Source organism: Myxocyprinus asiaticus, chromosome 28 (assembly GCF_019703515.2).
Source record: "Myxocyprinus asiaticus isolate MX2 ecotype Aquarium Trade chromosome 28, UBuf_Myxa_2, whole genome shotgun sequence".
NCBI classification, from domain to species: domain Eukaryota; kingdom Metazoa; phylum Chordata; class Actinopteri; order Cypriniformes; family Catostomidae; genus Myxocyprinus; species Myxocyprinus asiaticus.
The window spans coordinates 14,555,781-14,699,959 of record NC_059371.1 but is presented as its reverse complement, the minus strand read 5'-3'; the positions used below and the strand labels follow the sequence as shown (position 1 = coordinate 14,699,959).

The window sequence follows — 144,179 nt, the reverse complement described above, 5'->3', positions numbered from 1 at the left end:
AATATTCTGTATTAACAGTTATTCATGCACACATGGCAAAACATGCACTTGAAAAGAGAAGAGAAAGAATGAGTAGAGGCTTTACAAAGAAAAGACACATAGAATATGCTCCCACAACAGCAGAATATGGTTGTCAGTACTATATTTGAGTGCTTAATATGGTTGTTCACACACAGTTTGATTATTTATTAGAGTGACAATTGCATTCTATAACTGAACTGACACTCGTTGTCTATCACATTATATAGATCGTGAAATAGTCATGCTGCACTGTACACGCGCATGTCTCTTGTGTTTCATGTGGGGTTTTGTTAACTCACGGAGACAGAGATATGAGCTGTGTGTCATCTGAAGATCCAGCCACCGTCTTCCACCAAAGATGCTCACATCAACTGCTGCTCAAATCAGCTAGTGCGATACTAATTAAAGAACACAACACAGCTGCACACAAACCAGTGAAACAAACTTACAAAACATGTCTGAAGAGTCGAAAGAATTTATGCATTTCTATGCTCATCCTTTTTACTTTTTTTTTTTTACCGGAGTACAGGAGGCAGGAATGTATGTCACCTCTTCTCCATCCTGAACCAGTGTGTATTTGTGACAGACCTCTGCCTGAAGAGAGAGAGAGACCTCAGTGAAAACTTTTGGTAGGTGTAACATTCTCTGCCATATTTAAGTAGTTTTTAACCGGCTCATGAGATGCTGGCTTTAATATATTGTTATTAGAATGTTTTGGACCAATGCCAGCAGTAGTGGTTTTGACCACTATGCAATTGCATGGGGCCCAGGACATCGGGGGGCCCCCTGCCCCAGTAAGAAAGCTCAGCAAAAAATGCTTGAGGAGTGACATGTTGTTCTGGGTACATGTGCGGCATGAATACGCTGTTGTCAGCGCTCTCAGAGCTGTTCATGTTAGAGGTCCGCCGGGTTCAGGTCAGTTTTTCCAAGTGGGACTTTGAGTTTGGGTTTGTAATTTATGAAAAAAATATACAGTCCTTCCAAACTTGTTTTGCCCATGCACTCTCACTCCTAAATGTGCAAACGGATAAGTTAGGGGCCATTCACACAGAACATGTTTTTGTGTGCATCTGCTCTGTTTTTCCATTGGTTTTCCTTTGTAAACATGCTGGACGAACGTCCATACCTGCTGCACCGCGTCTCGTTATTTCTTCAGTGTCTTATGCAGGACTGGCACATTTTTAGACACTGTGTCAAGTTAAAAAGAACGTCAGGTCTTATAAACGCATTTCGAGACACCTGTGTTTTGTTTCATTTGTTACGCTTCATCTTGATTGTTTTTAGCATAGGTGTCACAAAGATTTAAAGTTTTGACAAGTTCAGGTTGCAAAGAGGTGACATTATTCCAGATTGTTCTGCACCAAGCAAAATTTCAGCGCTTGATAAACAATAATGTTTTTGTTTTTTTCTTCTGCCAGTTCACAGCCGACGGGGTTACCTGGCGCAATGCCAAAAATAGAAAACAAGCGATTGACAGAATGTATCATCTCTCGTCATGGCTGGTTAGGACAAAAACGTTTTCTAACATAGAAGAGATACGTTTTATCGCATGCCGTTTGCCATCAGGTTAGAACACGGTGTGACAGTGGCTGTCTTCAGCCTCCACTATGTTTCTGTTTGATTTCTGAGTACTCTATTTCAAACAAATAAAGCTGGGCATAGAAATGCATCTACTCTTCGACTACAAATTTTTTAGACATGTTTAGTAAGTACAGTTCTCTGGTCTGTCTGGTTTAAGTGACACAATTGTTTGTGTCAGATGTTTGTAGTAATTCTAAGTTTTGGGTGAACTATTCTGTGGCAGCGGGGGCATGTTCAAGCGTCCGTCTGTAAGACAAAAGGGAGAGAGAAATCAGGTGAGCGTAAAAGCGGCCCCCCGCAAAGTGCGGCTTTAACTTGCATGAATGCCTGCTGACACTGCTCCGTCCACTGGACTGGGTCTGGAGCTCCCTTTTTAGTGAGATCAGTCAGTGGGCTGGTGACGTCTGAATAGTTAGGTACGAATCCTCTATAATAGCCAGCCAGCCCCAGGAAATGTCTCACCCCCTTTTTTGGTCTTGGGCCTCAGGCAGATCGCAATCGCCGCTGTCTTATCAATTTGGGGACGCACCTGCCCGTGGCCCAAGTGAAACCCCAGATACCGTACCTCCATCTGCCCAATCGCGCACTTCTTTGGGTTTGCTGTGAGTCCCGCTCGGCGCAGCGATCTCAGAACCGCCCTCAGATGTTGCATGTGCCGCTGCCAATCATTGCTATAAATGATGATGTCATCTAAATAGGTAGCGGCGTAAGCCGAATGCGGTCTGAGGATTCGGTCCATGAGACGCTGAAACGTAGCCGGGGCCCCAAACAAACCGGACAGATGTGTCACAAACTGGTGTAATCCAAACAGTGTGGAGAAGGCGGTTTTTTCACGGGAAATTGGTGTCAAGGGGATCTGCCAATAACCCTTCGTCAAATCCAATGTCGAATAAAATCGAGCAGTGCCCAACCAATCGAGCAACTCATCAACATGAGGCACTGGATATGTGTCAAATTTAGACACCGCGTTGACTTTTCTATAATCCACACAGAATCATTCAGACCCATCGCTCTTAGGCACTAGAACAACTGGGCTGGACCAATCGCTGTGGGATTCCTCTATTACCCCCATATCAAGCATTACATCCAATTCTTCCCGAATTATTTTCTTTTTGTGTTCAGGTAATCGGTAGGGGCGGCTACGTACCACGACCCCCGGCTTGGTTTCGATGTGGTGCTGAATGAGGTTCGTATGACCTGGTAGAAGGGAGAACACATCCGCAAACTCCTGTTGCAACCTGGCAACCTCGGCGAGTTGACTCGGTGAGAGGTGGTCTCCGCAAGTGACCGGGGTGAACTGTTTATGTTTTGGATTCACCTCGGGTCCAAGCTCCGCCCTCTCCGGAACTAGCGTAGCCAACGTCACAGGGACCACCTCCCTCCACAATTTCAGGAGGTTGAGGTGGTATATTTGACGTGTGCCCCCTCTATCGGTTCGTTGAACCTCATAATCGAGATCCCCCACTCGTCGTGTGACCTCAAAGGGCCCTTGCCACTTGGCGAGTAATTTAGAGCGCGATGTGGGAAGTAATACATGGACTTTATCTCCCAGTGCAAATTCTCTTAGCTGAGTTCCCCTGTCATATAGTCGGCGCTGTTGTTCTTGAGCTTGGAGCAAATTCTCCTGTGTTAGTTGTCCCAAAGTGTGGAGTTTGGCTCTAAGATCAAGAACGTACTGAATTTCATTCTTACTGTTTGAAGGTCCCTCCTCCCAGGCTTCTCGCAATACATCAAGCACACCACGTGGGCATCGCCCATACAGCAGCTCAAATGGAGAGAAGCCAGTGGAGGCTTGTGGGACCTCTCGTACTGCGAATAACAGGGGGTTGAGCCATTTATCCCAATTTTTAGCATCGTCGTGCACAAACTTACGAATCATGTTTTTAAGGGTTTTATTAAATCGCTCCACCAGGCCATCTGTTTGTGGATGGTACACGCTGGTGCGAATCAATTTAATGCTCAATAATTCGTACAGCTCGTGTAGTGTCCGTGACATAAACGTTGTGCCTTGATCGGTGAGGATTTCTTTCAGAATCCCCACCCGGGAGATTATTTTGAAGAGTGCCTCCGCAACACTGCATGCTGAGATGTTGCGAAGAGGCACTGCTTCCGGATATCACGTTGCATATTCCACTAGGACCAATACAAAGCGATGTCCGTGTGCTGACCATTCTAATGGCCCGACGAGGTCCATTCCAATTCTTTCAAAGGGGACCTCTATCAACGGAAGAGGGCGCAATGGCACTTTTGGGGTGGCCGGTGGGTTAACCAGCTGACATTCGCGGCATGCCGCACACCACCTGCGGACATCACCGCCAATGCCCGGCCAATAGAAGCGGGCTATTAGACAGTTCAGTGTTTTCCTTTCTCCTAAGTGACCCGCCATGGGATTATAATGAGCCGCCTGGAATACCATTTCTTTCCTTGGTATCAAAAGCTGGGTTGTATCTTCTTTTGTCTGAGCGTCCTGCGTCACTCTATACAACCGCTCATTTATAATTGCAAAATAGGGGTATGAAATGCGATGTCCGGCTGGAGTCGTTGACCATCGATGACTCTCACTTGGTCGAAGGCGTGTTTGAGGGTTTCGTCTCGCGACTGCTCCAAAGGGAAATCTCCCTCAGGGAATTCCCTGAGAAGGGGAGGGGCCCCGGCTTCACCTCCCCTGCCAGAGCATCGCACATTTCACATCTCCCTAATTTAGTACAGGACCCATCCGCACAAATTCCCTTCAATAAATTCCTAAAATCAGGCCAATCCGTCCCCAATGTCTGCGGATGGGTGAGGCGGGAACTAACCGCGGCCTCCGCGACATCGTAAGGGTCACCAAAGGATACTTGTGTTTTAACTGTGCCCAAAGCCTTGCGTTGAACCAAGCGATGGTGGACAGTGGTTTGATTACAACCCATGTCCACCAATGCTTGATGAGTACCCCCCTTAGTATTTACCAGTATCTGGTATGCTCCAGCCCTATCGGGGGCAGTCTGTGGAGTGTCGGGGATCCGGACCACCGTTCCCAGCTCCATGACAGGGCACTGATCCCGGAAGTGTCCTGGGTCCCCGCAACTCCAGCAGGCCGGCCCAGGCGCCACGCCTACACCTGCATCGGCAGGCACTTCCACCTGAGGGGGAGAGCGGCGGGGTACTGTTGCTGCCGTGGACGACGGGAAACCCTGCGCGCGAGGAACAGGCTTCTGTGGCACCAAATGGTCCTCCGCCAGGCAAACGGCTACCTCCAGCGACGCTGGGCAGTGGCACTGGACCCACTCCGCCATTCCTCTTGGCAGTCAATGGATCAGCTGCTCCAGTACCACCGGGTTGATAATTCCTGCGACGTCACGATTCCCCGCCAGCAACCATTTCCGGCACACATCTCGGAGCCGTTGGGAAAAAGCAAACGGGTGGTCGGTCTTCTCCAGCTTTGAGGTCCGGAACAGCTGGTAATGCTCTTCCAGGCTATGACCCACCCGCTGCAGGATGGACTTTTTCAGGTCGTCATAGGCCAGGAGATTAGTCTCCGGCAGCTGTTGGGCGGCAAGCTGAGCTTCCCCGGACAGCAAGGGGAGGAGTCTGGCCACCCACTGATCACACGGCCAGCCCCAGATTTCCACGGTTCTCTCGAACAAATCGAGGAAAGCCTCGGCATCATCGTCTGCTCCCATCTTCAGGAGTGTGGGGGGAGGCAGTTGGCTGCGGTGGTCTGGGGTTACGGCTCACTCTTTCTCCTGGCCAAGGAGGCTCCAGATCGCGAGCCGGTCCTCTGTTTGAGCCCGTAGGATCTCAAAGAAGCGCCGTTCCTGGTCTTGACGTAGCTCAAGCATTGATTGCTGTTGGGATTGTTGCATACTGGTGAGGGACTTGAGGATCTCGGCCACCTGGGAGGACTCCATGGGGCGTATTTCAGTTTTAATTCCCGGGTTTCGGCACCAGTGTAACACTGTTCAGTGGAAAGGAGAACAGGGAAGCGAGGTTTCCAGGTTCAGGTAAGTGTTTAATTTGGCCACCTTGATGTATACAACTTCACAAACTCATTAGCTTCTGTAGGGCTTTACTGGTTGTTTAGATCAGTGTTACTATCAGAAATAATTAATAATTATTTCTGTAGTTATTAATCAATATTTAAATTAATTAATTGTATCTAACTCATTAAAACCTCATATGGGACTCCAGTAAATGTAGTGTGCTACGTTTAGGAGCAAGTTTGGTTATTAGCAATAATTAATAATTATCAAAGAAAATTATTAATTATTAAAATCAATAGAACATTGATGAGAATCAATGTTAGCTTTTTTTAATCCTTTAAAATCAACACTTATCAAAGATAATCGTTAATTGTTAACATCGATGAAACATTAATTACAATTAACACTAGCTTATTGATCATTCAAATTCAATCAAAGATAATTATCAATTATCAAAAATCAATAGAATATTAATAAGGATTAACATTGACGGGGCACCACCCTGAAATCAGGGACTAATAACCGAATATTAAAACAGTCTCAATATTAGATTGTTTTCTTAGGAAAATCGACATCTGAAGAATATCGATTTTCGGGAAAAAAAACAATGAATGAAGGTTTGAATCCGAGCACTGACATCCCGTCAGCATGACACAGGCGTATGCAAAACAAACCAAAACACTTCTCTTTGTAATATAAACAAAGTTTATTTATGCAGTAATATCAATTAATAATTAATACAATGCAGTCAATAAACTTCTGACTTACAACTACAAACTAAACAGTGATATGATTAGATATGGAAATAAAAATAATTCTATAACACATAAGGTGTGTGTGTGACAGTGTGTGTGTGTGTGTCAGTGTGGTTAGTGAGAGAGAGAGAGAGAGATGATTAAGTGACAGCCCGAAAGCTGATTTCGCGATAGCTGGAGATAAAGCAGCCGTGTTCATCACTCAGAGATGCGGTTTTACGAGCGGGGCTCGTAAAAGTTCCCTGTTATTTGACTCTTTAATGGATGAACTCAGTTGCTGTCTCACCCGCGATGGCGAAAATGCACAACAGTCCAATTTGGTTGGACCACAATACAGCAAAACAAATTTGTGATAATTAATACCCTGAGTATTAATAATTAGCGGACATGGCGGTCCATAAACTGTACAAGCAAAAACCTTGAAACACAAGAATAACACACTATAATATTCTATCTCTGCCCAGACGTAAACCTCTTACTTGAATCGCATGAGGACACAGGTAGAATGTGTTTTCCTCCGTCCTTTAACTCTGACCCGGTTTCTTGAGGCTCGTGTGATGACGAGAGGTCGTTTCCTCGCGCTGTCGGCGGGCGGTACGGCTGTTGATTGTCGGCGGCCGGTACGGCTGTTGATTCTCAGAGGGCGGTACGGCTTGTTCTCGGCGGGCTGGCGGAGAACTCAGAAATGTCGACTTGATTGAAGATGGAAGAGAAATCTTTAATCTCTTCACTTCTGTAGGCCAACGGATGAAGATGCGAATTGCTCGGCGGTCTCCTTCGGATCCGTTAGAGTGTTCGGTTGAACACAGAGTAATCTCAACTCGTCCAGCGAGATGGAGATTGTATGGCTACAGTTTCAAGTCGGACATTACTTCCTTATGCCACGAGGCTGCACCGGAGAGCAGCAAAAAGCTACGTCCGTATTCGGTGAACTAAGTCGCTGGAAGCCACTTTGGAAGCATTTCAGAATTATTTGAAGTCCTGATGATGTCATGTTTGAGGGACGTTCTGTTGTGTGCCTCATCCAATAGGAGTTGAGTGCTCGATCCTTTAGTGAGCAAGGCTTCATGGATTTGTAGTCTGTTTTGGACTCCCTTTGTTTGATTTTGGCGCGATTTTTATCAGTAAGATTTACGACTTGGAAGGAGGGGGCTTGAGGAATGTTTTTGACTGTTAGGCCTGCCTTTGTCTTCTATCTGAATACATGAGGCCCAACACTTCACATGCACATAGTAACTTAAACACTTTAACTTCACAAAACACAACAGCTTCTGTAGCAGCGTGGCCTTCCTTGTGCCAGTCTCTCTCCCGGTTGCTGGTGGCATGGCTGTTATATATGCCGCTCTCCCCCTGCTCACTGGAATTAGAGACAGGTGTTAAACATAATCTAGCTCAGGCGCAAGCGCACTTACCGCTTTCTCTCTCTCCGGACGGACTCTTGAACATGCCCCCGCTGCCACATATTCATTTAAGTATTTTTAAAGAATTTAAGAATACTTAATATCTTTAAATAGAATGAATTTAAAGAATCAAAATTATCCCAGACACAACACAATAAAATATTTGTCAATACCTGCTTTAGAAAAACCCTAAGATGGTTTGCTGGTCTTAGCTGGTCTGTTGGCTGGTTTTAGAGGGGTGCCCAAACACTTTTTAGCTGGTCAAGCTAGAATACCAGCTGGCTGACTGGCTAAACCACCTGAAAACCAGCTAGGATGATTTTAGACCAGCTTAGATCGTTTTTCTTTTTCTTTTTTTTTTTTTTTCAGTAGGGATATGAAAGCATTTCAGCTTTCAAAAGCAAAACAATCCAGTTCAGCAAAGCAGTCAAAACAATGTTGTCATGGAAAGATAGAAAAGATGATGGTCAGTCTGATGAGTCAACGCTAACATCCACACAAGTTTCACTGGGAGGAGCCGAGCGTTAACTTGACTTTAAATATATCTGATATTTTTCACACACAGCTCTGAGACTTTAAAACTGCCTGACATTTACTTTCTGTATTTTTCAGTAAGCCATATATAACTCTCAGTATGACACCTGCTAGCTACTGTAGCAAAACCCCTGCTAGGCTTGTGTTTCTCATATGATGTGATGCTTGTTTCTTTTTTGTTCAGTTTCATGTTATGTCTGAGATGTAATTTTCAGAGACTCACCACTGAACAAGCCAGACACCAAACTAAATAAAACCTCCTTAGAGGAAAATTTTTATAGCACCTCCTGCATGTGTGTCGATCTTCAGTTCTAGCAAAAGAGACTTTCATGACAGCACTAGATCCTCATGGCTATTTAATTGCAGCCCCATTTTGGTTGTCACATTATTCCAAATTTGGGGGGTTCTCTGATTCCAGGGCTCATGGGAAGCCTACATGTATCACTCCACAAGCAGCCCCAGTGTGGTTAGGGAGTCCATTCTTGGATGCCCTGGCTGGTCACAGGCTTAATAGAGTGATCAGTTCAACACACTGTCATAATGATACACCCCCATAGCTTTGGTTGGTTGCCTACATCACCAAAACGTTGCTATTTGTCCGTATTTTAAATGTCACTCTGATGTCCTATTCAGTTCATTTAGGAAGATTTCAATACTTCACCCAAGGCTACATTTGAAAAATTGTGTCATCATTTACTAATTTCTTTATTTCTTTATTTATTGCTAATTTGCTCATTGTTTTGTTGTCCGTGAGACACAAAGGGAGTTTTCGGAATGTCTGAGTTGTAGTTTAAAGAATAAGAAAGGCACCATAAAAATTATCATAAAAATAATCCTTGCTATTTGTGTGCTGTACTCCAGATCTTCTGAGGTCATTTAATCACTTTGTGTGAGGTACAGATGTAAGTCTTCTTGCAGCGATCAGCATCTCCATTCACCATTACAGTCAGCTCCTGACCCAAACTCATTTGAACATTCAAAATTGCCGCCTGAAAAATCCATACGAAATGTCAGTGATGTCATATGCCATTGCCACTTTGCTTGTCTTGTGAACGATTGTGACATGCAAATGTTTGGATGCATATTTTAAATGAGATGCGATTGCCTTTATGGTGAGAGGAAGATTTTCAGCAATTAAAACCTTTAGTTATGTTTAGGTGTAGGGTGTTATAAAATAAAAGCTATATTTTAATGTAATGTAATTAAAATGATTGTGACTATATTTACCTGCCTGTTATATGTTAATATTGTTCATCAGTAAGACTGGGAATTGCCACAGACCTCCCAATTCTATATTATTATGATATTTAGATGCCAATTCAATATGTATTGTGATTTTTTTATTATTATTAATGTGATTTGATATATTTAGCCGTTATTTTTTTTTTTTTTTTATAAGAAAGAAATGTTTATTGAAGAACAGCTGTGTCTGACATGGCATTTGTTTCTATCTCTAATACAGAATTTGCAGGTAAAAAGTAGGGATGTGGAAAACCCCCCAATTTAATTGACTAGTCATTACATTATCTGAGCTATTAATCGATTAATCAGTGCATTGTCTTAGCTATTAGTCAACTAGTTGGTGTTCATGACTCCCTATATAATTAGGCTGCATTATGTCCACTTGACCCCTATCAAAAGCATTTCATAGTGTTAATTCGGTGCTAAGCTCAGCCTTTTGACAGGACATGGATATTCAACTAATAAATAGGCTAAATAACTAACATCTACTGTAACTGCATAAAAAAAAAAAAAAATTTTAAAAAGCATGACTCCAATACAGAGCGGCACAAAACTGCTTATGCGCATCACAGATGCAGAATGATGTGCTTCAATGTAGCAGGAGCACTTGGAGTCAGAAGGCAATCCCCGCTCCGCATTTAAAAGTGCATAACTGTTAGACTATAAATATCGTGGGGGTGCAACAAGTAGTTTAAGGAATCCAACAGTTTAATTAGCCTTATTGAACTAACTAACAAGGCTGTGTTGACAGAATCTGCAGAATGACTCCTCAAAAATATTCTCCACAACACCTCACAAATAAATCTGTGGATTATGCATGTGATAGTATATAAAATATCAATATGACAGTAAAATGTAACTAAAATATAAGTATAATGAAAGATTTTGCAGTTAAACATGCCAAAAATCTGAACATTGTCGAGACTGTGCTGGAATCCTCCAAACTGAGGTGAGAACGGCATTCTGACATTTTCATAATGCAGACAAAAATCTATGGGAATATCTTGAGACTGCCCTGCTCAGTTAGGTTTCATTTAAAGGGATAGTTCACCCCAAAATGAAAATTCTCTTATTATTTACTCACCATCATGCCATCCCAGATGTATTTTACTTTCATTCTTCAGCAGAACATAAATTATGATTTTTAGAAGAATATCTGTATGTCCATACAATGCAAGTGAATGGTGATCAGACCTTTTGTAGCTCAAAAAATCACATAATCGAGACATAAAGGTATTCCATATGACTCCAGTGTTTAAATCCATGGGCCCTTTTTTTAAGAGGGCTAGCGTTAAGCACAGCACTATGCCATAAGTCATAAGTGCAAAGTCAGTGGGCATAGCCATGAAGTTTAGGTATTTTAGTACAAGCATGCGCTAAGTCCAGGCACGAGTAGGTTTGGCGAAATCGCACGCAGAATGCGCAAAGGGCTGTATTAAGTGCAATTTAAAGATAGCACATTCATAAGAAGTTTGTAGTGTGAATGGATTGTATGCAATGAATTAGAAGAATAATTTACATTCTTTTGTGCATTAACTGCACCCTTGATGATTGTCCTTACTACAGAATTACATTAATTTGCAAACTACTTAATAATGTGGCCGATTCTAGAGTACTGGAACTCTCGGAAACAACATGCAGACATCCCGTGTGATCATGATGTAATTTCAGAAAGAGAACATGAGAGCATACGTTGGGCAAGAGAGCTCCCGGTTTTGTTCACCGGTTGATAATTATTTGGGTAAATATCCTATTTTACACAAAATGCTAATAAATTGCATTGACTGTGCTTAGAAGAGTCATATGTTAAAATTAAGTGTTTGTTATGGACAGGGTTGGGAGGGTTACTTTTGAAATGTATTCCACTACAGATTAAAGAATACATGCTATAAAATGTAATTTGTAATGTATTCTGTTAGATTACTCAAGGTCAGTAACGTATTCTAGATACTTTGGATTACTTCTTCAGCACTGGTAGATTTTTTCACTTGTTTTGACTATAAAAACTCTGCCAGTACAGTAAGACAAAATACACGTTAAAAATACATTCTCTGAAAAACCTATCTTATGCAGTGTTGTTTCTAAAACAAGATAAATCAAATTGATCTTGTTTTAAGGATTTTTAAGATATTTTTACAGGAAAACAATACAAAAATTGTTATCAAGAATAAGATTTTTGCCCTAAAATCAAAAGTCTTACTAGAAAAAACGTCATGGTTACTTGTGTAACCTCCGTTCCCTGATGGAGGGAACGAGACGTTGTGTCGATGTAGTGACACTAGGGGTCACTCTTGGGAGCCCGAGACACCTCTGGTCTTTGATAAAAGGCCAATGAAAATTGGCGAGTGGTATTTGCATGCCACTCCCCTTGACATACGGGTATAAAAGGAGCTGGTATGCAACCACTCATTCAGATTTTATGCTGAGGAGCTGATATAAGGTCCGGCCATTTCAGCGGGTAGTTCAGCGTTGTGGCAGGAGGGACACAACGTCTCGTTCCCTCCATCAGGGAATGGAGGTTACACAAGTAACCACGATGTTCCCTATCTGTCACTCACTCAGCGTTGTGTCGATGTAGTGACACTAGGGGTCCCTATATGAAACGCCACAATTGGCTGAACTGTGTTACGTGAACTGGCGGTGTGTGGTGGGCAGACTACTGTGTGCCTCATAGCCAGCACACCAGGTCGACTGGGGCAGGGAATGAACAGGGAAACGAACTAGCGGAAGATATATATCGTTTGGGGTTAGCCTTACAGGGAACCGCCACATGCGGAGCACCTACCCCAGGACAAGACTCTTAGTTAGCACGTGTACTGGGCCAGCAGCGAGTCTCTCCGAAAACTCGACTGCCACAGGGCTCGGAGGAAGTCAACCAGGGAACAAAGTTTGTGAACACTACTGGGAATTAATGGTGCACGTCTTCAGCTCCAAGGGAGGTGGAAGGCGCTATGTGCAAGTGATACACTCGGCCAGCTATCCCGAGCTTATCCGCTTGTGTTGCGTGCCACTACCTGGGACAAAACCGGTTCCACTCGGAGGTTGTAGAACCTTGCAAAGGTGTTGGGTGTTGCCCAGCCCGCTGCTCTGCAAATGTCTGTTAGAGAGGCACCTCAGGCCAGGACCCAGGAAGCCGCTACACTTCTGGTAGAATGGGCTTGTAGCCCTACCGGGGGTGGCATGTCCTGGGCGAGATATGCCATAGTTTTGGCGTCAGTGAGCCAGTGGGCGATCCTCTGCTTGGAGACAGCGCTTCCTTTCCGCTGTGCACCAAAGCAGACAAAGAGCTGCTCAGAGATTCTAAAGCTCTGCATGCAATCCAAATAGATGTGTAAAGCACGCACCGGACACAGCAACGACAGGGCTGGGTCTGCCTCCTCCTGGGGCAGCGCTTGCAGGTTCAACACCTGGTCCCTAAAAGGGGTGGTGGGAACCTTGGGACCATAGCCTGGTCGGGGTCTCAGGATCACGTGAAAGCAACCTGGACCAAACTCCAGGCATGTTTCGCTGACAGAGAACACTTGCAGGTCACCTTCCGTCTTGATGGAAGTGAGCGCAAACTGACTGCAAAGGCTCAAAGGGGGCTTTCTGTAGACCCTAAAGAACTACAGAGAGGTCCCATGAGGGAACGAGGCATGGTCTGGAGGGATTCATCCTCCTGGCGCCTCTTAGGAACCTGATGATCAGGTCGTGCTTCCCTAAGAACTTACCATTGACTGCGTCGTGGTGTGCTGCTATGGCGGCAATGTACACCTTCGAGGTGGAAGGGGACAGCCTCCCTTCCAACCTCTCTTGCAGGAAGGAAAGCACTGATCCGACTGCGCATCTCTGGGGGTCTTCGCGTCGGGAAGAACACCACTTAGCGAACAGACACCACTTAAAGGCATAATGGCGCCTCGTAGAGGGGGCCCTAGCCCGAGTGATCGTGTCTACCACCGCGGGTGGTAGACCGCTTAGGTCTTCCACGTCCCGTCCAGAGGCCAGACATGGAGATTCCAGAGGTCTTGGCGCAGGTGCCAGAGGGTGCCCCGTCCCTGAATGAGAAGGTCCTTCCTCAGGGGAATTCGCCATGGGAGCGCTTGCGAGGAGCGTGAGGTCCGAGAACCACATCTCGGTGGGCCAGTAGGGTGCTACCAGGACGACCTGCTCCTCGTCCTCCCTGACCTTGCACAGGGTCTGTGCAAGCAGACTCACTGGGGGAAACGCATACTTGCATAGACCAGGGGGCCAGCTGTGTGCCAGTGCGTCTATGCTGAGGGGAGCCTCAGTGAGGGCATACCAGAGCAGGCAGTGGGAGGATCCTTGGGAGGCGAACAGGTCCACCTGTGCCCGTCCGAATCGACTACAAATCAGATGGACCACCTGAGGGTGGAGTCTCCACTCTCCCCTGAACCACTTAACCTGCCGTGACAGCGCGTCCGCTGTAGTGTTGAGGTTGCCCGGGATGTGAGTGGCTCGCAGCAACTTGAAATGCTGCTGACTCCAGAGGAGGAGACGGCGGGCGAGTTGTGACATACAACGAGAGCGCAGACCACCTTGGCGGTTGACATATGCTACCATTGCCGTGCTGTCTGTCCGAACTAACACGTCCTTGCCCTGGATCAACGCCCGGAACCTCCGCAGGGTGAGCAGAATTGTCAACAACTCGAGGCAGTTGATGTGCCAATGCAGTCGCGGGCCCGTCCAGAGGCCGGCGGCTGCATGCCCATTGCAAACAGGACCACTAGTGTGGCCATCGTCCACCTGAGAGTCCGCGCCATGACCTTCGTCGCTCAGAAAGCGAGGTCGGTCGCCGAGCGCAGTTCCTGCATCAAATCTGGGGCGAAACTACCCTCGTGCAGTTCTTTCAGTGTCTTGGCTTGGTGGACCTGCAGGAGAGCCATGGCGTGTCCAGCAGTGCTGTAGTCTTTAGCCCTTAGGGACGACATGAGCCTACAGGGCTTGGACGGGAGCTTAGGGCATCCGCGCCAGGTGGCGGCACTCTGCGGGTATAGGTGCACCGCGAGTGCCTTATCCACCGGGGGAATCGCCGTATAGCCCCTGGCCACCCCTCCATCGAGGGTAGTGAGAGCGGGGGAACTGCGGAATCAGGGCCGGGCAGTAAAAGGTGCCTCCCACGACTTCGTCAGCTCCTCGTGCACTTCCGGGCAGGGCGTGGCTGCTTCAAGCCACGAGAGTTCAGGGGAGAGCAGAGGGTTCCACTCTAACCTGACGCTCGCGGCCACCCGGGAAACATGTCCATCATTTCGGCATCGGCCTGTGACTGGGCAATCGTCCCCGAAGGGGGAAGCCCAGCTGAGGCTTCTGCGTCCAACTGGACAAGCCCGCTCTCCGATGCTGCGCTCGAGAGCTCATCATCTTCGTGGGCTCCGAACAAGAAGCCAGACTTGCCATGAGACGAGCCGGCGAACTCATCCGGAAGCCTGATTGGGGCAGACGAGCGTGCTGGGGAATGGGAGGTCCGTGCGGGTATACCCAGCAGAGACGATCCCATTGGGGTCCCCAAATCACCCCCAGTGCTAGCCACGCTGGCCTCATACCCATAGGTAGAAGGACCAAGGCGGGGAAAGCAAGCCGCGACCGCAACGTTGCCATGGTCATGTTCTCGCAGTGAGAACATGAACCATCCACGAACGCTGCCTCCATGTGGGTCACGCCCAGACACGAAAGACAGCGATCATGACCATCCAAAGTTGAGAGATAACGACCGCAACCAGGAATAACACACAATCAGAAAGGCATCTTTAAAAAGACGCATCTTTAAAAAGACGTTCCGTGTGTCCCACTCTTTTAGAGAAATATATACTCTTTCAGAGTGGAAAAGCTCTTTCAGAAAATATACTCTCTAGTTTTTCTGCCGAAGCGCCCAGGGGTGTTCTCTGCAGTGCACCAGTGCAGAGGAGGGAGAAGCCGCTGAAAAGCGCCGTCAGATCCAGCAGAGGTGAATGAACAGTAGTATTCATCTCAATGAGCATGACCGTTCGGCTCCGAAGAGAAAATCTGAATGAGTGGTTGCATACCAGCTCCTTTTATACCCCGTATGCCCGGGGGAGTGGCATGCAAATACCACTCACCAATTTTCATTGGCCTTTTATCAAAGACCAGAGGTGTCTCGGGCTCCCAAGAGTGACCCCTAGTGTCACTACATCGACACAACGTCGAGTGAGTGATAGATAGGGAACTAAATTACGATCCAACGTGAATTTTCTTGATAAAAAATATGATTGTGCCTGGTAACGTGCATGTAAAATGGCTAGAAATAGTATTTTAACTTATCATAAAGCTGACAATTTACACAAGGTTTATTTCTATTTCTTCTGCTCCAACTTTCTTCAAACTTACTACTCTGTCTGCTCGTATGAATGTAACACATCATAAGAAAGTGTTTCACTACTGTTCAAATGCACTTTGGATCACATCATTTATATGTATAAATGTTTTCCATCTGAAAGGACTAAATATTAAATAAAACAAATGACAATAAAATGCAAAGTAATCTCATCAGTATTCAAAATACTTTTTGAATGTAACTGTATTCGAATTACCAATTATTTAAATTGTAACTGTAGTGGAATACAATTACTTATATTTTGTATTTTAAATACATAATCCCTTTATATGTATTCCGTTACTCCCCAACCCTGGTTATGGATCGTTTTTGTGGGATGCATATGGATTGCATGTGTGGAGTTTGACCATGTTTGAGTATGTATATTTAATATTAATCATATCCTATTTAATGATTTATAGCCCAGAGTGTTTTCCAAATAAGTATAATATATGTTATATGTGAAAATATGAGAATTCTATTGTTTTAAATGGCTGTACATATCCTTAAAGCCTCGTTAGAAATGCATAAAATGCTTTGAGTGATGTAAGCATGTGTTAAATGCATAAAATGGTGTGAATTATATAAGAATGTATTAAGGTGATATATGCTGAAGCTTATGGGTAGGCTAATGCCCTGTTTGTATTTTCTTTTGACAATAGCCTCTACCATATTTCGTTGTACCTTCTTTCATTTTTGTATTTCAGTTCCCCTTTTCATTTGACTATTTTAAATATACAGTATATCTAACCCATCTACTTTTTTTCAACAGCCATCAAAATAAAACCCCAAAAAGACATATTTGTATCCTGTATTGTTTCTTTACAACCACCAGCTACATCTAATTAGTACTCTTTCATTTATGAGGTATCCAGATGAGCAAAGTTGCAGATTATGAACCCAAAGCAGCTAGGTTCAAGGCTTAGAAATGAAGTTTATTTGGCGTACATTTTATTTAAAAAAAAAAAAATTCTATATTCAGAAAGATATACTTTTTGATTAATGCACTATGGGAGGCAAAGAAAGAAGTCCAATTCAATGGACTGCAGTATGCTTTATACAGTACATGCTGCTTTTGGTATAGAAGCACGCTCCAATTGACACCCCCACAAAAAAAGCTAACTTTTTACATACATTATCAGATAAAATACTTACTAAGCCTTTTAAAGGGAATAAACCAAGCCTTTTAAAATGTAAATGAGTAAAACCTTCAGTTTACTTTTGAAAAATTAGATGTGTGAAGCAACATTAAAGGAGGAATTAATGCAGGTGGCTCTGTATTCCCATTCCTGACAGAAATTTAAGACAATAAACAAGTATGATGTGAAAGCAATCCACCATAATTTTGCGCCTCCCTCCAACCCACATACAGTACATACACCAACACTATCAGTGAGTGTGGCTGCAGACACACTTGTTCCAAACTGACTCTGCAGGCACGCAGCGTCACAAATCACCTCCCCATATTTCCCGGAGGGACAGCAACATTATTAACATGCATTAATGAACAGCTCCAATCCATCCATCCATCCCTCCTTTCTTTTCTCCTCTCTCTCATTTGCTCTTCATTCCTGTAACTCCTCTCTTTTCTTCTCTCTCTCTGATTTTCCCCTCTGAGCCAAAACATATTACATCTCTTAACAGCTCTCGCTCTATGCCTTGTGTCAGGCATCTGCAAACAAGTACCATCCTGTCGTATCCTCACCGTCCTTCGTGTCTGAACTATTATTGCTTTTTCAGACAGCACACAGGGAGTCCATACTGTTCTCATTTCCTGGATATGTCACACATAGAGAGGAGAAGTGCAGCCACATGTCTTCTTGTATTTTGGGCTGTTGCATTCTGTTACTGGAGATTTGAAGAGCTCTGGATTCTGGGATGTCGAGGTAAATCATGACATTTAGATGCTTAGAGGGAAATTGTAGTAACAGTTCAAACTGTATTATACACTATATGCAGGGCTGCAGTTAGAAATTCTTGGGCCCGGTACAAAACATATTCAGCAGGCCCCCCTCCACTCAGTTGTCTGACGGGTGGGGGGGGGTTGGCTGACAGTGACAATGTGCGCTACCCCGGCGTCTTTCACTTTCACTGTTGCGCACTCTCTCCATGTTTATATCCAAAAGTATGGACACCTGAACACCACACCCAAAGGTTCTTGCAATTCCATTGGTGGTGCTTAGTGGTGGAGATTTTTAATCATTCCAGTGACTCGAGTCTTTTGAATTTTTTCACCAAAAAGATTAATTCAAATTTGTGCATTGATTCGTTCATTGGCCATTCCTGCAAATTACGCCTTTGCGCCAGTAGATGGTGACAAATGAGCATCTTTTATGTTTTGAACGAGTCATTGCATTGTACCCAACCACAGAGTCATTCATGACCAAAACAAACATTGATGTTGAAACATCATAAGAGTTTCTCTACAAATGACAACTATCTTAGACATATCTATCATATTGTGCTGAGCATGACTTTTTATCAAGTTATAAAAAAAAAAGACTACAATACTAGCCTAAAAAATTATTATGAGTTTTAATAACATCCTTATGTAAGTCTAATGTGTGGTCATCAGTCACTTTTATTCATAATTAATCTGGCCCCTCTTCTGTTTTGAACGAGATTGCCAGACTGAACGAACAACATGCCGCCTCCTCTCGTTCAGCAAGTCAGCAGATTCCCATTCAAAAATGATATGACCAATTCATTCATTTTGTTTGCGAACAAATGTTCAGTACATTTAGCTCGTTCATTAATGTTCCTTCACACACCACACTCGAATGCAATTGGCTTGCATTATAGTCAGCCTTTTTAAGACAGCACAAAGCAACTGAAATGGAATTTGCATGTTTACAAATGTACAAAGACACTGCTTTTTTCCCCTATTTTATATATATATATATATATATATATAAGTTGAATGCAGGTCAATTCCATAAAACTTAGTCTGAGAAGTTTTCAAGCCTTCTTTCAGCCTCTTGACTTTCTGCAGAATCCATAGTTTTTCCAACATGATCACAAAGGATCTCAACATGGTGCTTCTGAATGTTCTTATGCCCTAAAATTGACTCCATTCTGCTGAATTACTGACAAGCCATCCCCCTTCAGACATTTTTGCATCAAATCTGACATTTTCACCTCTCGCTGTGGCGCTACTGATAACGCATTGCACAAGCAATCACCTAGACACTAGTTCTGAACCAGTGGAAACCAGGACGTAATCATGTTCACATAAACAACAGTGAGCGTAATTCAAAAGTTGCATTTTTGCTTTTAAATTAAATTTTTACTCCACTAACTAGGTTTAGGGTTGGGGTTTGGGGTTAAGAGGTACAGTTAATAAAATATGCATTCCGGTTGACTGTATAACATAATTTACAACTAAAAATACAACTCGCTTTTGGCAACCCTGTGGATGTTACACCGCAACAACACTTTCAAATTTAGCCACTTGGGGCAGTGATTCAAATTTCGGTAAACACAAGGCATTTTCAGTAGGTGAACTTCTAACCTCCTGTCACAAATACTTTTGATCTGCACTGTTGTAAAAGAGAGTTGCAACACTATTTGAACTCGCCGCCACGCGGTCATGTGGTTCATGTAGCTCTCAATAGTTCCAAACAAATCCGCGCTGTCAACCTGTTTGAATGGGTTTAAGTGGGACAGACTGCATCAGTGACTATATTTGCAGCAATTGTCAGTAAATATTAATGCATAATGTGCATTGATTAATATGTTGACAACATTTATAGTAGCATTTTTTTCTGGCGAGTGATGGAGAGACAGCATTAATCCGTTTTTCTGTGTTTAATTATGGATTGCCCCCATAACGTAGAATACATTTACAGTATGTATGTACAGTATTCATATTTTTCTTGTGCTTCTATGGTCATAATTACTCACATCCTAATGTTATCTTATGTTAAGACATTCACATAAGCATGCACAACAAGTGAATATCAATGAATACAAGTAACTGCTCAATTTAACCCAAGAAAGAAGTTTGGTCAATAGTGCAAAATAAACAAGGCAACCAACTGCATTTAACAAAACATTGTATTATATAATACATCCAGGGAGAGGGTAGATAAGTTTTTCCTTTAATGGGCAGTTTTCATTGAAACTCATTCGACCTCCTACAGGGAGAGAAACGTGGCAGAAAGCAGGCCAGGAAAGGCATAAAATTGTTCAAAATAGCCATTGCATTATTTCTTTCACTGCAAGAGTAGGAAGAAAAGGAGATCTGGACACATGGCCATGAGTGCTCAATAAACTTCACCAGATGATGACTGCTCAAAACATCTCCAGACACACATGCAAGAACAACAGAGTCAAATTCTTGTCATTACAATGATAGCAAAAACATTCAATCTCCATGCCACAAGTAATGCTACAGTTACTTGAATTTTTGGGTAAGGGCATTCCACTGCCAGAAGCAGACAGTAATGGAAGATGTATTCAGATCTTTTACTGTAAGTACTAAAGTACTAATACCACACTGTGAAAATACTCCATTACAAGTAAAAGTCCTTGTGACGAGGAGGAGGGTGTGACCGGGCCGTGAGGGTGCATGGCCAGCACTGAATCAGATGATCAGCGGGAGAGTGAGATAAAGGGGAGCCGGAGACGCCAGTTTGAGAGAGATGCACGTGCTGTGCTGCATGTGTGTGTGTTTGTCTTATGTTTTATGTTGTTTTAAGTTGAATGAAATCCTAAAAGTCTTAAATTCTGTTTTGATGAAGAAAGAAACTCAGATACATCTTGGATGGCCTGAGGGTGAGTAAATTATCAGCAAATTTTCATTTTTGGGTGAACTATTCCTTTAAGTAAAAGTATGTCAGTATTATCAGCAAAATTTACTTAAAGTACCAAAAGTAAAAGCACTTACTCTGCAGAAAAATGTTCCCTGTCAGTGTTTTACTTTTATATATGATGTTTTTGGATTTAATATTACTGCTGCAGTAATGTGTATGTTGCATTTTACTGCTGTAGATGTTTAAGGTTGAGTTAATTTTTGGGTAGTTTAAAGCTACACTATGTATGATTGTTTTGTTAGAAATGAACAAAATTTCATTAATGAGCAAGAACATCAACAATCCATCTTCCAAACCATGTTTTTGTCTTACCCTGATTCACTATGGAAAGCCTATAATAATGATTTATATTTTAGAGCTTTCGGGAGAGATTTGGAGGTATATTGCATACTTCCGTCATTCGTACGTGCATGTTTACGTCATGTCCTTAAATAAAGAAAAGAAGGTCCAGAGCTTAGGGACGAATTAACCACCGGGCTGATTGGGCTGTTCCCCAGGGGCCTCAAACCTTATTTATTTATTTTGAGATATCTATTATAAATTCATGTATATGTCAGCCTTATGTGAAATACCATTTGTTCAGCCGAATGCGTGCAGGACTACAGCAGCACAAGCACAGACACAAGTGCTTGCTCAGGAAATCTGCGTCTCACAGGTGCAGCGTGTTTATTTGAAGGGCTGCAGAGAACAGCGCCTGATTTACAAAATGCTTCCAGGCATAAAGATGAGGTGCAGTCTAACCTGGCGGTGTACAAAGCTGATGGTTTAAATTCATATAAGCGACAGTATTCGTGCAACAGTATGATAAAGCCAAAGATGCCTTAATACCCTAAATAGCACAATACATAGATCTTCAAATGATAAAATCCCATTAAAGTCAAATAAAAATAAATCTCTGTCACTGCCTGCAACATAATAGGCCTACTCTTAATCAATGGAGAAATCAGTTCTTCCCAGGCAGGTTCACTATCCACGAGGCAGTGAACACTACGGTTTATAAACCGCTTGGGCATGCTTTGATTTTTAAATGATTTGGCATTTAACTTGTGTAATTATTGTCTGCACACCAGAGCAACAAAAAAAAACATTGGCTCACTGTTTATCAAGCGCTGAAACTTTGCCAAGTGAAAAACAATCTGGAATCAGTCACATTAAGTCCTCTTTGCAACCTGAACTTCATCAGAATGTCAATTTGTGACAGCAGCGTTAAAGCATGATGCAGCGCAACAAATGGTGAACAAATGGTGACCTCTAAACACCTGTAGAATAACCGAATAGTGATTTTTGGTATTTGAGTATCGTGCACATCCCTATTAATAATGCATGATTTTGGATCGGTTTATAATTAAAAAGTACAGATTGTCCATGTAAGACAATGCTCCAAACTTTTTTTCTGCCAATTTTAAAAATCCAACCAAATCTGCTAAGCGTCCTGTAGCGCATAAAGGTGAACGTAGTCATGTCATGGGGGCCTCCATGGTATACCAACCCATGGGCTTCACAGTTCTTAATCCGTACTTGCCAAAGCTACTACAGCTTGTATGTGCGGTGATAGTAGTGTGGTAGTAGTTTGAAGCTGAAAGCTTGTAGCCACAACAAATGAGCAACAATGACCATGGATCATTAAAAAATGTAAACTTCTGTGGAATCACCAGTTTTTTTTTTAATGAAGAAACCTCGAACAGAGGACTGTCTGCAAGCAAAAAGGGAAAGTGACAGAGCCCATAATAAAACACGAAACCACATTGGCTTGACTTTTTCAGAGGTGGCCACAACTCCGAGATCTGAAAGGATTTAAAACTGACCCAGAGATGGCTTTTTCTTGCTCAACAGGTAAGATATTTTATTGGACCGATAGTTAGCCAGGTAGGTCTCTTTGCATGGTAGTTCTATAGACAGTGGTAACCACTCTAATGGGGCATTTTATTATGGATTGTGGTACTGCAGTGCTTCATTTCATTTTCAAGGAAGGACAATGAAAATAAAAATACTTTATGCTGGTAACATTGCCAATCTATAAACCAGATACTACCTTGGTCTATTTGCCTGCTAGCTATAATAGTTTCTGGCATTTGACTTTATCTGATATGACTAGCAATCGTTGTCTAATGTCAGCATTGGCTAACTTTTGTAACATTATTTGTTTTGAAACAATTGCTTTCAATAAGTCAAAACAACAGCACAAGATATGCTACTTACCTGCTAATAAGATGTTTTTTGGATATCCGTCTTTTTCTTCCTTTCTTATTTATTTTTTTAATTTTAAGGGGATAGGATAAGTTTTGTTGTTGTTAGTGACATTCGCTTTGATAAGTTGATCACCTGAAACAACTGTTACACCGGTACTCCTCAAACCATCAGATTCATCCACGCAGAAGTGCAGAGCCAAAGCCCAGCTCATGTATTACCAAAACTGAGTTCCTCCACAAGTAACTTGCAGTTCAATGCTTCAACCGCATAAGGGCCAAAAGTTGTGTAGCTTTAAGTTGTCTCTCCATATTAAACTGGAACATGGAACATTAAAAGAAATTACTTAATCATCTTCAAGTCATTCTGAACATCTTCCCCTACACCAAAGCTCTCATATACCATATGTGCAAATTCAAACTTGTTTTGTCACATTTGGTTATGAAATATGCAAGAACCAATAATGTTTTTGTTTCATTGGTGTCAAACTTGGTGCAACACAAGTCATACAGGTTTTGAACAACCAAAGGAATGAATCCCGCACACTGCTGTTGCTTGAAATCTGTGTATCAATTTATTAATGCAACATTTCGAGTCATGCGACCTTCATTACAACACCTGATGAAGGTCGCATGACCGAAAAGTTGCATTAATAAATTTATACACAGATTTCAAGCAACAGCAGTGTGCAGGATTCATTCCTTTGGTTATTCTCTTATTCTAGTTTTCCTACGCACCTACACTCAGGATTTATCAGGTGTTGCAGTGGCGCTTCGTTTTGATACAGGTTTTGAACAAAAGGAGTGTGAGTAAATGATGACTATTTCTTCCAAAAGTTTTCAATTTTTACGAATGCAAATTATTACTAAACATTAACTTCTAAGGGTTATTCACAGTCCTTCATTACCAATGATGTAAATGAAGGAACAAACCCCATAAGGGTTAATCATTTAGTCTGCACCATTTTAATGCCATTGAATATACAATTACTCAAATCCAGTAATTGTATGCTATTCTCCTCATGTTGAATGACATGTTTCATATTATCCTGGCAAGATGATACTTTAGCCTCCTTCAACAGGAGACCAAGAGTTGTTTATCAACCTGTTGCAATACCCTGCACAGGATTTCCTGCCTCTTCACTTCAGGTAGGTAGAAGGAAATGATTGTGGTGGTAGACAGATTTATCCATATAACCTTTGGGATATTATAATCTTTATGAACCTCTTCTCATTAAGGACTGATGGATTGGAATAAATGTATTTTCATCCTGAGCCTTAAAGTCGGCATATTGACCCTATTTTCTTTATGCATGTTACTGGTCTTATTGTGAATGATTCATCCATGCATATGTTTATTTATAAAAGATTTTTCACCTTATAATCTTTAATCAAAATGTCATAACTTGCTCTTCCACTTATATGACTGACTTTTCTTTGCTAATATGTGAGACCGCTTGGCAGTTAAACCAATAGTCAAAAGTTTTTATTCCATAACTCCGCCCCTCCAACAATGTTGAAGCTGAAATGCAGAGATGGTAAGTAGGGTTATTTTCGGCTGTTTCCCTCCCAAAACTACCTTGATTTAGGGGCCCGTTGGCTTAAATTTATTTTTATTTAGAAGGAAGAATATGCCAAATATGCGGTTGGGTTTGAGGCATTTCACACCTGAATGTTTCCAGGAGTGATCATTTCTGAATGAAACACGATTCAGATGTGGAGAAAGTGGCTGGAGTTTATTCTTTTTTTTTTTTTTTCTTTCAAAAAAACAACCAAGTCCTCATGGTCGTGTAGTGATTCACCTCAGTCCGGGTGGTGGAGAATGATTCCCAGTTGCCTGAGCGTCTGAGACCGTCAACCTGTGCATCTTATCACTTGGCTTGTTGAGCGCATTGCCATGGAGACATAGCACATGTGGAGGCTTCACGCCATCCACTGCGGCAACCACGGTCAACTCACCACATGCCCCACCGAAAACTAACCACATTATAGCAACCACGAGGAGGTTACCCCATGTGACTCTACCCTCCCTAGCAACTGGGCCAATTTGGTTGCTTAGGAGACCTGGCTGGAGTCACTCAGCATGCCCTTTGATTCGAACTAGCGAACTCCAGGGGTGATAGCCAGCGTCTTTACCACTGAGCTACCCAGGCCCCCTATTCATATGTTTTAATGCAGGCAGTTTTTGGAGGTATCTTGGGATGTACAGCATGAGAAAGTGTTCTATATTCTTTAAATTTAGTGTTTTGTGATTCAGAACTTTGAAATACTGTTATCTTTTACCTGCTTGCACAACGGCTCTAGTCTTGCTGTGCTGTGTGTGTTTGTGGGCTGGTTATGTATTAATGTTGCCAGTTAGATCATTGTTCGTCTTTTAAGTCAATGGAAATCCCAATGGAGGATTTTCCCCAGTAGCTGGCTCTGACATGAGCAGCACATATGTGTGTGTCTGTGCAGCAATTTAAACTAAACGCTATTTTTTTTAAAAAAAGGGGAAAAGCTGTTCGACATGTCCCACCCACACTTCTTGTTTCAGTAGGAAATTCATCAAAACACCAAATAGAACTGCGCTCATTAAGCCACTTCACTGCGACTTCAAGAATTTTCGTCCTCTTCAACCCAAGAGGGCTTTCATCCCATTCTAGGCCAGTGCACAGGATAAGATCGTGTAATCTTTCTTCAGAGAAGTATCTAAATGGAAACAGCAGATCTTTGTGTAAACTATTCACATTGGATCACCTTTGAACCCCATAGACTGGTAAGTCTCCTATTGTTTCATAACTGTGTACACATTAGACTCCCATCTGTTTGCTAGTTTCTGTTTATTACAATGGCAAAGGTCACTGCAGGGACTTCATACTCATAGGCTGAATTGGCTGTAGCCCTGAATCGCTTCTGGATAGGCCTGCAGATAGTGGATTAGCTTTGACTCTATTATATATGGGTCATTAATAGATAAGCTACATCTACATAATTATTAATTAATATTATTGTATTACAGCCCCTAACTAATTCTTCTCAACATTTGTGACATTTCTTGCAAATTCTTCATGACCACCAAGTCAGAACCAGCAGCAGATCCTGGCATAAGTGTTATAGGCAAGGACGGCAGCATTCCCTTGGGTGGCATCCATGTACACCGCACACATTCCACTTCTCTACTGCTCATCTGTGGACAGATTCAAGGAGTTGTGCCCGCTTTCCGTTCCGCTTGACCACCCCCTCTTTGAAAATGATTTGTGACCTAGTGGGTAGCTCCCTGTGCTATACTCCCTGTGCTATACTTCAGCCCCTCTAACTTTTGCAGCTATATGTTTGTCTGTCCATGAAAATTCTCGTCACCTGCTAGAAGTCATATTAACACATTCAGTTCATCATCAACTGCAGAATAAAATCCGCCCCGGCTCCTTATGTATGTTTGTATGTTCTCACCATGTTGCCGAGGGTTTTCTCCTGGTGCTCCATTTCCCCCCACAGCCCAAAAAAGGAAAACCATTATTATTATTATTATTATTATTATTATTATTATTATTATTATTATATTTTATTTTTATTTATTTTTTAACTCTAGTTTTAATTAAATCTTTACTCTGGATTTTATTGATAATTTTCAGATTATTTTATTTTCTAGCAAACCTTGATAACAGCATGAAAAGCTGAATTAACAGTTTTAAAAAAAAAAAAAAAGTCTGGTTTGAAATAGTAACAATTGTAGATACATTGTAAAAAGTGGTAACCTGTATTTTGTACTTTAAGGAGCTATTTCTATATGATCTAACCCTTTGTGTAACCCTAATATAATCAGGTTGATTCAGTGATGTAATGTATCATATTTTTACTTGAATTAAACCAGTTAATTTAAATGTTACCACAGGAAGCCCAGTTTTATTATTATTTGTTTTATTTATTTTTTTTTCAGTGTAGCTTTGCATTATGATGTAGCCACTAATAGGCTAATTCCCAGATCATCATAACTAGCGATGCCCCCGGTTCAAAGTAGAGGACTAATACAAAAGTGGCTAATCTGCCTGCCCCCTTACCCCCATGCAATAATGATCAGAATCAGCTTTATTGTCAGGTATGCTTACACATACAAGGAAGTTGTCTTGGTGACAGGAGCTTCCAGTGCACAACAATACAAAACAGCAAAAAGACACAGATAATAATAAAAAAATTATAAAAAATGGAATAAAAATAAATGAATAAAAATCAAATAGAAAATAGCTATATACAGAATACACAATAAGACAGTGTATAAATATACACACATATATATATATACACACATTGACACGAACATACATACATTCACACATACACAAACGTAGTGCAAAATGAAATACAAATCTGTTATATACAGTGCAAGGGAATGTAATGGCAGAAGAGGTTGGATGTGTTGGATAAATATAAAAAGACTAGCCTGTGAATTGCACAAAATTATTGCTCAATGGGGCAGTTTTAACTGTTCTTGAGATGGATAGCCTGAGGGAAAGAACTGTTCCTGTGCCTGATGGTTATGGTGCTCAGAGCTCTGAAGCATCGGCCAGAAGGCAACAGTTCAAAAAGGTAGTGGGCAGGGTCCAGAGTTATTTTTCCAGCCTTTTTCCTTACTCTGGAATCTGCTTAATCCACAAAAATAACACTTTCTAAATATATTAAATTTTATTATGACATATTTTTCTATTTCACACTAAGCATTCACTAACTATGCTGCAGTGCTTTTGTTCAGCAATTGTGCATTCAGAGCAGTTTCAGTGATGAAGAGAAAGAAACCATTAATGGCATTGCAGAAAATTAACCTTGTCTGCAATGCATTTTTATGAGGGTGTGACAAGGAGTGAGGATGCACACCCGGCACTGAATCGTCCTAATCAGCCGGGAGGGGGATAAGGAAGGTAGGGAAGGAAGAGTCTGCCACAGAGGGTTACACCAGTTTACACTGTTACTAGCTGAAGTGTTGGGGACATAGTATGAAGAAAAGCATCAATAACATTTTTACAGTTTAACGTTTTAACGCTCATACTAGGCAAATGTATAGATTTGTACTGATATCAGGCAAAAATTGCATTTTTTGCTAGCATGAGGTAAAACTGCATTACTATACATTAAACAATTAGATGGCTTACATTGTGACAGGCTTGTGTTTATTTTGACATTCGGACATACATGATGCATAGTTTTATGGCTCTAGGATGGGCAGCAAAGATCTGATTTGTTTTTGTTTGTTTTGTTTTTTTTGTTGTTTTTTTTTGGTGTATCATGCTTAAATCTGTTTAGTTGTTTGTAGTCTGAACAGCAGAAAACAACCCGATCCAAACCACATTCACTTGTGGTTTGAAATTCAATTAAATTCAGATTTCTGAAAATGCATTTGTCTGAACAGTCGGATCACATTTCAAATATTTTTCTTTTTCATCATTCAGGATGCAGTGTCTTTATAATGTTATTCACAGAGCACAATAACTGTGTACAGCTGTGTCTGAATATATCAGGAATTTACAGGATATTTACTACACTCTTTGAATGAACGGAACCAATTTCATTCCTTGCCAAATTAAAGTGTGTCAATCCTAAAAAGTGTGTAAATCTGTAATATAAGATTAGAAAAACAAATCAGATTTATGTGCAATGCGAACAATGTTCCTCTGGAGCTGTTATCTAAATTAATGAAACACTTAAATGATGTACAGTTTATCTAAATTGTTGCTGCTGTTGATCTGATAACATTCTAACACTGCTGTCAGCTTTTCAAAGGGCATCACTTGATTGCGCAGGATTTCTGAACCAGAATGTCTGACCTATCCATGAGAATTCTCCAGAAAACACTGGCAGGTCTGCATTTATCAAAAGCTTATAAAGCGAATCCTTCCTATGCTGCTCGGGAAGAACTGAAGAAAATTGGTGCTCTGATGAACATTAATTTCTATTATGCAATATCGACATGAACACAGATAGCCGTCAGCACCCTGAGGAGGTATGATTGTTCCCTGTCTGTCACTCACTCGACGTTGTGTCGATGTAGTGACACTAGGGGTTTGATCTTGAGAGCCCCAGTCACCTTTGCTTAAAATAGAAAAGGCCTATGAAAATTGGCGAGTGGAATTTGCATGCCACTCTCTGCCCCGGACATACGGGTATAAAGGAGATGGCGTGCATCACTCATTCAGATTTTTTCTTCAGAGCCAAATGCTTGTGTGTTCGTCCTCTCACCCTTTGCTACACTGCTGGATTCTTACAGTGCATAACAGTGGTCACCCTCACACGGTTGAGTGCTGTGTTTCCCCTGGGCGCTTCGGCAGCCTGAGTCTGCAGGTGCTAAAAGAGTATATTAGAAAGAGTATATTTCCTTCTAAAAGAGCTCGCGCAAATGCTTGGCGTCTTTTTAAAGATGTCCTTCTGCGTTTGCGCTACTGGATGTGGCCATTATCTCTCCCCTCCGGATACCCATGAAATCTGCCTCGAGTGTCTGGGGCGCCAGCGCGCCGAGGTGGCTTTCGTGGAAGGGTTATGTTCTCATTGCGAGAACATGTCTGTGAGAACATTGTGGTCATGGCTCACTTCTTTCTTCACGAAGCAAGGAGCCACCGCGGCTGCTCCCCAACCCGGTCCATCCTGGGCTAACGCTCAGCCGGCCGGGTCGGCAAGCACCGCTGGCGATCTGGATGTGGACATGGGAGCGTTTCCGCCGGCTCAGCCCCCGCGGACCTCCCATCCCCTAGCATGCTTGTTTTGTCTGGTCGAGCTGTCGAGCAATGCAGGCGGTCTGCCTCAGGGCCGGTTTAATGTGTCGTTCGTGGCTCGAGATGAGGATGAGCTTTCGGTCGCGGCATTGGAGGGTGGGCTTCTGCTATCAGAAGCAGATGAATCTTCTGAGCTCCCACCCAAGGGTGGTAGAGCACAGGATGAGGCAGACGCTGAGATGGCAGCCGTGCTTGCCCGGGCGGCTGCGAACATCGGGCTGAAGTGGAACCCTCCACCCTGCACTGAACGTTCGCGGCTGGATGATTGATTTCTGGGCTCGGAGCGCGACTCACGGCCGTGCCCTGCCCCACCTGGTGCCTTTCTTCCCGGAAGTGCACGAGGAGCTAACGAAGTCATGGAAGGCACCTTTACTGCCCATACATGCTTCGCGGGCTTTTCCATTCTGACTACCCTCGACGGCGGAGCTTCCCCAGGTAGAGCGTGCCATAGCGGTGCATATGTCCGCAGGGCGCAGCCACCTGGCATGATCGACCAAGTCTCCCTTCCAAGACCTGTAAGTTCTATTCCTTTAATGACAAAGGCTTACAAGGCCGCAGGTCAGGCTGCTTCCACCCTGCATGCCATGGCCATCCTGCAGGTCCACCAGGCCAAGGCGCTAAAAGACCTGCACGAGGGTAGGACCGACCCAGGACTGATGCAGGAACTGCGCACTGGGACCGACCTCACCTTACGTGCAACGATGGTCATGGCGCGCGCCCTGGGGCAGACAACATCCACGCTTGTGGTCCAAGAGCAGCACCTGTGGCTCAACCTTGCGGAGATGCATGATGCCAAGAAAGTCCGCTTTCTTGATGTGCCCATCTCCCAAGGGGGGCTTTTTGGCGACACTGTCGAGGATTTCCCGTGGGGAAGACCTACAGAGATGCGCCGTTGAGTCTGTGCTGTCTTTTCTTCAGGAACGGCTTGAGAGACGGCTGTCTCCCTCTATCCTGAAAGTGTACGTGGCTGCCATTGCAGCTCACCACGATACACTGGACAACAATCCCTCATGACAGCACGATCTGATCAACAGGTTCCTCAAAGGCGTGAGGAGATTGAATCCTCCTAGACCACGCCTGATCCCCTCTTGGGATCTCTCTGTGGTCCTACCTGGAGCAGGCCGATCTCAGCACTCTGTTTCTGAAGATGGCCCTCCTGGTTGGGGAGGGTCGGGGACCTTCAGGCATTCTCTGTTACCAGCGAATGCCAGGAGTTTGGGCCGGCACACTCTCACATGATCTTGAGACCCCAGCCCGGTTACGTGCCCAAAGTTCCCACCAGTCCTTTTCGGGACCAGGTGGTGAACCTGCAAGCGCTCCCTTCAGAGGAGGAAGACCCGGCCTTGTCGTTGCTGTGTCCAGTTCACGCTCTGCACATCTATCTGGACAGCACACAGAGCTTTAGATGCTCGGAGCAGCTCTTTGTCTGTTTTGGAGGACAGCAGAAGGGGAAAGCTGCCTCCAAGCAGAGGTTGGCCCATTGGATTGTGGATGCCATTTCTCTCGCATACCAGTCTCAGGACTTGCCGTGCCCCTTGGGAGCACAGGCACACTCCACTAGAGGCGTTGCTTCCTCCTGGGCACTGGCAAGAGGGGCCTCTCTAGCAGACATATGCAGAGCTGTGGGTTGGGCTATGCCCAATACCTTTGCAAGGTTTTATAACCTACGCATAGACCCGGTTTCCACCCGAGTGTTACACGGTAACAGCAGGTAGACCGGGCGGCCGTTTGGGTGTACCGCTTGCATTGAGCCTTTCTCCTTTTTTCAAAGGTGATAATGTGCGCTTTTTGTCCACAACAGTTCCCCGTACCGGTGAACTGCGGACGCCTCTTTAATTCTTTAGCACTGTCCGGTGATGAACTCGGCGGAGGAGTAATGCCACCAGGCCCAGTACTCGTGGTATTCCCCTTTTCAGGTGAGCCCGTGTGCTTGGGCTCAGTGCTCCATGCATGGTGATTCCCCTTTGGTAAGTTTAATGAGTTTCCACTGTTCAGTTTCCCCCTTAAGTGAAACCTGTGTATCCCCTCGTCAGAGCATTCTCTGTCTCGGCCACTGTGCTGCGTACCCTCTCTGTAGATAGGGTCCTCCTGTGGTATCATTCCATATGTGTACTTCCCCGTGGGTAAGTCCATGTGAGGTATGCTCCACATGTTAACCTCCCTCTGGCAGGATGTGGTTTCCGTAGTGCTCTCCTTCCAAGAGAGGGAAAAGCACTTCCCAGCGCTATTCTAGAAAGTGCTCGGCAGGAGATTGCTTAACAACAAATTAAGAAAGGCACTGCCGGTAGCCTACTTGGGTAAGTGCCCTCACCCCCTTTATGGGACTAGGGAGACGCCTTACCTAACTCGCTGGAAGGTCATGACATGGTTGAGCGCTCGCTGCTAGGCACGCAGCAGCTTGCCCATGTCCACTATTCCGTGCCTCATGAGACACGGTTTAGCGCCTGCGGCCTTCCTATAGGAAACCCTAGTGTCACTACATCGACACAACGTCGAGTGAGTGACAGACAGGGAATGTCTTGGTTACTGATGTAACCTCTGTTCCCTGACGGAGGGAACAAGACGTTGTGTCCCTCCTGCCACGGCGCTGAAGCGGCCGCTGACATGGCCGGCTCCTCCAGCATAAATCTGAATGAGTGATGCACACCATCTCCTTTTATACCCATATGTCCGGGGTGGTGAGTGGCATGCAAATTCCACTCGCCAATTTTCATTGGCCTTTTCTATTTTAAGCAAAGGTGATTGGGGCTCTCAAGATCGAATTCCTAGTGTCACTACATCGACACAATGCCTCGTTCCCTCCATCAGGGAACAGAGGTTACATCAGTAACCAAGATGTTATTTTACATTTACATTTACATTTATTCATTTGGCAGACGCTTTTATCCAAAGCGACTTACAAAAGAGGAAGACATAAGCGAATCATCTTAAGGAGACAGTGGTATGAAAAGTGCCATATTACAAAGTTTCACTAGCATCAGAATAGTATTCAAAACAGATTAATGTGCAACAAGAATTGTTTTTTTTTGTTTGTTTTTTTAATGACTGGTTATTTTCTGCCAGACACCACCAGTAATTTGTGTAACTGCAGCTTTAAATGCTGTACATGGTGTACTGTCAGAGAGATGAGTAGCACTAACTGAGGAACAATTCTGCTCTGCCGCTGTTCCCCAATAACAGTTTTAAAATGGCCACATCCTGCCATTTTCTGCACTTCAATAGTGTTTTTATTTATTTATTTATTTTTTAGTCCACTAATAATATTAATCAAGGTTTCTTATTAGGAGTTCATAATTGTTGAAAAGCCTCTTACAAACACTAGTGAAATTAATACATTGATATAAACATAAGTGAAATTCACTTGTATGTATTATTGAAAAGCTTCTTACATACACTTGTGAAGTTAATACACTGATATAAACATTAGTATAATTCATTACTATACATAATTTAAAAGCTTATGAACAGTAGTGAAATTCATATTCAAAATGGATTCTCTGGACTTACATTACCTAAACAAAATGTACACATGAAAGTGTGTTCACATATACACTTATGAAATTGTCTCTCAATCACTACTGAAGTGTCTTTAAGACAGACATATGAAAATGTCTATAGTGCTCATACTGATCTAACAAGATGTTGAGATGATAGTCACATTGTCTCACATCCTCTCAATAAGTTCTTTAAGAGCCAGTTTCACAGGATGATGCGAATCGATTTCAGGAGTTGATGAGAGCTCATTTCACTGGAAAGGAAGACGTGTCCCTACTTTCTGTTGAATTTGGTGCGTGTGGTGCAGGGGATCAGGAATTTGCTGTTTAGCAGATCCCTGTTAGCCCCTGCTTGGATATCCTAACACCCTTCAACCACCCAGAACATTAGCAACTGCCCAACAACCACCTAGCAACCCCCTAGCAAACACACAGAACACCGTAGCTACTGCCTTGCAATGCCTTAGCAACCACTCAGAACATCCTAGCAACCGCCTAGTAACCACCTAGCAACACCCTAGCGGGCACACGGAACACCTTACCAACCAACTAGCAATGCACTAGCAACCACCCAGAACACCTGAGCAACCACATAGCAACATCACTGTCCACAGTACATTTACATTTATTCATTTGGCACAAGCTTTTAACCAAAGCGACTTACAAAAGAGGAAAACACAAGCGAATCATCTTAAGGAGACAGTGGTACAAAAAAGTGCCATATTGCAAAGTTTCACTAGCATTAAAATAGTATTCAAAACAGATTAAAGTGCAACAATTTTATTTTTATTTTTATTTTTTTATTAGTGACTGGTTAAGTGCTCATGGAAAAGATGCATTTTTAGTCATTTTTTGAAGAAAGAATGTGAGTCAGCTTCACAGATGGAGTTGGGAAGGTCATTCCACCAATGTGGTATGATGAAGCCGAAAGTCCGGGAAAGTGTTTTGGTGCCTCTTTGTGTTGGTACAACAAGGTGACGTTCCTTAGCCAACCGCAGGCTTCTAGTGGGTGCGTAGCTCTGCAGAAATGATTTTAGGTATGCTGGAACAGACCCAGTGACTGTTCTGTATGCCAGCATCAGAGCCTTGAATTTGATACGTGCATTAACCGGCAGCCAGTGGAGAGAGACAAGGAGTGGTGTAACATGGGCTCTCTTTGGTTGATTAAAGACCAGGTGTGCTGCTGCATTCTGGATCATTTGCAGGGGTCTAACTGCACATGCAGGGGGGCCTGCAATGAGAGCATTACAGTAGTCCAGTCTAGTTATGACAAGTGACTGAACAAGAAGTTGTGTGGCATGTTCAGAGATGAAGGGTCTTATCTTCCTGATATTGTAGAGTGTAAATCTACATGATCTTGCGGTCTTTGAGATGTGGTCAGTGAAATTTAGTTTGTTATCGATGGTTACCCCTAGATTTCTGACCATTTTGGAAGGCATCACTGTAGTTGCACCCAGCTGCATGGTGATGTTGTGTTCAACAGCAGGGTTGGCTGGAAAGACAAGGAGTTCGGTCTTGGCTGGGTTGAGTTGCAGGTGATGTTCCTTCATCCAGGATGAGATGTCTGCCAGGCAGGCAGAGATTCGAGCAGTCACTATGGTGTCATTGGGCTGGAAAGACAAGTAGAGCTGTGTGTCTTCAGCGTAGCAGTGGTAAGAGAAACCGTGTGCCTAAATGATGGGTCCCAGTGATGTTGTGTACATAGAGAAGAGAAGTGGCCCAAGCACTGATCCCTGAGGTACCCCAGTAAGTAGCTGATGTGGCTTGGATACCACACCTCTCCAGGCTACCTTGAAGGACCTACCTGAGAGATAGGAATTAAACCAGTCAAGCATAGTTCCTGTGATGCCCAGTGAAGAGAGGGTGGAGAGTAAGATCTGATGGTTGACTATGTCAAAGGCTGCAGAAAGGTCCAGCAGAATCAGGACGGTTGATCTGGATTCAGCTTTCGCCTGTCTCAGCGACTCAGTGACAGTCAGCAGGGCAGACTCGGTGGAGTGTCCACTTTTGAAGCCTGACTGATTGTCATCCAGCAGCTTGTTCTGTGAGAGATTTGAGATTTGATTGAAAACTGCCCTTTTAAGTATTTTTGCCATGAATGGGATGAGAGAGACTGGTCTGTAGTGTTCTATTTGTGTGGGGTTAAGTGCGGGTTTCTTCAGCAGCGGGGTTACTCGAGCCTGCTTAAATGTAGTGGGAAAAGTGCCTGTAATTAGAGATGTGTTAATTATGTGTGTGAGTGCAGGTAGGATGGATGGAGAGATGGCCTGGAGAAGGTGAGAAGGAATGGGGTCAAGGGAGCAGGTGGTGTTTGACAGGGTGAGGTGCTGAGAATGTATTGCTGATGGTTGTAATCTTATTAGTAAAATATGTGGCGAAGACATCTGCTGTCAGTGATGTGTCAGGTGGTGGAGGGGGAGGGCAGAGAAGTGTGTTGAATGTTCTAAACAAGCTGCGAGTGTCTGTGGTGCTGTTGATCTTGTTCTGGTAATAGGAGGTTTTTGCATATTTAACATTATCTGGAAAAAATTGCAAGCAGTACACTGCCCCAAGTCAAAAGAGCCCACCCCTATGTCTCTGCGACGTTCTGTTGTTGCTAGGGAATCGATAAGTGCATGCTAGGCAGTTGCCTGGGTGTTCTTGATGGTTGCTAGTACGTTGCTAAACAGTTGCTAGGGTATTCTGTGTTGTTGCTAGAGTGTTCTGGGTGGTGGCAAGGGTGCTGCTAGGTGCTTTCTAGGCTGTTGCTAGGGTGTTCTCAATGGTTGCTAGGCAGTTGCTAGAGTGTTCTGTGTGCTCAATAAGATGTTGCTAGGTGGTTACTAGGGTGTTCTAGGTGGTTACTAGGGTGTTAGGGTAGCCCAACAGGGGCTAACAAGGACCTGTTAATCAGCTACAGTAACTTCGATCCCCTGCACATTCAACAGGAAGTGGGGACACATCTTCCTTTTCCAGTGAAATGACACGATGTTCAGTGGGGGGCTTTGTGGGGGCCATGACATCTGTTGCAGGGCTCCCTGTTCTTCTATTCTAATCTTTTCTATTTGCAAAAGTAATTTTTGGGAGTCTAACATTTATATTTCCTATAGAAACTCTAAAGCTGAAGATATAATTAACCATCTTAAGACAAATGTTTTTGTGAAACATCTTATGTGCCTAAGACTTTTGCACAGTACTGTAAGTCCACAGAATCTGTTTTGAATATGAATTTCCCTATGGTTTGTAAGAAGCTTTTCAGTTGTGCATATTAATGATTTTTACTAACATTTCTATCAATGTATTAATTTCACTAGTGTAATATGTGGATGTAAGAAACTTTTCAATAATGCATATGGATAAACCTTATTAATGTTTATATCAGTGTATTAATTTCACTAGCGTAAGAAGATTTTCAAAAATACATACAAATTAATTTCACTATTGTTTATATCAAAGTATTAATTTCAGTTTGCAAGCTTTTCAGTAATGCATGTGAATGAATTTTACTAATGTTTATATCAATATCTTAATTTCACTTGAAGAGGCTTTTCAACAGTCATGGCCTACACGGCTCCTCATATGTTTTAAATGACTGTTTTCATCCCTCTCTCAAACTTATAAAATGAAACAGGCTGTATTTGTTAGTGTACCTTTAAGACTTCTTATATGAACATGACTTTGTTATGATTGATTCACCTCTGCATACCAGTATAGAACAACACTGTCATTCAACAGTGTGGTTCAAGTTGCTCCATACTGACTACGCATTGATATATAAATGTGGACGATCAAATGTTAATGTTCTAATGGTTGTGACACCACAACCCTGAAGGTTTCTAAATGACCTGTTTTGGCAGCTTTGTTTCCATAATTCCAGGGATGTGTGCTCTTCTCACTACTCTTCTCCCTGTACACGAATAACTGCACCACCAAGGACCCCTCTGTCAAGCTCCTGAAGTTTGCAGACGACACCACTGTCATCTGCCTCATCCGATATGACGATGAGTCTGCAGACAGAAGGGAGGTTGAACAGCTGGCTGTCTGGTGCAGTCAAAACAACCGAGCTGAACACACTCAAAATGGTGGAGATGATTGTGGACTTTAGGAGGAACACCCCAACACTGACCCCTCTCACCATTCTAAACAGCACTGTGGCAGCAGTGGAGTCATTCAGGTTCCTGGGCACTACCATCTCACAGGAACTGAAGTGGGAGACACACATTGACTCTCCAGCTGTGGTTGTACTTCCTTCACCAGCTGAGGAAGTTCAACCTGCCACAGGCACTGCTGATAAAGTTCTACGGCGCTACAGAGCACTGAGCACAAGAACTGTCAGGCACAGGAACAGTTTTTTCCCTCAGGCTATCCATCTCATGAACAATTAAAACTGCCCCATTGAGCAATAAATATCTGCAATAACAAGCTTAGTCTATTTATATTTATCTAACATACCCTACCATACCTTCTGCCATACTGAATATAAAAATTTTATATTTGTACATACGTATATATATTTTTTGTCTTAATGTGTATTTCTATAAGTATATATTTATATTTTCTATTCACTTTTTATTTATTTATTTATTATTATCTCTGTCTTGTTGTTGTATTGTTTGTGCACTGGAAGCTTCTGTCACCAAGACAAATTCCATGTATGTGTAAGCATACTTGGCAGTAAAGCTCATTCTGATTCTGGTTAATGTGTTAACAATTAAATTTAATTAATCTTATTATAAATTAGGGCTGTCAGTGAATAAAAGTTTTTAATAAAATTAATTACATGACATGCCAAATACTAAATTGAATTAATCACAATTAATCGCATATTTCAATATTTGCTGAAAAGGCCCCAAAATAAAGATAATTCAATATAATCAATACTGTATATGTATGTATGTGTGTGTGTGTGTGTGTGTGTGTGTGTGTGTTTGTGTGTGTATATATAGTATATGTATGTATATATGTGTGTATATACAGTATGCATATACATATTTTTTTTTTTTTTTTTTTTTTTTTGCTAGACACCATATTTTTGATACAATAAACCATGGTTTTGCTACAGTAATACTGTAGTATCCATATAGTAACAATGGCTTTACTACAATTTATATATATAGATAGATAGATAGATAGATAGATAGATAGATAGATACACTACCGGTCAAAAGTTTTGAAACACTTGACTGAAATGTTTCTCATGATCTTAAAAATCTTTTGATCTGAAGGCATATGCTTAAATGTTTGAAATTAATTTTGTAGACAAAAATATAATTGTGGCAAAAAAAAAAAAAGTTTTTGAAATGGATGACTTGGACCAAATAATAAAGAAAAGCAGCCAATAAGTGCCCAACATAGATGGGAACTCCTTCAGTACTGTTTAAAAAGCATCCCAGGGTGATACCTCAAGAAGTTGGTTGAGAAAATGTCAAGAGTACATGTCTGCAAATTCTAGGCATAGGGTGACTACTTTGAAGATGCTAAAATATAACACAGTTTTGATTTATTTTGTTTAGTCACAACATAATTCCCATAGTTCCATTTATGTTATTCCATAGCTTTGATGACTTTACTATTATTCTAAAATGTGAAAAAAAAAATATATATATATATAATAAAGAATGAGTAAGTGTTTCAAAACTTTTGACCGGTAGTGGGTGTGTGTATATGTATATATATATATATATATATATATATATATAGCAACCATGACTGTAATTGTTAATTTTGTGGTCACTTCCGTGGTTAAACTATAGTTACTACACCATCGGGAAATTCCATTGTAACGTGTGTTTCAGACAAATGGCCCTGGACAATCAATACAGACCTATTTCACATTCCGGGTTTTGGAACGTTTGCAGGGTAAACTTCGACAGCGGTGAATGGGAGATGACAGCAAATATTACTTTCCCTTACCCTGCTTTTGTCGGCAACACAAATATCTTGTCACCATGACGACAGTAAATATCACGTGTGTACTTCAGGCAGCTGAAGTGAAGAACTTATTTGACAATCGACAGGTACGTTTCAGTCTTTAATGTGTAATACGTATCGGTTCATGTATGAATTTAAATGCATAGTTAAGAGATGAGGGAGGGCTAAAGATGGCAATTTAAAAAAAAAAAAAAAGTTTGAGCCTAGTTTCGAATATCTTTACGTTTTTAAAAATGAACCTTCCTGGATCTTAATGCATAAGCTGCTACCCTCATTGAAACAAACAATATATATATATATATATATATATATATATATATATATATATATATATATATATATATATATATATATATTGTATATAGATATATATACACACACACACATTTGTTTTTTGTTTTGTTTTGTTTGATTAACACGGAAAATAAAACCCTGTTTCCGTTGGTTGTGTAGGTCATGCGACGCTGTCTGTGCCCTGATGTAGAGGCGAAAGATGGCAGGACGAGAGTCAGACAGGAACAGAGGTGATGTGACGATGTGCCCTCAGCAGAGAGCTCGTTATCAGGCGTACAGCGAACCGTCGAAAGAAGCGCAGGGATGGATGGCAGCGGCGAGACAGCGCGTGTCCGCGCAAATAATAAATAAAAAATTCCGCCAGATCAACAATCCCGCTGCTGCTGCTGATGCGCGTCATAATCAACTCACCGCGCAATTAAAAGCCGCTGAGGCGCGGAATCGGATCCGACAACTGAGGCTGCGCTATCAAGACCTGAGGGCACGTTTTATTATTATTATTATTATTATTATATATTATATATTATTTATACTTATGCTATGTATATATTTTGTCAGTTTATGTGCAATACAGCTAATAAATTAATAAATAAAAGCATGACATGCGCCTCTGATGTTTTCATGTGTGAAGTTGTTGACGATATAATTCTCACCCTATTCTTTGGAAGGATGCTCAATTAAGCTTTTGCCTCCTTGACGCTTTCCTACAAGTCTAATCTCCTTTTTGCAAATTTTCAGGCTCAGGAAATTAACTTAATGATTTCATGCCAGTGCAACGCACAGAGGGCTGTGCGCCTGGAAAAATTACTACCAGTGAGAGAGAGGAAGATAAACCACACAGACAGCATGGACCAATTACAGGTATACTCACTGCCTAAAAACCCATGGGGGGTGGGGGTGAGGGGGGGTGGATTAAGCTGGTCTCATAGCCTGGCCAAGCTGGTGCTCAGATGGTTTAGACCAGCTAAAAATGCCCCCTCTAAAACCTACCAAAGACAAGGTAGGGAGATCATCTTAGACCAGTTTTCATTTTCTTATTTCAGCAGGGTTAAAATGTAGGAATGTCTTTTATATTTAAAAACAACATATCAAACTAAGTAGCATCTGCAATCAAATGATGCTAGACCTTTTCTCTGAACTTTTTGCAATTACTTTTAACCAACTGGCCCAAGGTAAGTATTGAAGGAATGTTTATCTTAAAGGGATAGATGAAAAAAAATGAAAATGTTCTCATTATTTACTCACCCTCATGATATCTCAGGTGTGTATGACTTTGTTTCTTGACCAGAACACATTTGGAGTAAAATAGAAAAAAATATCTTAGAAATACTCAAACCAGCCCATCTGGCACCAACAATCATGCCATGGTCCAAATCACTGAGATCACATTTTTTCCCCCATTCTAATGGTTGATGTGAACATTGACTGAAGCTCCTGACCCGTTTAAGTCAGCAGGAGTTGTCTGATCATTGCTGCATTTCCGCTCCCTTATCTTCAACTGTTGTAATGTTCTACTAACATTAAGCAGCTCCCAGCTGACAATTTCTCATCGACCGTCACAGTCCTGATGCTATCTCCAAATAAGCATGACGGGAGGGAGAGCTCCAGATCTCCACATATATTGACAGGTGGAGGGACGTGTTCTCATTATCTTCCCTCAGCAGGCACGTATTTAAGTGACTGCTTCTGTTGTGAACTGTTTTTTACCCTATAAAGGGTTCTTCACAAAATTGAAATTGAAATGATAGAAAAAGAATTATGACAACAGAATCCTAATGAGGGGCTGCATGTGTAAAGCCAGTCGAAATTCTGAGAATGACGTCATTTTACTTTTATTCCTAGACTTAAAATGTGATTCATAAAGGTTCATAAGTGTTAAGATTTGGTCTCAGCTCCTAAATTTTTTGCTGGAGAGGTCTCCTAACCTAGTTAGGAGTAGCACAATGACTGTGTTCTGCGGAGACAACACACTCTACAATAAAGAAAGAATGTGTTGGACTCATGACAGTGGAAATTGGCAAATGTGTTTCGTAGTTAAGCAAAATGAAATTTATCTATCTATAAATATATATACACTACCGGTCAAAAGTTTTGAAACACTTACTCATTCTTTATTATAATTTTTATTTATTTTTTTCTCACATTTTAGAATAATAGTCAAAGTCATTAAAACTATGGAATAACATAAATGGAACTATGGGAATTATGTTGTGACTAAACAAAATCCAAAATAAATCAAAACTGTGTTATATTTTAGCATCTTCAAAGTAGTCACCCTTTGCCTAGAATTTGCAGACATGTACTCTTGACATTTTCTCAACCAACTTTTTGAGGTATCACCCTGGGATGCTTTTTAAACAGTATTGAAGGAGTTCCCATCTATGTTGGGCACTTATTGGCTGCTTTTCTTCATTATTTGGTCCAAGTCATCCTATGCTAATTTGGTAAAATCACTTTCCATTATATCAAACACAGCTGAAAGCTATTTGGTTCATTAAATGAAGCTTAACATTGTCTTTGTGTATGTTTTTGAGTTGCCACAGTATGCAATAGACTGGCATGTCTTAAGGTCAATATTAGGCCAAAATGGTAAAAAAAAAGAAAAAAAAGAAAGAAACAACTTTCTCTAGAAACTCATCAGTCAATCATTGTTTTGAGGAATGAAGGCTATACAATGCTTGAAATTGCCAAACTTTGCGAAGATTTCATACAAAGGTGTACATTACAGTCTTCAAAGACAAAGGACAACTGGCTCTAACAAGGACAGAAGAGATGTGGAAGACCAGATATACAACTAAACGAGAGGATAAGTATATCAGAGTCTCTAGTTTGAGAAATAGATGCACATGTCATCAGCTTATTTGAATTCTACCCGCTCAACACCAGCTTCAAGTTCAACAGTAAAGAGAAGACCTTATGGGAAGAATTGCAATGAAAAAGGCACTTTTGAAAAAAAAAAAAAGAAAGAAAAGGTTAGAGTGGGCAAAGAAACATAGACATTGGACAACAGATAATTGGAAAAGAGTGTTATGGATATTAAACCCATTGAGCTTCTGTGGGATCAGCTAGACTGTAAGGTGTGTGAGAAGTGTCCGACAAGACAGTCACATCTATGGCAAGTGCTACAGGAAGCGTGGGGTGAAATGTCACCTGAGTATCTGGACAAACTGACAGCTAGAATGTCAAGGATCTGCAAAGCTGTCATTGCTGCACATGGAGGATGTTTTGATGAGAACTCTTTGAAGTAGTTTAAGAAGTTTTGAACATTTTTTGAAATAGTAATAGTAATTTTTCACATTATTAATATCCTGACTATACATTGTGATCAGTTGAATGCCACTTTGGTGAATAAAAGTACCATTTTCTTTCCATAAGAGCAAAATTTGGCCGCCAGTATATATATACAACAGTTAGTGCCTTGTTCCATGACTACTGATAGTCTCACACCCTCAGCACTCAGATGCTTCACTGTGTGTATCACTCCACTTGTGTTCGTGCCATTCTAAACTAACGTGTAAGAGCAGTGCAGATGTGTTAAGCGCTATCTGTCTCTTTATATTTAATTTTGTGACATTACATATTTTAGCCAGCAGGTGGAGGCAAAAGACCATTTTTGTGTGCAGTATGAGCCAGTTAGTGATGTGAAGTGAGTCAGCATCAATCATTGTTTACATACAAGAGCACTCCACGATCGCTCGTATTACTACTACAATACTAAAGCTAGGAAATAACTTTAAATGGCTTTAAACTAACAACTTCAGCATTAAGGCTCATCACAGCTGAGAGACATAACAGACTGATTAATTACACAAACTCAAGGCGCTTACCTCTTACCGGAGTTTCCTCATTGGAGAGGACGTACTGTTCAAAATGGAGGAAGAGATTGCGGTTTCTATAGCGAAAGATTCTTGCGCACCAGCTACAGTGAAATAGGGAGGAATACCCCCATTGGACGGCTATTTTTCAGCTGAGAGAATAGGATGAATTTCAGCAATATGTTATTATCTTCAGAAAGCTACAGACTACAGCATCATCAACAGGTGACGCACACGCTCGCTCACTCTCTCTTTCTCTCTCACACAAACAGACACACACACACACACACACACACACACACACACATCCTTGTTTCTCCAATAACGTTAAAAACAGCCCAAGCCGTGATACTAGTAGTTCTAAAGTGATGTTTTTAAGAGGCTTGGATGCATCGTTTGGTCTGAACCAGCAACGGCAGCTTCTGATCCGTTGCGTATGAAAGTAGTTCCATGCACAATGCGTTTTTAATGACCGTATTCAGTTTTCCTATTTTTTCAAATTTACTTGTTCATTGAACTGTTGTATATAAGAAATATCACACTCGCAATCGTGCTATATGGCCCTAAATCAGCACTGCTATGATTATGCATGTGTGTATATATATATATATATATATATATATATATACAGTATATTTAACTGCAGCTAATTTTTTCATTTAATAAATACATTGAAACTCATTGTTGTGAATTAATCATTTGAAAAATGTTATGGGCTACCTGTCTAAGCTTTCAGCGGGCTGCAGCAACTAATTAATATAATCTAAATATTAGAGCCTGACCGATATGGGATTTTTGAGACCAATACCGATTTTAGAGGGGGAAAATTCACCGATTACCGATATGGTGACCGATATAACTAATTTTTAAACTTTAATGAAAACAAATCTTTTCTATGTCGATTTTTCACTGATTTTGCTGCGATATGACTATGCTAAGGTACTCAGAAGGCTGCTTTCTTTAACAAATATTTTTTATCAAAGAACATTTGACATTATTACTATTATATATTATTACAAATTCTAGAAATGAACACTGAGAAAATAAAGAATAAATACAAATATAATATATAGCTTAATAAACATCAGTACTGTTTAGTATCAGTCAAATACTGACCATTAAAATAAAGATTAAATAAATATAAAATAAATAGATAATAAACATCAGTATTAGTGTTTAGTATCAGTCAAATGCTGACCACTAAAATCAATCAAAATAAAATAAATAGCTAAATAAACATCAGTACTTTTTAGTATCAGTCAAATACTGACCATTAAAATAAAGAATAAATAAATATAGAATAAATAGTTAAATAAACATCTGGGGCCAGTTGCACCAGCTATACATACATTACAACTTAGCCTAGTTGTGGTGTAAATGGGCACGAAGTCACAATTTACGCACTGCTAAATATTTGAGTGTTGCACCATTACATTTATGTAGGACGTAACCCTATGTATAAACTAAATATATACGGCAACCTCCGACCAGGAGTAACTGATGGAATAAAAAAGCAGACTCATTTAATGACATCAGTGAGCTCATGTTTTGGTTGACAGGCTTCAGTCCTTTCGACATATATGATGGTGTTGGCATTTACACTCGTTTACATTTACGAGAGAGAAAAAAAATGTACTTTTAAGTGGCTCTTCAGTATGAAACCGATCTAAAGGTGCCGTTTTTAGGGTGCGTCACCCGGTGTCAAGTTTCAACACATTCAATATATATATATATGATATTAAAATGAATAAATGTCTATTTTTCCAGCATGTTGTATTAGTATTTATCACCCCTCATTTATTTTAGATACAGTTCCTATATATTATTATTTACACAGGGCAAATATACTATTTATTAAATCTACTTTTATGACGTATCCTATTTTAATGTCTGGAAAACCAGACTTTTAAATATTACATTTTATAAATGCAGCGACTGGAGTTGTTCGGTTGAAGGGGGTACTAAACTGTGAATCCTGAACAAAACAGTTTGGTGAATACATGTTTACACATTAGCTTCCACTCAGCTGACAGCAATGAAAGTAGCTACATGGTTAGCTAGTTAGCTGTAAGCTCGTTGCCACGGAGAGTAAAAGATGGACTTTATTTACTTTCCAGCATTGTGTCTCACCAACTATGTAACAGCGAAGCGTGAAATCAACACTCACACAATCCACCACCACACCGTTGTCTGCTGAGCTGCAAAAAGATGCTCTCTTACCTTTCAAACTGCTACATTACTTACTGCACTGACAAAATATAGCTGGCTAACAGCAAACAGACATGAGTGACATGTTTGTCAGGGACAAGGTTAACATTATATTAGTTATATAAAATGATGGGGTCATTTTTTATTAACTTTCCAGTATGTATTTCACAAACCAGTTGGCAATTTAATGAGAAGAGACCACTCAAATCCACACCGCTTAACTCCGCCCTGTCTGCAGAGCCGCCCTCAGTTCAGAGTCAGCTCTGTAAACAATGGAGTCGAGCGTGCTCTGCTGGACAAACTATATTATGACACCAATTCTAAAGCATTGTTTTCTGTATTATATGTTCTGAAAAAAAAGTTTTCATATCGGCGCATATCGGTAAAATATACGCCGATACCGATATATCGGTCGGGCACTACTAAATATCACTAAAATGATAAAAAATCAATGATGAAAATAATCTACAATGAATTCAATTATGATTAGTTGAAGGTCTTTGCACTTGCATGACAAACCTCCATCTGTGACGCCACTTTACAGTAGTGAAAACGTATTTTGATAGGAAAAAAGACTTTTAAAAATGGTACAGAGCTGCATCTGAAAAGAGCCCAAACCAAGCACTATATAAAATGTTTGATAAGCTCATAGTTTTGTGTGGGTTGTCAGGTGCTATAACAGATTCCTTCTGCTGTTCAATGTTCTTGAGAGATATTTAACCCCAATATTTAATTGTCCTTCTTTTTATATTTGTTACATTTCTTTAATTTATATTTATATTGCAAGATTTTGCATTTGGGTTTTTTGTAGCCTTCAATTTGCACATTGTTTGAGGACACCATTCGGCAAAATGTGGAATAATGTTTTAAAATACAGGAAATTCAATTTGGCTTTCTCATTTGATTAACCAAAGAATTAATCAACAGAAAATAACCTATTATCAAAACATTGTTTTATAATGTGTTGTATTAAATCATGAGTGATTTAATGATGTCATACCAGCTGGGACATATTACCCTTGCAGGCTCACTATTGGCTGATTCAGTGTTTGAGGGTGGCCATTTTGGGTCGACATCACTGTAGTCCTTATTTCACAACACTTAAGTGTCACCTCAGTCAGCACCTAACAATCAGTCTTAGACTTTGCTGAAAGTTGCTTTTAGCATCTTTATAAACAGCTCCCACTCTTACACAAGTCCTACACTTTGCTAAGAATTTTTTTTAACTTAAGTCAAAGCTTAAGACTATTCTTAGGAGCATTTCTGAAGTTTTATGCATACGGCCCCTGGCTGTCCTTTCAAAGACATGTTATCTTTAGGAGGAAAATGTCACTGCCATCTGTGTAACATTGGCATACTTGGATAAATTGTTACCATGCAAGGCCCTACAGTGGTGGAATTCACTGAGTCATTCAATTTGTTCAGGGCTTGAGATTGAACTGTAATTGTGGATCAGTAATATGGGCCCAGAAATAGTGCACATTTAAATCAAACTTGCATGATTTATTGATCTGTAGATCAATATTAGTGGCTACATCAGCTGCTGGTTCTATGTTTATCATAGGTGACAAGTAAATACAAAACTCCAAACTTTCTTGGTCTTGTCCCAGTTGAGTAGTAATGGCATTATGATTGTGTGAAATATTTGCACTATATAGTCCTTTAATGAAAGTCCTAAATCACTTATTTTAAAGCATTCCTCATGTGTTCAGCATGTCGCTTTGGATAAAATCATCTGGTCAATGAATAAATGTTAAAAGATAAACTTGGGAATATATTTAAGAAAATGAGCTTTACAAATAAAACTGTTGGTTTTCACATTAAAAAAAGGACACCATCACTTCAAACTATGCGGCTAACCTCTTTTGAGAGATGACAAAAGCTATGTCTCTTTTAGTCTCAGATCTGTTGCTAATGTTTTCTTTTACGCTTTCTTCTACAGAGACAAAGAGTGGAGGAGATCCTAGGGGATGAAAAGGGTCTGACCATCCACCGCAGATAAGTTTGTTCTCATCTGCAAAGGAAGATGAGACAAAGGAACATATTTCCTGAATGCTCTGTCTTAAAAATACTGTATATTGTCAATAGACCTTTTTCACACTCCGGGTTTTGGAACGTGGAAGTAAACGTTTGCAGGGTAAACTTTGACAGCAGTGAATGGGATTCAATGGGAGATCACAGCAAATATTATTTTAACTTACCCATTTGCTCCAAGACCAAAATAAAAAAATAACTCTTACGTTTTAAGGACTTTCCAGAAGAGGAAAAAAAAAGAGAGCGGTGGATTAAGACAGTAAAATAGGAGAAGATGACAAATTTACTGTCACTCTCTCAGCAGCTGTAATAGAAACCCCCTCGCAGCTGTGGTAAATTGTTTTTTAAAAATAATTCCAGGGTAATATAACACAAAGAATAATGTTATAATTTTACACTCAACGTTTAAAAAATGTATAATATAAAAAAATAGCAAGATTCACGCTGCTAAATAAGGCGGAAACGTGCCGTCACAGTCTGTGTAAAAGGTCTATTAGAGTTCATGCTGATTTCATGTTGACCTTTCAGCCATTCTGTTTTGTGAGAAAAGTGCTAACAACTTTTCTGTTCAGGTCAGAAAATACCTGGTTGCGATATTCAGCACAGCTCCTTTTTGATTATAAACGTAAACATTGAGATAGGCTTGTTCTTTTTTAGTAGCATTTCATCTGGAAAGAGTGCCAACTATATGTCAGTGGTGGTACTTTTTTATGTTTTTACAGAAGCAATACAGTAAACCCTTCATTTTGATTGAAAAAGGTAATAATTGCAATACTTACATTGTATCTGTTTGAAACAAATACAGAATCATGGTTCAGGGTTGAGTTAGCACATGTCAGTGAATAGGTCAAAATGGATTAAAAACCATTCTAAATCAAAATGATTTTTGTTTTGTTTTTATCTGTATACAGAAACACAAATGGCTTTAAAAGTCATGGAAAATTCATAGAATTTCATTGGTCAAAAAGAGTGGGAACCCTGATGTTATTATTTATTTATTTATTTATGTATATATTTATTTTTCCAGTTTGTAAGAAATGGAAAATTAGTCGAAAATATCATTGACTTCCATTGAAAATGTCCCCACACAAATCTAGGCATCAGGACATCATGGATAATTGAGGATGGTGTCTTTTGACTTGGGCCAGTAAGCAACAATCTAGTAACCATTTAGCAATGCCTTAGTAACCACTCTTCAAATCAAATCACTTTATTGTCACTCAACCATATACACAAGTACAACAGTGGGTGAAAGTCTTGGGTGCAGTTCCGATCAACATAGCAGTCATGACAGTGAAGAGACATACCAATTTACAATAAACATCAGATTTAAACAACACAATTTACATATCTAATATACACATAATTACACATAACACAATATACAAATAATAATATACAATGTACAGTGTACAATACACACAATATAGAATATACATTCACACAATATAGAATACCCAGTATACAATAAAAAATAGTATATATAAAATATACAATAGGTTGTATTGTGCTGTATTGACATTCAGGCTGTTGGCTGATAGTCAGTTGCCAGTATGTTGTTATGAGAGAAAATAATTTATGACAGTCCAGTGTGAGATTAATAAAGTGCAGTGTTGGTGTATATTGATTGTGAGAGATCAAGAGTTCAAAAGTCTGATTGCTTGGGGGAAGAAGCTGTCATGATGTCAGCTGGTGCGGGTCCTGATGCTGCGATACCGCCTGCCTGATGGTAGCAGTGAGAGCAGCCCATGGCTCGGGTGGCTGGAGTCTCTGATGATCCTCCGAGCTTTTTTCACACACCGCCTGGTATATATGTCCTGGAAAGAGGGAAGCTCACCTCCGATGATGTGTCTGGCAGTTCGCACCACCCTTTGCAGGGCTTTGCTGTTGAGGGTGGTGCTGTTACCGTACCAGGCAGTGATGCAGCCAGTCAGGATTCTCTCTACTGTGCTGGTGTAGAACCGTGTGAGGATGTGGTGGTTCATTCCAAACTTCCTCAGCCGTCTCATGAAGAAGAGGTGCTGGTGAGCCTTCTTCACAATGGCCTCTGTGTGGACAGACCATGTGAGTTCCTCTGTGATGTGGACACCGAGGAACTTGAAGCTGCTGACTCTCTCCACTGGTGCTCCATTGATGGTGATGGGGCTGTGTTCTCTGTCTTTTCTCCTGAAGTTCACCACAAGCTCCTTGGTCTTACTGATGTAGAGGGAGAGGTTTTGCTCCTGACACCAGTGTGTCAGAGTGTGCACCTCCTCTCTGTAGGCTGTTTCATCATTGTCAGTGATCAGACCTACCACCGTCATATCATCAGCAAACTTAATGATGGCATTGGAGCTGTGTGTTGCCACACAGTCATGTGTGTACAGGGAATACAGGAGTGGGCTGAGAACACAGCCCTTCGGGGCTCCAGTGTTGAGGGTCAGAGATGTTGCTTCCCATTCTAACCACCTGGTGTCTGCTTGACAAGAAGTCCAGGATCCAGTTTCATATCAAGCTTGGAGGGCACTATGGTGTTGAATGCTGAGCTATAGTCTACAAACAGCATTCTCACATATGTGTTCCTTTTTTCCAGGTGGGAGAGAGCAGTGCGTAGTGTAGATGCAATGGCATCATCAGTGGAGCAGTTGTTGCGGTAAGCAAACTGCAGTGAGTCCAGTGAGGCGGGTAACACAGAACAGATGTAATCTCTGATTAGTCTCTCAAAGCATTGCTGATGATGGGGGTCAGAGCAACAGGACACCAGTCATTTAAGCAGGTGATTTTGGATTGCTTTGGTACAGGCACAATGGTGGACATTTTAAAACATGTGGGGACTACAGACAAAGAGAGGGAAAGGTTGAAAATGTCCGTAAAAACACCAGCCAGTTGGTTTGCGCACGCTGTGATGACGCGGCCCGAAATGCCGTCTGGTCCCATGGCTTTACAGATATTCACCCGTTGGAAGGATCGGGTTACATCCGCTACAGAGACGGAGAGTGAACTCACCTCTGTAGCTTCGGCCACGAGAGCTCTCTCCACGAGGGTGGTGTTATTTCCTTCAAAACGAGCATAAAAAGTATTAAGCTCATCCGGGAGAGAGGCAGCGGTGTTCATGGTGGAGTTTTTATTCCCTTTGAAGTCCGTGATGGTATTAATTCCCTGCCACATGCTTCTAGAGTCGGTGGCATTGAACTGTCCTTCAATCTTGTCCCTGTACTGGCGTTTGGCTGCTCTGATAGTTTTGCGGAGGGTATTAGCACATTAAGTGCTACACGAACATCGCTATTAATCCATGGTTTTTGGTTCTGGTAGATCCGTATAGTTTTGGTTGGTACTACGTCATCTACGCACTTCCTGATGAAACACGTTACGCTATCAGCGTAGACCTTGATGTCGTCATCAGAGGCGGACTGGAACATCTCCCAGTCCGCGTGATCAAAACAGTCCTGTAGCATAGAATCTGATTGGTCTGACAAGCACTGGATCATTCTGAGGGTGGGTGCTTCCTGTTTCAGTTTCTGCCTGTAAGCAGGCAGAAGCAGAACAGAAGAGTGATCCGATTTGCTGATTTGCAATGTCCAAAAGTGTTTGTCTATCGTGTACAGTAAGGCAGACAACATCCAAGACAAAAAACATAAGAATTGTAGACAAAACATCCAAGACAAAAAACTGCAATGTTGGGTCGGAGCTTGCAACGCAGCAGCCATACTCGGTGCCATCTTGAGTTCCTTATTAGTAAAACACCCTGACACTGGATAATTTAATCATATATGTTTTTCTTTTTTGTTATTTATTATTCATTTTTGTGGGAAATTTTAAGGCATTTGACCTTGAAGATTAGTTTTTCCACTGTTTTTAACTCTTACTGTAAAGTGGATAAAAATGACCCAAACATGTAGGGTTACAGATCTAGGCAATGAACCTTGGTCTCTGAGCAGGCCAAAAGTTATGAACATTACTTAAATAGAGATGAATACAGATCTAACACACACATTATTTTATTAGCAGCCATAACTATCAACACAGCCCTTTTGCTTCTTGAAGTAATGCAAGATTACAATAATATATTATATGACCCTATTATTACAAAATAGTAAAGCAATTAGTTCTGTTCACACTTGATTGTGCTGTGTTTGGAGAATAACCAGATATCCAAACGTCTGGCTGTTATTATGTCATATTTCATTGTCTCTGATCTGATTAAAACATTTACAGTACAAAGTTCTCTGTTATGTCTCCAATCTGGCTTTGTTCCAAGTGAAAATCTAAGGGGAATGCCAAATGTTCAGTAATCCCATCTCAGTAGATTATAATCTCCTTTCAAGCTTTAATGTAGTAGACATCTAAAATCCATTGTCTACACAAAAAGTATTCAGTTCAGACACTGAGGTTTCCAGGGTGAAAAAAACACTGGCAGCTTGCCATATCAGTAGCAGTCAAACACAGATTGCCAGCAACAGGCTTCTTTGTGTGTGAAGTGTCTGTGGACATCAGGGGTCAGCCTAGCAGCAGGAGGTAGGATGCTGAGCTGATGATGAGTCCCAAGGTGTGAGAGTAGATTCCAGGTCATAGGACTGCATGTCTGATCACCTTGCAGACTGCTGACGTTATGACAGAAGAAGAGCTCACATTCAGCGCAGTGCATGTTTTTGCAAGTAAGAACAGTATAACACAAATAGGCTAAACCAATGAGATCAAAGTTCTTGAAGTGGCAGTGTTTGAGAATTTCAGTCATGTTCTTCACTCTGCTTCAGAGGCAGGTAAACACTGGACCATGACTGGGTCTAATAGGGGGGCCAGGATGACAATTGCCCCCCAGATTTTCCCATAGATTTTCCACAAATATCCCCTCCCCCCAAACTGACGCAAAAATGATCAATGTTGCCCGCCTAAACATACAAGTGTCCCACTAAAGATGGCATCATAGTACTGGCCCTGGTCTGGACCAGTAGCAATTTCTCCAAGTAGGCAAAGGAGGCAGTGCCTCCTCAGAATTTTGGGTGAGAATAAATAAACAACTGTACATAAATAAAACAAAGAAAATATTATGAATTGTGAGCTCAAACAATGTGTGTAGCAGTCATATTTCTGCAGTCACTCTGCCAAACAGTGACACCAGTGGATAAAGTTTCAGAGAGAGGCAGCATCTCTCAAGCTTCCCTTCAGCTCATTTCAGGCTGAAGATGACATGAAACAGATAACACAATTATCTGAACAGCTTCGTATAGGTGGGGGAGTGAAAACTGTCGGCAGCCCTTAACAACATATCATCAATTATACCTAAAAGGAATTTAACTACCGAATGCTTTTTAAAGACTTTCTTTTAGCTCCCACAATCTAAATGCTCAGCGAAATGGGATAAGTATCCCTTTTAAGAGGGATAAGCATTTCACTAAAAGATTAATCGAACTAGGCTCCTCAATGGTGTAGGGGAGGGGTTTCAGCCATACAATGAGAAACATAACTCTACTGACACCAAGTGGTAGTCACAGTGTCTCTTTGTAACCCCCAGGCATCTCCTTTAGTCTGTCTCCATACTCACTGTTGTTTGGGGGGGGGGGGGGTTTATCAGTAGATGTACCTCAGATGAGTCTGTCATGGAAATGCTAAATAAATAAATAAACACCTTTCTTTCAATAGCGCCTCGCAGTAAAACAAATGTAGTTGATTTAAACGACGTAAACTTGCATATGAACCCAAGTGAGATATATTTATTGATTTATGTTTTAAATACGCAGTCATTTTTTACTTTGATCTCTTGGCAATGCTGTTGGTTCATTGCGCCTCGTTGTTTTCCTTGTTGTGTGCCGCCCCCTGCTGGCTATCCACAGAATTTATTTTAAGGAAAGCATATAATCTATTGCATTTTCCCTTCGGCCATCATTACTACATAGAAATGCAATAGCATGTAAATAAGACATTTCAATACAATGTAAACCTTTAAACGAGTCTGCTTGTGGTTAATAAAATAGTGTATGCCAGAACACTCAAAAAGAGCAGCAATTGTGAGATACAAGTTCAGCACTCAGAGTCTCTTTTTTTCATTTACACAGGGCACATCAAGGAGAAATCATTGTCGAAATGTAAATAAATGTCAGACAATGCAAGGCCTCGTAAACATTATCTTATGGCTGACGTGCAAAAGCTTTTAGTAAGTCCTAAACAGGAGTACAGTTATGTGTGTAGTGTTTGAAACAGCAAATTGTGTGTCGTTTAAAAAGCCTGTGCCACTCTTTTGAAAAGTTCCTGTAGAAATGACCATTATTACTGAGGAAGTCTTTCGTCAATCGACAGAGTGGAACTGTCTAAATCAGCGCATGCGCAATTCATCCTCAGTCTGCCTCCGTAAGGGTGTCGATTCTCAAGCTGGAACATTGGAGAAAAAAAAAGATACTGTATTTTTACACATAAAACAGGCAAAAAGAAACGGATGTGCTTCAGGAAACGCAGCGGCTACCACCCTCCAGATCATTTTAATGCAAACATTGTAAGTATTGTGATCGGCAGCATTTTTTTTTTTTTTTTAAGCAAAAACGTTCAGTTTGCCAGTGGATGGTGGGTTTTTTCTCTCTCCCGTTTTTAAAAAGGTCCGTGATTCCCAAAGAATGGGTCGTAAATACCGATCTTCTCTTTGTACACATCAACCCGACACATTGGTTTTTAGCACAGTGTAATAACGGACAGCAACTTCTACGGGTTGGAGAGAATAAAGCTTTCCTATAAATACAGCGAGATAGACTACAGTGGTGATTCGCAGTCGAGCAGGGAGTATCGTTTATTTTCCCGTCTCTGTTACTGCCTGCTTCGACACATCAGGACGGGATAAATATGTGTTTGGGCTTCTAAACTGAGTTGTCATCTGCCTATGTTGTGTTGTTCATCGGATGTATTTTGTGAAGCTCGTGCAGCAGTAGTCGTGCTCCGGGAGTGATGTGTTTTCAGTGTACAGTTATTACAGGAAGAACGAATGCACCCGGTGTGTGTCACGGGGGTTATTACGGGTTTAAGGCCAGACAAATATATATATATATATATATATATATATATATATATATATATATATATATATATATATATATATGCATAAACACTTTTTTTTAATGGCATTTTGACTTGAAATCGGCAAAGGTGTTGTTTTTGTAACGTTGTTTTAAATGCTGTATTGTACGCGCTGATAAACTGTTGATTCTGGGCATCTTTACTGTTTCGAAGAGTGAAAGCTAACACGGATTATAGAGTTGTAGGAGGGGGATATTTTCAAATGAAACATCTAGGAAGTGGGGGAGGATAAATTTCAGGTTATCATCTCTCACCGCAGTTGAGTCGTCTGTCATTTCTTTCTCTGTACATTAAATGCACGTGTTTCACGTATTCGATGGGAATACGTCCCATACGCCTTGTTATTTGTGGGGTCGTGTGCCTTTTTCCTGTCGAAAGATGTTTACTAGCTCCATTTAGCTGGCTGTGTAGTAAAGCGCGTTCGCGTTTCACGCGCGGGACCTTCGGGTGAATGAATTCTGTGTGCGCGTACCCGTCGCGTTCAGGGGGCGGAGCCATCAGAGTCGCGTGGCGGCGCGGAGCTTTGAACGCGTTCGCGCGTGTCGCTGCGTGGGGCATGCACGCGCTTCGGAAACTAAGGGCAGACACAGCGCTCGTGCTCCTCTGACGTCACTGAGAGAATTCCCGAGGTTAAGAGTTATTTATGTCCAATCAATGACTATATTTAACCTTTTTGTTTCTCCGAGGAAGTCAACCCTGGCTGTTTTGTTTGCAAAAGGCATGTCTGTTACTTGACATAATTAATAACCAGGCAAAGTGTAAATATTTAGCCTTCTCAGTTTGTGGTGACAACAACGAGGCTTATATTTATCACGAGGAATGGCATGAAAGACTAAGTAAGCTTCCACGTGGGCATGCCAGACAAAACTCACCTGTTTTGAAACGTTCTGCTTCTCTGCAGTACCTTTAGGAAGAGGGTTCAGAGAGCTTAGTTCATTTGGTGCAAAACTGCCATATAGTCACTGCACTGCCAGAGAACATTCTGTTTGCAGTAAATATATACTATATGTATGGTTCATTTGTTATGAATCAAATCAGATCTGTATCTCCTAAAAAGGTCAGCTGGGATAGAACTGTCCATGGTCACCCTCTTATACTGCTGTTTGCCCATGCTTGGGTGATTGCCATGAAACCTGTCAGATAAATGCCCTGGTCACATTTCACTTTATAATCAAAATAAGCAAATTAATAATAATCATTTGCATATAGAAAACTAAGCCTATTTTAGGGCAATTAAGATTTTTTTCAAACACATGAATTTCCTAACAAAGAGCTCGTTGAGTGTATATACACCGATCAGCCACAACATTAAAACCACCTGCCTAATATTGTGTAGGTCCCCCTCGTGCCACCAAAGCAGCGCCAACCCGCATCTCAGAATAGCATTCTGAGATAATATTCTTCTCACCACAATTGTACAGAACGGTTATCTGAATTACCGTAAACTTTGTCAGTTCGAACCAGTCTGGCCATTCTCTGTTGACCTCTCTCATCAACAACGCATTTCCGTCCACAGAACTGCCGCTCACTGGATATTTTATGTTTTTGGCTCCATTCTGAGTAAATTCTAGAGACTGTTGTGTGTGAAAATCCAAGGAGATCAGCAGTTACAGAAATACTCAAACCAACCCGTATGGCACCAATAATCATGCCACAGTCACAAATCACAAATCACCATATAATTTTTTTTCCCCCATTCTGATGGTTGATGTGAACATTAACTGAAGCTCCTGACCCGTATCTGCATGATTTTATGCACTGCACTGCTGCCACACGATTGGCTGATTAGAAAATCACATGGATGATTGTTGGTGCCAGATGGGCTGGTTTGAGTATTTCTGATCTCCTGGGATTTTCACACACAACAGTCTCTAGAATTTACTCAGAATGGAGCCAAAAACAAAAAACATCCAGTGAGCGGCAGTTCTGTGGACGGAAATGCGTTGTTGATGAGAGAGGTCAACAGAGAATGGCCAGACTGGTTCGAACTGACAAAGTTTACGGTAATTCAGATAACCGCTCTGTACAATTATGGTGAGAAGAATATTATCTCAGAATGCTATTCTGAGATGCGGGTTGGCGCTGTTTTGGCGGCACGAGGGGGACCTACACAATATTAGGCAGGTGGTTTTAATGTTGTGGCTGATCGGTGTATATATATATATATATATATATATATATAATTTAAATTGTATTTATACTAGGGATGAGAATTTTCAAGTAATTATGTTGTCAAGAACTCTCACCCACAAAAAAACAAGTAATCGATTACTTGTAAATTGAAATGTAAGTTAAAAATAACAAGTATGATATGCATGTGAAATTAATATATATATATATATATATATATATATATATATATATATATATATATATGTGTATATATATGTGTGTGTATGTGTATATATATATATATATATGTGTGTATGTGTATATATATATATATATATATATATATATATATACACACACACACACACACTACCAGTCAGAAGTTTTGAAACACTTGACTGAAATGTTTCTCATGATCTTAAAAATCTTTTGATCTGAAGGCGTATGCTTAAATGTTTGAAATTAGTTTTGTAGACAAAAATATAATTGTGCCAAAAAAAAAGTTTTTGAAATGGATGACTTGGACCAAATAATAAAGAAAAGCAGCCAATAAGTGCCCAACATAGATGGGAACTCCTTCAATACTGTTTAAAAAGCATCCCAGGGTGATACCTCAAGAAGTTGGTTGAGAAAATGTCAAGAGTACATGTCTGCAAATTCTAGGCAAAGGGTGACTACTTTGAAGATGCTAAAATATAACACAGTTTTGATTTATTTTGGATTTTGTTTAGTCACAACATAATTCCCATAGTTCCATTTATTTTATTCCATAGTTTTGATGACTTTACTATTATTCTAAAATATGAAAAAAAATTATAATAAAGAATGAGTAAGTGTTTCAAAACTTTTGATCAGTAGTGTGTATATATATATATATATATATATATATATATATATATATATATCTCTACAGAATAGATATATGGGAATAATAAAGGAAGAATAGTGATACTAGGTTTCAATCAGCAGTCTTTAAGTATCTATGGCCTTTGCCACTTTTTATATACAGATTTGTAAGTTTGTATGCATCTCTGCATAGTAGTAGGCCTATGTATATTAGACAGTAAATCATGGGGTGAGAGGGCTGAATGGGATGGAAACATGACACAGACTAGACTTGAACCCACATCTCCCACATGAGCAGTACAGCTCAGCATGTCAGAGCGAATGCTTTAGTACATACTGTATATATTTCAAATGTTATGATCTATTTAAGTAGTCTGTTAAAAATCTGGTTGACAAAGTTTTAAGCTCACTTAAACCACCTTTGACAAAATCCCATTGGACTAGGGTTTTTTGGTGTTAGTTAATTTGTGCAGGTATCTGAAATCAGGTCTGAAATGTTTCTCAGGCTAGCCATAGTAATCATAGTTGTGCTGAACTAATTAAAGTGCTTGCATACACATTTATGTGTTTTATTTACATTTCATATTTACTGACTTAGAAAATACAGTATAGATCATTTCAAGGATGTAAACAATAACAAAGGATTTAGCACACTACTAGCCCTGAGGCATTTCTGGTATAATTACCGGATCCTTTAAAGAAGGCTCTAAGTTAACATATTTTCTTAAACAACATCAAACGTTTACCTGAAGTGACTTATCCAGACATGTTGTTGATACTGATCATCTATGTGAGAGAAGAGATTAAATTGTATTGTAGTTTAGATGCTCAAAATTACATCCTCAGTGGAAAGAGTGGGAATATTGGATCACTCCTATTATAAACAATGAAGCTGTCTCCATGACCATCAGACAAGTTAAGGATTTCTTTTTAAATGATAAAAATACATTTCTTGTCTCTTTCTTCTGCACTAATTTTTATACTACTACAGCTACTTTGAGAACTTAGCAGTTCGATACTGCAGGTATTATTACCTTGTGAGACAAATTGCTTGATATGTCCCTCCTTTGTAAGTTGTCTTGGATAAAAGCATTTGCTAAATGACTAAATGTAAAAGTAAATGACTCGCGCATCTTCATTCATTATAATGGGAGCGATCTATAGTCACTTTTAGAGCTCTACCTCTCAAACTTACAATTAGTTGGCATACATTTACATTTTCTTCACCTACCAGAGATAAGATAATGCCAGGATTAATCTGGACATCTACAGTTTTTAATACTGCCTGTATCCAGCCATCTCGCTTCATTGCTGTGGTTCATGCGTACATTTGCGATTGCTTTTTCTCAGATCTAAATACTTTAATTTCCGTTAGTTCTGGGCACCCAAAGATCATACAGCCACCGAACACCGAATAATGGCATTTTATGACAAGCATGTTAATGTTATTAACATTAAACATGTTAAAGTCACTATGAATAAAGCCAAGCGCACAAAAGACGACTTGCAGTCGGCAATCTGTAACTCTCAGTCTTGTTTCTGTTGTGCTGGTACACACACTACAGGAATGATCAGAGACTGGGTGCATCAACTACATGATCATTCATCCCAGACTGAGTGTACAGTGTACACCTGCTATTAAGATGCGTTTTGGGTGATCCAATCACAAGTGAACAAGCGGGACACATTACCTTTACACCTGGTTGTCTCTTTTGACCACTTGTGTTCAGATTTAGAGGGGAGAGTCTCTGATTTCATGAGGACATAGCCTACATCAGTCATTACATCTGTCTATTACTTGAATGATAATAAAGCGCAAAAAAGTCAAAGAAGAGAAAGTGCTAAAAACCAGTGCACAGTTTCTCCAAATTATAAGCAAACATGATGTTAGAGGTATTTTAGTGCAGTACCTGTAACTGAGCTTCTAATGTGCATGCTTCTCATATCTGTGTCCCTCAGGTTGATATCAGACAATCTGAATAATTTTGTGCATGTCCATTCATTTTTTTTTCATGTGGTTATTCCCCTTCAAATCCTCACGTAACCGGTGAAGTTTAAAATGTTGTTTAATTATGCAGCGCTCTGCTGCTGTGGCACTTGAGCACAATGCTGAATGTGTTTGAAGTGGACAAATCTAAAAACAGTTTGGACCCCATTACAGCAGTCTTTACTGTTGTCCCATTGTATGGTTAGCCTAAAATGCATCTTAAAATTACGATAACGGTATTAATTCACAAACTGTCAACAAACACGAAATGAGTGGCTCGCACCCGTTCTTGCGCTTATTTGCACCATCTGCAAAAGGGAGTTTTTTTTTTTATGATTAACATTTTTATTGATTTTACAAAGACAAAGCAAAACATATACAATGAATCAACATTTAACTCCCACTACTACCCCTCCCCAATCAAAAACCCCACCCGACCCCAAACGAACATCCCAGTGGTCTTACAGAAGTACACACACACACACACACACACACACACAGAATAAAAAATATATATATATTCATACAGACATATATAATACATACATACATACACACATAATAAACATACAACTCTAAAACTATGCCTCTCTCTCCACAGTCCCACTCCGAGAACCCCCCAAAAACATCAAATATCTACCCCATTTCCCATTAAAAGAATCCCATATCCCCAGCCTTCTATACGTTACCTCTTTGAAGGCTGCCACCCTTCCCATCTCTCACCACTCCTGAATTGAGGGTGCTCCCACCGACTTCCAACCCCTTAAAACAATCTGCCTGCCTATCATCGCACTGGTCAGGACCCAATTTTTTATGTATTTTTCACCTACATAGATGACCGCCCCATCACCCAAAACTCAGAGTCTGGGGCAAAAAGGAATCTGAATGCCCAACACGCCACACACAAAACTCTCAACCAAAATTCCTGAATCTCAGCACACCACCAAAAAACATGGGCCATGTCTCCATCCTCCGATTGGCAACACCAGCAGGTGGGTGTGTCTTAAAGACCAAGCCTATACAGTCTAGAGGGGGTCCAATAGAATCTATGTAGAATCTTGAATTGTATAAGTCGCACCCTTGCATCTCTAGATGCAGACTTGACATTTTTTAGAAACCTAGCCCACACTCCCTCCTCCAATACCAAATTAAAATCGTTCTCCCATAATCTCTTGATAGAGGTTAAAGCTCCGTCCCCCAGACTCTGAACTAGCAGGGAGTAATACACTGATGCCTCATGACCTTTTCCAAAAGCCATAATCACCACTCCCAGAGTGTCTGCCGCTTTAGGGGGCTGTATGCCACTCCCAAAAATAGTACAGAGCAGGTGGCGCAACTGTAAATACCTAACAAACTGAGATCTGGGAATCCCAAAATGTTGAGCCAAATTACCAAATGATCTCAACACTCCACTCTCATATAGGTCACCGAGTGCAGTAACCCCCCTCACAATCCACTCTGACCAGCAGAAAGGGGACTTATCAATACATAATTTTGGGTTCAGCCATATGCTCGAGGCAGCATTCAAATAAATGTCTGAATTAAACACTCTGGACACTTTTGTCCATACCAAGTGCAAATGCGAGATAACGGGGTGTAACTTAACTTCTTCGGTTAGTTTGATAGAAAGGCTTTGCAGTGGCAAAATAGGGGCAAGAACTTCCTGTTCACTACAAAACCAGGGAGAGGCTCTCTCAGGTGGAAGCAACTAATGAGCCAAATGTCTGAGACCGAATGTATAATAATAAAACAAAATCTTGGGTAGGCCTAGCTCACCTTTGTCAATCGCCCTATGTAATTTGTTGAAATGCAATCTGGTACGTTTACCATTCCAAATGAAGGTCTTCGCTATACAATCAAATTGCCTTAAATAAGAGAGGGGACATCTACAGGGAGAGATTGTAGCAGGTAGTTGAATTTTGGAATACAATTCATTTTAATAACATTAACCTTCCCTATCATAGATAAATGTAATGAAGCCCACCTGTCCACATCGTTCGAAAACCTTTTTATTAAAGGGTCAAAATGAACTCTAAATCACACAGATTTGCTGGGAATAAAATACCCAAATACTTGATGCCCTGTTTGGGCCACTGGAACGTGCCCGGTTGAAAAGCAGTTACTGGGAAGTACGCTGTCAGATCCAAAGCTTCGGATTTAGACCAATCGACTCTGTATCCTGAGAATTTAGAAAAGGAATTAATTATTCTGTGGAGGCAAGGCATAGATCTAATGGGGTTGGAGACAAATAATAAAATATCATCTGTGTAAAGCAAAAGCTTATGCGCCACCCCTCCCGCCATCACCCCTGGAAAATCATCCTCCTTTCTTATCGCGGCTGCTAATGGTTCCATAGCAAGACAGAACAATAATGGGGAAAGAGGGCAACCCTGCCGGGTGCCCCTACCCAGAGTAAAATAATCTGAAATTAATCCATTTGTTTGTACCGCCGCTACCGGGTGTCTATAAAGTAACTTAATCCATTCAATAAAAGTATTTCCGAACCTGTATATTCCTAAAATCTTAAAAAGATAATCCCATTCTACCATATCAAACGCCTTTTTATGAGATGGCAGCGACCAGAGTCTGAACATTTTTTGATGAATGAGGCATACTGTATGATCCGGCCCCTAAGAACCGCCTTAAGTGCCTCCCAAGCCACACCCACAGAGGTTACTGAGGACCAGTTGGTCTCCATATAGACATTGATTTCAGCCTTTAACATTTAATGAAATTCAGGATTTTGCAAAAGGGATACATTAAAGCACCAACTATATAATTTATTTTTCTCCATATGTGGCAACTCATTGTCGGTCTCGCGCTCGTAGGGACAGTGCACACATCTAATGACAAGACGTCTAGATATCTAGCTGTTTTGAAATCTCATAGCATCTGCGACTTGTCAGGGTGTGTCACAGAAGTGCGCAACCATTCACATGAGCACAACCGTTCATCGTGAGATCTGGGACTTCTCATCACATACCAGTCGCCGACTCAAAACATCAAAGTAGACGAGTTTGAGTCATGTAGTGTACACTAGACTTAAAGCGCCTCCCGCTGTTGTTTTGAATGAGTTTGACAACTAGAAGGAAATGTTCAAGGGACAAAGACGTCACTTCCTTAAACTGACAAACAGTCCTTAAATGGTTTATAATGATTCAGAATTTGAATTTGTGCCAAAGCATAATGAGCTACATCAGTAAGGTTTAGAGCGATAGCTCTAAGGCAGTGTACAGGATATCTCAGACCACATCCTATTGCTAGAGAAAACCAAACTCATTCTGTCTGCTGTACAGGCATTATTCAACAGGAGTTCCTGAATTAACTAAACCAGAGAAAATAGAAAAGCAATGTGACCAGTCACTAGGGCAGAATCCTGAATAAATGATTCCCTTATTCAGAGCCTTCAGGGTTGTGCAGGGTTCATGAGGGGCTAGTCTGCCTCTCGGATGCCCTAACACAATCAGAACACCACTTAACAAACACAGCTCCTTTTAAAACAAAAGTGCTTTGACATTGCAAGTTTAAACTGAAGTGCCAGCTTTTACTTTACATAAGTTAAAGTTAATGACAACTGACTTTATAATAGCTTTATTGAGAAGTTGTTGCTATAGTCTAACTGATTGCTTCGACAGAGGTCTGAAAGTTAACCAGTAAGCAGGCCCAGACTTTTTTGTTTTTGCATATTCTGCGCTGGTTTTAGGGCAAAATCTGTTGATTTCTGTGGAATTAATTTAAATTAGTGCTGTCAATCGATTAAAGTTTTTAATCAAATTAATTGCATGGTATGCTGATTAATTAATCGAATTAATCGCAATTGATCGTATATATAAATATTTGCTTAGAAAGCCCCTTAAATAACAATAATTCAATAAATAATGATTAAATACTTATAAATAGTTATATTTAAATCATTATAAATAAAATATATAATTATAAAAAATATTAATATAGATAATTAAAATGCATTACATCATTGTGGCACACGAGTAAAGCATTAAAAAAGACAGTAACACTTTACAATAAGGTTCCATTAGTTAACAACATTAGTTAACATGAACTAACAATGCGCAGTAATTTTACAGCTTTTATTAATCTTAATGAATGTTAATTTCAACATATACTAATACATTTCTCAAATCAAAAGTTGTGTTTGTTATCAACAATTGTACTTTTATTAACTAATATTAACAAAGAATAAATGCTGTAAACAATATATTGTTAATTGTTTGTTCAAGATACCTAATGCATTAACTAGTATTAACAAATAGAACCTTATTGTAAAGTGTTACCAAAAAGACAGTTCAAAAAGTGATTTTGTATGCAATATTTTGTTTATTTGCGTATTATTGAACTTATGTCATCTGCCTATCATTGGCCTACAGTTCACACAATCCATTTATCAATTAAATTTGTCAATCAGTCCGAGATATATTTATTATGAGGGCTTTTCTAAGGATGTGTCAATGCACACCTGTGTCAGACAATTTTGGAGCGTCTCGTTTGCGTCGCATCATAAACATACAGTTTTTAGGTCGCTGTGTCAAGTTAAACATAGTTTGAAGCTTAGAAAAACTTGAGATCCATGCGTTCGTATTTGCACTCCATCAAGCTGTATTTGAATGCAAGAACATGTTCTCATCTTGTTTCGTCTGCTGTCGGTGAGTGTGGTTTGTTCTTTGCATAACCGTGGTGCCCAAACAGCTGAAGTTTCGCCACCCTGGAGAAAACAGGTGGAACTTGAAGCTTGAATTGCTCAGATGAAAGGAATATTGCTTGTCACGGTCCGGGGACGTGATTACTTGCGTTATTTTTTTTAGCGTGTTATTTTTTATATAATTAATCGCACTGAATTAACGCGTTAAATCACCAGCCCTGATTTAAATATGGTAAAACGTTTTAAATGTGGCTAGAGTACTACATTCCTAAGGCCAAAGTATACTTCGCTTGTCCACATGCAGCCAAATATATTTAGACATCTGTGCACATCGTCTACACATGCGACTGCCATTGACTGTTCTAAAGAGTATCACAAAGTAGCCATAGTGCACAAGCAATGAATGCATCTGTACTGGTTCGCGGTCAAAAGAGTGTACTTCGAGCAGCTACGCATGACACGGAACAGCACACGAAAAAAACCCACAAAGTGTACCCTAGCCTTAATGGGTAGCTAAAAGCATAATTAAATTAATCAAAATATTTAATAGACGAACATGCAAGAGCAAGAGGATGTGTAAGTGTGGTTTCTGTACCACTAATCTTTAGAGCCACAGCAAAATATATTATATTTTTCCAGAGTTTGCAGTCTGAATTGAATGTGATGAGATAAAAAGACATAAAATGAGTATAAATAATATAAGGACACCAAGTAGACAACACATCTTTATATTGCCTTGTCTTTGTTGGCTGCATGCAAAAAAAAAAAAAAAAAAAAAAAAAACACTGTGAATAGTCAATGTGTAGTCAGTAGTGAATAGTTTTATGAGCCCTTTTAAAAAACGGAATCATATAAACAGGGGCGCATTAAGGTATTTCGGGGCCCATGGGCTGAACCCCCACCAGTCGTCCGACAGTTATTCAATGAACATGCCCTACACAGATGGCTTTCAAGGTTGCGCAGAGTCTTCATGTTTATATCAGCATCTCCCGCTGAACATGTTTAGATGCGCTCTTCCCGTGAACATCGACAGGGGAGAATGTGGTGGCGGATGCAGAGAATGGGGCCCCTCTGAGAGTTGTGGACCCCTGAGCTTCAGCTAGTGTAAACCTGTGCATTAATGCGCCCCTGCATATGAATCAGTCGAAAAAACTCAAAATAAATAAATAATAACAATTGTTTAAAGGTGCACTCAGTAACTTCTTGCTTGTGTAATATTGGACTTACAGTGACACCTAGTGGTGTGGATGCAGCATCATTCAAAATCAATAGTTTTCAGTTACAGATGCCATTGTAGAAATTCACTATTCACAATCAGCTATGATTAATTTAATCCAAGAGTGAAAGTGTCCAAGAACAAGACAGTTACTGAGATTAAGCGAGTAGTATTCAGCTGGTCATGTGATTCTAAAATGGCAGCCCCCATGAGGACGCCCCTGCCCCATGTAGAATAAAACAGGTTTTATAAGGTTACTGAAATGACTAGAGTCATCATCTCATGTGAGCGGTCATGATTTTATACATATGTTTCAAAATTACAATTCATTTCGTTAGGAGTAAAACTTTTTAATAGAGAAAAAATTACTGAGTGCACCTTTAAATGAGTTTAACAAATTACTCACTGAATCTGTCAGTGAGTAATCACTGTCAGTGATTTCTGACTGAATGTTTATATGTCAACGTGTAGTTAAAGATTCATTCACAAAATAGTTTTTTTGTTGTTTTTTTGTATTTACTCTATTTACGACTCGTGGGAAAATGGGCACTGCAAAAACAGAATTAAGTAGGAAATACTGATATGTTAGCCTTTATAAGTAAACTTTATTCAAATTCTAGAGAAATCTACAGAGGAATGGCCAAGAATGTTTTTCAAGATGCTGCATGTTTCATCCAGTACTGAAACACAATGCCAGTGTCATTGCATGGTAGAATCAAGCCCTGACTTGAACATCTTGCTTGACAAGTATCGGCTGCAGATATTTATTGGCCAATTGTTGACCAAATTAAGTCGGCATATCGGTTATAATCAGGAAAACACTGATATGAAAATCCTATGGTTTATTTATAATTTATTAGTAACACACTTTGTAAAAACTCTTTGAATTCAAATGCAAAATCCAGGAATAATAATAGCCACAATATGTAAGGGTTGGCACTCCTAAGAACATATAATATTTAATTTTTATTCTTTCTCATTCTCACGTGTGTTAAAACAAACAAACAAAAAAAAAAAAACAGCATAAACAAATGTGACAGTTGTGAAAGTGGCACTTAAGAATACATGATGAGGGAAACCATTCAAAACGCTTTGAAACCTGCAGACATTGACTTCTGAGACATTTGTATAATATACATTAATGCTGCATGATTGATTGAATTAAGATTGAAATCGCAATATGGCCTTGCGAGACTAAACCTTAAAAGGCTTTGTTTTAAAATATAGTCTGCATTCAGCGCTGTGTGAGCAAGCGGCGCCCTCTAGTCGTCTAAACGACATTATCCATTATGACATTATAAAACAGAATTTAAAAGGGGTTTTGTTCCTTTTGTTAAAATTTCTTTCTTTTTCCATGATGTGGTTGACATTTCCATGGAATAGCCCAGCATACGCATAGTTTGAATTTGTTATATTTTATAAAATACTGTACATACATGTAAAATGTAAGTTATGTTGTTTTGAACTGCAAAAATATTTTAGAAGTCAATCATCATGTTATAATATTTAGTTATTTTGTGTATGTTTATCTTCTATTTATCTTTCATTGCTGGCTCTCTTTAAAATGTTTGCCTGTCATTTGTTCAACAGATCCAATCCATGTTCAATGGAATTTATTTATTGTTAGGACAGTAAAAAAGCTTTTGTAAATTTTTTAAGCATAATTCTTGGTGCATCCCTAATCGCACTTGTTTTCCAGGGGTACATGGGTTGCCCCGTATGCAAGAGCTGACACAAATGTGTACATAAACAACTTGCATTAAAATAGTTGTTTTCGCTATTGAGGTTTGGTCTAAATGAGAAGGCTGAAATGCAAGTCACAGACAGTTTACCCTGGTGTAGCTGTAAGAAAAAAACAGATTTTTAAGGAGGAAGCATGAGTCACACATCATTCTGCAGCCATTTTGCTCTCTCTCTCTCTCTTTCATCAATCTCTTTCCACCTCTCTCTTCTGTCTCTCTCTCACTCTTTTCATTCACTGTTATCCTCTGTCACTCTACTTTTTCCTTCCTGTTCTCTTTTTCCCTCTCTTTTCTCTTTACACTTAATTTACATGGATATGAATTTACGCTCACATGCTCCATTTCAGTCCGACATGTCTCTTTAAAAAAATATCAAAATTAGTGGCCACAATCTGTGATACTCAAATATGATTTTTTTAGCAACTGACAGTCAGTTTGGTTACACCATTTTCAGGTATTAAAATGGCATTTCATAATGCATACATCACTGAAATATCAAGTTGTGTCCATAGAAAGGCTGGTTAACAGAGTCCACTCCCTCCAACTCTACCAAACCCTTGAGCGCTCATGTTTTTGCCTTCCATATCTGCTTTTCTTATGCATTTCCTCGCCAATGTCCTCTTTTCTTCCTCGTCTTCTGTTGACTGTTTCCTCTTTCATGTTTAGCTCTACATCCTCCTCTCTCCTTCAGAGAATTAAAAGGGAAGTAGGAGATTTTGGCCATAGCAGACTCAGCGGTGCCTTTTGTTCCCTACATAGTCACAAACCCCTCTCCATAAGCTCTAATAGAGGTTAGCTGACAGTCCAGGAATATTTACCTCCCCAAACCTGGAGCCATGTAAGTAATAGCCTACAGAATATGGAATGCCTTTGAATGTTCATCTTTTTAACATGCTTGTTGATGGTAGTAATGTTATACAGTATATTTCCTCCTTATGGTATTAATAGTAGAGGTTTTAGACATAGCCCTACAGGTAATATTTGAAGCATTAATATAAATATGCATATTATTGCAATATGACAATTATTAATAAAAGCTTTGTTATTAAATCATATTCAAAAATACGTGCCATTGACTACAATGCATATGACAATGTGTAGTTAAAGATACACATTCATGAGTTTCAACAAGTTTTGTTGTACTTAATGGTATTGTAACATTACAGTATGACATTTAAAAGATTAATAACATTAAAAATGTTATTGTTTTGTTTAGTATGTAAAAAACTGAATTCTGTACTGTAGAAAACATCATTGTACTATGTAGAACTTTGTTACTGACTGCTGTTCTGTTCAGGGTTAAAGGGTTAGTTCACCCAAAAATGAAAATTCTCACATTATTTATGAGACACCTGGGATACCATGAGGGTGAGTAAATAATGAGAGAATTTTCATTTTTGTGTGAACTATCCCTTTAAGTTGCATTGTTATAAACATGGAGCCTAATGGTTAAAGATCTAAGATCAAACTGAAAAGATCTAAGATCAAACTGTTGTAGTTTCAAATTACACAAGGTCCAATAAAAGAAGTAAGAAATATCACCATTGAACCCTTGGATTCTCTAGTGGACTGTACCTTTATTTAATGTAGTCTCTTTGAATAAAAGTGTCAGCTAAATGACAAATTAGTTATAGTAAGAGTGCACATTTAAGATCACATGCAGATTTTGTTCAGTGGGTCATAGATTGACATATAGATGTGCATCTGTGAACTGATGGTGGCACAGCAATGTTCGAATGGCGGCTGATTGAACATCAGGATTTTGTCATGATTCGCAGGCGAGTTTTGGCAGATCTTTAACGCAACAGCTATGGGACACAAGTTTGAAGTTACGCATGGGGACGGAGTAAAGCTCTGTATTGGTTAAACTGGAGTACTTGCTCTTACTGCAGATTTGAGTGCATTTCATATGTGTAATATTGTAATTTTGGAAATATAGAAATATGGTAATACAGTATGGACCTTAGTCACAGAAGACATCATATTTAATTTGAAAGACAGAAGTACAGTCAATAGGTTGGACTGTTGTTTTCCATGATGTCCCTAACTTTTAAAATATCTTTCCAAAAAATTTGCCAGTGGGCAAAATAAGTCATATCAACTCAAAACATTGGTTGTGAAAACATCGTGGTTACTAGTGTAACCAACGTTCCCTGATGGAGGGAACGAGACATTGTGTCGATGTAGTAACACTAGGGGTCACACTTGGGAGCCCGAGACACCTCTGGTCTTTGATAAAAGGCCAATGAAAATTGGCGAGTGGTATTTGCATGCCAATCCCCCGGACATACGGGTATAAAAGGAGCTGGTATGCAACCACTCATTCAGGTTTTATGCTGAGGAGCCGTTATAAGGTCCGGCCATTTCAGCGGGTAGTTCAGCGTTGTGGCAGGAGGGACACAACGTCTCGTTCCCTCCATCAGGGAACGGAGGTTACACAAGTAACCACGACGTTCCGTATCTTTCACTCACTCGACGTTGTGTCGATGTAGTGACACTAGGGGTCCCTATACGAAACGCCACAATTGGCTGAACTGTATTACGTGAACTGGCGGTGTGCGGTGGGCAGACTACTGTGTACCTCATAGCAGCACACCAGGTCGACACGTAACCTCCCCCAACATATTTATGAGTGCCGAACGGCCCTTTTTGGGGACAAGTCGACTACCCAAAAGATAGAGACCGGCTTTAACCCAGTCGTGGCCTCTTTTCCCCTTCTTTTTTTCCACTCCCTAAAAAAGAAGGGGGATTATCCGACTGGGCCGCCAGGTCTAGTCGGGGGGTGTCCCTCCAAAGGGGAAGACACCGCGGAGACCACACCTCACCCAAAGAGAGGGGGGGATATTTAAGTGGAAAAATACGTCACATGGTCTTTCCAACCATGTGGGGAGTCTTCAAGGTAGATCCTGCCCAATGGGGGAGGAGTTACTACAAATATGGAGACTGGGGCAGAGGGGCTCTGCCCAAGGAAGACGCAGTTTGCCAACAGGGAAACGAATTAGCGGAAGATATATAATCGCATGGGGTTAGCCTTACAGGGAACCGCCACATGCGTAGCACCTACCCCAGAACAGGGCTCTTAGTTAGTGCGTGTACTGGGCCGGCAGTGAGTCTCTCCGAAAACTCGACTGCCACAGGGCTTGGAGGAAATCAACCAGGGAACAAAGTTTATGAACAGTACTGGGAATTAATGGCGCACGTCTTCAGCTCCAAGGGAGGTGGAAAGCGCTATGTGCAAGCGATACACCCAGCCAGCTTTCCCGGGCTTATCCGCTTGTGTTGCGTGCCACTACCTGGGACGAAACCGGTTCCACCTGGAGGTTGTAGAACCTTGCACAGGTGTTGGGTGTTGCCCAGCCCGCTGCTCTGCAAATGTCTGTTAGAGAGGCACCCCTGTCCAGGGCCCAGGGAGCCGCTACACCCCTGGTAGAATGGGCTTGTAGACCTACCGGGGGCGGCATGTCCTAGGCGACATATGCCATAGTTATGGCATCAATGAGCCAGTGGGCGATCCTCTGCTTGGAGACAGCGCTTCCTTTCCGCTGTGCACCAAAGCAGACAAAGAGCTGCTCAGAGATTCTAAAGCTCTGCGTGTGATCCAAATAGATGCATAAAGCGTGCACCGGACACAGCGACAACAGGGCTGGGTCTGCTTCCTCCTGGGGCAGCGCTTTAGCCGTCAGGGATGACGTGAGCCTACGGGGCTTGGACGGGAGTTTAGGGCGTCCACGCCAGGTGGCGGCGCTCTGTGGGCATAGGTGCACCGCGAGCGCCTATATCCACCGGGGGATTGCCAAATAGCCCTTGGCCGCCCCACCATCGAGGGTAGTGAGGGCGGGGAAGCTGAAAAGATCGGGACCGGGCAGTAAAAAGTGCCTCCTGCGACCTTGTCAGCTCTTCATGCACTTCCGGGAAGAAAGGAATGGGGGCGGGGCGTGGCTTTGAACCAATCACTGAGCCGTGAGGGTTCAGGGAAGAGCAGTGAGTTCCACTCTAGCCAACGCTCGCGGCTGCCCGGGAAAGCATGTCGTCATCTCCGCGTCAGCCTGTGACTGGGCAATCGTCCCCGAAGGGAGGAGCCCAGCTGAGGCTTCCGACTGGACGAGCCCGCTCTCCGATGCTGCGCTCGAGAGCTCATCACTTTCGCGGGCTCCGAATAAGAGGTCGAACTCGCCGTGAGACGAGCCGGTGGACTCATCCGGAAGCCCGATCGGGGCAGACGAGCATGCTGGGGAATGGGAGGTCCGCGGGGGGATACCCGGTGGAGGCGGTCCCATTGGGGTCCCCAAATCGCCCCAGTGCTAGCCGCGCTGGCCTCATACCCATGGGTAAGGACCGAGCGGAGCCTCTGGGGTGGCTTGCTTTCTTATGAAGGCGAGCCGCGACCGCAACGTTGCCATGGACATATTCTCGCAATGAGAACATGACCATCCATGAACGCTGTCTCCGTGTGAGCAGTGCCCAGACACAAAAGACAGTGATCGTGACCGTCAGAAGGCGAGAGATAACGAGCTCAACCAGGAATAACACACAATCGGAAAAGCATCTTTAGAAAGACTCGTCTTTAAAAAGACGTTCCGTGTGTGCCGCTCTTTTAGAGAAATATACTCTTTTAGAGAAATATACTCTTTTATTTCTGCCAAAGCGCCCAGGGGCATTCTCTGCAGTGCACCAGTGCAGAGGGTGGAGAAGCCGCTGAAATGCGCCGTCAGATCCAGCAGAGGTGAATGTACAGTAGTATTCAGCTCAGTGAGCATGACCGTTCGGCTCCGAAGAGAAAATCTGAATGAGTGGTTGCATACCAGCTCCTTTTATACCCGTATGTCCGGGGAAGTGGCATGCAAATACCACTTGCCAATTTTCATTGGCCTTTTATCAAAGACCAGAGGTGTCTCAGGCTCCCAAGAGTGACCCCTAGTGTCACTACATAGACACAATGTCGAGTGAGTGACAGATAGGGAACTAGATGTGACTGAAGACATTAAATCTGTTCAACCTATTGAACAGTACTCCTGTCCTTCACAACCTTGTTTTTGTTTGTGTCAAATTAAACATGCTTTCAACCCTGAATAGGGTCTGTAGCACAAAATGCGGGACAGCAAGTTTTAAAAGAGTTATGTCAGTTTATGAGTTTAAGTGTATAAAATATAATGTGAATTTTTTTTTACTGCTGTTTTTATTGTAATCTCTCCCTTAACTATTATAAAAACCCTAACATTTCACTTTCTAATGCCATTGGGTAATTTTAGCAGATGATTGAATTTAACATGCCTGACTAATATAAAGTCTCTCTCCTTTTCTTCCTCAACTTTCTCTCCCTATTTGTGTGTCTGTGTATGTGTGCATGTGTTTTATTGTTTCTTATATCTGCCTATGTCTCTGTTTGTGCATTCTTGTACATTCTCTCTCTGTGTGTGTGTGTGTGTGTTTGTGTGTATGAAGGAGAGGTCCGCGGCCTGCGGGGGGATGACATGCATGTGTCCAGGCATTTAACATCATTGAGGATTTTAAGACTAGTAGGCTGCCCTCCGCCAAGCCATGATGGACATTCTGGTAACTGGCTTTTCTCTCTTATTGGTGTTTGGGGTGTCTTGTGGTGGTTTATTTGTGTGTGTTTGTTGTGGTAATAGATTGAAGAGCCTTGATGCAGCCTGATCTCATTAATATACGTAGCTAGCTTTGTATGTTTGGATAAACACTAAAACGTACAATATGGACGTTTGAATGCATCTAAAACGTACTTTTTAAAAAAAAGTTTTTTTTACATATAACATAAAATATTGATTAATCCATTACAAATATATCTGAATACACAAATCGATCATAAATATATTTGTACATTTTTACTGTTTTATAGATATTTTAGATCCCTTAACCCTACCCCAACCTCTAAACATAACCACATTCCAACAATATAAAAACATGTAACAAGTAGATTAACGTACAGCAGCAATAATTTTTTATACAAAATATTCATTTATATATATATTTTACAGCCGCGAATCCCACACCTACACTACTGGTCAAAAGTTTTTAAACACTTGACCGAACTATTTCTCATGATCTTAAAAATCTTTTGATCTGAAGGCGTATGCTTAAATGTTTGAAATTAGTTTCGTAGACAAAAATATAATTGTGCCAACATATTTATTTATTTCATTACAAAGCTAAAATGTAATTAAAAAAATAAAAGTTTTTGAAATTGATGACTTGGACCAAATAATAAAGAAAAGCAGCCAATAAGTACCCAACATAGATGGGAACTCCTTCAATACTGTTTAAAAGTATCCCAGGGTGATACCTCAAGAAGTTGATTGAGAAAATGTCAAGAGTACATGTCTGCAAATTCTAGGCAAAGGGCGACTACTTTGAAGATGCTAAAATATAACAGAGTTTTAATTTATTTTGGATTTTGTTTAAACTTTTGACCAGTAGTGTACTCCTAAACCTAACCATAACCATTTATTAAGCATATAAAACACATAAAAGATCGGTCATGAGACACTTGACAGCCAATGAGCATTCGACATCACTGCCGTAAAACCACTGGTCAAAATGCTTGAGGTGGCAATTTTTTAATTTTGAAAATGAAACCAATGCTGTGTCCGAAATCGTTCACTCATTCGCTCATTCATTATTTCCTATACAGTGAATGGCAGTGAGTGCACTATATCTCAGCAGTGAGTTGAACGAAATGAGTGAGTGAATTCGGACAGTGACGTGTAAACCGAGCGTCGGAGCTCTGAGGCTGTCGCAGAAACAATGTCATAAATGAACTTTTCAAATACTCGGGCCTTACTTGTTATTCTTATTAAATAATATTTTAATACAATAAATATTCATTCTGTTTGTCATTTTAATATATTTGTTTATATATAAACACATTTTATCAAATGTACATTATTGTATTTATTTGTTATACTTTAATATCTTTAAACTCCAACACAAGCTGGGTAGTGTTTCTGGGCACATCATAAACAGCACCAAAGTTATCATAACCTATATGTTATAATCGAATGTACACTCGAAATAAGATTGCATTGTGGGTAAGAATGAGTGAACAAATGTAGGGAACGAGTTGTAGGGAATGAATTCGGACACTACTACAAAATGATCGACACCCAAAATAGTGCACTATATAGTGGATGGGGGCAGTTTCGGACACAGCTCTACCAACACGGGTTGACGGTTACGACAAACGCGACAGTGCTGCGGCGGATAGAGATGGACATCGTTGAATAAAAGGCTTGGATTTGGGTCTGTTCTTCACAGAAAGCAGTTGGAAAATTTGGATTATAGCTAACAAATGTATGGATTAATTTTATTATTGTTTTATGGTGCTTTTTGTGGTTTATTTTGCTTTTTTGGCATATTCTGAAAACTCCTTTTGTGTCCCATGGCAATCAAAAATAAAATTAAATGCTTAATAAATGATTAGATTATTACAGAGTTTTTATTCATTATTAACATTTTAAAGTGTCTTGGTTAAAGTGATATAATCCTTTAAAATGTTGTATATGGCTGCAGAAATCACACAGAACTGAATGAAACCATTAAAATGTCATATTATAATGTCAGCTGCGTTAAATAAATGTGATGGCATTTAACTAATCTAATTAATTATAAATTAAATGTAATTAACTGATTAATTCTAGGAATTATTGCATATTAATCAATTCAAACAGTACACGTAAACATTTGTATGTTTCTATATGTGTTAATATGTCAAATGATGATGTTTAGATGCTGTCAGTATGTCAGTATTGTACGTTTAAGTGTCAATGCAAATGTAAGAGAATGTTTGATTCAATTTGCTTGAACCAAACTTTACGGAAGAATACAAATTCTCAAGAGATCACGTTGCATCATGTGCGTTTAATCTCAAATGATGTCCTTAGATCCATATTTATTATTATTATTTTCTTATTTATTTATAAAGCTGATTATAATTATTACATATTATGCCTAAAACCTACCCCTTACAGAACACTTTTTGTGTCTTTAGCATAAAACAAGCCATTATTTATTTTATCAATTTTGTCCCAAAAATATCCAACCTATATTTTATATTTGTTGGTGGTTTAAAAAAAAAAAAGTTTAAAAACATACATGCATAAACGTCTACTTCTATATTTATGCTTAAAGGAATAGCTCGCCCAAAAAATTATTCTGTCATAATTTACTCACCACCGTGTTGCTCCAAACTCATATGACTCAAAAGGAGAAATTTAAATGAATATCCCATCTTTTCAATACAATTGCAGTTGATAGTGAATCTTAAAAGTTTAAATCTCAGCCAAAAGTATTGTAAAAGTAGTCCATGCAACTTGTCCGTCATATTCCAAGTCTTCTGAAGGCACATGAAAGGTTTTGGTGAGAAACAATTCAAAATTTTAGTGATTTGTCAGTGAAAAAATTGAGAGAAGTGCTATGAGAGAAGCTCGTTCACAATGGCTTGCATGTTCATGTTAGAACTTACATTGTTTAGTGCTCAAAACAATGCAAGTTCTTGCGAGAACGTGTGTCACTTTGCAAGAGCTTCTCATAAATGTGCAACTTTCACTGAAAACAAAGACTGTTGGTAAGCCTGAAAGATGGCAAAAGAGTCCGATGAGGAGAGCAGCGGAGGGAGTTAGTGATAAGTCACATGATTCATAGACAGTCAGCCATGGCATCTGGATAAAGTTAGAGGAAAGCAAGATTTAGATCTAAAAACAGACAAGCGGACAGACATTCATTCTGCTTGTGTGTGTGTGGAAGGGAAACTTACACACACGAGTTTTCTCTCGTCTTTATGAGCAAAGTTCCCAACTCACTCATATCTCCAGCAGTTTGTATAGCTGCATATCTTTATAACTTCACCCAGCCCCATAGACTACAGCTGCCCGTCAGTTTGAGTCATATATTTAGATATAAACCCAAACATCACTGCATGTTCTCTATATCCCCCTCCCCTCCCCCTCTACTGCGTTCAGTTTCTTGCCCTCGGGAGGTCCCAGAGTTTCTCACGCTTGATGCCAGGTCGGGGGTGTTCTGAGTTTATGGCTGCTATGTTACTACTCACAAGCCTGTTGATTTTGTTATTGCATTTAGAAAAGCAGTGGCTGAGTCTTCTATGAGAACTTTATAACCTTTTTTCCTATTTAAAGGGGTGGCAAAGTGGTTTAAGATCTGGGCTGGTAACCAGAAGGCTGTAGGTTCAAATCCCACAAGAGCTGATCCATCAGCGTGATTATGGTGGTGTCCTTCTGAGTGAAAACGTGGCACTATTGTATTTTCTCCAGTGAATGTTTCCAGCTGTTGCAGAGCAGTTCGCAATCATTAAGCTATATCGGAAATTTATGACAAGCGATTATTAATGATCAGCTGTTGAGGATGATGATATAGTGTTGATGAAATAGAACAATGTTTACTTTTAATTGTTTATGTTGTAATACGTTGTAGGAGTGCACATTTTATTTCCCTTGTCTGTTTGAATGAGCAGCTGGAAAAAGTGAAGCGGATACACTTCAAAATAAGAGTCCCATGTGTATTTCAGCCTTTAAAGTTAAAAGTTCTGCGCTATGAATCAAATCTTTTTCTTTTTTTTCTTTCTGGTTATTGGTATTTTGGTTGGACCATAAACTGCATCTGGAATTTAATTAAATTTGGACTCTTGTAGCCTCTGTCTGGCCCTCCCCATCACAGGAAGGAAAGACTAAAGGCCAAAGTATACTTTGCGCGTCCCCGTTGCGGATCGCTCCGCACACAGTGATAGTATGTGTGACGTAAATTTCGTCATAAGTATTTTAAACTTGCATATAGCCTACCCTGTTGAATGTGTGCCCCTTTTTGTTTAAGTAAGAGTCTGATACATGATTTATTTTGACATTGTGTGGGTTTGTTTTTGGTATGGGGATATGTTATTAATTTTATTTGTTCAGGTCTTGAAAAGGTCTTAAAAAGTCTTAAATTTGATTTTAAAAACTCTGCAGCAACCCTGTAAAAGCATTCTAAGCCATGAACCAAACCAACCAGCTCTGAGGTGAACCACAACATTACAAACTTTGATTTGAACCAAATTTTTTTGGAAATCAGGCAAAACAATCAGGCAAAACAAACAAAGTACAAGACTGTGTACATAACATGTTTAATGAGGGAATGAACTGCAATGAAACTAAGCATTGTGAATGGTGTAATCTAAATAGAAATGATGGAAATATATACAAATATTGATTTTAAATTATTGATTATAACTATAGAAACAATATAGTTAAAAATAATAGGATTTTACTTCCAAAAACAGACTGGTGCTTTCTATTCAGCAAATGGTGTCCAGTTATTATCACAGTCTACATTCACACTAACACATTTTCATTTGAAAACTTTGACTTTTTAGTTTTCTACCATCATCTTTTTTTCAAAGTATATGCCACTAGCATTCTCTGTTTTCGTTGCCTGTTCCAGTGTGGATAATTTGTGTGAAACTAAGTCCAAACAAAAACTCAGTCAAATAAAATAATGAGTCAAGAAAGAGATCTCTTTTAAATCTCTTACAAATAAACCATGAATATTACTTTCTGGTTATGTATCCCTGTGAAAGTGAAAACGAAAACTCAAGTCGAGGTTGCGGTATACAGTATTACGTATTCCATGCACACAGAAACCCCAGACCGTGTCACCTATACCATTTGATATCAAATAAATGTAGCCTATATTAGATAAAATATTATATATACTATATAATAAAATATAAAATAATTTATAATATTATATATAGGCCTATATTTTTTTTTCACAATATGTATAATAATATTTTTTCTTCATAAATTACAAACCCGACCCGAACCTGAAGTTATACTTAAAAACTGACCCAAACCGAGGTTGAAATTTGATGATTGTCATGTCCTGTCGGGCTTGGTTCGGGTAGTAGACCTCTACCTCATGCTTCACCAAATGGAACTGCAAGAATAATAATTGTTTAAACAGGTTTCCCAAACACTGCATTCAATAAATTAAAAAAATTTCCAGTAACACTTTACAATAAGGTTCCATTCGTTAACATTAGTTAATGTATTAGGGATCATGAACTAACAATTAACAATATATATATTTTTTTACAACATTTATTAACTTTGTTAATGCTAGTTAATAAAAATACAATTGTTCATTGTTAGTTCATGGTGCATTAACTAATGTTAACAAATACAACTTTTGATTTAAACAATTTATTATTATATGTTGAAATCAACATTAACTAAGGTTAATAAATGCTTAATAAGTATTTGTAACAATTCAAGGATGGCAAAGGAGTAATCTGGGACCAGCTTGACACAACACGTAGACATTTAGGGTGCTTTCACACTGGCAGTTTAGTTCGAAACACAGCACGGTTCGCATGAAAAATTGGTAATGTGAAAGCTGTCATGCTGTCACCACGATACCGAACCCGAGACTACCTGTAGGAGGTGGTCTGAGTTCGGTTGCAATGGAGCTGTAGCGCGATTCGCATGAATGTGAAAGCAACTCGGACTCGGGTGCACACTCGTTCAGGAAGTAAAGTAACCTGCGCATGCCTTTTAACCAATGACGACATCTATCTATCTATCTATACACCTTATAAATACTTTATATAAATATTAGGTTATAAATGTAGGGTATAATAGGAGATGACAGTGGCGATAACTTCACCTTGGACACGAGCGTGAGTAAGCGTGCAGTGTAAACAAAGATGCAAATGAATTCCTTGCAGCTGTCTCCTCAAAAAACGCCGTTTGCGAGCAGCAGCAATCTGCCTTCCCCTGGACATCTGATGAGTTACGCCATGAAGCGCACATATACACAGTTTTCGTTCACTCTGCTGTGCATTATGGCACCAAAATAACAAAAAAACAAAAAGTATGATGAGTCGCGTTGTGTTCTCCATGCGTGTTTGTGATGAAGTAAGATGAACGAAAAAGGACCTGGGTTCGATAGAATCAAGTGAGTGTGAAACCAGACCAAAGCTGCTGGGGGCACCGGGAACAATCACACTCGGAATCGGACCACAGCAAACGTGCCCAGTGTGAAAGCCCCCTTATTGTACATACACTTTTCAGTGTCTCACAATAAGGCTTTTCAGCCATAACATTCAACGCATGTGCTGCTTTTCAACAGCCACGTTCAACATGACGTCACACACAACCACATCAACACGCGTCTCTCTCTCCCCGTCAGCTGCTGTCTCCTCTCTTCAAATACTTCCACCGCCCCTCACTGGAACGCGAGACCGGTGTGGCAGCACACAGGTGGAATTCATTCACCACTTATCTTCCCGGCCTCGCTCTGCCCAGATACCGCTCGGCCCCGCCCTGCTTGCCACAGTATTGTTCATTGTTAGTTAACGAATGTTGTTAATTAATGTTAACAAAGTGAACCTTATTGTAAAATGTTACCAAATTTCCTTTTTCAATACATTAGTGATATCAGAGTTAATTTTCTGTGACCGAATCTGTTGTTGGGTGTGGATAAAGTGTGAGCTAGCAAGGTTAGCTCAGTTGGCTAACTGTTTCTTCTCTGCTGGCAGTACAGAAGATGACTGGGCATCTTCTGTGTATGCCACAGGTAGGGTGGAGACGTTGAGATTAAGGCTTCATCTTCATTTTGAGCATTTTTGCTCAGCCTCATTCTTTAATCCCTAAATGTAACATTTTGTGTTGATCTGCACTAGTCTGGATGTTTTAAGAAATAGCTTGAAAGTCAATAGTTGAGTGACTGAGCCAAAGAGAAGCTACAGTTGGAGCTCAGTGTTGCTTTTAAGGGCTGATATTTGTGTTTCGCCTTTGATTTAAAGCCAAAGTGTGGTCAGTTCCTGGTGGGCCATTGCTCTGCTGTGGTTCTATAGCAAAACCACTTCCTCTACTTGTTTCTTTGAGGCAACTCCCTGTGTTTCTAACTCTTACTTTCATGGACCACTAATGCTAATAATTTCTGTTTCTTCCACTCTCTCATCCTTCCTGAGCCTTTTTGTTTATACCTGAAACGTTTTCCTGGATTGGTTTACCACTAACCACAGCACCATCAGCCTAACTGAATTTCAATTCACTTCACATGTTCATCCTATATGTAGCTGCTGTTACATTTACTCCATATCACATTTGTTAAAGGAGAATTCATAATTCTTTCTTGTCACAGAGACAATATTGTAATTTTCTCTCTTTCAAGTGGGCATACCTGTAAATCTTTAAAAGTGACTCATTACTCTTGTTGTGAAAAAGGGGAAAATAGAGGTAAAGATAGGGCTGTCACGATTATGAAATCTGGCTGACGATTAACTGTCAAACAAATAATTGTGATAATGATGATTAATTGTCTGTTTTGGGGCTATGATGATGAATTGTCTCTTTAAGGGCTTTCATAATTAATTGATATATAAATCATCATATTTCTTAAGGTGAATGTGTGCTTCATAATTTAAGAAGTCATTTTTACATATTTAACTTCAAATATGTAAATCAAGTAATAAAGTAGGGATATACAGTTTCCTTTTAATGCTTTAAAACTTTAAAAGGCTTTAAAAACTTGTGAAGAAAAATTATGCTTCAAATATTAAAATATTTCTTAATACTTCAAATATGTCTCTGTTTTTGGTCAACTTTAGATTTTGTCAGTTTTACATCTACACAGTTGTTCGTGGAACAAAAATATATATTAAATATTTTATTAAAAAAAGTGTGTGTGTGTATATATATATATATATATATATATATATATATATATATATATATATATATATATAATTATTATTATTATTATTATTATATTGTATTATATTATATTATAGTATGCACTGGTAAAATAATTCTGTCCTAATTTCTTCACTTTCACATGTTATTTTAATGCTCCTTGATTAAACCCATAAGCCCTTATTTCTCATGAAGCAAAACATTTGAGATTTCGTATGATCATTTTATCACTCCACAGAAATAGAGTAAGCGTTTGGCTCCTCCTCTGTGTCACTGTGTGTATGGACACACTATGACCAGTAATATTTACCATTAGATGATGGTTTAAAGTGAAGCTGGTGCACTATGCATTCACTATCAAAGTTTATATTTCTTCATTTATATTTTCGTGGGAGTTTGGCCCAAGACTCTGCTGATGGCGTGCGCATCAGAGCACTTGAGGAGCATTTCACACACTCTTCCAGATGGAGCTGCTCTGGTTGACATACATGTTGCGGGTCAGTGACGCTCGGAGGTCAACTGAATGACACACAAACGTGCCGTTGATGGCATTTATATGTTCACTTAAAATTCCCTTATACTGTATGTGCATTAAACTTTGATTGAAATTTAAAGTGCACAATAATAGCGGTTATCACAAAGAATTGCAGTTAGATCAAATAACCACGATCAGACGATTATTTAATAATTGCGACAATCCTAGGTAAAGTGTGTCATATTTGTGTTAACAGCTAGAGGTCTGAACGGGCAGTTGAAGGCCGAACCCAGCCCACATCTGAGACCGTGTCAGCTGACACAGCTGGTTCTGTCAAATTTTAACATGACATTGTGTCTAAAAAATGTGGTGGTCCTGTGCGAGAGGCTAAAAGACAGTGAGATGTGGTGCAGCAGTTAAAGTTGTGCAACCAGTGCTTTCACATAGAAAATGCATGTTTGGTGTAAACTAGCATTTCTGTGAGTGAGAGTGCATCTGTATGTTAAAATAAAAAAAAGTAATATTATAATTAAATAAATGTAGACTGTATTAGTTTAAATATTATATATAATATTTTCAAAACATTTATAATAATTATTATTTTTACAAACCTGAGCCGAACCTGAAGTTATACTTAAAACTTACCCAAACCCAGTCTTAAACCTGACAATTTGTCATGTCCTGTCGGCTTTGGTCCGGTAGTAGCCCTCTACCACAAGCTTCAACAAATGGAATCGCAATTATAATAGTTGTTTTAAATAGGTTTCCTGAACACTTTCCCATCTGCCAAATATATAGTCCCACCTCAAACGCACGCCATTGGTTGAGTCAGTTGTGCTGTGTCGGGCTGGTTGGGCTGCTCAAACAAACAGAGAAATGTTTTGATGCCGCCACAGTGTTTACACTTTTTGTGGAAAGCAACCTATAAATTTTGACTTTTCTGTCCATTAAGATGGGATAGGAGAAAGTATTTTTACACTGAAAAAATTACAGACTTGAGCTTTAAGCTTCAATCATATAGTTGTAAAACATGACACAAAATTAACTCTATGGAGTAGAGATTCCTAAAAATTCCCTGCACTGACATCAGAGCTTATCCCTTGTCTCCTGTATGGGGAGTCTTGTCTCCAGCCCTTTTGTAAGTGGAGACAGTGAGGATTGGCAAGGATTAGGGAAACCCCTTCTGATGCCGGAACGCTCCCAGGCTTTTGGAGGTGCTGCATTTTCAAAGAGGGCCATGTAAGAGACCTTGAAGCCCAGACAGTTTGAGAAGCTTCAGGAATAATACATTTAATGCCGGCTATATTACTGCAGTACACAAAAAAACATGAGGTGGCATGTCAAGAGTTCGCCTGCTTTTGATGGGCTGGAAAGAACACACAAGAATTCCAACATGCACATAGTTCTCATTTGAAACTTCCAATAGATTTCCCAGTAGGATGTTGAAATACTGTTACAGGGGAATTACGTAACTCAACACTTGTGCCAATTTAGAGCATGGTATTTTTGCATAAAAACCTATGTCTTATTCAACTACCACCCACAATCCAGCTTGATATGGCTTTAAATGCACTGGAATAGCTCTGCGGCATGAGTATTGAAATTAAGTCACTGAGCATGTTTCAATGCACACGAGTACGCTGATAACTACCAAAAATCAGCTTATTCAATAAAATTAGACAACGCAAGAAAATCGCGTTTACAAGAGACTTTCATCACATTAACATCACATTATTCTCTGCTTAAGACGTCAAACAGGTATGCGCACAACAATTGCACACATTGGATAAGCCGGTAAGATCGCCGGTAAAGGTATTTACATGTAGAGCAAAATCAGAGTAATTGCCAAAAATGTGTTGATTGGTTTGTACTTAAACCAATTATGACCTAAACCCGATAAAGGAAATCTGTTAAAGCCATTTACATGACCTTACATATTGTTTGGCTTATTAAACATTATCGATTAGATCATGCATGTGAATGCACTGACTGTCATTTCTTTCTATGCAAATGAGGCTTATTATAATTGTGCTGTATATTATAAAGTCAGTGCTGTTTGCCTGCTGTAATTAATGTTGTGCTAATATTGTCCGTGGAAAGTAGGTGGTAAACAGAATTTTATTTAAAGAGATGTTTGTGTACATTTTGTAGTAATCATCATGGCAGCACTAATTAATTAAGTGATGATTGCACTGTGGAAATTGTGTTCCACACTCATTTTTGGGTGTGTTTGCGATGTAACCTGATTTACGTAGTTCTTTTAATTAATCAGGTGCTAAATCAATTCAGACAGCATGTACAAATAAATGACGCTGTCAGTGGGTGCAATTTATCCATTCTTCGTGAGTTCCCCCCTCTGTCTTATTAAAAATGGGTGGATCTGGGAAAGACTCCATTATTCGTAATGATGAGAACTTCCTCCTGTGGAATTCTAATAACACCACATTCGTTATTCATTTGCCAGATCATATACTCAAGACTTGTTTAAAAACAATTCTATAATTAGCATACAGCTGTATATTTGAAGTTACAGTTCACATCTGCTCTATTATCGTCAGGGGTTACGACCTTTTTATGATCCCCAATGAGCAGGGACTGTTTTATTAACTCAGAGAGGAAGCTGGCACATCACACTGGCTCTTTCTATGGGCACAGGGCTGCTTCTGCTTTTTGATGTCCAGTAGGTCTTGAGGTGGCGCGTGTTAACTCAGAAATCACTCAAGTGTCATGTGTCAACTCAGTGTTATTGGCAAACACTGGCATGACAAAAACCTCAGATTCTCTTCACATGAACTTATGTAAATTGCGGGAAAGTTTCTCAAATAGAGAGTCATGATCTCAGGTCAGTCTGGCATATCTAGGGACCAGAAAATCAAAGACTGGGGGGTGGGTTCTTTTGACTTGGACCAGTAGGCAATCACCTAGAACACCCTAGTAATGCACTAGCAACCACTCAGAAAACCTTAGAAACCAACCCTGGCACCCAAAAAACCCTAGCATCACAGCAGCAAGTTTTGCATGGGCAAGCAACAAAAAAGTTCCAGAAATCTATTTATTATCTAGATGTACATATGTTTACTACTCATAGTAGTTTTCATTTATTTTCATTACCAGAAATGCATGTTGCCTAATTTGTTTGCCATTATGTTGGTGTCCCAACTGAACACAACTCGGCTAAGCATTCTTCTCTAAAGGTGAACTTGAGATTACAAAATCTTCACCAGAAGCGACGGAGGCTTGCACATTGCTTGCACGTTAACAAATAACTTGCTCATTTGGCTGTGTTGAGTGTGGGCGTGTTATCTGATGTGTGGGCACGTGGGATTGTACACATATGTTAGTGTGAGCAGTTGTATTGGCATTCTCATTGTTTGTCAGGACTGATGCCTATCTCTGGTGTAGTGCTGGTTGTTTGGTTTGATCTGGTTTGAAGTAAGCTGGTAGAAAGAGGAAGAGATGGCAGCTGACTCATTAGGTTTCAAGCTCCCTGTGCCACTTACAACATCTAAAGAGTTACAAAACTTCCTCTCTCTCTCTCTCTCTCTCTCTCTCTCTCTCTCTCTCTCTCTCTGACTGTCACTTGAGCTGTGCAGGACGTTGCATGGTAAATAGAGACATTGAAGGTTAAATAATACTGAAAGAAGGTCTTAAAAGGTTAGTTCACCCAAAAATGAAAATTCACACACATCCAAACCAGTAACACTCTCTTCTGTGGAACACTAAAAGAGATGTTAAAATCAAAATGTTAGCATTTCCATTCTATGGAAAAAGACACAATAAGAGTGAATGGTGACTGAGGGTGTCAATTCTTAACATTCAGCATAACATCTCCTTTTGTGTTCCATGAAAGAAAGAACGTCATACAGGTTTGGAACAATATTTGGATGAGTAAATTAAGACAGAACTAGCTCGAACACCCTAGAAATGCACTAGTGACCATAGTGACCAACTGGGGATATGAGGAACAACTAAAGGACAAATAGAGCAACCCTAATAGCCTGTTTTAAATGGAATTCACCAAGTAAAAGTTACTTAACGTTAAAACAGTCAGGACATTGTTGAAAATTATTAACAGGAAAGCCAAATCTACAAAAGAAAGAAATGTTCTGAAAAGTTGCATGTATTTCATAACATGCATTAGCCTGTAATCTAATATGACAGCTGTTCGGTAAAGAACATTAACCAATTACAGTTCCAATTGAAAAAAAACAAATCAGCTAGGATAGGAAAAAGAGAAATGTGAGAAATGTACAATAAACCTAATGTATTTTTCTTAACATGATGTGCACACAGAATAAAATATCGTTTAACCAGTTGAGCAGTCGGCACATCACTGATAATAGCCTTATTGATCAGCGGGGTAAAAAATATATATAAATGGCATACATAGCCTAAAATATTCATTTTCTAGGCTACTAACTCAGAGCATTCATTTTTTATGAACAAAATTAACATGTATTCATGGTCTGGTGAAAGATGGGACCTGACTCACCTGAGGCGATTATCCTGCACATGAAAAAGCCCCCTTGGCAGGAAAATAACTTGCAAGCATGCACAGATTTAAAGGAGACTCAAATGTGAAAACATCCATAGTGACTTGCAAAATCCGCTTCCTGCACCACCACCACTTCGGATTCCATAGCTTCTTTGCTCATCTTGCGAAAGTGCATTTTCCTGCATGTGTCGTGATTGAGAGAGGGAAGATGAATGCGAATAGCACACCAGAACTATTGTGACCCTAACCACAGGTGACTCCAGGGAGACTGACATTATCTCAGACATAATGCTGTTCTGTTGTGACATTAGGTGCCAGTCATGGAAGCAAAAACCAAATTCCAGCCCCAGTCTGTTCTAGGGTTGCAACGGTATGAGATTTTCACGGTACAATAACCGTCTCAGAAAATATCACGGTATCACGGTATACGGTATTACACAATTATTATTATCAGTTACAATGACCATTAAAGGAGTGAATGGTAAAGTTTTTTTTTTTGGTTGAACAAACACTTTATTATAATTGAAACTTGATACCATTTTTTTAAATTGAAGTGTGTAAAAAAGTCTCCCTTTTGAAAATAAATAAAATAAATAGAATAAATAAGAAAGCTAACAGAATTATAATAATAAACTGAATTATAAACATGATAAAAAAATAGCATGTAACTATAACATGTTATATAAATAAAGCATGTTAGTTTACATGTTAGCATAGCATGTTAAATTAACTACTAAATGAAATATAACATCAGCTGTGTGAGCTTTTAAAGTAATGTCCTATGATTATTAACAATTAACATGTACTGTAGGTGCACGACAGCGCAGCCAGACTGCTTCTGTCTGTACCTTTAACTACGTGGTTCTCACCATAGTAAAAACGTAACCTGTATTTAATGTTATCCTGGGTCGCATTTCCTTTTATGTTGCATAGTTTTGTTCATGGCTTTCAAGTACAAGGACATGCATCAAGTGACATTATTGTTGTTGTTGATGTCAACAACAAAATCTACAGGAAGTTTTCTCTCCCCACTTTTAAAAACTGAAGAGCATATTTACTTATATGAGCCCATTATTATCCCGTTTGTTTCCTAATTTCAAACATAATTCAAACAGAACATACATATTACACAGGAGGAAAGGCTCCACATTACCATGGTTAGGTCAGTGTAGCTAGTCTTAAATAATAGTAATAATTATAATAAATTATAGTATTTATGAAAAAATAAATACTAGCTGAAACACATCTTGAAACTTTAACTACAACTGCCACTGTTGATATAAAATGAGGTCTAATAGATTCTACCTATAGATTATTTCATATGAAACTATAACATTTTGTCAAAATATAACAGTTACTTTTACTCATGTCAAATCGTGAAACAATTTTGTAAAGGTGATGATGCATAATGAAAAATAATAGTGCATAGCACAGTGTTGCTCTTTTCCTCCTCAGTGCTGTTTGGCATGTCAGGGCTGCCTACTGTTTGAGAGGTTCGACTTGACTTCCTCCGTAACGCTTTAAACTAGAAAAGTCTCAATAGAATTGAAATTGGTCACATCAGTTTTGAGGTCTGCGCTCCGCAATATCGAGGGAAGCTCGGTTGTTGCACGCACGTGTCAGAGAGCTGAGTATATAATGATCGCGATCTGGTTCCGTTACACTCCTGTGAAAGTGCAGATGAGAAGCCTTTAACTGATTGCGAGATTATCAATAAATCTTCCTCGGCAGTCCTAAATAGGCTATCACTTGGGCGACCGCCTAAATTTCTTCAATGGGAGAACCATGTCATTGTTCTTTCCCTGCTGTCCGCGACCCAGTCCGAATAGACCTGCGACCCACCAGTTGAGAAACGCTGTTTTAACTCATACACACACACTCACTTATGTCAGACTCACTTCTCTCTGACATTTTCTCCGCTGCATGTGTGTGTGTGGCGCAAGCTGACGAGTCTGACAGGCAGACCATGAGGAAAGGAGATGCGCACGCGCAGGTGAGATTCTCTGTCCGGTTGCATTTTTTTTTTCTCAATACCGTAGTTATCTATGTACATGTACATTTTCATACTGTGGTATACCGTGAAACCGGTATACCGCTGCAACCCTAGTCTGTTCTATCTTTTCTCTGTTTTACGAACAATCATTTCACACAAAAATAAGTCAAGGTTCAGTCATGACAACTCTCGGAATGATTTAAGATGTTCATGTTGACATGTTGATAGGATTAGGTCTTGCTGCTGCTGCAGAGCAAGCACAAAGACTTGCTAGAACATACACAGACATACTTTGTAGCATGTGGACATGCTGCTGCTGCTGCATAATTAGTAGAGCTGGGTATTGCCAGCCACCTCATGATATGATATGCATTGCGATTAGGGGTATGCAGCGAAGCCGTTATCTGTATTTATATCTGTATCAGTTCATATGTCAAAATTAACTGTATCTGTCTCTGTATTTGGATAGAACCGGGAGTGGGTGGGGCTTAAAACTGAAGTGCATCAAAATTAAATGAAATGTCCATTTTTTAATGTTACTCTTACATTTATAGTTTCTATTAATAAAATATAAAATATGCCTTGTATGTGCCTTTTCGTAATAATAGACTGATAATAATAATAATAATAATAAATATTAATATTATTTATATTAATATTATTATACAATTATTATTATTTTTAAATATTATTTTATTCTTTTTTTATCAGATGAAGCTGAATTTGTAACATGTTGTTAACTGTAATTTCTTCTGGTATTTCTGATATTAATATCGGCATAAAACCATGAATTTTCATTTGTCTGCACATGTATAACAACATTATTCTGAAGGCAGGAGGTGTCAAGCAAAATGTGAAATGTCAAGCACACATTTTGCAGTTAATATTAAAAACAAATTCAAACATTAAAAGAAATGAAAATAAAATCAATAAAGCCTACAAACAGGTGAAAGTCCCGAATGTCTATAAGGAATTTTTATGATAGATCACCATTATTTAGTTCAATAATAATAATAATAATGTCAAATCTATATAGCGCCTTTTCAGAGTTCAAGAACACTTAACATTCTCAAATTTATCACAGTTTAAAGAGAAGAGGAAGAAGAAGAAAAAAGATGGAGCATGTTTCAGTTTCTTCGTTGTACATAAGGAGGAATATTCCTAATAGATGAAAACTCTATGGAGCATTTAAACCTTTATGGAGCATTTTAACATTTTCAGAATAAAGTCTTAACCAGATAATTACCTTAATCGCTAATGTGGATATAAATGTGGTCAACTTTAAGAGATGCCTAATCAATCTCCGACATGAAATCATCACTTCAGGTCAGGAATTTTACATTGCGCTCAGGTTTAGGCTATAAATGAATACATGGGAATCCCGTCTGAATCGTGTGATACATTAACAAATACACTTTCCACTTCTTGAAATGTCTATGATGCCGTATCTTAGTTAATGTGACACTTGACAAGCTCCTGACGTGCACAATTAACAGAGACTGCAAACTGGGTCAAGACCGCACCCATACGATCTGAAATCACGTGCACATTTTCATTCATAAGATTTACACTTTAGAAATATTGGCTGCACAGATTCATAAATTCTTTGTAATTTTGTATATGTTTATTTAAAATGTCACTTTATCCTTGTGCTTCTTGGATAATCAGTCATATGAGTATTTGATATATTATTCGGATGAAACAGTTATTCATTTTGAAGTAATTATTCGTGCCTTTACGAATAAGGTATTCGGCTTCGGGCACGTTCCTAATTGCGATACACGTGTTACTCTTCAACAAATCATGATACATCACAATAATATGATTGGATTCTAATTCACAAGCTTTCGATTCCAATTAATTTGGGTATTATAATGTCCATTTTGCTAACATACTACAGTATGAAAGAAATTCTCTTTCAGCTTATGATGCTATTAATTATAAAGGGGACCTTCTAACTTGGTAAACTACAGAAATTGTACTTTTTTTTATTAGGTTTTCATCATTTTAGTATTTTAGCTTTTTAAAAATATACAAAATCCATGTATTCCATCAATAAATATGATGTCTTGAAATTGCATATATTATACTGTATATATAGTTTTTGTTACATGTTTGTTGTTTATATGCCTTATTTGAACTTTTTACAAGTATTTACATTGATATGTAGAACAAGTTCTAAAACGGGACTGTCTCTTTAAGACCAGCGGCAGGGACAGAAGTGTTTTGGTCGAATTACTTCTTTACATCCGTGCTATGCATAATTAGAATTAAATGTTTATTAACTGACTGTAAAGAACAGAAGGGGTATTAAAAAGAATTTTAAAAAAATTATTCAATGAAAAATGGATTGCGTGGATCTCGTCTTTGGACTCACATTACACGGAAAGAGTCAAACCAAAATTTTTACTTTCAACACGCAGTGAAAAGAAACGTCTTCACCACTACACTATTCAAGCACTGGTGAGTGAAATCTGAAAAATTACCAAAAATTAAGTTGTTAATCGCTGACATTTTTTATTGCACATGTGCATCGTAGAGGGTTGTGCAGAGAATTAAAGGGCAATCTTGTAAGAATCAACGTCTGAATAGTTCAAATGAAGATTGCGATTAGGTGGAATATCAATATTTTTGCCCAGCCCTAATGCCAAATGCATGAGAGAGGCCTTCATGCCCATGACAGAAACAGGCTCAGTTTCAGTCACTCTCGCACCTCATAGAAGCATCTCTGACTGCACTGAGGAACACCGCTCTGACTTTGCACTTATTTAGACGACCTGCATCTTCTTTTTTAACGTGCTGGACATGATATGAATACATAAATAGTTCAATATAAATATTGATACATGGATCTAAAGTATTGAGACAATATTTTGAGAAAAAGTATTGTGAAATATCGATATTTGATTGTATCGACAGCCCTAAAAATTAGACAAAGACAAGACATGCTACATTGATCATGTACTGCAGGATATTTGGCTGCTGCACAATTAGACATGCACTCAATCCTCATGTAGCAGATATAGACCGGATGAGCTGGGGAGGAGGAGGGTTTCAGAAAAATAAAATCACACTTAAGTTAAACCGTCTTATCCACAAAACTGAGCAAATTAAATGTTAGACAAGACAGAGTACACAAGTTGATTGGCTAACCGATTACATGACAAAGGACCTATAAGCTTACACCATGCAAGCCGATTAGCTTAACACATCACATGTGTGCGACTCGATTGGCTAACAGAGAACAAGTTCAAAGAACCTATCAGCTTGCACCATGTAGAGTTTCATGACTTAATTTTAAGCCATTTGTTCAACACTATTTTTATCTTTTTCCAACAGTTTTTCAACGCTTGCTATAAAGATAGAGATAAGTTAAAACTGATGAGTAAAAAGCATAAATGTTGTGGTCCTCACTAGGGATGAACATTTTCGAGTAATGGTGAAAGTTGGCTTTTTATAAAATGTGCTCTGTCTGTATTTTTTCACGCTCATACACACATACTGGTCTGATCCGCTTCTGAGTTTGCTTCACATTTTTTAAACCATAAAAGCAGATCCTTGTCTGTTGGTTTGCATGACTCCAACAAGAACCGAATAGATCGAAATATTCCAAGTATTGCCTTGTAATATAATTCGACTTTGCTTGAAGGGGGTTAAACATCGGACGTGTCTGGCGGACGACGTGGTGCATTCTAAAATTCGAAACAACTGTTTTCAATGAAGGTACTCACACTGCCGCCTCCGCTCAGTGTCTGTCGGCAGCACCTAGCTATGACTCCGGAGGCTGCTCAAATTTCTGCTGCGCCATGGAGCACAACTTGAATATTTTCCATTGAATTGTAGCTGGTGCAGAACGAGTACCCTATTACTCGATTACTCATGCACATCCCTAGTCCTTACTCACGCCATTGGTTGACCCAATGTTGCTATGTCAGGCTTGTCAGGATGCTCAAATAAACAGCAATGTTTTGATAGTGCCACACAGGGCTCAACAGTAAAGATTTTAATAGTTCCGAATTTTACTTGCCCTGTCAACATTTTCACTGGCTTCAACACAAAATGGATTTGAGTGACATTTTATTTTTAGCAGTGTATTTTTGTATTTATGTTTATTTTTCCCTTTACATGTTTTCTTCACAAAACATTACAAACTAGCTTTGCTAGAAAATGATTGCATAAGATACAAAATATAACTTATTGGTTTTTAATTCTCAACCCATTCTTACAAATGCTTTCAAGACTCTCATAATTCAACTCGCAATTTTGAGACAACGTCAACAATGTTTGCCAGATAAAAGAGTAAATCAGCAGAATTTCCAATCCAGTTATTTATGTTTGCAAGGCACAAAAACACTTTTACTTGATCAATAGATGTTAGATTTAGCAACTCAGAACTGGCCCTGGTGATGACAGTTTCAGCATTTGGCCCGAAACTCTCTCACACAGGCCCCTGGCACCACATCAGCCAAAAATCAGCCTAATGGCTTACTGAAAGCTGTTTCTGTATATTAAGCTGGGATAGGAGAAAGTATTTTAATTGTGCATTTCACCTTTAAATAAACTTTGTTATGATGATTGTGCTCCTAGTGGGAGTGTATGTGCTGGAATGTTCTGCTTATCAGTACTGTTTTAAGGCATATCAGGACTGGTTCATTGCCTGTACATCATCGCCTGGGTTAAAAGCAGTAGTACTATCAGGTTGTTATTTCATACACAGGCTTTTGCTTTTTCCTGGTAGAGCTGATGATCGAAGTGATTTAAGGGAGAATGTAAATATACTTTAACTTGTAAATCCCTGACATGACGTAGATTAGAGTGTGTGCACATATGCGTGAAGTTTTGAAAACTTGTTCTCTTTGTTAAGGGAGCTTGCGTTTGCGAGCTTGTTAGAACAAGATCGGAGTGAGCAAATGCTCTTCTCTTCTCTTCTCTTCTCTTCTCTTGTCTTCACTTTTCTTCTCTTTTCGACTCCATCCCTTCTTTTCCATGGACATTTCTTGATTAAGTGTTTTATGATGTGTTGATTTTACTGTGTGTGTGTGTGTGTATGTGTGTGTGTGTGTGTGTATGTGGGTGTGTGTGTGTGTGTGTGTGTGTGTGTGTGTGTGTGTGTGTGTGTTTGTGTGTGTGTGTGTGTGGGTGTATATGTGGGTGTCTGTGTGTGTGTGTGTGTGTGTGTGTCCATGTGTGTCCATCTGTGATAACAAGTAAATAATTCTGTATTCCGTCATATGTTTTCCAAACCTGTATGATTCTTTTCTTCCGTGGAACACAAAAGATGATGTTCAGCCTTATGTTAGACTCAGTCACCATTTACTTTGATTACATTTTTTTATTTTTATTTTTTCATACAATGGGTTTATGGTGACTGAGGCCATCATTCTGCCTAACATCTCCTTTTGTGTTTCACGGATAAAAGAAAGTTATATACTGTAGGTTTGGAACAGTGTGCGACCCAGTTCAATTTTCAGGCCTCTTTTTTGGGCATGTTTTCTTAAAACTTTGCTTTTTAGAAATCCGTGACCAAATTGACTTTGCCAGCGCTCCATGTTTGGTGCAGTTCTGAAGCCTCAAAGTTTCCTCAGGGTGGTGTCAAGGCTGCTCCGTCTTGCTCGCGGCCCTATTTTTCGGAAGTTTTGAGACCTAAGTGTGCCGGATGTTGCTTTCACAAACGTTATATATTGCACAAGTGCTAGACAGTAGCAATTTTTATATTTAGCAATTTTGAGGAATCGATATACTAGGGATGGGTGAAAAATATAGATTTTCCAATGCATCACGAATCTCGATATCGATTCTTAAATCCCATGATCGATCTTTTACTCTATGCGCAAACCTCTTTTACAATGAGAGAAAATAATTGCATTTGCAACCAAATTTCACGTTGTGCGACTAAAATGTATTTATTTGTCAACTGGCTGGTAAATGTTCAGATTTCACTCATGTGGTATAGTGGTGAATTATATTTTTTACAAATATGATGAATTTGAGTCAAGAATAACAAAACGTTTTCTCAGGGTGAACTTACGCCGTATAACCTGAACAAATGTAATAAAAAAATTTTAAAATAATTAGAGAATAATTCTATTAATATTTAATGATAATACAAAAATAATTATATTAATCATGTTTTAAAATAAAATTGTTTCTTCTTTTTTTTTTTTTTTTTAAGAAATAATGATAAAAGATTATTCTGCACTACCAATGACAGCATTTTTTTTTTTTTTTAGCTTTTGATTAGACTACTTTAAGCCCCAGAAGAAAAACAAAATATCAAAATTACTTTAAACTTAGTACTGTAGCCTAATTGAAGGTGTATTCAAGTAATTGTTTTGTGTGAATTGCTTTTGTAATGTATTTTTGCATCATTTAATAGATCTGGACAAAAATAATTGTGTCATGTCATTGACCCATGCAGTGACCAAAAATGTTAAACAAATCAAAACACTTTTATATTTTTGCTCCTTCAAAGTAGCCTCCCTAGATGCCTATGTTACAGCTCTCTAAGGATTTACTCAACCAACCTCCAACTTGTATGCTGGACACTTGTTGTCTACAAAAGCATCAAACATATATTGGTCAAGTGCTACACTGCAAAAAATGATTTTCAAGACAAGTATTTTTGTCTTGTTTTCCTGTAAAATTATCTAAACATTCTTAAAACGTGATTTATTTACTTGTCAAGCAAAATGGGATATTAAGTCTTGTTTTAAGATAAATCTGACAAAATTTGTGAGCTTTAGACTTAAAACAAGAAAAGAAATTTGCCAATGGGGTAAGCAAAATAAACTTGATAATTTTACAGGAAAACAAGACAAAAATCATTTTGAATCGTCTTGAAAATATATATATTTTTTTTTGCAGTGTAGTTTTAACAGAGGTATGTTTGAGTGTGCAACATGTGAATTTATACTTTTGAACCTCTGTGTAAAAAAAAAAAAAAAAAAAAACATCCACGGAGAGGGCATTCCTCATCACATTGATGTAATTAAATCCAAACCAGAGTAGCTATTTAGCACCAACAGAATAGCCTTCCATCGTTTGAACTTGCACATTTACAGTTACCTTTGACCTCCCTTGTTGTACCGGACACAAAATTCCCCCCTAAGGTGCGGCAGTGCTGACTCACTCTAAAAAAAAGTACCTCTTTTATGTCGAAGTGAGATTCCAAGCTCAAATATCAGAGAGTGTGTGTTTTCACTTGTGTTGTACATAAACCGCATGTCTCGGCCTGTCTGCGGAACAGTGCCAGCACTGCACATTTTACAGCAAACTGCTCATTCATTCGAAACCTCAAGCAGTTGACGGGCAGTTGTAAGATGACAAAGCTACAGTCGAATTTGAAGGTTGTTGCCTCAGATTTGTGGGTATACTGTAAAGGTGGACAAATATGGGTGGTTTAATGACAATTTTGCTTGTGTGATATTGCTTGCATATAATAAAATGTAATGACAGCAAATGAGATGTACACACAATTGCTGAAATTAAATATTTTACACAATATTTACTCAAACTTTACAAAAAAAATTAAAAAATAGGATAAAAGAAAAATGTCTTTGTCGATTGACAACTGACCAACTGCTAAATGCCCAAGAGTGCGCAGTTACTGTATAGAGCGCAACAGTCCGGAATTAAACGTGCCATTCATTTTCTCGATAGAGAGAACTGATTTTTAAAAGGTCATGGAATCTACAAACACAGTTTTTTTTTGTTGTTGAGATTTTATAGTGGGGGGGAGGAAGAGTCAACATTATTTTCTGTGGTATGCCACAAACACTGTCAATAGAGTTTAACTTGTATTAAACCAGAAACAATCCTTGTAAGAATAAATATCTATGAATTTATATTAGGTCTCAGTCCTGGTTTTAGTGGCAATGCCTGCTCTCACTTTCTCAAAAGTTTGAACAAATATTTGAATCTTTGATTTGCAAACTGTTCTATCATCTTCACTCTTTTCACATTTATACTTTCATACTTTTGTCCTGTGATTGATATACAGCAAAGTGCCCTAAAACTCTCTTTTTCCTCTCTTGAATCGCTTCCTGCCAGCAGTCGACGCATCAGTGACGTAAGCGCTATGGCGCATTCACGCGAGAAGTCAGAAGCTCACGCTTCATATACAACAGAGGAACGAATGTCATGCGAGAGTTAGTTCATTTCAAATAGCATCCCAGCGCTGGCCAGAAGCAACCATTTAAAGTTAAAAACTTTTAATTATTGATTAGTTTTTTTACACCAACCTATCAATTTGCTTCAGAAGACATTAATTGATCGACTGGAGTCTTGTGGATTACATTTATGCTGCATAAACATGCCTTTTGGACCATCAAACAGCCAGCAGCCTGATGGCACCCATTTACTTACATTATGAGGACCTACAGAGCTTCAACATTTTCCTAAAAATCTTAATTTGTGTTCTGCTGAAGAAAGACAGTCATACAAATCTGGGATGGCATCAGGGTAAGGGGTAATGAGATCATTTTTATTTTTGGGTGAACTATTCCTTTAACTGGCATGAGAGCAAATTCAAAGTAAATGCTTCATGTTTGCTATGAGTAAATGTCATATTCACTGTATATTGTATGTACAATTGATTTGACTCGGTCTTTTGTGAGAAAATGCGATTGCTAATGCACACATGCCATCCATAGTTGCTAGACTACTGTGTGTACTGTTATTTTCTTCATCCTAACTTATTAACAATTTCTTTGTGTGAAAATAAATTACTAAAATTGGATGACCAAACAGAAATCAGAAGCAATGGCTATCTACCATTTAAAACACAATCTTATTTTTTATTTTTTTAAGATTCTTTTTAAAAGGTTAAAGTTGTTAAGTTTGTGTGAAATTTTGAGTAAATACAGTGCTAAATAAGAGTTTTGTGATTTAAAAAAAATTTATTTTTTTTTAGCAGTTTTATGTACAGTATATCTTATTTACTATATTGAATTGTGCTATATATCGGCATTAAATTGGCCTATCGGCCACCCTGCCCTCTGGACATCAGCATCGGCCATTAAAAAAACATTTCAGTCGACCACTACTTGAGACACCTGCACTCTGTTCTATTCGTTGCACTATGTCTTTCTTTTTTTTTAGCACAAGAACGTGTTCGTTCTGAACAGCTCCTAAATCAATAGTTTTATATTTTTCCATAATTTTTAAGTATTAAATGGCATATATTTTTAATCCCTATGGAAGAAATTAATAGGAAAAAAACTTCTGGAACCAAGACGGCCATAAAAATGGAGTAGGCACTGTTGTGCTCTACTATTGGCCGATGCCAATAATCAACAAAATGGCCAAATATTGGCTGATTAATCGGCCTGGCCGATATCAATCTATCAATAGTACCCTATGATTGTTTTCCCTCCGGTCATTTAATCTCTAGTATGTGTGTATGTACAGTATTTTAGACCTTGATTTCATTTGTCACCTTTAGTGCTTGAATTCCCCACAGTCCGTTTTTTTATGGCAGTGCCTGCCGTTATTCAAAAAACCCTTTCTCTCTGTCACTCTCTCTGACTGTGTACTCTAAAACAGATCTGTTTGTGATACTTTGAGAGAATAATCACACAGCTTATTTCTCAAATGAGCTCTTAATTGCTTTAAGCCCCAGGGCATGAACAGCAGAGCTTTATTCAGTCCTTCAGCACCACCCAGTGCGACGCGTCCCAGCATGCCTCCATTGTGGTTTCCACTCTCACAGTTTCTCCCTGTGCCATGTGCTATACAAGGGCCCAGATGACACTGGAGCTCCCAGGGGCCTGTATCATTTTCAAACTGTTTCCTGTCTCTCTCCGTCTCACACATTGTGCCTCTCTTCTATTTCTCATCTGCAGAAATAGATCTCCTCTGGGTTGTATTTCTGTATTGTATTACAGTAGTTAATTAAAATATTTTTTTTCTGTTCAGCTTGACATACATGACAAATAGCTATTATTCAAGTTGTTCTTTCTGAAGAAAATGTGAGTGGTGCTTTGCTGTTCAAAACTTGCCTCCACAATGCCATGGTGTTGTGGGTGGTAGCCAGGCTGTTGCTAGGGTGTTCTTGGGGGGTCACATATAAAGAAAAGTACTCATGACCAGTATATCAAACCATTTGAATGTATAATCATAGACAGCTGCAGACAGAGTCCAGACATCAGAAAATTTAGCAGTACTTACACGATGACGGGAAAACCATCCAAAACGCTGAAACGTGCAGACTTAGACATCTGAGACATCTGTATGATATCCATCAAGGCTGCATGATAGATTAAAATAAGACTAAAATCGCGATAATGGCCGTGCACCAATACTAAGCCTTAAAAGGCTGTGTTTTAAAGTCTACTGTACATTGAATGTTTCAGATAGTGTTGCGCAACTGAGTGGTGCCCTCTAGCAGGACTAAGTGGAACTCACTGAGCAGCGCAGCAATATTAGATGATGTTTATCATATTACAATTAAAATCTCAAAATTTGTCAAAACAGTCCCTTCCCAAATGCTGGCTATAAATGCAGTAGCTTGAAACAAGTCAAAGATCAAAGCAACAGTCAGTGATCTATTAGAATCACCTTAGTAAAAATGAGCAGTTTGATATCCATATGTTTTGATATGAAGTGTCTGTAACTGTCACATCTGTAAAAAATGTTTATGGGTGTTTAATGTAAAGAAGGGAGACCATTTGCTAATCATACTTAACATCAAAATAAGTTAGCTTTTTACTGAAAGTTTCTACTTATTACCTCTTAAACGTTACGGACATGACACTGCGCTGAAATGCAGCAGCATCATAAATGTGGCTCGTATATTGTAAAAAAAAAAAAAAATCTGTAATGACAGCGTGCATATTTTTTCGGAGAATTTCTTGGCTCTCTGGAAAATTCTTATTGTTAACATAAAGTGAAAATAAAGAGTCCTTCAATCCCTCTTTTGCAGTTATAAAATATGGTTGTTTGAAAATGTTGTTTTAGAAATGGTGCACCCCTTGCAAGAGGTGGAGAAACAGTGGCATTTTCTAAAAAAAAATCCATTATAGCGCTAAAATACAGTAAAATATAGATCTAAATGAACAATTTAAAAGGGGTTTTGAGCCTTTGCTATAAACTACATTTTTTCTATGGTTGAAATTCTTATGGAATTGCTCAAACTAGGGATGCACCGATACCGATACTGATATCGGAATCGGGTACGATGCCACGCTCGTGTACTTGTACTCGTACTCATAAAAATGCTCCGATACTAAAAACCGATACATCTGACGTATGAATATCATTACGTAAACATTCAGCACACAGATTAAAATCAAGTCATGTCCAAGTGAGATTATTTAATAGCAAAAGCTGTGATTTAATGAGATAAATAGATCGTTTGCACGTGCAGCAGTTTAAATGTGAGTGCTTGTGAATGAGTGTTGTGCTGACATAGAGACACAAACTGCTCATAATTTTAGAGACCATTGGCTCATACATGGAAAACACTATAACGAGCATCGCATGCTCTGTTTGTAGCAGATGACAGCAGGCAGAGCGCTAATTCACTTTTTAGCACGAGTCATATACTGACAACATATTTATTTATTTATATAGTAGCCTTTTGCGGCTTAATAATTACTGTGATTCACGTAGGGACCTGCTTTTCCGGATTGGGAATCATTACGTCAGAGCTCCTTTGTCTAACAACACAGAAACAGTTCAAAATAAAAGCTCAATTTAAATGAAAACAGGATGACAGAAATAGATCACTACTGTAGAGTTATGTAATTTTCACTATTATACTACTACAACTAATAATAATAATAATAAATCAATAGTAACTGTATTATATTTAAGCAATATCTCACATCTGTGATGCTCTATTATGCAGCACTTTATTTGACAAAAATAACTCCAATGTTGTATTTAGGATTGTGCTGTGAGGATCTGTATATAAGCACTTCATTTGATAAAAAATAATACAATATTATGTTGAAAATTAATCGTTATACTTTCATTTGATTAAAGTTTTAATTTATTTATTTATTTAAACAATTTTGATGATAAAATTGTAATAAACTGCTGATATTGAGTAAAAAAAACAACAACAGGTATCGGACTTGGTATCGACGAGTAATAAAAAAAGTATCGGTACTCGTACTCGTATTCGTGATTTCGGAACATCCCTACTCAAAACCTATCTCCATGCCCCAAACCTTAAACATAAACCTAACCGATGGTGTCATAAAAGCAAATCTGAGATGAAAAACGCAAATGCAAAATTTTTTTTTTTTGCACAACAAGTGCAATGCTCTTTCTGTTGCACTACTGTATAATTTCTATAGTACAAACAGTACGGGACAAGTTATGTGCCAAAGATTGATAATTTGGTCCAGTTACTCATAGAGAATTGTTGTGCAACATGTGATAGGCCAACCTGTATTGGGATTTGTGTCTCATTAAAAGAGCCCGGCATATGGTCTTCTCTCACTTCCACTTTCTCTCTTTGTTTCTCGCTCCCTCTTCAATCTGTGGGCCAAATGGGACAGTATTTGGGATTGCCAAGACTTGACCAAATCCCTCCTAACAGGATTGGAGGGAGATTTAACAAGATAAGAATGGTCTGAGCGGCTGCTATGCCTACGCACTGGACATACACACACATACACGTACACTTCATATTTGTCTGAATCAGATATTAGACACTTAAATACTTCTCGTTTAAAAAGTGTATATTCTGGGAAGACTTACATACTGTTTATGCTATGCAGTACATTTCATCACTTTAAGGAATAGTTATGCAGAATGTTAGGGGCTGACATTTCCAGTCACCATTCCCTTGCATTGTATGGAAAAATTTAGCAAAGTGAACTGAGACTGAGACTAACATAGTGCCTTGCAACTCCTTTTTGTTCCAATGGACGAAAGAAAGTCATACGGGTTTGGAACAACATGAGAGTGAGTAAATGATGACTGAACAGTTTACATTTCTGTAAAATCTCTGTGTAGTCTGTCGAGGAAACTCGTAAGCCATTGACTGCAGTGAGGAACAAAAACAGAAGAGGAAGAAAGAAAGATGAAGACTAAACAAAAACAGAGGTTTACAGGACCTCATTAGAGACTGTCACTGTGCAATCGTTTAAAAGCAAACATTTAATATAGACTGAGATTCTCCGGAGGGAAATACAACACCACGCGCTGAGAATGAAGAGATGGGGGAGGGTTTATCGCTTGTTTGCTTCGACAGTATTTGCGAAGTGTGGAGTGTGTTGTCAAAATTTTTGGCCACCACTGACCCCAGTGCAGAAAATAGCTCTCTGGCAAAGAAAAAAGCTGGAGAGGGGAGGATGATTGGGGGTTTGCCAAGAGCTAAAAATACCTCAACAGGCTGCGGCCAGCTGTACGGCGGAGAGCATTTCGTGCACGAGGGGGAATGAGCAGAGAAGTTGTGAAGAGAAGGGAAAACTTGGTGGAAAATCAAATGAGAAAGGAAAAGAAATTAGAGTTGTAGAAGGGCTTGAAGGGATCTCTCCTCTACCCTTGTTTACAGTCCATTAGAAACTGAGGGAAAAGGGATGAAAAACCATAGCAGACCACATACAAAGTTACAAAGTCAGTGGTTTTCAGTTTCATAGATGCCAGTAGTCTCATAGAGCCAGACTTCTGACTATCAGCATAAAGTCTGGTCAACTTTGGACGATATATTATTGCAGATAAAAAAACTGTTCAGTTAGACATGAAAGAGCCCTCTGACTGACATGTAAAACACTTTTTTTTTTATTATTATTTGACATTTAATGGATGGCAAATCTGAAATCAATAAGACCACAATAATAGACTGCATTCAACAAAGTGGCTGCTCTTTGATATATAGTAAGAATGCAGCAGTTACTGTGAAAGGCTGGCAAAAAAATTGGTGACAAATTTGTTAGATTATACTGTACAGTTGTGCTTCAGGATATCTCGTTTTAATGTTACTGACTGCCACAGACAAAACTGTATGATTTTAAATGTATTTCAAAGTTTCAGTGCAGCAAAATTAGCTAATTTTGACTTGACAGACAGAAAGACCGACCAACCCACCCACCCTGTCAGTTTAAATCTATTAGATGCAATCTAACATTTATTTGTCAAATTCAAAACAACACAGCATAATGCAGCATTTACTGAGGAGGTATCAGCAGCATGGACTGGAATCATGCGGGTCTTGTGTCAAACGGCCTGCACCAGAGAACAACTAAACACCACAACGAAAGAATGAATGGATGTACACTGCAACAACAGTTGTGTTAACTTGACAACGGAAGTAATGCCCATATTTCTCGCTAAGCATCATGGGGCATAGGAAAAATGTGGATAGGCGGAACTATTGATCATCTACATCTGAGATGGAGTTTGTGTGGAGCGAACACATATTGCGCTGAGCAGCGCATACCAAGCCTCTGTGCATGTTTATGTGTGTGTGTCGGCAGAGCGTCGCTCTTTCAGTTAAGCGTGGTGCCAGAGACTACTTGGCTGTGTATGCTGACCCTATATTTATTATTAAACACAGCTTTTGCAATTCACAAAGATTTTGGATGACTGTAAGAGCATGAATAAAATGCACGAGTTATATGGACTACTTTAATGGTGATTTGAAGGTTATTTATGTCATTATTTGAGCTTGACAGTAATTTCAATGACCAACATGCGGTATCCAATTTGGATCAGGCTCGTCGGACCGATACCTGATCTGGGTAAAAACGTCAGGTATCGGACCCAATACCGATCCAGGTATCGGATCGGTGCCATCCCTATTTAAAACCTGTTTTGTTCAAGTAATATGACAAGATTTATTCTTTACAGTATTATTTCTTTGCTGGATTGTCATATTAGTTTTTTACTACTATTTATTATGCTGATTTCTGATATTCTCACAGAAACAATACAAAAACCAAACATGCACAGTCTTTACTTCACAATATACTTGTGGAATGTGTGGAGTAGCTGCCATTCTTTCTAAAAGAAGAATTGGGCGAATTGGTTTACAAGCAGTCCGTTTATGTAAAAAAAAAAAACATATCAGTATAATACATTATAGACTTACAGTCTCTTCAACTGCATGTGCTGAATGAAGCCATATAAAGGTCTTAGATCACATGTAATATTCACAGCTTGTGCTTTGTGGAGTTTCTTGTCTACTTATTTTTGAAAGATGTTATTTTTGGTTTTGTTATGTTTTGTCCGCATATTGATCGAAAACACTTTAAACAACAGTACAACCCACTGAGGAGACTGTAAGATCCCTGTCAAAAGTCCTAGAGACACCAAACTTGGCAGGATGATTCCAAATCCTGACCCCTACTCAGGCGCATACACGCACACCCATCCAACTCTAGGTGGCACTATAATAAGCACCTTTACGTTTTGGCTCATATCTCTGCAACCGTGAGGGCTAGAATCAAAATTATTTCCTCTGATTTTTTGAGTCAAGCCCTATAAAACATACAATGGCGTGTTTGGAATAATGTACAGATTTTGCTCTTATGGAAAGAAATTGGTACTTTTATTCATCAAAGTGGCATTCAACTGATCACAATATATAGTCAGGACATTAATAACGTGAAAAAGTACTATTACAATTTGAAAAAAAAATTTCAGGACTTCTTAAACTACTTCAAAGAGTTCTCATCAAAAGATCCTCCACATGCAGCTATAGCCTAGTTTCCATCCACTTTTCGCGTTATGGGTAGCTCAGTGGTAAAGACGCTGGCTACCACCACTGGAGTTCGCTAGTTCAAATCCCAGGGCGTGCTGAGTGACTCCAGCTAGGTCTCCTAAGCAACCAAATTGGCCTGGTTGCTAGGGAGGGTAGAGTCACATGGGGTAACCTCCTCGTGGTCGCTATAATGTGGTTTGTTCTCAGTGGGGCGCATGGTGAGTTGAGCGTGGATGCTGCGGTGGATGGCGTGAAGCCTCCACACGCGCTATGTCTCCGTGGCAATGTGCTCAACAAGCCATGTGATAAGATGCGTGGGTTGATGGCCTCAGATGCGGAGGCAGCTGGGATTTGTCCTCCACCACCCAGATTGAGGTTAATCACTATGCCACCACTAGGACTTAAAAGCACATTGGGAATTGGGCATGCCAAATAAAAAAAAAAAAAAAAAAAAAACATCTTTGTGTGACATTTGAAGTATTGACATAGAGTTTATGTGCTAGAGTTAAATGGAAAAATATTATGTCGACACTTGTGAAATTTTAGTGATAATTTGCGTTTCCATCAGCTTTATTTTGATGTGCAAAAGCTTTTTTCGCAAAAAATCCTTGGATGGAAACATAGTTAGTGACAGCTTTGCAGATCCTTGGCATTCTATCTGTCAGTTTGTCCAGATACTCAGGTGACATTTCACCCCACACTTCCTGTAGCACTTGCCATAGATGTGACTGTCTTTTCGGGCACTTCTCACGCACCTTACAGTCTAGCTGATCCCACAAAAGCTCAATGGGTTTAAGATCCATGACACTCTTTTCCAATTATCTGTTGTCCAATGTCTGTTTCTTTGCCCACTCTAACATTTTCTTTTTGTTTTTCTGTTTCAAAACTGGCTTTTTCTTTACAATTCTTCCCATAATGCCTGCACCCCTGAGTCTTCTCTTTACTGTTGTACATGAAACTGTTGTTGAGTAGGTAGAATTCAATGAAGCTGTCAGCTGAGGACATGTGAGGCGTCTATTTCTCAAACTAGAGACTCTGATGTACCTATCTTCTTGTTTAGTTGTACATCTGGCCTTCCACATCTCTTTCTGTCCTTGTTAGAGCCAGTTGTCCTTTGTCTTTGAAAACTAGTGTACATCTTTGTGTGAAATCTTCAGTTTTTGGGCAGTTTCAAGCATTGTATAGCCTTCATTCCTCAAAACAATGATTGACTGATGAGTTTCTAGAGAAAGCTGTTTCTTTTTTTGCCATTTTTGACCTAATATTGACCTTAAGGGATGCCAGTCTATTGCATACTGTGACAACTCAAAAACCAACACAAAGACAATGTTAAGCTTAATTTAACGAACCAAACAGCTTTCAACTGTGCTTGATATAATGGCAAGTGATTTTCTAGTACCAAATTAGCAATTTAGCATGATTACTCAAGGATAAGGTGTAGGAGTGATGGCTGCTGGAAATGGGGACTGTCTAGATTTGATCAAACATGACTTTTTTCAAATAGTGATGGTGCTGTTTTTTACATCAGTAATGTCCTGACTATACTTTGTGATCAGTTGAATGCCACTTTGTTGAATTAAAGTACCAATTTCCTTCCGAAACAGCTAAATCTGTACAGTATATCTCCAATTTAATTTCAGTCTATTAAACATTTGCACTATTTGGAATTTTTTGAAAAACCTACTTTTTCGAACTCCTTTTGGCTGTTTGGCACAAAATTTGGTATACGTCATCTACAGACCCTCCTGACAAAAGCTGTTAAAAGAATTCTGATATGTCAAAATGTTTTGAAGATATAAACAAATATGTTTTGGGGAGTGGCCTAAAATGACTAATTAGCCTGTATCTTGTGAGCACAATTTTCAAACTTAACAAAACTCTGTACAAATAGACAAGAGAACGTTCTGAGATAACATGCCAAGTTTCATTTAATTTTGATGCAAGGTAGCGCTGTAACTTCAAAAAATCCTTATTTTGCAACTGTGCTCAAAGCATTTGAAATGTCACACCAAAATAGCTGTGTCCATGGCATCCACAGGAACTTTTCTGTCAAATATGATTATTTTGGACATCTCGCCATATGTGCTTGGTCCCTGACAATCGCCACTTGCAGCTGTATTTACTATTATTATCATTACCATCATTACTATTATAATTATTATTCTTATTATTGTTTATTTATTCTGTGAAGCTCTGTGTAGCACTGCATCTGATCAAAAATATCTGCAAGGTTTTGTTGAAAATTATGTGTTTTTTATTAAAGCTTTATGAATTCATTTGACTAGACACCATTTAGATGGCAAATTTCAATTAAAATATAAAACATGAAATTCAGAAAAATTAGAAAGGAAAACACATTTATTTATTTATTTTTGGCTCTTATTGGACTCCCAAACAACTGATCTGACTGTGGTTTTGGACTTCGTACTGACACATCAATGTCGATGCATCACGCAAACGTTTTTGGTTTCTGAATACCATTGTAGAAATAGCCAAAGGCATATTTCTGAATAATTCAGAAACTTTTGTACATGGTGTTCCAGCACAACAACCTGCATCTTATTTACTAGCCACCCACAATCTAGTTTAATTAGACGCAGTCAGTACTAAAATAGAACCCTCAAAGTCTCTTTTAGGCCACACTTTTCCTGGAATCCGTTTAGATCTCTGTCCATATCCCCTTTAGAATACTCGCCTTGGCCTATTAGAAACTTCACTTTTTCCATAAAAGGCATGCAGACATCTCCTCATAAGATTTTATACTTCCAGCTTCTTCCATAAAGACAGACTCAAAAGACAGTCTGCCACATTGTGCTGGCATTTTGGGTGTGAAAAGTAACTTCCTCCTTGCCCTCATGGAGACTTCCCCATGATGTTTGAACTCGTGTTTCCTCATCACAGCAAACAGCCTTTCCTCCCATGCAGGCTGGAGCTTGTTCCTGTCTAGAGACACTCAGGGGTTTGTTGTTGGTTTTGCCAGAGGCTGTGGATGTGTTGTGTGTGTACAGTATATATAAAAGTTTGCTTTCTTAAATGCTCTCTATTTGTTTGAATATGACACTACTCTCTGAACTTATCATTAAACAAAACAGAAGTGTTGTGTTTTAATGCTGTGGGGATCTCTTTCCCTTCTTCAATGCACACACAAACATACACACTTTCATAGTATGTTTTTGGCTCTGTTGTGATGGTATTAGTGATGTTCTCTATACAGTGAGACAGGGTCTCTCTATTTAGGACAGCTGGTCCAAATGTAATTGGAAAAGAATTATGGCTTAAGCCTTTTAGCAAATTAAAAATAACCTCAGAATTGAGAAGGTCATGTGGGGGAGGGGAGTTTGAACACATCATCACTTTCTCTATTTCACTTTAAAGGAATGCTGTGGGTTCAATACAAGTTAAGTGTAATAGACAACATCTGTTAATTACAGCAAAAAATAATTTGGACTACTTTCTCATGTTTACAGTAGTGCACTTGGGTGATTCTCACAAAACCTGAATGGAAAATGTCCTGGTCGTATTTAACCCCAAATCAATACAAAAAAATGTTATACTTTGCACAAAGAAAATGAAGCATGTATTTAAGACCATTATTATTATTTATTTATTTTTTATTTAATTTATTTTTTTGCATTGTTAACCTACATTATTTTCCGGACACTTGATATTGCTCCCCAATTCACATTACTGTTACGCGTCCGGGGATTTTACTTTTACTATTAGGCCTTATGTTGTTTTCAAAGGCACTTCTGTGTGTGTGCGGTTTGGGTGGTTTACGAAGAATTTATTTCTAGGTTACAAACTGGTAATTACAGTTTTTTTGTAACAGTTTCAAACTGGTAATTTTTTGTGAGGGTTAGGTTTAGGGATAGGGGTAGGGTTAAGGTTAGGGGATAGAATCTATAGTTCGTACAGTATAAAAATCATTATGTCTATGCAGAGTCCTCATAAGGATAGCCGCACCAACATATGTGTATGTATGTTTGTGTGTGTGTGTCGTGAGAGAAATTGTACTACTCCCATATTGCATGATGTATCACAATGTCTTGTTTCCTGGTACTCTATCCTCTGTTCCCTGCATCTTTAACCTGCCCCTTGCACAAACATCTAGACTTCTGATTGGAGGGATCAGGTCACATGCTAACTAATATTCTCTAGTCTTCATCCTGATTGGTCACTTTCGGCCCCAGGTTGAGCCTTGTCCCCTTTACAGGGTGGTATTAGGGTGAATTTGATTGAATGTGGAAAGGCAAATATTTGTCCTTCTGTTAGAGAGGATTATGGCCAAGTGGGGTTGTTTAGATGGAGAGATTATGACCACATGTCTTCCGAATTGGTGGATTTCCTGTGTAAAGCATGACTCTGTAACAGTGTTTATCATAGGTGTATGTTTCTGTAAGTGTGTGTGCATTGGGCTTGTGTACTTACTGGGTGTGTATCAGTACACAGGCCCTGTCCCGGCAGACCGCGAGTCTCCGATGGCGGGGAGCGAGACGTCCCCCGGCCGTGCACAGCATTCCTCCCCCACACAGAAACCCAATACCTGCTGCTTCTGCTGGTGCTGCTGCTGTAGCTGCTCATGGTACGACTCGCACTCACCTGTTTGTCTGTTTCCACATGGTACAGTCCACTCACCACCTCTGCTAGTGGTCATTTCTATTCACATCTGCTCCTCCACACAAGAGAATTAAAAAAAGAAATAATCATCTAAATATTCATTGTCTCAATTCTGCAGTCTTGTTTCTGCATTTGTGTGTGTAAGTGAAATTCTACTGAGTAAGGAGAGTAAATGTGGTTAAGATTGATCTCATTTCACCAAAGACCCTGGAGAAAATGGGAGCCATATTCACACTCCCACACATCTTTCACACACAAACTCCCTCACTGACACACATTCTTTAAGCACACCTGCTGTAAATGATTTACAATGACTGTTAAGGTCCAAACTCTGACGAACTCTTAATGAGAGTGCTTCATAAGAGCCAGGTACAAGGATCTTCTGAAACAAGAGTAACTCTGCAACAGGCTCTAGTATCACAGCTCTTCTGAATAGAACCACATGATAAGTCGGAAGTATTGAGTACAGCTCAATTTAACCAGCACTGATAAATACTAAATTTTTGTCAGGGGTTTGGAAGTTATACATTTATAACTGGTTACCAGGTAAAATAGTAGCTGACGATGACCGCCATTGTAGTTCCAAATGCTATGTGTCTTTAGCTCCACTTTATTTTTATTTCTCCCACTTAATTTTATGAGGAACATCTTGGACACATTTAATTTGATACTCAAAATTAAATTTGAAAACTTAGTCAAGCTTAATTTTTTTAATTCACCTGAACTTGAAGTAGTAGGGTCTTGCGTGATGTGTGTGAGATTGTAGTATGTATCTAGGTTGTGTTGTTTTGTTCAGGCACTGCTGTTATTTCTCAATGCCGTTTTACCACCTTCTAGTCTCACTGTTAGGAGTGAAGATGCAAAGCGCGGGCGGAGGAAAGCCCTGGAGACTAAGCTAGAGCCCTTTCCATGTGAAACTTGGTAAGAACACACACACGCTCAGTCACAAAATTTGGTGCATACTTAGGACTTTTAACTATAAACAAGTCCGAAACACACATTTTTAAATGACGGAGACAGGGCTCTGTTACAATGTACTATATTTAAGTATTTACCAAATTAAATACTTTCTAAAGCTTACATATTCACCAGATGAGGTTTAACAAGGAATAAGGTTTATTATTATTCACCAGATATGAACTTGGAGACGGCTATGTACAGTTGTGCTCAAAAGTTTGCATACCCTTGGAGAATTGGTAATATATGTACCATATTTAAAGAAAACATGAGTGAGCAGGCAAAACACATTTATTTTATTTCTTATGGGATTCATATTCAACTGTAGGTTATAACAGAATGGCACAATCATAAAACAAAACATGGCAGCAATGAAAAAAATGAAATGACCCCTGTTCAAAAGTCTGCATACCCTTAGTTCTTAATACTGTGTATTGCCCCCTTTAGCATCAATGACAGCGTGCAGTCTTTTGTAATAGTTGTCTATGAGGCCCCAAATTCTTGCAGGTGGTATAGCTGCCCATTCGTCTTGGCAAAATGCCTCCAGGTCATGTAAAGTCTTTGGTCGTCTTGAATGAACCGCACGTTTGAGATCACCCCAGAGCGGCTCGATGATATTAAGGTCAGGAGACTGTGATGGCCGCTCCAGAACCTTCACCTTTTTCTGCTTTAACCACTGGAGGGTCAACTTGGCCTTGTGCTTAGGGTCATGGATGGATTTGGGTGATTTCTGTTATCATTATGATTTAAAAAGGAGCCAAACAACTCTGTGATAATAAATGGCTTCCTATGATCACTATCCTTAAATAAATTCCAAAAGTTTTTTTGCATGATCAGTCATATTTTCAAAATCAATGTCAAAATTTCACAATTTCTGCTAGAGTATGCAAACTTTTGAGCACAACTGTATGTGCCAATGGGGCATTTTTTCATGTAGTCACATTCTTGTTGGCATGCTTTCGCTTCAGTTTAGAACACTTGATTATCTACTAAAATAACTGATGAATATTGCCAATGATGAAATATTTTGATACAGCAAATCCCCACATGTATTCATTTCACTTCTAGAGGCCACTGTTATACTGTAGAACCAAGCCGTTCTAACTGTAGAATCCTTTACCGCCGGTCACAGATGAATAAATAAAATCTATCGCACACATTTTTGCTAATGACCGATAGTTCCAAAAAGCAACCATCGGCATAGACTAATCGGTCTATCACTAATTTCCTATGTATCTGTGCTAGTTTCTGTGCTATTGTTTCATATTGCTCCTTGGTTTCTTTCCCAAATCAGTGTTTCATGTCCATTTATATATTTATATGGTATGTAACCATGTAAAAAGCAGGATAATTCATAGAGTCTGTTCGAATGCAGTAGGTAATAACAGCTGTACTGATATTCAATACAGCAACACAATTGCAAGTGTAATATTGCTTTTATACAGTTTAACAAGCAAGAAGATAACATTGAGTAACTTGCTTTTGTGATAATGATCGGCTGTATGATTCTATAGTGTCCGTTACTTATGGCATGGGATTATGTTTAGTGATTCTGGATCTTGTGTATACAGTATATTGGTTAGAAGTTGCCTAATGTGGGTACATCTCTCTGTCTCTCTCTTTCAGCACCAAACCGACGGTGGAGGAGATTAAACAGTGGGCGCAATCTTTTGATAAGCTGATGAAGAACCCGGCAGGGAGGAACAAGTTCCGCGAGTTCCTTCGGACGGAGTACAGTGAGGAGAACATGCTCTTCTGGTTGGCCTGCGAGGACCTGAAGATGGAGATCAACAAGAGTGCCATCGAGGAGAAATCACGTGTGATTTACGAAGACTATATTTCCATCCTCTCACCCAAAGAGGTAGACACACACACAAACCCCAGCTCATATCAGCACAAGGAGTGACAATGTTAGGTAGCACAGTGATTTATTATAATCTTCATGGCTTTCTTCATGTAAGCACACACATGAGGTGGAAATGTCACATAGAAACATCAGGGAAATTTAAATTGGTATTTCCTGGCCTGGAAAGTCATTGAAAAAGCATGGACATTTCTATAGTTTTACTCATCAGCTATATATTGCTTTTGGGTAGAGTATTATACTCGTAAAGCATGCCAATGTCTGATTTGTGAGCAAATCAATCTTTTAAGTCAATTAATAGTTAAAATGGTTCAAACATCGTTTTATTCATTGTTGATTCATTAGTGAATCGATGTGTATAAAAAAAAAAAAAAAATCTGTATCCAGTAATCACAAATAACTGGAAAGGTCATGGAAGTTAATTGTTTAAAAATGGTTAAAACCCTGATTTTAGACGTCATATTTACAGTGCATCCGGAAAGTATTCACAGTGCTTCACTTTTTCCACATTTTGTTATGTTACAGCCTTATTCCAAAATGGATTAAATTCATTATTTTCCTCAAAATTCTACAAAAAATACCCCATAATGACAACGTGAAAGAAGTTTGTTTGAAATCTTTGCAAATTTATAAAAAAAAAAAAAATGAAAAAAAAAAATCACATGTACATAAGTATTCACAGCCTTTGCCGTGACACTCAAAATTGAGCTCAGGTGCATCCTGTTTCCACTGATCATCCTTGAGATGTTTCTACAACTTGATTGGAGTCCACCTGTGGTAAATTCAGCTGATTGAACATGATTTGGAAAGGCACACACCTGTCTTTATAAGGTCCCACAGTTAACAGTGCATGTCAGAGCACAAACCAAGCCATGAAGTCCAAGGAATTGTCTGTAGACCTCCGAGACAGGATTGTATCGAGGCACAGATCTGGGGAAGGGTACAGAAAAATTTCTGCAGCATTGAAGGTCCCAATGAGCACAGTGGCCTCCATCATCCGTAAATGGAAGAAGTTTGGAATCACCAGGACTCTTCCTAGAGCTGGCCGCCTGGCCAAACTGAGCGATCGGGGGAGAAGGACCTTAGTTAGGGAGGTGACCAAGAACCCGATGGTCACTCTGACAGAGCTCCAGCATTTCTCTGTGGAGAGGGAGAACTTTCCAGAAGAACAACCATCTCTGAAGCGGTCCACCAATCAGGCCTGTATGGTAGAGTGGCCAGACGGAAGCCACTCCTCAATAAAAGGCACATGACAGCCCACCTGGAGTTTGCCAAAAGGCACCTGAAGGACTCTCAGACCATGAGAAACAAAGATTGAACTCTTTGGCCTGAATGGCAAGCATCATGTCTAGAGGAAACCAGGCACCGCTCATCACCTGGCCAATACCATCCCTACAGTGAAGCACGGTGGGGGCAGCATCATGCTGTGGGGATGTCCTGCAAAGAAGAATGGGAGAAACTGCCCAAAAATAGGTGTGCCAAGCTTGTAGCATCATACTCAAAAAGACTTGAGGCTGTAATTGGTGCCAAAGGTGCTTCAACAAAGTATTGAGCAAAGGCTGTGAATACTTATGTACATGTGATTTTTTTCGTTTTTTTATTTGTAATAAATTTGCAGAGATTTCAAACAAACTTCTTTCAAATTGTCATTATGGGGTATTGTTTGTAGAATTTTGAGGAAATTTAATCCATTTTGGAATAAGGCTGTAACATAACAAAATGTGGAAAAAGTGAAGTGCTGTGAATACTTTCCGGATGCACTGTATGTACAAACATCTCATAAGCATCTTAAAAAGAGCAGATCTGCATGCAATCTAAATCATAAGTGTTGCTAAAACATTTGCTCAGTGTAATTCTAACATCCAAAGAGGAGCATGTATTGCAGATGTACATATGCAACATAGGCTACACTCTAAAAAGCCGAGAAGCAACAAGTTTCCAAGTTGTTTGTCTGTCCACACTGAAAATAAAAATGCTGCGTGATGCAACAGTCGCAGCCAATAAGAACATATTTAAAGTTCTTTTGAAGCATGAGATTTCACTGTGGGCAGATCTTCTCAATGTGACATCACAGAAAATAAACAGAGCCCTCAACAGGATGTCTAGTCGTTCTTTGCGGTCACGGGTTAAGACATATACTCAGATTTACATGAAAGAGCTTTATTGCTTGACATTGCATGTGGTTACTGCATAGTGTCAGTGTTCAGACCACAGAGGTGACAGGCTCTGTGTCTGTGGTGAGACAGCTGAGGAAATGGAGTTGTCCTAATACACATTGCATAGACACAAATACATAACAAGAAAAAGCTGTGAAGGGATGTTCACTCATTCACACATTGCAGCAATAACAATTGAAGTCATTCATTTTGAGAGTTGGCGATTTCTGGCAACAAGAGTGGCAATGACCAATGGCTTTAAGAGATTACAAAGATTACAATTACAGCAGCTACAAATAAGTGTCAATTACAGCTTTCCATTTAGGTCTAGTCCTGTTGCGTCAAAATGTTTTATTTATGTGTTTTTTTGTTTTTTTGTTTGTTTTGCAGTGGTTGAGCATTGTAACCAATCACAGACATGTCCTTTGCTGGCTTTCTATATATAATTTATTCCATTTGTTTTTTTTTCAGGCTGCTAAGAGGGCCAATGTGAAGTTGTGTGTGTTTAATGTGGGGTTATGTTAGCACGTGTTATAAACCTCAGATTGTAATTGGAATGGACAGATTGGTGGCCTTTCCTGGAAGGGGAACATTTTGAGGGTGTCTTGATCTCCCTTTGTCCTCTCTCTCCTTTGTGGAATGCAGATTCCAAGGGATATGCAGGTCTGTGATTACAAGTAAACCTTCACACTTCAGTATGGTGTTGTGTGATGTGTAGCAGAGACGGGGACTCGAGTTAGAGACTCGGGCTCGAGTCGCATTTTAATAGACTTCAGACTCGACTCCAGACTTGACCTAAAATAACCTCAGACTCGACTCAACATAAAAGACTCATGAATTTATAAAAAATGACTGGAGTCTTTTAACCTGAAGTTTTGAGACCAAAACTGAGCAAAAGAGCAGCAATTTTTTTCCTGTGGCTATCAAATTCAACAGTGGCACAATAGCACCCTCAACTGACAAACGTTATGAATCATAGCCTCATTGATCCACTTCAAATGAGAACGAGCAAAATGATTGACAGGTGAAAAGTGTCAATGTCCACGGACACATTTTTGTTTGCTGTATACAAAGTCTACAGCTGTCACAGAGACCGGTGAGATATCTCAAGACAGTTATTTCATTAATATCTTTAAGGGTGTAGGAACATTTTTACATGCTTTTCCATGAAACAAAAATCACTTAGAGCACCTTTAACACAAAAAGCTAATTAATATGTACTGTCGCAAACATTGGGCAGTGTAGCTACAAGGCTCATTATGATCGCCAACCAGAGATCAATTTAAACCTAGCCCTTCATTTTATCAATGTTTTCGTTGTATATATGCTGCCTCTCTCACTCTCTCTCTGTGTGTGTGTGTGTGTGTGTGTGTGTGTGCACGCGAGAGAGATTTGTCCCATATTTTAGCGTCTTGCAATCAGCATGCATACAGTTTTTTATGGACTTAAAAAAGCTGGCAAGTTTTTGTCAAAATTATACCTAATGATATCGCATTACATAGCAAATATTTCATATTGCATTGCTTGTGTGCGCGTTCAGAGCCTTGTTGAACTGACCGTGAGAAAAACTGTGGCAAAACAGTACAGGATAAGTTAATTAAGTCTGTGAAATCATAAAATAAAATGAAATAAATAAAACAAAATTTTACAAGTTCAGGTAGAATCCTATTAGTATCCCAGATTTTTCAAAGATCATACATTTTTAAGTAGAAAATAAAAAATATTTAAAAATAAATAAAATGTAAAAGATGTAACATTTAGTGACTTGAGACTCGACTCTGACTCGTGACGAATGACTCGAGACTTGACTCGGACTCCAGTGTTAAAGAGTCCAGACTTGACTCAGACTTCAGATGAAAGACTCGTGAATATTTCTGATGTTTAGTACTTTGGGCATTGGATTCTACTAATAGGATTGTTGGTCATTGATTTTAGTTATGACACATAAAGTTTTTCAAGGCTCCTTTCCCAGAGACACTCGCACAGGCCTTGTTTACATGTGTCACAGAGAGTGTAACAGCAAATGTGGCAGTTTATCCTGCTTTCGTCTCCTGTCAGTGCGTGTGCTTCTGTTTGTCTGTTCTCTTTATGTGCAGGCGTGTTGAATGCATATTTTGGATCTGTGTGTCCACAGAATTCACATCTTCAAATTGCCTCAGTTTCTAGGATTAAATAAAGGAACAAAGGTTGACAACAGGAAACTATAAATTGATCCCTGTTGGCCTTCCTACTGTAAAGCAATTCTATAAATAGGCTGGAGAGTGAGAGAGGGAGTGAATGAGTAAGGTTTAGATGGATGGGCCCCACTGTCAACCCACCATTTGATTTGTGTTGCTCTGCCCCTTTCAGCTCACAGTACTCTTACACCCTTAAGAGAATGTTTTCAAAAAGAATCTGTAAAATAAGTCTTGGAAGAAAGTAAACCAGAGAGGTCAGTGTCCATGAACTGTCTAATGATTTGTCTAACGAACTATGGGCACCGATTCCAATTCCAGTGGGTAGTTTTTTGGTTTTCTTGTTATTGTTTGATTAATATTAACTACATACTTAAACAGCGGCTGGTATATTAGGCTGCATTTACATTAAAAAATAGACATAAATCACTCTTTACATTAATAAACACAAGAAGACCATTTTCACTGAATGTTTAAGTGCATTTACCTTTTTACCCTCCTATTGCGTTCAGAATCTGCATATACCATTTGCATTAGCGGGTCAATTTTGACCCGGTAGAATTTAAGCTTATAAATCATTCATAACCCAATGGTTTTCATCTAAAACCATTTTGTAAGTCATTAATTACTTCTTAACTGTTCATACATGTAAAATGATAAATAAATGTTAAGTGATATATATATATATATATTATAATAAAATTGAGAAATCTTTGATATTTCAAAATATACACTAACTACAGCCGAACCAGTATGCTACATGTTAAGACACATTTTTATCAATATTTATTTGAAATTGTATTTGACTATAATATAATGTCAAATGTATATGGTCACCTTATTTGATAATTACTAGTAATTTGAATGATTTTCCAGTTACTCATAACTACTCAATACTACTTTGTGGTCAAAATTTATGAAACCAACATATTCCTGAGAGGCTAAATGTAAGTGAAGTGTTTATAAGAAAAATTAAATTAAATTATGTACAAAATCTTCATAATATAATGTGTAAAGCTACATTTGATGCCCGTGAACACAATCGATGTAACAATTAGTTTTAAGCGTTTATATCTCTTAAACAATTTTATTTAAAAAAAAAATATTTTTATTTTGATAGTTTTGACAAATTCACAAAGTTTAGTTCTCATACTAAAAACTATGTGGTATTTAAAAATGATTATTTACACTACCTCTCCCTCGTCAAAAATTACCCGAACGCAATAGGAGGGTTAAAGGAATATTCCGGGTTTAATACAAATTAAGTTCAATCAACAGCATTTGTGGCATAATAATGATTACCACAAAAATGTATTTCAGCTCGTCCCTTTTCTTTAAAAAAAAAAAAGCAAAAACAAAGGCTACAGTAAGGCACTTACAATGGAAGTGAATGGGGCCAATTTTTGGAGGGTTTAAAGGCCGAAATGTGGAGCTTATAATTTTACATTAATTCTTCTGTTAAAACTCTTGTATTATTTGAGCTGTAAAGTTGTGTAAATCATCATTTTTACAGTAGTTTTGGGTTTTAGGGTTTGTTGACATTACATCATCATGACAACGAAGTTGTTAAATTGGTTATAACTTTACACAGAAAAAGTTAGTAAGTGATTTTATCACACTAAAATAATTTTTACAAACATATTGTTTATGTCTTGTGTCTATACTATTTTAATGTTCAAAAATTGGCCCCCATTTACTTCCATTGTAAGTGCCTCATTGTAACTCAGATTTTTACTTTTTTTAAAAAAGGAGGGGCAAGTTAAAATTAATTTTTGTGGTACTCAATATAATGCCACAAATGCTGTCAATTGAGCTTAACTTGTATTGAACACGGAATATGAACATATTGATCACCCCAGGCAGAGTAAAAGATTGATTTTGTGATTTTAAGGATTTCTGGTTTTTTTAAATGAAGTTTGTGATTATTCTGAAAACGTATTGTTTTATCCAACCCTAATGACTACCTGACTATGTTGCTCAACATTCACAGTTCTTTTTCTCTCTCTGTTTATAAGGTGAGTCTGGACTCTCGAGTGAGGGAAGTGATCAACAGGAGGATGCAGGATCCAACCCCTCACATATTTGAGGACGCACAGCTGCAGATCTACACCCTCATGCACAGAGACTCCTACCCACGATTCCTCAACTCCTCCATCTACAGATCACTGGTGCAGGGGGGGTCACGCTCTTCGTCTGAGTCATAGACCCCCTCTCTCTCCCTCTGTCTCACATTCTCTCCACCCACCCCTCTGTTTCTCCCCATTTCTCTCCATTGCAAAACTACTCAAGGAGAAAGTACTCCTTTTATTGTGTCATCATGGTTGGATTATTGTTTTTATTTTTTCCCCCTTGGTCAATGCTCCTATGTCATTTTTGAGGGAATCCCTCATTTTTTGGTGTTTCTCCTGAATCTGCACAGACTGAAACTGGAAGACACGGGGTTGAAAATGCTTTTGTCTTTATTTTTACGTTAAACACATTTTACTTCTGTCTTCTGATGTCTCTAGTTAAAAAGAGCTGAGAGGGCCTCAGCAATAACATATACTGGAGTGACCTGACCAATCTGCTCCTCTCTCCTCAACCGTGTCCATTTTCTATGTGCTCTGATTGGCTCTCTGAGGCGAGAGGCTGAGTGGCGATTGGCTGGTTGATTGTAAAGAGAGGAAAGGCACTTTTTCCAGGTGCAAAATGAATAGGTACAAACCAATATTTAGAATACTAATCAATTTACAGACCCAGGCGGAATCTGATGACCGTATTCGCATTTTCTGCACTGCTTTTCGAAGGAATTCTGTGGAATGAATTTAAAAATGGTAAAATGTGTTAAATAGAGTACTACATTCTTATTGGTAGCTGTAAGCATTTCACATTAGCCAAAATATTTAACAAACAAAAATGTCTGGGGCGCCAGATGTGTAGAACTTCATCAATGACAGACGTTCCAATTGTGCAGAAATCTGTGGAGATTTCTGCAGATACAGGTTCCGTATGGGCCTGGCCATTTCTAATAACTGATATCAATAAGATGAGATAGAGGACCAGCGATTTGAGATAAATCAAAGAAAAAAACATGAGAGAATGCCAGGGTTTTAATTAGACTGGTCACTCAAACACATTTCAAATTGAGTATTTTTAATGTTATTTATTTTTTTATTAAACTGTGATTTGATTTTTTTTTCTTGTACATACAGTATATTAAAGAAAGCTGGAAAAGATGCGACATACTGAGCAAGCTGTTGGTACTGAGTGTTCAATAGCACTGTATCAGCCCTCACTGTGTGTGTGAGTGTGTTTCTAAGAGGTTGTTGGGTGTAAAAATCACAAGTTTCTCTGGTGCCTCCTGTAGGTAGGATAAGGTACTGCAGTTGAGCGTAATAGACCATTTCTATCCGTTTTTGCTTCAGTCCTGGTAAACTGTTTTTCTGTGTTTCTGTCTGTTTTTCTGTCAGAAATGCCTAGGGATTTTTTTGAGCAGCAAATATGAGACACAAAATCTTAGCTGTGTTTATTAGAGACACAAAACTATACGAGAACGCCGCTCCAACTGTTTTCAGTTACTTAATAGATCATGTGTGTTATATTGTTTTTCGGCTGCATTAAAAGAACAATTCTCTGAAACACAAGAGAATCTATGGCCACTTTAGTACAGAAAACCTGTTAAACTGCAGTAAAATTGCTGGATTAACCTTTTCCGACAAATTTACCACATCTGCTATTCACACATGATATAGCGTTCCATCTTTTATCTGTTTTGATACCATTCACACATCAGCACCAAAATGCCATTGAAACTCTGTGATGTCACTTGCCCAAAATGCCCTTCTCGGAAAGAGAGAAGCGCTAAATTCGGAATCGCACTCTACCATTCCACTCCTACTATTTCTGCTCTATACAGAATTTAGCCAAGGTATTTCATTTAACTGTTATTTCTACATGTATATAATGTAATAATTAAGATTTTCGACTCACTGGCTCAAACTCTTTGACAGCAGATTTCTTACATCAAAGCGTCCTCACCTCATACATGCTGAAACCGGTAATCTTATGGCTCTGTTCACGCAGAATCAATACAGATATTTTCCGACATATTTTTGTGACGAAAAATTGCCCTTTTCACACATGACCAAATGGAAATGTGTCTTTTGAAAAAAGGTGTTTTCTCATGCCTTTTACACACTGTGTGTTTTTAAGGGGACTTTCTCCTACAATATTTGTTAGCATTAGCAAGAAAAAGCACTGCTTGAGTTGTATACACTGTACAGGTAGCCTTACAAAGAAGCCATTAGCTGCTATAAAAACCCATTTGAAGTCAACAAGAAATCAAAATTGTATCTATTCATTTATTTACAGGTCCCTAGTCTTATACTAAAAGATTCGTCTGTGCACATTATTAAAATGTTAATTTTGGGGGGCAAAACACAAAGCACATATGGGTTTCCATATAGGAACATTTCAATTATGTCACTCCAAACATTACAAGTTGCTCGCTCAGATAGTGAATCAATTTCAGTGTTATGCGTGCACTCATGCTAAAGCTTGTTTCCTTAACAGATGCCTTCGACGTTGACATATTGTTCACCCCAAAAGGACAATTCTGTCATTGTTTACTCGTGTTGTCCCAAACCTGTATGACTTTATTTCTTCTGTGGAACACAAGGAGATATTAGCTGAAAGTTTACCTCAGTCACCTTTAACTTTTATTGTTTGAAAAAAAAAAAAAAAAAAAAAAAAGATGCAATAAAAGTGAATGGTGACTGAGAGTGTCAGTGTGCCTAAAGTCTCCTTTTGTGTTACATGGAGATCAAGAAAGAAAGTCAAGGTTTGGAATAACATGAAGCTTAGTAAATAACAATTTTCATTATTGGGTTAACTATTCCTTTTAACCAGCTAGATATTAAGAATATAGGGAAGATGACGACAGTGGAATTGGTTGAGTTAGTGTTAACACTGTGAGCTGCAGTACCGCTCGAATGTTTTTTTGTTTGTTTGTTTATCTAAACATTTCTTAATGTGAATCTGAAACCCAATCAGTACTGTGCAAATGGGTCCACACGACAGCGGAGGAAATCCAGCATGGATTTTATCATAGAATTTGTCTTTTTATATCCGCACTGATCTGAATATTGATTAATGAAGAGGATGTGTGTAGAATCTTGTGTTCTCGTCCACTGGAATTTAGCGTTTCCTGTAAGCATCGATTCTTAAACAGTGGTGGTTTCATGCTCCTTGTAGTTTGAGAAACTGATCGAGACCAGGGCTGCGTTCCACTTTACTTTAAACATCCACTCGCTAACTCCCCTAAACACTTTCCCTCGGGGGAATCCCCACCGCCATTTTGAAAGTCCGTTCCACTTTATTAAGTGAGCGAGGGAAGTTTCTGCTGACAGACCCTCAACCTCTCGATTTTGGCCGAGGGAATGAGCCTACTTAGATGTACACTTCAGGGAGCTCCATATCCCACAATGCAACTCGATTGTGACATTAAAGCAGATCGTGCTTCATCAACCCCACCCTCACACAACTCTAATGTATGATGAAAGTTAGGTCAATTAAGCAGTTTAGAAAAGTTATATTGAGATTTAACAGCATAATACTTGTAGCTACCTTAAACTGTTTATCACACAGTTATAGCCTGTGTTCATTGTTGTTACCATTTTCGTTTTTGTAAAGCTTGATTAATCCTTTCTAACAATTAATTCTTATAAAAATATTTTTTTAAACATATAAGATTTATACATAAGCCTCTGACATTACAACTAATCTTTACCTCAATCTGTGGTTGCATCAATCTCCAAAAAACATTGTTTTCTCAGGTGCAAAAATCACTAAATAGTTCCACAAACTGACATCAGCTCTCAACATGCTCCAAGTTATCAAGGGTTTAGGATGTTCCAGTTAAACCCATTGCACGGGTTCTACCAGTAGTGGACACTCACGCAACGTTAGCAATGACAAAGTGGAACGCAGCCCTGTATTTGAGAGAATTCTCAAACAATATCAGAACTCTCATTTCATATTGAAATGGGATAGAAGCATCCACATCCGCCTGGTACTTCCTGGTGTTTTCAGGATTTGGTTATTTGTAAATATATACATCAGAGCAAAATATACAAATCTATATTCAAATAAGAAAGCTTAAAAACAGACTTTGCAGACAGTGGGAATTTATAGGATTTAGTCATTTAGCAGTTTTGTCAAACACAATTTAGAGGAACTTCATGTACTCTAGTACCAAAAAAACAAAAAAAAAAAAAAAAAAACAATGAAATGCCTTTATTTTACTTTTTCATTAGTTGTGCATGAAGATGTACATTTTTAAATATATGTGTAATATATGTGTGTATATGGGTATATATGTACATGAACATACAGTATATTTAGTATTGCTCTTATTGTCCTAAATGATGTGACCAGTCTAACTTAAGCCAGATGGATTTCTGACTGTGTGTGTGTGTCTGATGAAACAGTTATGTACAGTATAAGGTCATGTGAACTAGTAATAGGACAACTGGAGAGAGAGATCAGTATAATTGAGGCCTTTAACAGCTCACTCTCAATATTATTACACGGATACGCACAGTTACACACAATCCCATTCTTTAAATAATATACACTTTAAAACACAGTAAAAGAGGTGAGTGTGCTCGTGGACCTCTCAGAGTTTCACTTTGCATGTGCAATTTGCATTCACACTAAAACCGATTAAATTGCTGGAGGGTCGCCAAGCCACTGTACTGTATGATCATAGCTTCCAACTGTCTCACAAGGCAGATCACATGATCTCCACTGTCAACACACCCATTGGTAGTCACAGCTCATTTACATAACATAAAACTTTGTCGCATCATCAATGGTTGCTGTTGTTTATGTCGCCTCAAATTGCAATCTCATCAGAATTATAGACTTTCTTTGGATTTGTCGCTGCAAATCGCTGTCAGTGTGAACGCAACACACTGTAAATGACGGATTTTCAACAAAATTTGAACACTCCTATTAAAAACTATCCAAATCTAAACAAAGCTGTCTACGTTACAGGTGTTTGAAACATTAAAAACACAAAAATGGTACATCGGAAAGCAAACTTGCAGTGTGGATAGTTTTGCTGCTTTTAATAGGTACTTTAAATAACGTTAAACTCTGTTCAACTTTGTCGCACCCTCAAAGATTACCGTCGCTCATGTCGCCTCACATTGCCAACTCATCAAAAATGAACAACTTCCTGTTGCTTTGTTGCTGCAAATCGTTGTTAGTGTGAACATACCACTACACGATTCAGTTTGTGGCTTTTATATAATCAGCGAAACTGTCTACACTGTAGTGCGGACAACTTCGTTGATTATAATCAATATAATTCTAATTTGTCGCGACAAATTTATCTACACTGTAAGTCTGCAAAACATTCAGAACAAAAAAAAAAAAAAAAAAAAAACGGTACCTCGAAAAGCATGCTTGTAATGTTGACAGCATTTTGATTATAATAGCAGTATTCTAATTTGTCACATTAAAGCTGTCGACATTGCAAGTATGCGAAACATTCCAAACGCAAAAACGGTACATGGAAAAGCACGCTCGCAGTGTGGAGAACTGCGTTGATTATAAAAGGTGCATTCTAATTTAGCGCAACAAAGCCACCTACACCGCAAGTGTGCGAAGCACTGAAAAACGGTGCATCACTTGTAGTGTGGACAACTTTGTTAATTTTTGAATGTTTTCATTTAATTTTATTTTTTTGCATCTTTTGCTTGCAGTGTACAAACTGTGGAAAAGTAGGGGGCATCGTTTCCCAGATGATACTCATCCACTTTCAGCTGAAAAGGGTTGCACAGAACAGACAAGACTTTCACAAACTTGTTTTTGATTGGAGACAGGGACTGTGACCTAGAGCTGCTTATGTTTACATAGATTCCTTTAAGGTGCCAAATTAATCTAGCCTTCTTACAGTCTCAAACTAAGGACATTTGTGTGGATGCGTGAATACAAGAGCAGGTCTGTGTCAATGTGTTTTTTGTTTTTTTTTTAAAGATGTTTGGTTTCAGTGTTTTAATTCAAATCAAGAACTCTAAGTGTGCACCTCACATGCCAGCCTCAATTTTGCCATATCACTTAAACTCATTTACCTTTCTTAATTTTCTCCTCTCTCAGCCACATATTTTCATGAGATTTGCAGTGCCATGCCATATAGCAGTGAGATTGGTCTCTCGCTCATGGACTTCTTTGGACACTTATTTATTGACATTAGCATTATATTTTGTATTAAAATAAATCAAGTTATGTTTTAAAGAGTACATTTATGGATTTCTGGACCATTTTTTTTGTTTCCTGAAGTCTATGGCCATTACTGTGTAAACTCTAGTCACCTTTATTTGCCAAAAACAGGGCACATTCTTCAGGTTGTGGTTGGGATGGACTAGAGGTCCCCTTTAACCCAGACCAGCTCATTACCGGAATTCAAAGAGGATTTCTTCATGAACTCGTCTGTAATATTCCATGACTCTGACTTGGTTGCAGAATTGTTTGAATGTTTTTTAAAGAGAAAATATGACTATAATGATAATAATAAAGATGTTTGTGTTATTCATTTACAGCTTTTCAAGAGATTTACTGTGACTGGCCTCCAAAAGGCTTTTTTACACTTCACTTAACCCTGGGTTAAAATCTTTTTAAAACCCATGTTAAGGGCACTTTTAATCCTGCATTAAAGGAATGTTCCAGGTTCAATACAAGTTAAGCTCAATCGATAACATGTGGCATAATGTTGATTACCACAAAAATGAATTTCGACTTGTCCCTCCTTTTCTTTAAAAAAGCAAAAATCAAGGTCATATGTACATGATCACATGTGAAGTCAGAATGTTGTTTTCAGCTGTTTTGGTACACTAGGATTGGCCACATTATGCTGACTTGCCGACAAGCAGCATCTTTTATCAGACATTTTTGCATAGGCTTCAGTGTGTTTACATTCCCCTGTGGTGCAACTGGAAGCGTGTTGCGTCAGCAGCGTGGGAGACCCAGGTTCTGATTCCATGTTGTAACCAGATGTAATCAGATTTGCATAGTCAGTGACATGTTGATTCAGAGGTTGCATTTTTCCCTCTAACATTACATTTTTACTCCACTAATGGTTAGGTTTGGATTGGTGGGTACAGTTTACAAAACATGCATTCTTCTTCACTGTATTACAGCCTGTTCAGCTGAAAACAACTTGCTTTACAACTCGCTTTATGTCTTTTGTGGACATATCACAGAAAATAGAGCTTACACATGTCCATATGCCCAAACACACTTACTGCTTTGGCCACTGGGGGCAGTGTTTTGAATTTCGGTAAGCACAGGCCTACTACTCCCTACTATTTATGATTTCACTTTGAGATTAGTCTCGTTACAGTGAGGCACTTACAATATGAGTGAATGGGGCCAATCCATAAACTTTAAAATACTCACCATTTCAAAAGTATAGCCACAAGAATGTAAATAATATGCGCGTTGACGATTTCAGTGCGATTAAATCACTTCCTGACCTTTTCTGTGTAAAGCTGTGTCCAATTTTACAACTTTGCTGCCATGTGGATATGATGCTGAATACCCTAAAATGGCTGTTCAAACGATGAATTAAACAACTTTACTGCTCCAATAAGTCAGATGTTTTAACAGAAGAATTAATGCAAGTGCTTTTATAAAACTGTAAACTTTCCCTCTGTTTTCTTTAAACCATCCAAAAATGGGCCTCATTCACTTCCATTGCAAGTGCGTCACTGGAAGCTTGATTTTTGCCCCCTTTTTTTAAATTTTTTTAGGAGAGACTGCTCGTATTCAAGATAATGACTCAAATGCTGTCGATTGCTCTTAACTTGTATTGAACCTGGAATATTTTTACACTTGTAAAATTGACACGTAGTTTTAAAAAGGGGTTAAAAATACTCAAAGCAGTGCTAACCCTAATTTGCAGTTCCAAGGTTATAGTGTAAAACAATGTTTCTCTTGAATTGGGCGAGAAGTTGTTTCGTATTAGGCAACCAATCTTAGGCCATGTCCACACTAATATGTTTACAGTTGAATAAACATTGATATTGCTACAATTGCGTGTTCCTCCTATGAAAAAGGAGACTTTCAAAAAAATGCTCTCTAGAACCGCATACTTTGGAAAATGATGTTCGGAAACTGAAAACTATTACTACTACCACTTCTATTAGTGTAGATGTGGCCTTAAAAGCAACAATGCTTGCCTTAAATATTAATGCACTTTGAATAGTAGAAACATTCTTTCATCATCTAAGAGAACCAGTTAAAATTGAACTTTGGGATGCAAGGATCTTATATGACTTGTTCTCCTAGTATTATCATTTAGAAATTTTGAACAGTCTCCATTTTACCTTCTTAATTTCACCAAAGGATGTATTCACTATACGCATCTTTAGATTCAGTTTAGTACTTAGCCAATGTAGGATTTTCCAATGGCTGATTCTTAAACTTTTACATTTGGTCCGCCTCAATCCTGTATAGTATGTGTAGTTCAGGTCTTGAGGTTTCACCTTAGTCATAAATGTCACATGGGTCAAAACCATTTCAGATAGGACTACCAAAAGCTTACTATTGTAATTCTCATTGAGGATTGAATCAATATAAACCTTTCAACAGGGGCTTGAATCCCAGTAGGATTTTCTCCGGCTTTATCGTTCTCATTGCCTTCGCTAAGTTGCATGGAAATACTGTCATTGTACTCTTATGTGACTCTATATAAAGACTCAATGGAGACAGTTGTTTGGAAGATTCCCACCATATTCCCTCCAATCCATCACAGGTTCAAAGGCCTTTATTTCGTAATGATCTGGTGGGTGCTAAACTCAAAGGAGGTGTTGTTTTGGAGTGTCCAAGAATGCCCTCAGTGATCTCTTCAATCCAAAACCAGATCTGAAAGCATTTATTTAGGGGCTACATAATTAAGAAATGTTGTGACAGCTCAAAGCAAATTACTGCTCAGGCAAAGGCCTGACACATTTCAGCACCTGTGCCTTATGCAAGTCACAAAGGGTCAGTTCTATTTTCAGATTTTATTAAGTTTAGCTTTGGAATTTGATGTTGTAAAAGGAAGGATATGACCAGTTCTATGCAAAAGTCCTCTGGATCAAAAATGAGCCCTAGTGTTAATCATACAAAATCATATTATCTTAATGCAATGTTTAAATAAAACTTCACAAAAAATATTCTAACTGAAACACAGTTGTCCCATCTCAGTTCTCTTACAAAAGTGAGGTGACTATTGGCATGAGTGGATTATTGCTCCCTCTAGTGGAAAACATCTCAAACACAATAAGTGGCAAATCTGGCCATAAAAAATTCACCCAAAAATTGAATTATTAGCATTAGATGTACAAATTTACTGAGACAAAACAGTCCAGTTATTCATATAATACATATGAATCTTCAGTCATGTACCACATTCTTATTTGTTCCTTTTCTGTCTAAAGGAGGAAACATATTGCCTAACTTAAGGCTCAAATACTACCAATAAATCCTTTAAGACTGTTTAAACTATGGAAATGCAACCAACCTAACAAGATTTGGTTAAATCACCTGCGAAATGCACCAACTGCATATACATATATGAAAAGCACACATTCAAAAAATAAGCATGAATGTGTACAAATTCTTTCAGCAATACTCAGCACTCATAGAACAATTTAAAGGCACAAGCGCTACATCAAAAGGCAAAAAGCAAGAACGAGCAAGCTGACTTACTTAGTCTGTCATTGGCAATGTATGAAAGGCAATGATATTACATCAGGTAAAAAAAAAAAAAAAAAAGGACAAAACATGCTTTTTGAAGAAGTGATACTCCCATTATATATTACAGAGCTATGAAAAATGTATTGAAAAAAAAAAAATTTTTTCTAAAAAATAAATAAAATAATAGTACTTCCTTGCACTTATGAATTCAGGTCATCTCTTCATATGAAGAATCCTGGTCACTTTAGTCTTTAACAAAACTGCAGAAAAAGGAGAAACATCAATAATAATCAAACACATTTCCTTATAACAACTATTTACTATAAAATTCTCTATTAAGAAGCTTGTTTTGTCAGGTAAAAAATAATGAAACAACTAAATTGCATAAGGTATGAAGACATCTTGAATAAGAATTATATATTGTATATAGCGGGGCATGTTGTTACACTATTTGGGGAAAGTTATCACTTGGAAACATGCCATTAAATATATCATGTAGTATGATTTTCAACAAATTTAACCTGTAAAAAAAAAACATGAAACAGCCTTGTATGAAACCAACAAATGAAACCGATGCCAACAATCATTTGTGCAGTTGGACTTTGCACTCAAACCTTATAGTAACTTTGATATTGCCCTTGTGACAACTTAGCCCCATTTCCCAAATGTATAAAAATACTTGTCTTGTTCCATTGTTTTGTTTTTTTTCAACTGATTGAAGCAAACCTAACTAAATGTATTACAAAATTATTTTCTAACTGCCATTTTTTTTGCAGAACAGTCTGTCATGCTGGTAAACTGAGTAGAGTGAGTAAATATCACCACCATGTGGTTACATTATGGCATGAAGACACAATGTTCATGCATCACTGTCATATAATGGATTTGAGATTACTAACCAAGGTCTTTTGTAATCCTGAAGTTACTGAATTCAACCACTGACTTTTGTACTGGCAGGTGTGCGTGAGAAATCTTACCTTCCACCGGTTTCCACATTCGTTGCACAGCACGAAGGTGGTCATTGGTTCATCAGCGCTGCGTGTCTGGACCTGCGGAGAGATTGTGCATTACACACAACATTTCTGATCGTTTCATGCGTCAATGAAGTTTAAGCCCACTCGCAAACTCCCTTTTACCCTCAAGACAGTCAGGGTAATGACACAAGCGAGTTGCGGACTTGCGCAAATTTGTTCTGAGCACAATACTTACAGTATGAGGGTTTGAAAAATAAAATTCACACTTCAAAATGTATGAATTTCACTGCATTAGATAAACTCAGATCAAGTGGCATTTATTCTAATGAAAAATAGTACAAGCCCACATTTAAAGAGAAAAAACAAAAAGGTTTTAAATGATTTTATATATATATATATATATATATATATATATATATATATATATATATATATATAAATATATACTTCATGTACAGTACCAGTAGACTATATACTGTTCAAAATTAAGAAAAGAAAAAAGTATTTGGACACGTTCAAGTTTTCAAATGTTAGTGGAACATGTCCATAGAATTTTAGAGGAACCGATTTCATACATTTACTAAAAATCACCTCCTTAAAACTAATTGCAAAAATGGCACCTAAAAGTTAGTTCTGGAAATTGCATCATTTGTTTGCAGATGCCACTTGGTTCGATATCATGCTTAAGTGGCAAAAATGTTTTGGGCCCAATGTATGTGTAACGCAATGCTACATCCCATTCAAACTGACAAAAGACCATTTAAAAAAATGATGGCTCGCCAATCAGCTCACACACTCCATGGCTCAAGCTGATATATTCTTGACATGTAGTCTGATTAGCCAATCGGCTTACATGGTGCAGCTGAAAGGTCCTTCAACATGTAATCTGCTAGCCAATCAACTTGCATACTCTCTCTTTGTCTAGCATTTTATTTGCATATCAGCTGCTTTCACCGCAGCGTGATACAAGAGATTTTCCTCAAAAACCCTCCTCCTCCCCAGCACCATAGGTCTAGATCTGCTTCACAGGGATTGTACGCATGTCTAATTCTGCAACAGCAGCATATCTGTCATGCTCAACACAGCCTATCTGTGTATATACTAATAGTAGCAAGTCTTCATACTTACTCTACCAGCAGTTTAGAAGATCTAGTCCGCCAAGACCAAACCTACAAACTTGTCATATCTATTATGACACCTTGAATTTATTCTGAGAGTTGCCATGACTGAACTGATTATTAAAATCTGCTGCTACTGGTAAGACGTTATAAGTGTTTGTACCTGAGTGTAGGTGCAGTTCTTGCCCTTGCACTTGCCACAGATGAACATGTCAGTCTCTGTGCCACCCACTTTAGAAAGCTGATGCTCTCGAATGGACTCCTTGGTCAGTGCTTTCCTCATCTCTTTCAGCTCTGCACTGGCCATCTCCTGCAACACACGCCTATTAACACAAACACACTTCACATCCTCTAGAGAAACTATAATTTAAAACATCTCAGACCAAATCAAATCTCAGACTATAATAAAACAATGAAAACTACAAAGTGATTTCAAGTTTTTCATGGAAAATTACATCTTATAATCTATACATTTATACATGTATTATTTTTGACCCACATACTTCTGCAGTCATGGTGGCAATACGCTCTGGCGAGATGTTTCCGCACAAAACGTTCCGGCGTAAGTCTGGGTTTTTCTGGTCCTTGAGGTTGGAGATGCGACTCCTCAGTCTGGTCTTATATTTCATGTCGGTAGACTTGAACTCCTGGTAGATATGTGTATCATGCAGTCCGGTCAAGGAAGTAAAGCATTGACTCTAAAACCAGTGCAGCTCAAATGCATGATTTTTCATTTTCCTTTAAGCCACAGATGGAGTGGTAAGACAATACACAGTCGTACTGACTGTAATGGGGTAAAAGGGAAAGGAAGAGGAGAGAACCAGACGAATCATCATGTCCCCGGCATGACATACATCCCCCCCTTTCCGGGGGGTCGGACCCACGTTCTCGGACCTGGGAGGGAGACAAGGGGAGAAAAAAAAAAAAAAAAAAAACGTACTCGCCGGTTCTCTGATACGCCATAGCCTGGTCCTCGGTCACCCCTCCACCCTCTAATGGATGACAGCTGCTCCTCCCCGGGTGGATCGGAGGCAGTCCTCCGGCCCCTGGCGGACGGAACTTCCCGCCGTGTTTTGGTGGATGGTAGGGGTCTCCTCCGCCCCTGGCAGCGGCCCGACAGCTGCAGGCGGTCGGTAAGGAGCCCCTCTTCCCCACGCGGTCACCTGTCGTTCCTCCGTTTTCAGGTGGCCGGGCTCCTCCGTCCCCCGGGGGTAGTGGCGAGGACTCTACTACGGTGCATCCATCCTCCTTCTCGGGCTTCGGCACCAATGTAATGGGGTAAAAGGGAGAGGAAGAGGCGAGAACCGGACGAAGCATCAAAGTAATATTTAATTAAACAAAAACACATGAACAAACACATACAGGGCAGTTGCCTGTAGCTCTCTCTCTCTGCCAAACTGCCGCCTCCAGTGGCATTTATCCCTCTCGTCGGCTTGTTTAGCCTGATTAGGGGCCGGGCGTGTGTCATCACGGCCCGGCCCCCCTCCTTGCCAGACTGACAAATCTGAAAACCTACATTCCCACTCTTCATACTTGATTGTGACAAATATACTACAGTAAAAATAGCTAAGGAAAGGCAAGATGTTACAAAGCAACTAATGGGGTATAATTTAGTTCAGCACCAAAATATAAGCAAAGCTAACAAAATGTAGTATTTGGTAATGAGAAGGATATAATCTTCAATCTGTGCTGCCAAGTGTTCACAGTCTGCACCGATTGTTTGGTAATCATCTGAAAAATATACAAAAAAAAAAAAAAAGAGGGTAATTACCTTCGAAGGTGTAAAAATAGTAAAATTCAACATATTCAATGTAAAGCTGTTGTGTTGTTTCCTTGTTACAATACCTTCTTATTTTAGATATTACTGTATATACAGAGACAACTGTAAATTAGCCATTCCTACTGTAGGTTGATTTTCCTGAAAACTGTAAACACTGGTGCCATTCAAACTTTGCTCAGTTTATTTCTGCAGTCTAAAATGTCAACTTCGGGCTTGACAAATAGCATGCATTTGGGGTATGGTGGGACTACCTGTAATAAGCTGTTTAGTGGGGAAATCACTTGTTTTTAAAACAATGGCAGACAGGGGGTGGTACTGAAGGTTAGGAAGGTGTTTTAAAAACAATCCGTTTGGTGCTGCAAAAGTTAAACTCGTCTTAATATCCAAAAAGGATGACAAACTAAGCCTTCTAATTATTATGTTACTTGTACTACTATTACTACTATTTTCAATATGAGAAGCAGTCTCTAGGATGTCCCTTAAAGAACCAAACTTGCATCCAAAGGAACTATGAATGTGCCAACTGGCCTTTAACAAATTCTGATATTTAATGTGGCTAATCAGTGGTTCTGTTCCCTTTCCTTTTCAAACTTTAAATCTGCTCAACGCTTACCGTCGGTCTGTAGGGCTGACACCAGCAGCTCTCTGCATTTAGTGCGCACACTGTCAGTCGTGACGGGTGTAGGTGGGAAGGTGGTGAATTTGGGTGTTACAGGGGTGGTGGGAGTTTTTGGCGTCTCCGGTTTGTTACTAGACAACAAAAGATGACGACAATTCAAAGGAATATTCTGGGTTCAATACAAGTTAAGCTCAATCGACAGCGTTTGTGGCATAATGTTGATTACCACAAAAATTCATTTTGATTTGTCCCTCCTTGTCTTTTTGTTTTTTTAAAGCAAAGATCTGGGTTACAGTGAAGGCTAAAGTATACTTCGGTTGTCCGCGTAGCTGATCACTCCACGCTCAGTATGCATGATGCAAATTTCATCATCAGCACGGTTTGTACGATATTCTCAACATACGGACAGTCCTCATCTGTGTTCATCATTGCCGCATGCGCCTGCCATTGACAGATACTGTGTAAAGTTATATTCAGCTTGGCAACTGTTACCATGAGGACATAAGGCCATAAAAACTCTAAAATGAACATAAAAATTAAACAACTTAAAAAAAAAATAATTAAATCCAGGTGCTTTTATAACATTTTAAGCTTCACATTTCTGCCTTTAAACCCACCAAACAATGGCCCCATTCACTTCCATTGTAAGTGCCTCACTGTAACCTCGATATTTGCGCGATTATTTTTTCTTTTCCGAAAAGATCAAAGTAAATTTTTGTGGTAACATTATGCCACTTGATTATATTATATTACAAATTATTAATTATATTATATATTGTTTATAGTACTTTAATTGTTTTTAATAAACCAATTAGCCACTGCTTTTGTAACATACATGTCAATGCTTTGATCCCACAAACCTGGTGTCACTGGATCCAGGGCAGTCTTTCGAAGAGGAGGACTGAAGAGGAGATCCTCCTTTCTTTTTCTCCTCTGATTTACCATCAGAACCATCTATAGAGACAATAACATTTAACGTCCAGCCTTATCACTCCTTTTCACTACTAACATAATGCACTAAGACACTATTGGTTTGGGGTCTGATATCACGCTCATTTACTTACCATCTGTATCGCCTACCCAATAATTTTGTTATACTTAATGTATTTTGATTTTATAATGCCTTTGTGATTGCCTTCAGTGCCCTATATTCGATGTTTTTAATAGCTAACAGCATGAAAATTTTAAACGCTCTACCTTCAAACCAGTGTAACTGTAATATACTTGAAAATTACTATATGAATTTATGAGTTCCAAAAAGAAAGTATCAGTTCTTGTAATCAGTTTTTAAATGGTATCCATTCATTCCCAAATCGACTTTCACATTTGATTCATGCAGAGATATACGGATTAAGTCACTAATAACACCTTTAAAGAGTTAGTTCACCCAAAAATGAAAATTCTCTCATTATTTACTCACCCTTTTGCCATTACATAATTTGTGTTCTGCAGAAGAAAGTCTTACACATCTGTAAGACTTTCTTCTGCAGAACACAAATTATGATTTTTAGAAGAATATTTCAGGTCCATACAATGCAAGTGAATGGAAGCCAAAACTTTGACACTGCAAAAAGCACAAAAAGGCATTATAAATGTAATCCATACGACTACAGTGTTTTAATCAATATTTTCAGAAGTGATATAGTTGTGGGTGAGAAACAGATCAATATTTATGTCCTTTTTTGCTAGAAATTCTTCCGCCTGCCCAGTAGGGGGCGATATGAAGAATGTGAATCACCAAAAACACAAGAAGAAGAATGTGAAAGTGGAGACTGACTGGGCAGAGGGGAGAATTTATAGTGAAAAAAGGACATAAATATTGATCTATTTCTCATCCACATCTATCATATTGCTTCTGAAGATATGGATTAAACCACTGGAGTCTTATGGATTACTTTTATGATAATTTACTGTATGTGATTTTTGGACCTTCAAAATTTTGGCACCCATTCACTTGCATTGTATGGACCAAAAAAGCTGAGAAATTATTCTAAAGATCTTCATTTGAGTTCAACAGATGAAAGAAAGTCATACACATCTGGGATGGCATAAGGGTAAGTAAATGATGAGAGAATTTTCATTTTTGGGTGAACTTTCAATAAGGACTTGAACAGAAACAAACAGCTGCCTTTCCTTTTATAAGACAACTTTTACATCTAAGTTTTTGCATTCAATTTTAAAGAATCAATCATTAATTGTACATGGTCACGTTTTTTTAAAGCAGTCTGGTTGTGAATGCAGATGTTAGAACTGTACCGAGTAGTTTCTTCCAGGCCTTGATGAGTGATTTTGCCAGAGTTTGCACCTCCTCATCCGAACTATGTTTCCGCACTGCGTTTACCGACATCCCGATCCGTGTGGACTGCACCGTACAGAAGATGAGAACAAGGGAAATAACATATTCATTACTATAAATGCAACACTTGACTACTAACATTTTTCTAATGGTAAATTCTGAACCAAATAGTGATATTTAGTGACTTATAATTCAAATTGTGCCACCAGTGATGGACTTTCCCCATGCTACTGTCAGAAGGCAAAGGCCATAGATGAATTTTGAGCATTAAAACAATGTGATGCAATGTCAGTCACAATCGTAATGGATTTGCACCAGAACACAACCTGTCAACTAAGCACTGCCTTCAAACTGTTGACTCTTCTGCACTAAAAATGCTCACAATATATGAATCAAGAAGGGAAAAAAAAAAAAAGAAGTTCAGAGGTTTACCTATTTTATTCAAACAGACAAATTCCCAATGACCTGCAGTGCTTGACAGAATAAAAAAAACAAACAACAACAACAAAAAAAAAACATTTACTCATGTTGAATATGTTCAGGCATTGATCTAGTAAGAATGATGCATAGAGCTCTGGAATATGACCTGTCTTGCTCTATTTGTATTCATTTTTCTTCTGTTCTTAATTTCAAAACAGCATGTCTGTTTGTTTATCTTCTCTACCCATACTAACCAAATCCACCCAACTTAAATATTACTACAGTTAGGGCCCTACTTTAAGCGCAGATTTTTGCGATAATTCATACACACAAAGTAAGTGGGCATGGCCATGAAGTTTAGATATTTTCGTGCGAGCGTGCGCTAAGTCAAGGCGCAAGTGGGTTTGTCAAAATTACATGTGCATAGTGCTAATGGGCTGGGTCAAGTGCAGTTTAATTTGGAGGTTCTTCTCCAGTTATTGTAGCAACTGTGTCCATTATACAAGTCCATTCCCTCAAGCAACAGTGATATAAACAGAGACAGCACATTCATAAGAAGCTGGTAGTGTAAATGGACTGTATGCACTGAAAGAATAGAAATATGGACTTTTTTTGTGCATTAACTGCGTCCTTGAAAAAAATGACTATGAAATCTAGAACAACACATGCTCTGCCAGAAGAACCATTGTCCAGTGCCGGCCCTACCTATTAAGCGACATACGTGGCTGCATAGGGCCCCCGTGGCCACCATGGTTCCCCCTACCACACCAAATAAGTATTTGGCAAAAAGTGTAAATATCACTGGGCACACAGCCCAGCTATGTGCATGCTAATAATCCGATGGAACCTGTCAAAACTATTAAAAATATTACATTTGCTTTGAAGAAAAGATATGGAGTAGATAAGTTTGTGAATTTGACAATGCTTAGCCTAAGATCTAGTGTGGCGACATTAGTTAGACAGGCTGGTTTGTTGCGTGGGCGATCGGGGTTCAAATCCACTTTTTGGCAATTCCACTATTCTCCCCTTAACGATCTATGTAAGTGAGAACAGATAGTACACACCATCAGGAAGTCATTTATTTGAAATAAAATTAACACAAAAGGTGTAAATAAAGTGTCTAAGGGGAGTGTGATATCACTGAAAGTAAACGCGGCTTTCCCGTCGATATTTGGGGGCTCACTAAAGGTTGGGCAGTGCAGAGAAGGGGGTGGACGGGAGCAAGCACTCCTTCCCCGGTCTGGAACGTATGGGTGGCGGCCTTTTCTAGTGGCTCGGTGAAAAGCGAGGGCTTGGTTACCCATTTCCTACACCTGAAGAGGCCGCTCTCTCTAAAGCCGTGCTCGGCATTTGAAGATATCAGTAACGAGATACCATTACATGACACATCAGGTGCGTTTTTTTCCACTGCCAGCAATGTAGTTAAGTTCCGTCACAATACTTATTAGATTGTATACTGTTTTATGATAGTCTACACCAGGGTGCAAAAGCATATGCCACTATTTACAGGAAGTGTAAATATCATCTACTGTACCATATCTTAATTTGGTAATTTAATTCTCTTATTCATTTGCACTGAACTTATATTTATAAATATTTATTATTGTGTGCATGTGATATGTTTGTTTGGTTTGTTTAAAAATTATGTTTTTTTACTTCTGAAGAAGTTATAGCTGTGCACTGAAAAACTAGTTGATAGATTTGCATTCTGAAGCTTTATGCTTTTGAATAAATAGACTTGTTTATTTGCACAATTTAAACTTGCTTAGTTATTGATGTTGGGCGTGTTTAGATAGGTGTACTTGTAAGGTAGGGGGGCCCCATTTTGAAAATCTGCTTTGGGCCCCCATAATGCTAGTGTCCAGTCCAACTGAGATACCTGTAAGGTTTCCAAAGACATTTTCATGTTCTTCAGCTCTTGCAGCAGGTCAATGGCACCATCCTGAAGATTAAAACACTTTGATTAGAAAAGATCATAACAGACAACTCACAGCTGTAGGTTTCAACGACTTCTCAAATGCATATGCATTATTACACAATTAGGTTCTTTAACATTAGGAAGGTTTAAAAAAAAATCTGCCAATATGCACGTGCATGTTGTGTTTTGGGTACGACACAGGGACTGACTGGTGCAAAAGTTTAAATAAAAGAGTGTTTTTGCGCTGGAGAAATTTTGAGAACAACCAGCTGCTAGCTCATCACAACACACAAACGCTTCAAACATGAAAGCAAAGGCCACATGTGATTGTGCAGTCTAGCAGGATGTCTGTCTGGATGAAACAGGTGACAATCATGTTGAGTATCTACAACTCATGCCTGTTTAATTAAACAAACAGAAATTAGCGCGTGGATAAAAATCAATCGGCCTCGTACTCCTACGTAGTAATAAATAAATGTTTAAAACCGTGCAATAAGTCTAAGCTGTGACTAAACTGTCTGCCTTTATAATTGATGCCCTGTTACAGGAATGAAGGCACTGTTGATGTTACCGCCTAAAAAATATTTGTTTGCAACATGCATCAGTAAAATGATGCTATAGGAAATAGCATCACACTTACTGTGTTTTTCTTATGCACCATTTTGTCCAGCTTCTTAGCGATGCGCTCCACTTCTTGGTCTTTCACCATCTTCAGGGCTGTTTGATGGCGCCCTATGCTCGAGCCTCCATTTATGTGTGAAAATGCGCCCGTCTCTGTGTCTCTTTTACTGGCCGTATGAGAGGAATCTGCTACCTTTCTGTTCACTCTCGACTGTTGTGAAGCACGGCATTATGGGAAGTGTAGTTCATATGACCCACCCCAGTGTGCAAGCGAGAGTTGGTTCAACAGACTAGACTAGGTAAATAACATTAAAGTAATAGTTCACTCAAAAATGAGCATTTCTTTCATTATTTATTCACCACCCGTATGCGGTTCCAGATCCGTAAGCTGTTATATTTTCCATGGAACACATTTTGAAGAATATTCACACGTTTTCCAATCGGGTCACGAAAATTTCTTTTGTACTCGTTCTTTTCAATGAACCGGTTGATTCGATTCACAAATTTGACTGAACCGGTTCTCGAGTACGATGTTCACTGGAGTGCAAGTTTCAGTCAATAATGACTTAAATTTTAGTCTGTTCCTGATTATAAAGCTCAAGAAGACTTGGAAGATTAGTTGACTATTTTTAATAGTGCTTTTTTTGGTGTGTGTGTGTGTGTGTGTGTGTGTGTTTCTGTCATTTTGAAGCTTGAAGGAGTAGCCAGGATGCCGCAACTGCAGTCTCTAGGTACGATCATAATTTCAAGCACGATTACACTTCCTAGTGCTTGACACATGCCCAGTGCACTAGATGGTGCTAGGAAGTGTAATCGAGCTTGAAAACATGATTGCTAAGGAGACTGTTGATGTCAAGATTTAAAGTGAAAAAGGAGTTATGTTTTGGTCTGCTCTCACCCAAAACTGGTTGTGTCGCTTCAGAAGACATTGATTAAACTACTGGAGTTGAATGGATTACTTTTATGCTTCCTTTATTTGCTTTTTGGAGCTTCAAAATCTGGCCACCATTCACTTGCATTGTATGGACCTACAGAGCTGAGATGTTCTTCTGAAAAAATGTGTTTGTGTTCTGCTGTAGAACGAAAATCATACACATCTGGGATGGCATGAGGGTGAGTAAATTATGAGAGAATTTTCTGACCTGCGTGAAGATTCATCAAAATAATTATTGCCACACAATGGAAAGAAAGCTGAGGTTTGAATGGCATGAGGTTGAGTAATGACAATATTTTCATTTTTGGATGGACTTTTCCTTTAACCTTCAGAAAAACACAATACCAAAATTGTGACAATTGTTTATTGAAATAATAATAATTTTGTATTTACTAAATACTGGTTAAAAAATGACAGCAGCAGCTAGCTGTATTTAATGTATCATAGTAACAATTTTGGCAGAGAAATATTTTAATCTCCCTAGATTCCAAAGTCACACAGCTATACTAACTGTACTACTATACTAACTGTTTTGGTGCAGATTTTACAGTAATCCAGAGACAAATGACAACAGCCATAAAATTTATATAAAACGTTTATGGCTCAATTTCTTCCCTGTAATGAAAATAAATAAATAAATAAAACACTAATGTTTTTAGCAAAGTTTATCTAATGATTTGAATTCCATTTCACTTAGTAGTGACTTTAAAAATGTAAAGGCAGACACATTGATATAACTGTAGTCAAACATCAATGCTTTCACTGTATGCAACTGCTAAATGGGGATAGACAGTATTTTGGCAGATACTGATAGATACTGACATAGATTTGAAAGACTGGTATTTTGGTGTGTGGTGAACTGATTTCAGTTAAACAGATGATTTATCAGTAGAGGGAGTCATTGTAACACAACTGAAAAAGTGTTATCACATTATGTTCAACACATCTGTCTCATGGTAAAGGCTATTAAAGGGATAGTCCACCCAAAAATGAAAATTCTCTCATCATTTACTCACCCTCATGCCATCTCAGATGTGTATGACTTTTTTTATTCTGCAGAACACGGTTTTTATTTATTTATTTATTTATTTTTTCAGAAAGAATGGGAAGGTGAATTGACTTAAAATGACAGAAATATCGATCTGTTTCTCACCCACACTTATTTCACATCGCTAATGAACATATGGATTTAACAACTGGAGTCTTAAAGATTACTTTTATGCTGTCTTTGTGTGATTTTTGGAGCTTCAAAGTTTTTGTTACCATTGACTTGCATTGTGAAGACCAACAGAGCTGAAATATTCTTCTAAAAATCATCATTTGTGTTCAGCAGAAGAAAGAAGTCATACACGTCTGGGATGGCATGAGGGTGAATAAATGATGAGAGAATTTAGTTTTTTGTTTTTTGGGTGAACTATCCCTTTAACTGAAAATAAAATAGGCCAGTAAACATAAGAAGTGCCCCTATTAATAAAATCCAAAAAGAATGTGTATATGATTTCTGTTGAAATTTCTATAATTTATTTCAAATTGAAATAGCTAATTAAAGGTTCTTATTTGATTCCATTATGACTGGTTTCAAATTATCAGAATCCTGTGCAGATTATTTTGGGAATTTTTGTGGAATGGCCAGCTCAGGTCCCACTCACTCAGGCAGGAAACCTGGTCTTCATCAGCCTGCTGAGGTCATCTCTGATTATACTGTAACTGGACCGGGTAAAGTCAGCCCGGCTGGCTGGCCAGAACATGACTTGTTCCTGCTATACATTCCCTTTATAGAGACGTTGCCATTCTTACTTTAGGCCTTTGTTGTGTTTCAGAAAAATGTGCTGACTGACATGATGTGATTTCACTCAGTTTATCAGTGAGAGGCTGTTGTCCTATTAATCTGTCATTACAAGACATTGTGTCAAACTGCTTTTAAAATGGGAAATTACAGGCTACATTTTTTTTAATTTCTTAAAAATATATACATATTTCCTTAACAATTGTTGTAAAAGGGAAATTCTCTCAACATTTACTCACCCGTATGCCATCTCAGATGTGTATGTCATTCTTTCTTCTGCTGAACACAAATGAAGATTTTAAGAAAATAATTTCTCAGGTCTTTTGGTCCATACAATACAAGTGAATGGGTGTCAAAATTTTGAAGCTCCAGAAATCACAGTTGTCTGCATAAAAGTAATCCATACGACTCCAGTGATTAAATCAAAATCTTCAGAAGTTATATGACAGGTCTGATTGAGAAACAGAACACTTTCACATTCTTCTTCTTGTGTTTTTGGTGATTCACATTCTTCATGCATATCGCCCCCTACTGGGCAGGGAGAATAATGTCAAGCAAAAAATGATTTATATATTGATCTGTTTCTCACCCACACCTATCATATCACTTCTAAAGATATGGATTAAAACACAGAAGTCGTACGGATTACTTTTATGATGCCATTATGTTATTTGAAGCATCAAAATTTTGGCTCCCATTCACTTGCATTATATGGACCTGAAATATTCTTCTAAAAATCATAATTTGTGTTCTGCAGAAGAAAGAAAACCATACACATCTGGGATGGCATGAGGGTGGGTAAATTACAAGAGAATTTAAATTTTTGGGTGAACTATTCCTTTAAGAATATTATTTTAGCAAGTTTTATTTTTCTTAACTTTTTTTTAGTCAAAAGAAGTGTATTACACATTACATTTTAAATTACTGTAATCAGATTACAGTTACTCAGACGTTCAAATTAATTAATTAATTAGTACATTAATTGGGTTACACGTTTTTCTAAAACAATATTAATGTGAAACATTGCATTTAACTAATCATTGTATGGGAGAAACAAGTGCATGACTTGTGTGTGACAATGAACAAGCAGAAAACAAGCAATTGTTAAGAATTTGGGTAACACTTTACAATATGGTTCCATTTGTTCAAATTTACTAATCTTGGTTAACGTTAATATCAACATATACATTTTTAAAATCAAAAGATGTATTAGTTAACATTAGTTAATGAACTAGAACTAACTAGGGATGTGCGAGACTAGTCGACTTAACAGTTCTGATGGTGCTAGTCGACCCTGGAATTACTTGCCAGTTAATATTTCCCCCAATTAAACAGATCATCATTTTTACACATTTACGTTTGGCTTTATATTTTATATACTGTCATATTAATATTAAATATTAATATTATATAATATTTAAATATAAATAAATAATATAGAAATCACTTCGGTGGTGGTGCCGGAAGTGGATTTCCAAATGTTTGAAAGGCCCTATGGATGTTTTCCCATTTGAGTCTTCTTTACATTTGTGCATGCTTGTACGCTATTTTTCCACTGTGCAATCTTTTTCAAGTGCAGGATAGCAGCCTCAGGTGAGTCAAGTCCCATCTTTCACCAGACCATTTTGATGTGTTAATTTTGCTCATCAAAAAAACTATGCTTTTGAGTAAGTAGCCTAGAAAATTACTGTTTATTTTCAACGAGGTGCCGACTGCTTAACGGGTTAAGCTATCTTTTATTCTGTGTGCACGTCATGTTTAGAATACATTAGGTTTATTTTAGGCTATATTACAGGCCTATTATTTAATTTTTATTTTTTACAACGTTACTGTTATTGGTTAACGTTCTTTACCGAACAGCTGTCATATTAGATCAATGGCTAATGCACTACTGCACAGCCTGAAATACATGCAACTTTTCAGTGCATTTTTTTTAATCTCGTAGATTTGGCTTAGTCTACCTGTTAATTATTTTCAACAATGTCCTGACTGTTATAATATGTTAAGTAACTTTTACGTGGAAAATTCCTTTTAGAACAGTCTGGATTGTTCCATTGATCCTGCACTATTCATTCAATTGTTTTCAATAAATATGTCTATTAAATATTCGCTAACGTTGATTCAGTGAATGCGTGTCCTGTTCTATATTTAATGTACAATGATCATAATTCAAGGCGAGCACGTCGCAGATAAATGCCCCTTTTCAGTGGAATTTAGCTTCGGATTTGGAATAGATTAAGTATTTTAAATGGGTCGCATTTAATTTTTTTTTTTTTTTACTGTTTTATGAAGGTTGGTTTCTTTTTAGACTAGTCAACTAGTTGACTTCAAAATTTCAGTTTAAACGTCAGTGAAATTAGTTGCTCAGCACATCCCTAGAAATAATATGAACAAACAATGAAAAATTGCATTTTTATTGACTAACGTCAACTAAGATTAATAAATGTGGTAAAATATATATTGTTCATTGTTAGTTCATGTTAACTAATGTTGTTAACTAATGTTAACGAATGGAACCTTATTGTAAAGTGTTACCAGAATTGGTTAGCAGAAAAAAAAATTGTAACGTTTTTTTTTTTTAGTACCTTAAAGTAAAAAAAGAAAAAAATGAATGAATGAACGTTACATTTATATAGTGTTTTTCTGACACTACACACAGTGAACAGGGGACTCTCCTCAACCACCACCAGTGTGCAGCATACACCTGGATGATGCGACGGCAGCCGTAGTGCGCCAGTATGCTCACCACACACTAGCTATTGGTGGAGAGGAGAGAGTAGAGTTATAGAGCCAATTAGTGGATGAAGTAATTCTATAAAGTAATCATTCAGATAACTTATGGTGACTGATGTTAACATTCTGCCTTATATTTCACTTTGTGTTCTATGTGGGAAATAAAGGCATTAAGGCTTAGAACAACATGAGGGTCAGTAAATGAAGACAGTATTTTCATTTTTGAATAAAATATCCCTGTAAGAACTTAAAGAGATAAAGCAGTAATGTTGCATGATTATGACAATAGATGGCAGTACCACAATTAAACAATTCACAGTTTTCATTTTAGGCGAAAATACAAAGATCAGAATATCTTATCAGTTTCATTAATGTGGTTTTGTTATTATACCAAAAATACGCCCACATTCACCATGTAGATCAGTGGTTCTCAACTGGTTTTAACCTGTATTTAACGTAGCTTGGGTCACATTTTTTTTTATCTTGAAAATATCTCGTAGTGGATGAGATACCATATTTAGTGTGTATAAAGCACAAAATGCGAGAGGCCGAATTTTTGCTTGGTGGCCGCAGAAAACCTTTCAGTGGATGGAGAACCATGACATTGTTCTTTCCCTGCTGTCTGCGACCCAATCCGAACACACCAGTGACCCCTGTTTTGGTTGCGACCCACCAGTTGAGAAACACTGATGTAGATTAAATAGCAAATATGTTTATGTACTTCCTAGGACAATGACATGCAAGTAATGCACTGTTTGTAAAAGCTTCCTCCTTAAATCCTTGCTCATTTGTATATTTTCATACAGTGTATATTTGTTTCGCTTTGCCTGCTCACAGGGGGGCTGTTTCTTTGTACGAGAGAGAGCAAGAGAGTGTGTGAGAGAAAGAGAGAGAGAGAGAGAGAGAGAGAGAGAGGGTGACATGCATGCAATATCATGTGTGTTGAGTTTAAACAGATCACTCTGTCAATAAGCACTTTCAAATTGGAATCAGATGCTGACCACTTCTAGTCCTAAACCTACATCCTATTTTACAGTCACAGAGGATATTTAACAACACAAGAGAGAGTGTGACCTGTCCAATGCAGTCAAAAGTCCTTTACGAAAAGCTTTCATGTAATTGCGAACTGTTTTGGTTAAAGGACAGGTCTTGTAAAATCTGTAAGCATGTTAGTATATGTTTATTATGGACAACTGATGCAAGATCGCCCTGGCAGAGTCACACATGATTGAGTATCTCGGGCACCAACTCTGACAAAAGTACAAATCGAATGGCAAGATGTATCTGCTTGACCTAATTGAGAGCTAACTGTGTTTATTTAGCACTCTGCTGTCTGTGTTTTCCCTTTGTTTCCTTTTCACCCTGAATAATTTTTGCGTTGTTGTTGCTGAACTGTGCTCTGGTATTACTTTTGTAGCAAATGTATCTTTCTCTGGCCATCCTCAATAAGATAACAAACTCTAGTCTATGCCATATTTAATGTCTGGAGTATGTTTTTCACTCTTAGGCAGTCCCTCATTCAGCGAGATACTGAGCCTGGTCAAAGTGAACGATGAGTTATATAAAAACTAAGGGAGAGGGGGACTGAATATCATCCAAGATCTTATTAGAGACAAAGAAGCATTCTCCTTTTCTCTATCAAGGGTCCTCTCTGTCTGCAAGGAAAATGCATGTTCTTGATTTTTAACACATGTATCTGAACACATAAAACAGTGTCTGTAGGACTGCATGCTCTTTATGTGCTGGGAAAGAGATTCAAGGCCAGCGGTGATCTGCAGAACACACATGCAATATTAGCAATCAGAAATCTGCTGGTCTGCTTCGATCGTTTTCATCCTGAAATACTATCAAAGCAATGAAGAGTGAAGTTCTGCAGGGCAGAGAGCCTCTAAAACAAACTAAGGCACATGCACACACAAAAGAATCACCGTTTTATTGACATAGATCCAAAGCCTTACACCTAAGCTTACCTCAAACTTTAACACAAGCCTATTATTTTGCTGCCTTGCAAGCACTGGTATTTCCTTCAGGAAATCTTGTTAATGATTAAAATTTGATTTGTATATGTATCTCATGAATTCCCACTCTGATGCACATCTCTGGTACATCAGAGTGGTGCTTATGTAACAGGTCCTACTCGACCCGCTCTGAACGGGGTTCCAAATGGTGTCTGCGGCATGGGAGGTGGACACGCTAATGAGGAGGCTAAAGCCTCTAGCATCATTCTGTAGTGCGCCTCTTGAGGCCAGGG

The 144,179-nt window shown here is 39.0% G+C and overlaps 3 protein-coding genes across 6 annotated transcripts; 2 read left to right on the top strand and 1 right to left on the bottom strand.

Moving 5' to 3' along the window:
- Positions 1–39,021: 39,021 nt before the first annotated feature.
- LOC127419120 (protein LKAAEAR1-like) lies at positions 39,022–48,159 on the top strand. Its single transcript, XM_051660262.1, has 4 exons — positions 39,022–39,053; positions 39,421–39,742; positions 40,000–40,122; positions 47,227–48,159. Exons 2-4 carry the CDS (start codon positions 39,461–39,463, stop codon positions 47,284–47,286), a joined length of 465 nt encoding a protein of 154 aa, XP_051516222.1. The 5' UTR covers positions 39,022–39,053; positions 39,421–39,460; the 3' UTR covers positions 47,287–48,159.
- Positions 48,160–53,645: 5,486 nt separating this feature from the next.
- LOC127419119 (regulator of G-protein signaling 20-like) lies at positions 53,646–123,583 on the top strand. 4 transcript variants are annotated; one of them, XM_051660258.1, is made up of 6 exons: positions 53,646–53,784; positions 72,359–72,469; positions 107,687–107,819; positions 108,704–108,775; positions 110,438–110,672; positions 117,021–123,583. In XM_051660258.1, the coding sequence occupies exons 2-6, from the start codon at positions 72,388–72,390 to the stop codon at positions 117,207–117,209; spliced, it is 711 nt and encodes a 236-aa protein (XP_051516218.1). In that variant the 5' UTR covers positions 53,646–53,784; positions 72,359–72,387; the 3' UTR covers positions 117,210–123,583. The 4 variants fall into 4 exon arrangements, with proteins under 4 accessions (XP_051516218.1, XP_051516217.1, XP_051516221.1 ...); XM_051660257.1 differs by having other exon boundaries at positions 108,692–108,775; XM_051660261.1 differs by having other exon boundaries at positions 107,680–107,819; positions 108,692–108,775.
- Positions 122,758–136,690, bottom strand: LOC127419122 (transcription elongation factor A protein 2-like). The gene is made up of 10 exons (XM_051660265.1): positions 136,495–136,690; positions 135,816–135,878; positions 133,477–133,582; positions 132,081–132,174; positions 131,215–131,351; positions 130,496–130,552; positions 129,325–129,479; positions 128,985–129,131; positions 127,707–127,778; positions 122,758–126,989 (listed from the first exon to the last, which is right to left on the bottom strand). The coding sequence occupies exons 1-10, from the start codon at positions 136,561–136,563 to the stop codon at positions 126,981–126,983; spliced, it is 909 nt and encodes a 302-aa protein (XP_051516225.1). The 5' UTR covers positions 136,564–136,690; the 3' UTR covers positions 122,758–126,980.
- Between the last annotated feature and the right edge of the window lie 7,489 nt (positions 136,691–144,179).

Bases quoted from the DNA above. Each gene is read 5' to 3' on its own strand.
- LOC127419120 (XM_051660262.1), top strand. From the start codon at position 39,461: ATGGCAGGACGAGAGTCAGACAGGAACAGAGGTGATGTGACGATGTGC. The intron at 39,743-39,999 runs GCACGTTTTATT...GCAAATTTTCAG, and splicing joins TGCGCTATCAAGACCTGAGG to GCTCAGGAAATTAACTTAAT. The intron at 40,123-47,226 runs GTATACTCACTG...TTTCTTCTACAG, and splicing joins ACAGCATGGACCAATTACAG to AGACAAAGAGTGGAGGAGAT.
- LOC127419119 (XM_051660257.1), top strand. From the start codon at position 72,388: ATGCATGTGTCCAGGCATTTAACATCATTGAGGATTTTAAGACTAGTA. The intron at 107,820-108,691 runs GTACGACTCGCA...ACCACCTTCTAG, and splicing joins TGCTGCTGTAGCTGCTCATG to TCTCACTGTTAGGAGTGAAG. The intron at 108,776-110,437 runs GTAAGAACACAC...TCTCTCTTTCAG, and splicing joins CCCTTTCCATGTGAAACTTG to CACCAAACCGACGGTGGAGG.
- LOC127419122 (XM_051660265.1), bottom strand. From the start codon at position 136,563: ATGGTGAAAGACCAAGAAGTGGAGCGCATCGCTAAGAAGCTGGACAAA. The intron at 133,583-135,815 runs GTATCTCAGTTG...TGTACGGTGCAG, and splicing joins TGTCTTTGGAAACCTTACAG to TCCACACGGATCGGGATGTC. The intron at 129,132-129,324 runs GTATGTGGGTCA...CGTGTGTTGCAG, and splicing joins TTGCCACCATGACTGCAGAA to GAGATGGCCAGTGCAGAGCT.